The 143,475-nt window shown below is 34.7% G+C and overlaps 14 protein-coding genes and 2 long non-coding RNA genes across 22 annotated transcripts in view; 6 read left to right on the top strand and 10 right to left on the bottom strand.

Annotated features, from left to right (window-relative positions):
• Positions 1-6,936, bottom strand: part of LOC136274192 (uncharacterized) — a 10,294-nt gene extending 3,358 nt beyond the window's left edge. Inside the window, exons 1-4 of the mRNA XM_066080685.1 lie at positions 6,844-6,936; positions 5,654-5,674; positions 1,231-1,308; positions 646-690 (exon numbers count right to left, since the gene is read on the bottom strand). Of these exons, the coding sequence (XP_065936757.1) occupies positions 646-690; positions 1,231-1,308; positions 5,654-5,674; positions 6,844-6,866 (167 nt within the window). The 5' untranslated portion in view covers positions 6,867-6,936. The remainder of the gene's footprint in view (positions 1-645; positions 691-1,230; positions 1,309-5,653; positions 5,675-6,843) is intronic.
• Positions 6,937-23,223: 16,287 nt separating this feature from the next.
• Positions 23,224-29,746, bottom strand: LOC136274191 (uncharacterized). Its single transcript, XM_066080684.1, has 7 exons — positions 29,658-29,746; positions 28,713-28,733; positions 25,607-25,684; positions 24,346-24,390; positions 23,785-23,859; positions 23,574-23,608; positions 23,224-23,406 (listed from the first exon to the last, which is right to left on the bottom strand). The coding sequence occupies exons 1-7, from the start codon at positions 29,678-29,680 to the stop codon at positions 23,378-23,380; spliced, it is 306 nt and encodes a 101-aa protein (XP_065936756.1). The 5' UTR covers positions 29,681-29,746; the 3' UTR covers positions 23,224-23,377.
• Positions 29,747-44,269: 14,523 nt separating this feature from the next.
• Positions 44,270-47,724, top strand: LOC117685280 (uncharacterized). 2 transcript variants are annotated; one of them, XM_066080682.1, is made up of 5 exons: positions 44,270-44,638; positions 45,300-45,469; positions 46,333-46,465; positions 46,903-46,968; positions 47,639-47,724. In XM_066080682.1, the coding sequence occupies exons 2-5, from the start codon at positions 45,365-45,367 to the stop codon at positions 47,671-47,673; spliced, it is 339 nt and encodes a 112-aa protein (XP_065936754.1). In that variant the 5' UTR covers positions 44,270-44,638; positions 45,300-45,364; the 3' UTR covers positions 47,674-47,724. The 2 variants fall into 2 exon arrangements, with proteins under 2 accessions (XP_065936754.1, XP_065936755.1); XM_066080683.1 differs by having other exon boundaries at positions 44,271-44,638; positions 46,903-47,662.
• Positions 47,725-49,129: 1,405 nt separating this feature from the next.
• LOC117690859 (putative nuclease HARBI1) lies at positions 49,130-52,632 on the bottom strand. The gene is made up of 4 exons (XM_066080680.1): positions 52,245-52,632; positions 50,269-50,606; positions 49,886-50,143; positions 49,130-49,421 (listed from the first exon to the last, which is right to left on the bottom strand). Exons 1-4 carry the CDS (start codon positions 52,458-52,460, stop codon positions 49,199-49,201), a joined length of 1,035 nt encoding a protein of 344 aa, XP_065936752.1. The 5' UTR covers positions 52,461-52,632; the 3' UTR covers positions 49,130-49,198.
• LOC117690860 (uncharacterized) lies at positions 49,493-50,679 on the top strand. Its single transcript, XR_010712516.1, has 3 exons — positions 49,493-49,799; positions 49,903-50,090; positions 50,274-50,679. It is a non-coding gene; the product is annotated as an uncharacterized lncRNA (long non-coding RNA).
• Positions 52,633-56,687: 4,055 nt separating the features above from the next.
• Positions 56,688-59,653, top strand: LOC117680995 (putative nuclease HARBI1). 2 transcript variants are annotated; one of them, XM_034443718.2, is made up of 5 exons: positions 56,688-57,911; positions 58,209-58,311; positions 58,583-58,754; positions 58,995-59,252; positions 59,355-59,653. In XM_034443718.2, the coding sequence occupies exons 1-5, from the start codon at positions 57,693-57,695 to the stop codon at positions 59,569-59,571; spliced, it is 969 nt and encodes a 322-aa protein (XP_034299609.2). In that variant the 5' UTR covers positions 56,688-57,692; the 3' UTR covers positions 59,572-59,653. The 2 variants fall into 2 exon arrangements, with proteins under 2 accessions (XP_034299609.2, XP_034299608.2); XM_034443717.2 differs by having other exon boundaries at positions 56,690-57,911; positions 58,583-58,817.
• On the bottom strand, positions 59,614-61,098 carry LOC117680996 (uncharacterized). Its single transcript, XM_034443719.2, has 5 exons — positions 60,798-61,098; positions 60,574-60,664; positions 60,162-60,218; positions 59,907-60,014; positions 59,614-59,750 (listed from the first exon to the last, which is right to left on the bottom strand). Exons 1-5 carry the CDS (start codon positions 60,894-60,896, stop codon positions 59,614-59,616), a joined length of 492 nt encoding a protein of 163 aa, XP_034299610.2. The 5' UTR covers positions 60,897-61,098.
• A 4,313-nt stretch (positions 61,099-65,411) lies between these two features.
• LOC105334415 (uncharacterized) lies at positions 65,412-69,021 on the top strand. Its single transcript, XR_010711636.1, has 4 exons — positions 65,412-65,467; positions 67,495-67,569; positions 67,867-67,895; positions 68,146-69,021. It is a non-coding gene; the product is annotated as an uncharacterized lncRNA (long non-coding RNA).
• A 2,950-nt stretch (positions 69,022-71,971) lies between these two features.
• On the bottom strand, positions 71,972-75,918 carry LOC105334417 (uncharacterized). Of its 2 annotated transcripts, XM_020069809.3 has the most exons (7): positions 75,705-75,918; positions 75,506-75,611; positions 74,170-74,457; positions 73,625-73,718; positions 73,359-73,496; positions 72,736-73,010; positions 71,972-72,464 (listed from the first exon to the last, which is right to left on the bottom strand). In XM_020069809.3, exons 2-7 carry the CDS (start codon positions 75,599-75,601, stop codon positions 72,237-72,239), a joined length of 1,119 nt encoding a protein of 372 aa, XP_019925368.3. In that variant the 5' UTR covers positions 75,602-75,611; positions 75,705-75,918; the 3' UTR covers positions 71,972-72,236. The 2 variants fall into 2 exon arrangements, with proteins under 2 accessions (XP_019925368.3, XP_011436157.3); XM_011437855.4 differs by lacking the exons at positions 75,506-75,611; positions 75,705-75,918 and adding an exon at positions 74,545-75,406.
• An 823-nt stretch (positions 75,919-76,741) lies between these two features.
• On the bottom strand, positions 76,742-92,732 carry LOC105334418 (mitogen-activated protein kinase 1). Its single transcript, XM_034482809.2, has 11 exons — positions 92,563-92,732; positions 91,681-91,807; positions 89,808-89,863; positions 89,194-89,383; positions 83,407-83,539; positions 82,013-82,084; positions 81,522-81,601; positions 81,292-81,370; positions 80,917-81,026; positions 80,069-80,198; positions 76,742-79,282 (listed from the first exon to the last, which is right to left on the bottom strand). The coding sequence occupies exons 1-10, from the start codon at positions 92,685-92,687 to the stop codon at positions 80,073-80,075; spliced, it is 1,098 nt and encodes a 365-aa protein (XP_034338700.1). The 5' UTR covers positions 92,688-92,732; the 3' UTR covers positions 76,742-79,282; positions 80,069-80,072.
• Positions 92,733-93,097: 365 nt separating this feature from the next.
• Positions 93,098-98,002, top strand: LOC105334420 (uncharacterized protein C1orf50 homolog). The gene is made up of 5 exons (XM_011437858.4): positions 93,098-93,258; positions 94,114-94,229; positions 94,871-94,957; positions 96,147-96,278; positions 97,054-98,002. Exons 1-5 carry the CDS (start codon positions 93,225-93,227, stop codon positions 97,246-97,248), a joined length of 564 nt encoding a protein of 187 aa, XP_011436160.2. The 5' UTR covers positions 93,098-93,224; the 3' UTR covers positions 97,249-98,002.
• Positions 98,003-99,844: 1,842 nt separating this feature from the next.
• On the top strand, positions 99,845-101,548 carry LOC105334421 (PCNA-associated factor). The gene is made up of 4 exons (XM_011437859.4): positions 99,845-99,996; positions 100,310-100,384; positions 100,563-100,755; positions 101,203-101,548. The coding sequence occupies exons 1-4, from the start codon at positions 99,948-99,950 to the stop codon at positions 101,225-101,227; spliced, it is 342 nt and encodes a 113-aa protein (XP_011436161.2). The 5' UTR covers positions 99,845-99,947; the 3' UTR covers positions 101,228-101,548.
• Positions 101,549-106,049: 4,501 nt separating this feature from the next.
• On the bottom strand, positions 106,050-112,686 carry LOC105334422 (CX3C chemokine receptor 1). Of its 3 annotated transcripts, none has more exons than XM_011437860.4 (3): positions 112,409-112,686; positions 110,174-110,295; positions 106,050-107,469 (listed from the first exon to the last, which is right to left on the bottom strand). In XM_011437860.4, the coding sequence occupies exon 3, from the start codon at positions 107,437-107,439 to the stop codon at positions 106,219-106,221; it is 1,221 nt and encodes a 406-aa protein (XP_011436162.3). In that variant the 5' UTR covers positions 107,440-107,469; positions 110,174-110,295; positions 112,409-112,686; the 3' UTR covers positions 106,050-106,218. The 3 variants fall into 3 exon arrangements, with proteins under 3 accessions (XP_011436162.3, XP_065936751.1, XP_011436166.3); XM_066080679.1 differs by lacking the exon at positions 112,409-112,686 and adding an exon at positions 112,030-112,048; XM_011437864.4 differs by lacking the exons at positions 110,174-110,295; positions 112,409-112,686 and adding an exon at positions 109,458-109,601.
• Positions 112,687-114,946: 2,260 nt separating this feature from the next.
• Positions 114,947-122,378, bottom strand: LOC105334423 (uncharacterized). The gene is made up of 3 exons (XM_011437865.4): positions 122,131-122,378; positions 115,567-115,693; positions 114,947-115,371 (listed from the first exon to the last, which is right to left on the bottom strand). Exons 1-3 carry the CDS (start codon positions 122,249-122,251, stop codon positions 115,107-115,109), a joined length of 513 nt encoding a protein of 170 aa, XP_011436167.3. The 5' UTR covers positions 122,252-122,378; the 3' UTR covers positions 114,947-115,106.
• Positions 122,379-125,079: 2,701 nt separating this feature from the next.
• On the bottom strand, positions 125,080-133,302 carry LOC105334424 (uncharacterized). Of its 2 annotated transcripts, none has more exons than XM_011437866.4 (4): positions 133,146-133,302; positions 132,613-132,877; positions 127,747-127,894; positions 125,080-125,537 (listed from the first exon to the last, which is right to left on the bottom strand). In XM_011437866.4, exons 2-4 carry the CDS (start codon positions 132,734-132,736, stop codon positions 125,129-125,131), a joined length of 681 nt encoding a protein of 226 aa, XP_011436168.3. In that variant the 5' UTR covers positions 132,737-132,877; positions 133,146-133,302; the 3' UTR covers positions 125,080-125,128. The 2 variants fall into 2 exon arrangements, with proteins under 2 accessions (XP_011436168.3, XP_065936750.1); XM_066080678.1 differs by having other exon boundaries at positions 132,613-132,924; positions 133,146-133,289.
• A 319-nt stretch (positions 133,303-133,621) lies between these two features.
• LOC105334425 (uncharacterized) lies at positions 133,622-134,978 on the bottom strand. Its single transcript, XM_011437867.4, has 3 exons — positions 134,750-134,978; positions 134,472-134,586; positions 133,622-134,240 (listed from the first exon to the last, which is right to left on the bottom strand). The coding sequence occupies exons 1-3, from the start codon at positions 134,856-134,858 to the stop codon at positions 133,895-133,897; spliced, it is 570 nt and encodes a 189-aa protein (XP_011436169.3). The 5' UTR covers positions 134,859-134,978; the 3' UTR covers positions 133,622-133,894.
• Positions 134,979-143,475: the final 8,497 nt, after the last annotated feature.

Genomic DNA, 143,475 nt, shown 5'->3' with positions numbered 1-143,475 from the left:
TTCTCACCGCGGCCGTTTTTTTTTTGTGTTTTTTTTTCATTTTTCTTTCTAGAACAAAAACCGTTTTAATACCTTTTCTTTCATAAAGTTAATACATTTTGTTGGAAATTAAGCACAATATTGAATTAAATTTTTTTTAATGGCTTAAAGGTGGCTTAAAGGTAGCTTAAAGGTGGCTTAAAGGTGGCTTAAAGAAGTTTGGACATTAAGGACCTATAAGTTGTCCTTAAAGGTGGCTTAAAGGTGGCTTAAAGATAGTCTTTAAGCTGCCTTTAAGCCATCTTTACGCTTTCTTTAAGCCACCTTTAAGCAATACATATAGCTTAAAGGTAGCTTAAAGGTGGCTTAAAGATCGTCTTTAAGCTACCTTTAAACACCTTTAAGCTATCTTTAAGGAGGACTTAAAGATGGTCATTCATCCTGTGGATCTTTGTTGATATATGCAGAATGATCGATTGACAGTTGTATATCTTAATGGCATTTTATATTCATCTTTAATATTATTCATCATTAAACTCAAATATTTGCAGAAGGTAAATGTATTTACAAGTTAATTTATTTTTGTTAAGTTTTGGAAATGTAAAAGACAAACATAAATACTATAAAACAACAATTAATCATGATGTAAACAATTTAAAAACTCACACTACTTTGTGCTCAATTTCATGCTTTACTTTCATCTCCTGCAATCTTTAAAATAAATAAAATAAATGTAAGAATATTTACAGCTTTTTCTCTGTATTTGTCTCTCGATTGCTTGATTTTGTTTACATGTGATGATTACAAATAAATGCCAAAAAAACAGTCATTTATTTTGTTTATTGTTTATGGAATACAATAATAAATTTAGAACAGCTTTAATCGTTTTTGCACATCGAGAATGGTCAGCAATGCTTTTGTTTTGTTTTAGCTTTTCAGGCCCTGTTTGACAGGTCAATGTTGATTTACTATTCTATTCAATAAATTTATCAGTATATGTTGTGTGACGTTTACTCTTGGCGATATGTTTAATTGCTAAGTTCCTTTTGTAGTCCTCTTACTTAACGCAAAATGTATTCATTTTTATATTTAACTTTTAATTGATCTTATTAAGACAAGTCTCTAATAATACCTAACTAAATTTTTGTAAAGATACTCTTTGGTTTTTGTTTTATAACATTGCTTGAATCTTCTGTTATTTTGTTTCGTTTTACCATTGAAATAAAAACAAAACTATTTTGAAATACATACTTTCTTTCCTGTCTGTTGCATTTGCTAACTTCCTCATCGTTTTGATGAGAATGTCCTTGATGGCAGATGTGTTTACGTCTATATCAAAAGTTTATAGAAAAAAAAAAACCAATAAAATGTAAATTATCTAAAATTACGTTAAACATGCAAATAAAAACATAGTACATAAACAAACTGCAAAATTGAAAAATAAAAATACTGCATCTTGAACTGATCGTTTATCAATCTAGAAACAGTAGCTTTCGGTCAATTATAATACATTTAATCAATTACCCTGATTTTTTTAAAATCGTTTACATAAATGCATATCTTAGATATTTTTAGGATAAATCAATTATTGTAGGTCTTTTGTACCAGAGATTTTGTGTACAAATTAGTAATATGCAAAGTTTGGACTCTTCTTTATTTAGAGGTAAGAACTGTTGTTTTTTTTGTGTCTCATTTTGGCAACTACACGCTGATGAACGGACACGTTTGTGATGCCACTCTATTTACAATTATTCGAACATTTGTCCATGTTTTTATGATAACCGGTCTTGCAATATCGATATTTTGGCTAATTCCAAATTGCTACATATAATATCGAGACAAAATAAATTGTGTTTCCTATAAACATACATCTAGTCAAGTGATTATTGTCATAATATAACTGGTAACCAGTCGTATAACGTGAGAGTGGTTAAAAACTACTTGTAGTTTTTTTTACCACTCTCACATTCTTCACACTTTTTGAATAAAGTTAGGCTATCTCCAACCTACTTCTTCTTTTGTCTCAAGGTAGAATACTCTAATGTCTTTATTATATTTTGTTCATTAAAAAACCCATGCTTGTCAAAATAAATTTGATTAAATGGGCATTAAATCAAGATAGAAGGAAATTAAAATATCAGTTCAATCTTTCTTCTTTACAATCATACAACTTGGCATAGAAATAGTAATCAAAGTTTAAAATCTAACAAGGACTATGTTTTTGCCGGAACCTTGGCGTAGGAAAATATCACATGTTTTTGTAATTTACAAATGTTAGGAGACAATGGTTGAATTCTAATTAATACTCTTTAGAAATAAACAATTTGTAAAACAAATGCTTTATTAGCTAAAATTTAAACTCTTTTTAATATCTATTTTTTTTTGGTTAAATGTACATAATCATATGTTTGAGGATAATTAAAAAATTATTGCATATAGAGGTTTAAAATTGCCTTTTTAGGATGTGTTCATGCTTTCCACTTAGACGTGGATTCATCTTTTTTCTTGTATTGTTAAGTCTTGCCACCTTTCAGGTGAAAGACCTCTTGTTTTCTTTATGTTTTTTATTCTTCTTTTTTCTATTTACCTCGGATTTATTTTTTTGCTATGAGGGTTATCCAAACAATATAAACTATATGTGATTGATCATTCAAAGTTATGATACCAATTGACCCTGTGTCAACAAACTCCCAGAACTTACAGAGTTATTACCCTTTAACAAGGAAATGCATGTTATTGCAACTCCTCTAAAACCATAAGAGATATAGACTTGGAACCTTTACCAATGTCTTTAGTACGATTAAAAGGTTCTTCAATCTATTCATACCGAAAGGATCTGAGGCTCCCTTTTAGAAGTTATAGCCCCTGAAAGTATTTAAATTTCGATAGAATTACTTCCCACTTAAATACTTATCATAGAGACTTTTGACCTCTTGGGATGGAAGCGTCTACCATGGCCGAACAAAATAACATACAGGTCAAAAGTCAATGTCATTTAAAAATCTCTTATTTAATGAGTTTTTGTGATCGGCTTCGGCCGATCACAGTTGTGTCCATATGAGGCATCCGTCAAATTTTACTATCTGCGCACGCTTTGCACTACTTTATTAACTTTCCAATGACAGCCTTATTAGAATCTTAAATTAGATTAAATCCCGTGAATTACTAAAAAATGTACTCTTATGCGTTTGCCTTGAAAGTAATTCAGTTATACAGTTACATGCATAATGATTCAAATCACGTTTTTCTTCACGTATGCGTAAAAATATTAATCTGAAGTATAATTTGCCTACTAAAAGTAAAGCTTATCCATGCATTGCATTTTTGGAAATAAACAAATCAGTGCTGTATATATTATTTATCATGTTTAATACATGTACCGTAATGCTTTAGCATTACATTAACATAGCTGATCAATTAAAAGGAATACTTGTTAAGTCTCTTTTGTTCAGGGTGGTAGAGAATTTTTTTTTATGGACATAGTAGGACACCCTTGGACATTAAAAAATATAGCCCTTTGGCTCACACTTTTGAATAATTACAACGTATTGCCCCTATTATACTAAATACTTGTTATTGCTACTCCTCTGAAACCATAGGAGAAAGAGATTTGGAACTTTTACCAATGTGTTCAGTATAATCAGAAGGTTTTTCAATCTTTTATACCGAAAAGATCTGAGGCCCCCTTCTAGCAGTTATTGCCCCTGAAAGTATTGAAACTTCGATACAATCACCCACAACTGTTTTACTATCTATCATAGAGAGTTCGGACCACATGGATTTTCATATCTTTAAAAATACAGAATTATAGTAAGGGTTTCAATAGCTTTCTGGATTGCGCAATAGGGCATTCAATTGGGTCAGCCAGGTATCACATGTCCTGTGGTTACTCACGTGGAACTTGTTTTAACAGTCAACCCATTCATTTTGTACAAAGACAGTTAGCCTCTCGGACACTCTCTTCTATTGTTAGGTTTACTATTCATATAATTGGTAAAGAATATTCACTCGGTTCAGTTTTGTTCATAGTAAGTGGGAAAAAATCAGAAAAGTAATTTAATAAATGTTTACGATACATACAACATGGAATTCTTAAAGGAATGGTTTGAAAATAAAAAAAACTCTCTTTAAAAATAATTGATCATTTTATGGCTTTGTGGTTTTCCCATTTTATAGAACAACATGCATCATACTGATAGGGATGATACTTTTTTGTATACCTTATTGAGCAATCTAGCAATTCATTAAACATATTAAGGTGGAAAGACCTCTAGTTGTTCGAAAACAATTAGCCTACTAGTTTTTAAATGTTATTCATTTAGGTTTAACAAATTTTAGTTGATTTAACACACACAAAATGTTCTGCTTACTGTAGCCCGAGAGTCATTGAGCCAATGGTGGAGCTCTCGTATGTTATTTATGTTAAAAATCAAATAAACACTTTAAATTGTAAAGGTAATATTTTTATACTCCATAATAAGTATGAATTTTTACTGAAATGAAAAATGCGCAGTTTTGCCAAAATGTTTACTCACTTTTACGTATTCGTCGGTCATGCCCCCAACAATAAAGACCAAATATTGCTTATTTCGATTATATTTTTACAATAATGACGTCCATGCTGTATATTTATTTGATTAGTGTCCCATCATTACAACGCCTAACCTTTAAGTTAGAAAATTCTTATAACTGCCCAATTAAAAAGGAGTCAATATTTATCATCCGCATATTACCATGAAAAATGTATATAAGCTACCGCCTTATGAGCCTCCTGCCTGAAAGGTTAAACTTTGTTGAACATTGCCATTGCCAGATGTATGCCTCTGTTGTAGTCTTTTCTCAGTTTTGCCTTTTTAGTTTATTTAAACTTCAAGGCCAAAAAGGGAAAATTTTAAACAATCTTTTTCACTACTCCCACATATGTGAAAAAAATAAATAAATGTCTGGTTATGATGTTCATTAAACAATCTCACAAAACGACTGAAATTCATGGTCGTTGGATCAGGTACATATGTATTCAGACAACAAGGGGACCATATTGGCCATGTAGTGAACATGTTTTAGATCTTGAAAGAATTTCTTCTCAATTTCTTTATTTATTTGAGGAAAACTAAATGCAATTATAAATGCAATAAAACCTTATGAAAATCATTGCCCTTGGGTCAGGATTCAAGCCTTCAAAAAGGAACAATATGGCCATAAATCGAAAATGAATTAAATCTCAACAAATATTCTTCTCTTCTCCTAAACAGATGTAAAAATGTTAAATGCATGATTTTAATTTCCCTCAAACTCTCCACCAAAATTGCAAAATGCAAAGTCCTTGGACAATCGGGGGAAGGGGCAATTTGACCTTATAGCGAATATATATTCAATTTAAAATACTATATTAAAAAGTATTCTTCTATATTTTCCTTTTTACTATTCCTGTTAACTTTTTCAGGTACTAACTTTATTTTCTCATTGACAGGTCCATCTGTGAGCTATAGAAATCAGGTGACCGTCACGGCCTGTGACTCTCTTTGTTTCTTTGATACATGTCACGACAATGTTTAATTTTATGTTATAGTGCTTAATCCATATCGAGTGCTGCTGGATATTTATAAGGCATTATGCGCCTTAATGGCACGGAGAAGGATTTAACTAACATAATGAATTGATTTATATTTCTTACCTTACAGCTGGCGGGGAAGGGCTAAAGAAATATATATATATATATGTTATTATGTGAGACAAACCAGACACTGATACTTAATATCAACAATGAAAATAAAGAGAAAATGAACATTTGCAAATGTATAAATATATATTATTCTACATAACCTTGGGCACATTTTTTTCATTTTTCATATTAAGTTTCATTGGAATAATCTAAAGTGATTTTTGAAGAATTAAAACAAAATGTGTTTACTAAATCGGGGTTCTCCAAACCCGGGTACTTAGATCGTTACTTTTTATGTACGTCACTACATGGTGTTGTGCATTGTGAAATTGTTCATATCGTCATGTATATTTGTCCAACTGTGTAGCGAAATGGACATGATATCAGATTGCAGATCTTGATACAGAAAATGCTTACAGAGAAAATGTTTGCTACCCAATCCAGTATTGTATATTTACATAATAGAATATGTTTAAATGAAATTAGATCTCAAGTTTTAACACAGCAGGGACGTTTGTTTACTGGTTATGTAAAATACTTTAAAAATAAATTAAAAATGCAATTTTTCTTGGTTATTTTCAAATCGTTCACAAGCTACAATATTATCTATTATTTAAAAATAGCAATGTTCTGCTTTTTGAAAAAATAATCTCAAGTTTGGATGACCTTAAATATGTTCATTTCACAATTTGATATTAAAATCTATCATCTTAGAGCCGTTAAAAAAAATTGTAAATCCATTTATCATTGCGATAGAAACCTCTAAACTCTACTCGTCTATTTCGTGATTTATTTATCAAGCATTTTTTTAGCTTTAAGAGCTGAAAGACATTAAACGAAATAATACACGCATTACTTAACAAAAACGTTAAAAAGAACTTTGAATAACAGTTCTATTCAATTTGATATGTAAGTGTTTTGTTAAACAAGACTTTCAACTGTGTTAATGTATTTTTATTCTAGATTTTGCATCAATAAGTATCTTTTTGTATACTGTGCTTTTTTTTGCAACCATGACATTTATTACATAATTTCTATTTAATCAACGCTTTTTTTTAAATAAAGATTTCAACCTAACAATCTAAATGCCGAGAATTTGTTCGAAACAATTGAAAACAATGATGATTGCAGAATAAAACACAAATTTACATTCAAAAGAATTTTACTCACATTATGGATTGCATAAAACAATAGAATGTTACCTGAATAGCGAATGTGTTGCCATTGTTCAGTATTTGGGCAAGGTTTAGCAATGTTAGAGGTATGGTTGATCTCTCTCTCTCTCTATATATATATATTTTTCGCCTTGCAAAGGAACACGTGATAGCCGTCAAATTCAGAGAAATAATTAAATATTACCATAAAAGGGAATGTCGTTCCATTGTTCAGCATTTGGGCAGGCTGAGTTTTTGCTAAAGGGATGTGGTTTCTATATATTAAACTTTGCAAAGGGACACGTGATGACCGTCAATTTCAAAGAAAAACAAACCCACCGGAAATTCTTTTTAAATGCAATTATTAGAATATTATTTTTTCTTGGAAAAATAAGAAAATGGGCCGATTGGAGTTGACTGACGGCTACCTGGGTTATGGTTGTAATATGGTTATTGTAATGATATTCCAATACGACTGGTCTAAATAATTCATTTCCTGAAAAAATAAAGAGGCATTAGCAATATTTATTTCTTATCTTTAAACAGAATCGTAGAGTTTGTTTTTAGACACTAATAAGATTGTAATTGAATTTAACGTACGTTTTGCAATGTATACATATATGACATTCAATTAAACAATGAAAAATCAGTGAATACAAATCATACTAAATCAATATTAGCAAAACATCTTAGGTCATTTAATCTTAAAGAACTGTGGATAATTTCACAGCAATCTGCAGAACAACTCCTCTTTGAAAAACCCGCAAAGAACAGGAAAGCTACAGTTATGTAAACGAACAAGCTTTTGTATTTATTATGATAGCATCATAAATATACAAATTTTTACTCATTTAATATCCTTCTACAAAACATATGTGGGGTTTTTTTTATTCCTGGTGTTTTAACTTCACTCACCTCACAAATCTTTAAAATGCCCGTACTTTTGGAGAAAAAAAAGTTTGCTATAAAAAATTCTAGATTACTGACAATTAAATGTTCATCTTAAACGAATCTGTAAGGTAAGAGACAACTCTCTATTTATGGAAACGTCTGTCAGCATCAAAACCATCTGATTACCATTGTCAATTTATGTATTTTTTATGTGTATTGTTGTCCTTCCTGTTTATCCCGTATCTCCAATTGTCACCCCTGAACATACCCCACTGTCTGCAAACTGAACAACAATATCTGTTTTTTACATTTACGCATTTTCCCTAGGCACTGTGCACATAGTCAGTTTTTTGAAATGTGATGGCTTAATATATACATAGAATATTTTTTTTTAACTGTTTGTGACCTGATTTTCACATTAGGAGTACAACTGTTGCAGTGTCGTGCCTTCTTTTTTTTCTTTTTTAAAATATCTTCCTTTTTTCAATTTCAATATTACATTTTTTTCTGATGTTGGTGCTGTCCCTCGTTTCTGACGGTTCACTTAAATTATTCATTTCGTTTGTAATTCCTATTATTATGATGTGTCTAATTTATCTCATAACACCTTCTCATTATTGCTTTATTTTTTATTAAAATTATTTAGAAGGTATTCCAAATTCAGCGGAAAACCTTTCTCTTTCCGTATTGTTTCTCTTCTTCCCAATAAACAAGGTTTATTCGACAGGAAATTTCTATCGCACGATATCTCACAAGCATTCGACTCAAATATTGAAATGAACATTAATTCTCTTCAAAATTTTTCTCCGGTTTGCAATTCATAATTTGAATCTCTGAATCATTTTCTGAAATGCATCATGGTACGCTCATTTAGGTTTATGGCTGAGGCAAGCGTTGTTGTAACGAGGATCATATAAGAACTTTTGGCTAGGTCTAGAGAGTATGGTGGGTGTTGCAAAAAAGTTACCTTCTCCGACTTGCAAAATTGTTTCACAAGCTCAGATGTATGTGATGGAGCATTTTCATGAAGTAAACGAACATGACACAATCCGGACACAGTGTGTCGTTATGATCATTTTTCTTTGTTTCTTTTGAAGTTAAACATCTCGGTAATACTGACCTGACTCTTTTACCTTCGGCACTGGAATTTGTACGGCTACTCCATCACACAAGAAAAATAAACAATAAAGAATGCCCTTTGTGTTCATTTGGCAACTACGATCCTTCTACCGTGTTTATTTAGACATATTTTGTTTCCAGTTCTGCTGGTTTGAGATATTGAACATATGTTTTGTCATCTGTAAATATGTTTGCAAATCGTATCGGGTTATTTGATTTAATTTCTGAAAATATTTTAGCAGTATGAAAAACGTCAGTCTGTGTGCTATCCAGTGGAAAATTGTATTTGCTGACAAGGTCGTTGTATAGACCACAGAACTTCCGAAAAGATAACTTCAAACGAGACTGTTGATAGTCCTGTTTTATCAACTTGTTTGTCAGTAGCTTGCGTTGCCTTAGAGACTGTTCATATCAAGAGCATGCCCTTGTGTATCAATTTTACTGAGAGACAAAAACACCATATGCAGGTACTGAAGGTATATTGCTACATAAGTAAAGAAAGTTGACTGTAGAAAAATTGAAGTCATCGCGTTTATCATAAAGTTTTGTTGTTAGGTTACCATCAATGTACATTTCCAATAAAATATCCAAATATGAAACAGATGACGCAGAGTCTGTGGTATCTTTAATTTCAAGTTCACTGGGATATATCTAGTTGACGTAAGTATGGAAATAACGATTAATAGCTGATATATATGTCGATGATATCAAAAAGCCTAGATTTTATTTTGTCATGGGTAATTGTTGTATAAAGCATTTCAAAATCATACGTTTTGATGTTTTGATTTTGGTAAGATTATGTGATCTTCGCATTTCTAATAATTCTTTAGATATTTTTAGCATCAACATCTGATTCATACCGTTTCAAAAGGATGTTGTTGTACAGTGCTCTTGAAGTTTCTCCTTCACTACTGTAAGAATTTTAGTAAGGAGTAAACAGAAAGGTTTAGTAGAACATTTACTGGAACCTGCTAAAAATCCCTGTAACAGCTTTTGTGAAGCTTTGGAATCCAGTACAAATTAGGTTAATCAAAATCCATTTGTTTATCGGAAATATTAAGGATATCTAAAACCGATTTCTGATGTTGAAGTATTTCCTGCTTGGAAAGGGTACTATGTGTGTAAGTAGAATTACTATGTGTAGAATTGAGACCTAGTTCTTTGAAAATGCAATTAATATACTGTGCCTTACAAACAAAGACAATGCTGTTAATTGGTTAATCAGCAGGGACCAGTACATACTAATAATGCAATATATCTAGTTTTGATTTATTGAAAACAGAAGGAGAAGATTGATCGATCTTCAGATGGAGAAAGCAGAGTTCGACTCTCTCTTTATTAAAAATTCCAAGGAATCCAGACAACAGATAAAAAGAGCCGGCATCATAAGCTATTATTATTCAATTTGCCCATCTAAATGATCGCAACGCTTTTCTAGATCGCGTCCATACAGTTAATCTGGCTAAGGGAAAGACAGTCCGCAAGGAAATTTCCTGGCCCCAATGAAGAAAACAATTAGCCCAAAAGGCCCATCAGCAACACAAGGAAGACTCAAACCCGAATTATTTGAGAAAAAAACCCAAAACAAACAACATCAGTGGAACTTTGTAAGTGCAACGTAGAGCAGAGAACAGATGGTCCGGTTCTATATGTGATAGTGTATCCCAGTGTCATAACATTTGTATTGGAAAAACTCTAAAATGTGTTAGCCTGCAATTATAATCATATTTGTAACTATGAACTTTTATAAATTTACAAGTGTCTGACAGTGTGTACATGTATATAATATCTATGTTCACCTTTGCGACTGGAATATGTTGCCTAAGTTAAATTATTTATATTTATGAATGCTTACTTTTCATCCTCTTCAATGTTCAGTATTCTCATCCTTATACTGTTCTGCTCAATGCTGGAAGAATTGTTTTCTTATACAATTGACTGTCAGTACGCGCTAGAATGTATAAATGTGTTTTTGTTTATGGATTTGCACTAATTACTTTAATTGACAATGAGTGAATTTAAGATTATATCATTAAGCTGTAGAGGGTTGCATGATGCTTACAATTAAAAAGATGTGTTCAAATATTTTTGAGAAGAAAAAGCATCCTTGTATTGTTTATAAGATATTCACTGTACTGAAAATAATTAAAGTGTTGTATACACGCAATGGAGTCTAAATTTTTCAATGAGCCTTAACAATCCAGATAAAGACTTGCAACATTCACTAATTTGCTAAAGATATAGTTTTAGTACATTTTATGTGAACAAAAACATCACACGGGCTTTGTTAAAGAAATTCCAAAACTATTGGTTGTATGAAGGATCAGTTTACCTATCTAAAGCTGTTAAAAGGGCTAATACATGTAAGAATTTTACCCTTGATACACTCTGTGAAGCATGCAATCTTTTTTCGAAATCTTTGTAGCCTTAGCGAAGAAAAAAATTGCATTCCTCTTTAACATTGGGATTTTAAATCATATTATCAAAGTAATTGAAATAGGAACAAAATAAGGGACTGTCTTTCCGTTTTCAGAAACTCGCAAACAACGTCTCTTTTCTCTTCTCGGATAATTTTGAAATATGTCTACTCAATTCTGGGAAATGCAATTTCTTTGTGCTTAGAGAAATGGAATTCCTTATAAGGTATTTACAATGATGCTTGAAAATTTAGTTTTTTTTTATGAAACAAACCAGGCGCAACTGAAACAAATTTTCTATAAGGATTTTAAAATAAAGTATGAAAGATATTTTATTAAAAAAAGATTAGATGATACGTCTACCTCTTAGATTATATTGTGTTTTTGCAAAAGTAAATGTTTTCTTGTATAAACTTAAACCTCTTTGCAAAGGTTACTTAGTTATTTGATTCTTTAAAAGTTAAGATTTAATTTTCTTCATTTTACTTGCAACGAAGAGAGTTTATCACTGATTTGCCTGATTATGTAGGTAGACAGACTTATTGGCCGATGGTTTCTCAAAACACGAGAATCTACAGCCCGCTTTAAAAGGCACCTAAACCGATATAAGACACCTAGGTCAAGCATACTTTACATTTCTCATAATTACATGGGGATACATGTATAATAATGCGTACGGCTATACTTACAGAAAGTTATATCTCTGTGTTTTTTATTCACACTCGAATCTTAAAAGGATTTTAAACACATAAACATGCTTTTTTAAAAATGTACGTATCCTAAACTAACAAATGCACATATATTTCATGCATAGTTTGTACATGTCCCAACAAAACATTTTAAAAACAAAGGTGTTTAGTATTACTATAACAAAATATTTCACAAAATTAACAAAACTTCAATTGGACCAAGATGTCTTAGCTTTTAGATATATAAAGGTCACTGCTATGTACAAGTATAAAAAAAATGACAACAAGTTGGTAAATGGAAAATATGAAAGGTAGTTGGTATTGTTTGAAGATTGACCTTTCAATTACCAAAACCCAAAGCTTCAGCTTTGTTGAGATATAAAGTTTGAAAACGAAGTACCCACCGTAAAGATAATCGTAAAAAAACGTTGTAGTGGAACTCAGACCGTTCATACAATCTTTATTCACCTATTTTATCTCTAAATCCTTCAAATTTCAACAGATGCAAAGATTGTTTTCTTATTTTCCCACAAAACTGTGGCATAAAATGATGATGTGTTGGTGTCCATCCGTTGACATACCATTAATTTGTAAATAGCATTAAAAATTTTGCATTGAATTGTATCTCCTTTAACACATATTTTCTGTGCCTGGCTAGTAATTTAAAGATATATCTGAATAATTATGTTGTCTCAAACTGCCCTGCAGGCGTCGGTTTCATCATGTTTATGTGGTATGCCAGAAAATGGCATTTTGTTTGTGTATTCTGTTGTGCTTTAGGTGTAGTTGTAAATTTTTACGCATGGACGTAATGTTAAACATTGAATCGAGATATTTTTTGCATTATCATTATTCCATATAAAATGCCTTTATTTGGTCATTGATCGCGACATTGTCATTTTAAAACTCTGCATGTAGATAGGATTTGCAACGGGTATTAGTATCCGGCAGGTAGAACGACCTTTTCATCGTTAGTTATGAGTGAATAAATCTTTAATGACTTGGTTTTTTCAGATTTTATAAACAGAATTTAACAGTGGTTTTTAGTTATAATTCTAAAGTAAAATTGAGATAGAGAGAGTGAGTGAGTGAGAGAGAGAGAGAGATAGAGAGAGAGAGAGAGAGAGAGAGAGAGAGAGAGAGAGAGAGAGAGAATGACTATATATGGCCATATAGTAAAAATGTACTAAATTTTAGAAAATCTTCTTTTCTACTCCCATATTCATTTGTTAAAAAACTAAATGCATGATTATGTTGTCCATGTAGCCCTCTACCTAAATTGTGAAATTCATGGCCCCTGGGTCCGGTGTTCAGGCTCTAGGGGGCCAATATGGCCATATAATTAAAATGTATTAAATCTTATAGACATTTACTGACAATGTACTGACATTATTGAAAAACTTAGAAAAGTAGTGAGGTTTTTACTGACGATACTGAGAAACTTCGAAAAGTACTTACAAACTTAGAGAGTAGTCATAAACTAAGAGAAGTACTGACACTTTTTACTCACGGTACTGAAAAACTGACAAGTACTGAGAAGTACTGATCCCATTGTTTTTACTCCTGCAAGAGCTTAAAAGATGTGAAATTGTTATAAATGATGTATTGTTAAATATAATAAATAATAAACGATTATTAAACTTATAAATAACATTTACCTTGAATGAGAATGTCAATTCTATATGTGATTTTAAAAGTGAAGGAGAAATTGAGCCTTATTTTATTGAAAGAAAGAAGGAAACTTGCAGATATTATTATATTTATGTTGTTAGCATGAGTTTTGATAATTATTTAGAAACGAAAGGTCAGTAAAAAAAATGATACTCTTGAGCTGAACATCAATAAACTTGGTCACCCATAACAACACCTAGCTATTAGCATTCGACTACCCGTATTACCCAAATGGATATAAGGGAGATCTGGAGCCCACCCCCTCTTGAACCCTCCATGGAAAAATCTAATTTCTTGGATTTGCATAAATTAAAAAATATGGCTCAGACCCTATCCCCGGAAAACATAAACAGTATTTCTTTTCTTTTAAGATGATTTTGGGTTCCGCGCATTTTACATTTTAGTTAATTAATGCGCTGTGTTTCTGTATACTTATGATCGCGGTAAGCTCGAAGCGCTTGAGATTTTGTCTTTGTGAAATGATATAAATCTAGAAATGAACTTTTTCCATCTACATTGAAGCTTGAGGAGACTAGTCTAAATTTTATCTAAACATCTGACTCAACATTGACAATTCAGTTAAGACTTGTATACCGATAAACCGCTTAAATATCTCATTATGTATTTAACGAGGCCGACTACAGAACGAGTACGCACGCTTTCGCGCACCGTTTCTTTTGTATTGTGACGTCATCTTTTTGCTTTGTTGACGCCATGGCGTGAGAGTTTCAACTGCAGATATTCCGTGATATTTGTTGAAAATAGCTCGTTTAATGCGTAAAATTGATATCATATTGAGGAATAAACATAAATATCTCGAAGTATAAGCTATATTTGGGCCCGGGTCGAAAACGTGAAGAGGGTTCAGCAAGCCTAGCCCTCTGTCACGTTTTCTCAACCCGCCTGAATATCGCTTAGTTCATTTATTTCAAGACATTAACCATGTATTTTATATTAATGACCCTTAATATGTGATGTAATATATTTATTTATTACTTAAATAAGTCTGAATGTTTTAATAATACTAAAAAGATCACCATTTCCGCCTTTGACAAATAAAAAATAGCCATTATCTGACAAACTGGGAAATTGGGCATACAAAAAATAACTTTGATAAGACCCCTGGAACAAACCAGGAGGTAGACGGTTTTTTTTTATTTGACCATTTAATGCCTTTTAGCACTAACTTTAATATGTAGAACAGAAAAAGAAATCCCTAGGGCAGAAGTTTAAAAAATGTGCAAAATTGGTACATTTCAAGCAAAATCCCATTCAAGCAGGGTCCCATGTTAAAAATTGACAAACTTTGAGATGACCCCTTAAACAAACGGTGCGGTAAATGTCTTATTTTTTAATCTAAAAATAATAATTATATCATAAGAAATTCTTGTAAAAAATTTCATTCAAAAATCTAGGGCAGAACAAATTAGACCCGGCCTCGTTAAACGAATATTTGTAAAGAAAAAAAAAAAAAAAAAAAAAAAAGTGAAGGACCCATGTAACCTGCCTGATTTAAAGCGCATAGTAACACAACATGATTACCACGTGCAGCTAATTGCACACCGATCAAAATGATCACCTATATTTTGACATTACATTTTTACCTGGTGTAATGATGCATAGTATATCATAGTCTCAATGATATGTCTGTTGATTTTATTTAGCGGGAAGTAGATTTATTTAGTTAATATGTTAATCATGTTTTTCGCATCGATGATCGCCATTGTTTTTTTTTCCTGATAGAAAATGAGAGAGAGAGAGAGAGAAAGAGAGAGAGAGAGCTCTGATTTTTTCGCAAGGGGTAAAAGTCCTGTTCTTTGACACTTTTAACTTTTCACGGTGTGCATTGTCCAGTTTAGTAATTCATATGCATTATTCTATAGAATTGTCCTTATACGAGGGTTGTTCAAAAAGTTCGTGGACACATGTGATTTCATTCTAAATAACGACGCTATATTTAGAAAAGTATTAAATTTTAAGATAGACTATAATAATGCATGTGTATAAAATTCAGAACAATGTACATTCTCATAATGTAGTTATCACTACAAAAACATTGCCTGTACAGGCCGCACGGCCCAGTCTGATGGTTACACGACGTTTTTATAACGTCGTACGTAGCGCGTTGGTTTCTGTTACTTTTCAACGTAGTCACCTTTGCACTGCAAACACTTCTCACACCTTCTTAGCCATGAATCGAACACATCCGAATACCATTTACTGTCGATTTTAGATACAATGGTTCGAGTAGCATATTTAAGTTCATCAGAATTCTCAAATCTTACTCCTCTTAGCTGTGATTTGATGAAAGGAAAAATTGCAAAATCCATCGGAGCAAGATCCGGACTGTATGGCGTGTGTTCAAGAAGATTGAATCCTAGGAGTTCGATTTCCAGACACGTGGAAGCTGCCGTATGTGCAGGTGCATTATCTTGGTGTAGGATGATATTTCCAAGGTCCACAGCCATGGCAGGGCGTTTTTTCTTTATTGCCTTAACTAAGTCGCGGCGTAACACCTTTAATAAATAAAACCAATGTTTCGTTTGGTACACTGTATGTGGCTTTAGAATATGTGGGTTTATTAATATATATAGTAATTAAATAAATCAAAATTAAGATTAGAATGTCCGGGTATGAAATTTATGAATTACGATATGCTAAATGTAGCGAAATGGACGTTTTTAAATCTGTAATTACAATTTAAATGTGATGAAATGGGTAGTTCTCTACCTTGGAGTAGTATGCAGCATTCACCGTCTGACCGGAGGGTACAGCGTGGACCAAAATCATTCCGTGCCGATCAGCAAAGAATATGTACATTTGTTTACCCACGGATTTCGCAACCTTCGCCTTTTTCGATGCTGGTGAACCCCGGTGTTTCCAAATGCTGGATTCTGTTTTTGTTTCTGGATCAAAATGATGCAGCCAAGTGTCGTCCGTAGTAATGATTCTGTCAAGCCACCTCTCTCCTCCTCTTTTGAAATTCTGTATGAAAGCCTTACTTGTCTGCATTCGTCTTTTTTGTGCTCATCGGATAAAAGTCTGGGCACCCATCTTGCGCAAAAACGACTCATACAGAAGTCTTCAGTGAGGATATTAAAAACCGAAGATTTGCTAACATCATTTATTGACGCGACTTCTCTTAACGTCAGACGTCTGTCCTTCATGACAATGTCATGAATGCGGGATTTCGTTTTATCGTCACAAAGCAAAGGCCTTCCACTTCTTTCAGCGTCTTTTAAATCGCAAACTCCATCCGAAAATCGTTTGTGCCACTTGTAGACTAGTGATCTTGATATGTGTCGATGCCTTTTTGTGTTCTCCATCATTTGTTTCGTTTCGATAGGTGTTTTCCCCGAGTCTACGCAGAATTTAATGATGGCGCGCTGTTCCATGCGATCCGCCGACGTCGCTTTTTCTGGCGTTTTCAAAGACATGTTCTTGCCGTAAACTCCTTGAAATATCCTCTGCTCAATTAAAAACGGCTTTAAATGACGTATAAAAATGACGTTCACAATTCTGACTACGTCACAGTTGAATATTTTGACGTTTTTACCTGTATTAAAAATACTGTTAATATTCTTATCTGAAAACTCAATCTCGAAGTTTGGACAATTTTGACAATGGGCCGTTCGTGATTTTCGCGACACTTTAATACAGTAAAATTTAAGTTTAATTTTAATGAAAACATTCAAAACTACTTTAATCTGATTTGGAATTTTATGACAAATATGTTGGTATATAATATGTATATATAAACCCGTTTAAAATGAAAAAAACGCGATTGTCCACGAACTTTTTGGACAGCCCTCGTACATATACATATAAAGCAATAATACATTTTATAAATAAGTAATGCATGATTGTATACCAATGCCGGTTATGGGTAACGTAAATACACACATGCATGATTTTAAAACAATGTTTCGGGTTTAAGATTAGAAAAATATCATACATTTATTTAAATTTTATTTGAAAAATAAAAAATATAAAAGAGCAAGTAAATTTTAATTCATATCACTATGCCAAATAATGTTCCAATGTTAAAACTCCTCAATTTCATGTTTAAAATTCTTAGAACTGATAAATCAAGATTTTTAAATTCTGTTTTCTTACTTGAAAAAATAGGGGAAAAGTATTAAGGGGTATTAAAACAACATATTGTATTATTGTTTAGCAGTACCGAGCAGTCAGATCTTAGTGAGTGTGTGTATATACAAGTGCACGTGTGTCTGTCACCTCATTCTTCTCAATCTCGCTACCGTGAACTGCAAATTGTCAATAAAGGCTGTGTATAGCAGCTATTATATAATCAATTACTTGCCATTCAGATCTTAGGAAGTGTGCGTATATATTCATGTGTACACGTGTGTCTGTCACCTCAATGTTCAAAATTTCGCTACCGTGCACTGCAAATTGTCAAGAGGCCTTGAGGGCTGTGTACAGTAGCTATTATATAACAACTGACCAAGTGAAAAAATTGTCAACATCCTCTCCTTTGAAAACTTTAATTTCAATTAACCAGTTACTAAACAAATGTTTTCAGGTTCTTTGATCAATTGATCTGGTGTAAAATAAAACATTGATGGATAACAGATTAAATTGACCGATTTAAGTTATACATTATAAGTTATGAAAATTAATTAGGACTACATGTCAACTTATTTAGAAATCAATTTCTGGGTAGACTATTAATAACTTTTAATTCAAAATCAATGCAAACTCTCTCTCTCTCTCTCTCTCTCTCTCTCTCTCTCTCTCTCTCTCTCTCTCTCTCTCTCTCTCTCTCTCTCTCTCTCTCTCTCTCTCTCTGTAGTCTATATAAACTCCTACATGTATAGAAAAAAACTACATATATACATTTTCATGTACCTGTATCTCGTAATCTTAATAGTTATACATTATAAGTTATGAAAATTAATTAGGATTGCATGTCAACTTATTGAGAAAATAATTTCTGGGTAAACTATTAATAACTTTTAATTAAAAATGAATGCACAATCTCTCTCTCTCTCTCTCTCTCTCTCTCTCTCTCTCTCTCTCTCTCTCTCTCTCTCTCTCTCTCTCTCTCTCTCTCTCTCTCTCTCTCTCTCTCTCTCTCTCTCTCTCTCTCTCTCTCTTCAGTCCGACAAACTATGCAAATGGTGGTAAAAAAGTATAAAGTTAATACGACTTCTTTACCATGTCACCATACACCTTGTAATAGTTGATCTGTTTTTAGCGCGATAGGTCTAACTATAGGTAAGCCTTACGTTGTATCCCATGCACCAAATTTTATATCCAATTGATTTTTTTTTTTACAAGTGATTAGCTGCATATGGCAAAACATACGTAATTAAAACATTAAGTTGTTTATGTCTAAAAAGAAAAAAAACGTGGCATTCCGAGTCTTTCGCAAACATCTAACTCTTATTCCACCTTCTACCTATTGCTATATGTACAACACAATTTTATGTGTAACAAATCAAGCCCCATATTTCATTTTTTTAATTATGACAATTTTTCTTATCATCATTTTTTGTTGACATGAAACAAATTAAATATAACATACCCAGTGTATCTAGGTAGCTTAATTAATCATGGTGAAAAATGAGTAAAAAAAATGGGGTCAGTACTTATCATTACTTGTCAGTATCTCTATGGGTTTTTTGTACCGTCAGTAAAAAGTGTCAGTACTTCTCATAGTTTATCCGTACTCTATCAATAATGTCAGTACATTGTCAGTAAATGTCTAAGTTTATCAGTTAAATGGGAATGTTAATACTTTTTTGACTTAGTAGTGCTACTCCCACATACATTTGTTAAAAACTAAATGCATGATTATAATGTCCATAAGGTCCTCTACTAAAACTGTGAAATTCATGACCCCTGTTTCAGGGGTTCAGGCTCTAGGGTGTGGGCCAATATGGCCATATAGTTAAAATGTATTAAATCTTAGAAACTCTTCTTCTCTACTCCTATATATATTTGTTAAAAACTAAATGCATTATAATGATGTCCATGAGGCCCTCTACTAAACTTGTGAAATCCATGACCCCTGGGTCAAAGGTTCAGGCTCTAGGGTGGGGCCTATATGACCATATAGTAAAAATGTATTAAATTTTCTTCTCTACTCCCATAAATATTTGTCCAAAATTGAATGCCTGGTTATAATATCCATGAAGTTCTCTACCAAATCTGTGATATTCATGACTCCTGGATCAGGGCTTTAGGCTTTAGGGCGGGGCCAATATCGCCATATAGTAAAAATGTTTTAAATCTTGAACAATTTTTTTCTTTACTCCTATAAATATTTGTTAAAAATTGAATGCCTGCTTATAATGTCCATGAAGCTCTCTACCAAATTTGTGATATTCATGACTCCTGGATCAGGGGTTTAGGCTTTAAGGTGGGGCCAATATCAAAGTAGAACATAGTAAAAATGTTTTAAATCTAAAAAAATATCTTCTTTTCTACTCCCACACATGTGGGCAAAAAACTGAATACATGATATGATGTCCACAAACTCTTCGACCTAAATTGTGTAATTCATGGCCCCTTGGTAAGGGGATCAGGACATGGGAGGGGGGGGTAATATGGCAACATATTGTTAATGCGTATAATGTTTAAACATTTTCTTCTCTATTCCCACACATTTGTATAAAAAACTGACTTATAATTATGTTTACCAGAAATTCCTCTTCTGAAATTCTAATTTTCATGTCCCCTGGAGTATGGGTGTTGACTCTAGGGTAGGGCCATAATGGAAGTATAGGTGTCAATGCATATTATTTTAAAAAATTATCTTCTTTACTCCCACACAGCTGAAAGGAAAACTGAAGTCAAGATTTTGTAGACCAAATCGTTAGATTTTTTGCCAAAATTATAGGTTTCACAGATCTTTTTGAAAGATTTCAGGTAGTGAGGTGGTCGTCATTACAAATTTATAATTTTCCTCCTCCAGAATGAAACCTTATTAATTAAATGCATATATGAGACTCCTCGACAAGTTTGTGTATGGGTTATATGCTACTCAGGTGACCGTTAAGGCCAGTTCGCCTCTTGTTATTTTTTAAAGGATCTACATGTATAATGATGCATTATACTACTCCTCCTAGGCACCTGATCCTACCTCTGTCTATTTTGAGGTCCGTGTTGCTCTGCTTTGAATTTTTATTTCGTTTTAGGGAATTTTGAGATGGTTCACGGGTTGTTATTGTCATTTTTTCATTGTCCAGATATTTTGCATATGAATTCATCAACCTGATTTTATTAAGGTCTTTCCTTTCTAACATAAGACCTTAAAGTTTTCGTACTGTTTCTTGTCATTTTTTCCCCACAATTTTTGTGCACGCAATTTCTCGAAATCTATTTGATCGATTTTTCACAGATAATTGAAAAAATGATGTAAAAGATGATTTTATGATCTATTTTGTCAAAAAAAAAACTCTGAAACTATCAGAGATATAAAGAAAAGGTAGACCTTAGCTTGAAGTTGGGCCTATTGTTTTTGTTTTACGCCAGTGGCGCCATTCTTAAGAGCTCACTATGGCTCGAAAATCGAGTACGATTTATGTTCTCCTTTTTTGTCCACAAGATTTCTCAGAGATGGCTTCTAACCAACAGAATCTGTATGCCAAAGAATCTGAGCTGATTAATTTCATTTAGTTATGAAATGCTTGAAAGGGTTTATTTGACCAACGCTGTACATTTTATTTTATATTTAAATTAAGATTAAAAAAGGTATATGAATTTTCTCTTTATCACTGTGTAACAAAAACATTATCCGTGTTTGATTTATTTTCACTGAGCAGTTCCGTTTGTCCGTTTACTATCAAGAGACAAAAACAATGACTCCATGAAATCTCAAAAACGGCAACGACTTGAACAATTAAACTTTGTTGGATAATAGCCCTAAGTATGTATATGTGTTTATCTTTTTTTGTTTGATTTGTCGTCACTTCCAGTCGTCACCGGAAGCACTTAAAATTATTTCTCCCTTAATTTATACATTTTACATAGAATTAATATATATCAGTACACGATCTTCTATATGTAAGCTGTACAATGTTAAATAAGCAAACATATTCTACTTTCGGTGAGATATATTAAATACTTTAACTACCTTTCAATTTTTATAAATTAGATATCCGCGAGATTTTAGTCACTGTAAGTGATTGAGACAAGAAACTTTTATGAATGATAAACCAAAGAATAAAGATGTGTTTAACGGGGTTTTTTTGCCAACTGTCACTTCCGGTACTCACCGGAAGGGTTCAAACAATTCATGTTTTTGACAAGTTTAACAAATTTTCTTGGGTGTTTCATCTCGTATGATAAACAGTGTCGACACAAGGCAAATGTACAAGAACTACAGCTTTTCTTTTAATAAATCACTTTCGTTCGTCCGTTTTCGGTCTCACGACAAAAACCTAGTTTCACCAGGATCTAACATTTGGCAGAGAGTGTCGATATTTCATCGTATCACATAAAGCAAAATCGGACGAAAGACCTACTCGTGAGTGATGTAGCCATTAGGCTTGTTGTTGTTGTTGTTGTTTTTTTTTTTTTGCTTTTTTTTTGTTTTTTGTTTTTTGTTTTTTGTTTTGGTTTATATGTGGAATTTCTGTGGAATTTCTTTTTTTTTTTCTTTTTTTTAAATAAATTTTTGTGTGGTTAAGAAATCCTGACTGAATTTTAAAGGGTAGCTTCGCTATGAGTTATTATATTACAATTATGATATAATTTTTGTAGGCCTTTTTCTACAAAAATCGAAAAATTACAAGATCCGTTTCAATGTCGTTCAAGTTTGGTTAAAAAACCATAAATATTGCTGTATCTCATGCTGACACGTATTGTTGTGTGTCCCTACGAAGTGTCTCCCGGTTAACAAACCTTCGTTATGCTTTTAAGTAAGCGTGACATGGTTCATGGTACCAATAATGATTAAAAGCAGAACTCACTTGATGTTTGCATATTTTTTTTATATAGAAAGTAGATAGAAACATATAAAATGAATATTCTCTTAAAATAACATGAATTGTGTCATATTGAATCGGTAAACAACTCTTTAAAATAATACAAAAGGAAACAATCGTTCATTACAAATAATATCAAGAGTGAGTACATAATTGAGACAAATACAAAAGTCACAAAGCACGTTATTAAGACTTTTTAATTAGAAAAAAATGTAAAAACAATTCGCAGACAATATAATTTGAAGTCATACTTACATATAAAATTATAAACATCCAAAATTGCGGAAATTACAATTTTTTAGAACCAATTCTAGAATATTTCAATTTTGCCAAAAGATTTATTTTTCAACATATTATAAATATGGTTTTTAGACATTCAAATATATTTCTCTATGTTCTTTAAATTTTAACTTTAAATTATTCCTTCATCACACAATGTTTTTACAAAATACTATTCTATTTAACGGAAACACATTCTCATATTTAATTCGTTTGCTTAATTATAGGATGACAATTCGACTTCATTAAGTGAAACACATAAATATTATTCAACAAGAATAATGGTAAAAGAATGCATTGCATGATAGTTAGGTAAGATATGTATATATTGCTTATCTTGATTAATTGAGTTGATATTACATAACGTAATTTAATATATCACAAATTGGCTTTTTTATCCAAAAGAATTAAAGCATGATTTAATGAGTTATTACTACTCTTTTCAACAAAGAAATACAAAATTATACAATCCGGTGTTATTCAATAAATATTTTCAGGAAATCTTTAGTTTCCTTTTTTCTTGGTATGTTTTGCACTGGTCAGGATTTTGAGAGCAAACTCAATGTTTTTTTGCTTTTTGCTTTTGTCCTAAAAATAGTATTAACATGTTGTAACAAATGCAACTGCAAATGCAAACTAAAACGGAATAATTTTGAGAATAGTCATGGGTAAAACAAAATTATGACTGTAAGTTATACGTGTATGTAGTTTTGTAATTCTTAAGAATATATCAGCATGCATGCATTAATCCAAACCTTTTTTATCTTCCACTGCCAACATCCCAGGGACTCTGAAATTTAAGAAAAAACAGAAGGGGAACCTATTTCACAAGATGCAACAGATACTGATTCTGTCAATAAATTGTATTTCACATTTGCGTTTTTAAAATATTTGTTTATTACTTGCGCGTGTGTCGATAACAATGTAAAAATATAGTAAGAATATTTTGTGTAAAATGTGTCATACTTCATTCCATCAAGAACTCGCTTTGGATCTCCCTGAATTTTTATTTTCTGTCGACGAACTGCACCATCTCGGTCACTGCAATACGTCAAATTGATTTAACTGTTAAACATTGCCCTATAGATAACAAATATCGAAAAGCCTAAAACTCAAATCTTAAAGATTCTTTTCATAAAAATGAATCAATTTACATGCGTGTTTTTATTAAGTATTAGACAAGGAATCATTAACAAAAATATCATATTATAATTTTGTGTTTTTAATAAAGCTTTGATAATCTTTTCATTAGGACAACAATAAAACAGCATTAGAATTATGTTATCTAAAAAGTATTTTTCGAAACAGATCTTTTTAGATATATGCAGAATGATCGATGGAGAGTTTAATCTCTTTGAGGTATCTTATATTCACCCTTAATTCAATTCATCATTAAACTCAAATATTTGCAGCTGTGAAATGTATTTACAAGTTTATCTATTTTAGTTTAATTTTGTAAATGTAAAAGACATACATAAATACTACGAAACAACAATTAATCATAAGGTAAACAATTTAAAAACTCACACTACTTTTTGCTCAATTTCATGCTTTGCTTTCATCTCCTGCAATCTTTGAAATAAATATAATAAATGTAAGAATATTTATAGCCTTTTCTCTGTATTTGTCTCTCAATTGCCTGATTTTGTTTACATGTGACGATTAAGAAATAAAGTACGAGTTTTCTTGAATGTTGCAGAATAACCTCCTAGGTCGAGAAATGTTGTTTTGAAATATAAAAGCCGAGGCGAAAACACGAACTTTATTTCTATTCTACTAACAGCCCAGTATTTCTACAGATTGTTTCTCCTATAAAGAGACGATCTAGGTCATTTTAACGGCTGTTCCGTGTAACCCCAACGGTTTTGTTTGTAATCTTTACATGTTTATCGATCAAAGGAATCACATGCAGACGAAATACTTTTTCTTAGGGTTTTAATACTCTTCATTTATTTATTAAATGTGTTTGAATCGCATTCCTAATATTTTAAGGGCAATTTAATACGATTATTATTACTACATGTTATATATTTTATGAAGAAACACGCTGTGAAAATGTTCTAAGGAGGTCCTAGGAACAGCCGCACTGATCTCTTAAAAAAAAAAAATTTGAGGCATTACACATTGTTTTGACTGGAACTAACACGTGAAATTGACATGGTTTTAGAAAAATTTACGGTTTAAAGTTGTGCTTCCATGACCAGTGAGAGACAAATAGGTATTTCTGATCTGATAATTTAATGATGACGTTCTTGGTATATTGGAGAATAATGTCCGCGGCATCTATTTGATATCGGCAATAACTGTAGTAGAATTACAAATAAATGCCAAAAGACAGTCATTTATTTTGCTTACTGTTTTTGGAGTACCATAATAAATTTAAAAAAGTTTTTTATATCAAAACGCTTTTGTACACCATGGATGGTCATCAATGCTTATGGTTTTTTTCGACTTTTAAGTCCCTCTTTGACAGGTCAATTTTGATTTACTATTTTATCCAATTCTATCAGTATATATTATGTGACGTTTGCTCTTGGCGATATGTTTAATTGCTAAGTTCCTTTTATAGTCTTCTTACTTAACTCAAAATGTATTCATTTTTATATGTAAATCAAAATTGATAACTTATTAAGACAAGTCTCTAAAAATACCTAACCAAATTTTTGTAACGATGCTCTGTAGTTTTTGTTGTATAACTGCTTTTTACTTACAAGAATAAAGAGTATCTTCTGTTATTTTGTTTCGTTTTACCATTGAAATAAAAACAAAACTATTTTGAAATACATACTTTCTTTCCTGCCTGTTGCATTTGCTAACTTCCTCATCGTTTTGATGAGAATGTCCTTGATGGCAGATGTGTTTACGTCTATATCAAAAGTTTATAGAAAAAAACCCAATAATATGTAAATTATCTAAAATTAATTTGCAATAATCATATTAAAATATAATGGATAAATATAAATATAATTAACTTAAACATGCAATAAATACATAGTGCATAACTAAACTGCAGAATGGAAAAATAAAAATACTGCATTTTGAATCAACATTGAATAAATCTGCGTTTGAATTGGAAATAGAGCAAAACTCTAGAGCTGCTATAAAAAAGGTTATGTTGAATTACATTTGTTTTTATATACTCAAAACTTATGATTATGTATAACCACTAGTTGACTTTAATTTGTTCATCTAAAGAAAAAATATAAACTGATCGTTTATAAATCTAGAAGCAGTAGTTTTCGGTCAATGATGATACGTTTTATCAATTCCCTGAACTGCTTTTTTTGAAATTGTTTACATTGATGCATATCTTAGTTATGTTTAGAATAAATCATTTGTAGTTGGGGTTTTTTTTGTACAAGAGATTGTGTGTTCAAATTAGTCATAAGTAAAGTTGGAACTCTTCTTTTTTTAGAAGTGGGAATTGTTTTTGTCTTATTTTGCAACTACACGCTGGTGAACAGACACGTTTGTAATGCCACTCTATTTACAATTCTTGGAACATTTGTCCATGTTTTTACGATAACCTGTTATGCAATATCGATATTTTGTTAAATATCAAATGCTGTATATAATATCGAAACAAGATATATTGTGTTTCCCATAAACATACATCTAGTCAAGTGATTATTGTCATAATATAAATGGTAACCAGTCGTATAACGTGAGAGTGCTTAAAAACTACTTGTAGTTTTTTTAAAAAATCAAACAAACACTAAAAATTGTTAAGGTAATATTTCTATACTCCAAAATAACTATGATGTTTTTACTAAAATTAAATTAGCCCAGTTTTGCCAAAATGTTTACTCACATTTACATATTCTTCGGTCATGCCTCCAACAATAAAGACCATCTATTGCTTGTTTCGATTACATTTTTGCAATATAGAAAGCGCTTATCAGACATTGAATGACGTCATTGCTGTATATTTATTTGATTAGCGTCCCATCATTACGTTGCCTAACCTTTAAGTTAGAAAATGCTTATAATTGTCAAATTCAAGGGGAGTAAATATCTATCATCCGCATATTACCATGAAAAATGTATATAAGCTACCGCCTTATGAGCCTCCTGCCTTAACGAAGGGTTAAACTTTTTGGGAGTTGATTTTAATCAACTCTCCTATGCAGTTCCTCAGATATAACCGAAAGTGAAACAGTTTTTGGACATCAGCACAAATCAAGACTGAGTTCTTGAAAATAATTGATAAATTAGATGTAATGAATGCTAAAGCATTGTTTTTTCACGGAAACTTATTCATAAATACGTTGAAAATAGTCATATTTTAAATGGTAGGAACAATTCAATTATTTTTGTAGTCGTATGTATTCCTACGCCAGAGTTCAATATATAGTCTCGTTCAACTCGACGCTCGGCTGTCTCCGTAAATCCTTGTCGGAGATTTACGGTGTGAGCCGAGCGTTTGGTTGAACGAGACTAGAGTTCAATATTGCTTGGATCCATACAATTTTCGAGAAATATTTCTATTACTGATACATAGTTTGATTGAATTAATTTTATCTTTAAATATCATTTAACATGATTCATATCGGGGTTTCTCGACATTCTTGTCGAAAAAGTACAAAAATTCATATTATAAAAATGTGCCTAATTCGAATTAGAAACTACATGTACCTGTCATGCAAAATAACATATCATTGATTTTGAAATAAATAAACATCGACAAGATCAACTCCCGTCAGTTCTTCAGTACTTTGATTAAAATTGAAGACTGTCATTGCCAGATGTATGCATCCGTTGTAGTCTTTTCTCAATTTTGCCTTTTCAATTTATTTAAAACTATAAGGCCAAAAATGGCAAATTTTAAACAATCTTTTTCACTACTCCCACATATGTGAAAAAAACTCTAAATGTCTGGTTATAATGTTCATGAAACAATCTACAAAAACGACTGAAATGGATGGTCGTTGGAACAGGTATTCAGAAAACAAGGGGACCATATTGGCCATATTGGCCATGTAGTGAACATGTTTTCGATCTTGGAAGTATTTCTTCTCAATTTCTTTATTTATTTGAGGAAAACTAAATGCGATTATAAACGCAATAAAACATTATGAAAAATTGCCCTTGGGTCAGGATTCAAGCCTTCAAAAAGGGACAATATGGCCATAAATCGAAAATATATTAAATCTTTACAAATATTCTTCTCTTCTACCACACATGTAAAAATGTTAAATGCATGATTTTAATTTCCATCAAACCCTCCACCAAAATTGCAAAATGCAAAGTCCTTGGTCATTTGTGGGAGGGGGCAACATGACCATGTAACGAATATATATTCAATTTGAAATATGATATTAAAAAAGTCTTCTTTTATATTTTCCTATTTACATTCAAGGATAACGTAATGCATTATTATGATGTACAAAAAGCCTTCTACCTAAATTATGACATTCATGGTCCTTGGGTTACGGTTCAAGCCCAAAAGCGGGGTTAAATTGACATATTGCAAAGATGTATTAGATTAAATTTTCTTTACTTTAATAGAAGTAAGAGATACTCTGAATGAATTATTATGATGTTTAAAAAATATTTGCCAAATATTGTGAAATTTATTGTTCCTTAGTGAGAGGTTAATGCATAAAGGGGGGGGGGGGGTATGGCCATATATTTAAGGCAATAAAATCTCAAAACTTGTTCAGGTACCAACCCTTTTTTTTTTTACTCATTTACAGGTCCATCTGTGAGCTATAGAAATCAGGCGACCGTCAAGACCTGTGGCTCTCTTTGTTTCTTTGATACATGTCACGAGACATTTTACATTTATTTTATAATGATTAATCCATATCGAGTGCTGCTGGATATTTATAAGGCATTATGCGCCTTAATGGCACGGAGAATGATAACATAATGAATTGATTTATATTTCTTACCTTGCAGCTGGCGGGCAAGAGCTAAAGAAAAAATATATATATGTGATATTATGTGAGACAAATCAGACACTGCTACTTAATATCAACACTGAAAACAAAGAGAAAATGACTAAGAGAGATTAAATACATTCGCAAATGTATAGATATGTATAATTCTACATAACCTTGAGCACATTTGTTTTCATATTAAATTTTATTGGAATCATCTACAGTGATATTTGAAGAATAAAAACAAATGTATTTTAATACATCCGGGTCCTCCACAACCGGGTACTTCAACTACGTCACTGCATGGCGTTGTGGATTGTGAAATTGTTTATATCGTCTTATATGTTTGTCTAACTGTGTAGCGCAATGGACATGATATCAGACTGCAGATGTCTATATAGAAAAGGCTTACATACCCAATCCAGTATTGTATATTTACATAATAGAATATGTTCAAATGAAATTAGGTCTCAAGTTTAAACACAGCAGGGACGTTTGTTTACTGGTTATGTAAAATACTTTAAAAATAAATTAAAAATGCCATTTTCCTTGGTTATTTTCAAATCGTTAACAAGCTACAATATTATCTATTATTTGAAAATAGCAATGTTCTGCTTTTTGAAAAAATAATCTCAAGTCTGGATGACCTTTAGATATGTTCATTTCATAATTTGATATTAAAATCTATCATCATAGAGCCGTTAACAAATTTGTAAATCCATTTATCATTGCGATAGAAACCTCTAAACTCTACTCGTCTATTTCGTGATTTATTAATCAAGCATTTTTTTAGCTTTAAGAGCTGAAAGACATTAAACGAAATAATACACGCATTACTTAACAAATTCAATTTGACTTAATCACGTATATATATATATATATATATATATATATATATATAGCCTTGCAAAGGAATACGTGATAGCTGTCAATTTCAGACAAACAATTAAATGTTACCTTAACAAGGAATGTCGTTCCATTCTTCAGCATTCGGGCAGGCTGAATAAATGCTAAAGGTATGTGGTTTCTATATATAAAGCCTTGCGAAGGAACACGTGATGACCGTCAATTTCAGAGAAAAACAAACCCACCGGAAATTTCTTTTTAAAAGCTATTATTAGATTATTATTTTTTCTTAGAAAAATAAGAAAATAGGCCGATTGGAGTTGACTGACGGCTACCTGGGTTATGATTGTAATATGGTTATTGTAATGATATTCCAATACAACTGGTCTAAATAATTCATTTCCTGAAAAAATAAAAAGGCATTAGCAATATTTTAAACAGAATCTTAGAGATTGTTTTTAGACAATAATCAGATTGTAACTGAATTTAACCTACGTTTTGTAATGTATACATATATGACATTCAATTAAACAAAGAAAAATCAGTGAATATAAATCATACTAAATCAAAATACGCAAAACATCATAGGTTTTTTAATCTAAAAGAATTATTAATTCTTTCACAGCAATATGCAGAACAAATCCTCTTTGAAAAACCTAAAAAGGACATGAAAGCTATAGTTATGTAAACGAACAAGCTTTAGTATTTATTTATTATAGCGTCATAAATATACAAATTTTTACTCATTTAATATTCTTCTACGAAACATATGTGGAATATTTCATTACTAATGTTTTAACTTCCCTCACCTCACAAATTTTTAAAATACATGTACTTTTCGGAAAAAAAGTTTGCTATAGAAAATTCTAGATTACTGGCAATTAAATGTTCATCTTAAACGAATTTGTAAGAGACAACTCTATATTTCTGGAAACATGTCAGCAACAAGACCATTTGATTACTACGGTCAATTTATATATATTTTTTATGTGTTTTTCTTGTCATTCCATTTCATCCCGTGTCTCGTATTGTCATCCCTGAATATACCGCTATGTCTGCAGACTGCACAACAATATCTGTTTTCTTTTCTTTTCTTTTTTTTACATTTATGCATATTTCTTAGGCACTGTGCACATAGTCAGTTTTTTAAAGTGTGATGGCTTAATATATTCATAGATTTTTTTAACTGTTTCTGACGTATCTGATTTTCACATTAAGAGTACAACTGTTGCACTGTTGTACCTTCTTTTTTTTCAAAAGGATCTTCCTTTTTCAACGATATTACATTTTTCTTTTTCTGGTGTTGGTATTGACCCTAGTTTCTGACTGTTCACTTGAATTATTCATTTCGTTTTTTTTCTCCTCATTATGATGTCTCTAGTTTACCTCATAAAACCTTCTAATTACTGTTTTATTTTTTATCAATTTTAATCTGAAGGTATTCCAAAATCAGCGGAAAACATTATTCTTTCCGTACCTTTTCCCTTCCTTCCAATATACGAGATTTTTTGGTTATGTAATTTTAATTGCACGATATCTCAAAAGCATTCGACTCAAATAGTGAAATGAACATTATGGCCCTTCAAAATATTTTCTTCGGTTTGAAATACATAATTTGAATCTCTGAATTAATTTCTGAAATACATCACGGTACGCTGATTTAGGTTTATCTCTAAGGCGCTGACTGATGGCTGAGGCAAGATTGTTGTAACGAGAATCATTAAAGAACTTTTTAAGTTTTGGCTAGGTCTAGAGAGTATGGTGGGTGTTGCAAGAGAGTTATCTTCTCCGACTTGCAAAATTGTTCACAATCTCAGATGTATTTGATGGAGCATTTTCATGAAGTAAACGAACATGCCACAATCCGGACACAGTGTGTCGTTATGATAATTTTTCTTTGTTTCTTATTAAGTTAAATATCTCGGTAATACCGACTTGTAACTCTTTTAACTTCGGCACTGGAATTTGTACGGCTACTCCATCACATGAGAAAAAAAATATACAATAATGAATGCCCTTTGTGTTCATTTGGCAACTACGGGACTTCTACCATGTTTAGTTAGACATATTTTGTTTCCAGTTGTTCTGTTAGTTTGAGATAGTGTACATATGTTTTGTCACCTGTAAATATGTTTGCAAATCGTCTTGGATTATTTGATTGAATTTCTGAAAATATTTTAGCAGTTGCTTAGCGGTTTATAATCTTACCCGAATTTGGTTATCTGCCAATATATGCGGTATCTGTCTTTCTAATTGTTCGTACTTTTACAAAACGCTTTCAAATGAAATGCACCGACGATGGCAATGTGCCAACAACTAAGGCAATATCACGAATTGTGTATCTGCAATCACTTTCAATTATTTCTCCGACTTTTGAAACATTTACCTTGCTTGTTACAGTAACTGGTTGGTCAGATCTTGCTGCATCTTTGAAAGACTCTGAACTAGTCTTTCTCGACCTACGAACTATCTCATATGATACCTTATCAGACCCATAAACTTTTCCAAAATTTAGTCAAAAAAATAAAATGCATTACCGAATGACTGAGTTTTGTGCAAACTCTTATATAAAATTAATTTTCTTTAATATTCTCAACCAGGTTTCCAGCCATTTTTACAACAGTTGTCACTGACTGGCTCTACTAAAGTGAGTAAGTTTAAAACTATGTGGATCTGAAGGCTTATACAGTATGAAAGGTATTAAACAGAGCTGTTCAACAGTATCATATTTCACGATCATTCAGTTTTTTCTGCCATTTCTTTATCAATTCTGATGGTATCTCTTTAAAAATGATAAGATATGTTATTTCTACAGTGCATCGTTCATTTTATGAAAATTCACCTTTTTCGTTAGTATATTACTTTTTCATGTATTTTTGTGAATAATTTTTTTCAAGCGTTTCACATTTTGTTTTTTATACCCACATTATATTGTTGTTACTCTGTTCCGTCCGTCCGTCTGAAACGTTTTACTTTCTCAAACTGCTCTTACATCTTATAAACCAGCAATCTGAACTCTTAGAGTTTGATTTGGGGTGTCATGTTGTTTTGTAAAAAGGTTTCAAAAATTCTCTGGTAGTCCTGGGGGTCAAATAATTGGAAAAAAAAAGACGTTTTTTCACAAAAAACCTTCTTCCTCGAACTCCTCCTACATTTTCACCAGTAGACAAATCATCTCTTGGAATATGTTTTGGGGTATCCTATAGATGCGCAATAAGGTTTCGGAATTTTCAATTTTGTCCTGGGGGTCAATTAATTGCTAAAAAATGACGGGGTTTTTTTTTGTACAAAAAAACTGGTTTCAAAAAAGTCAATTTTTTTGGCAGTAGCCAAATGATCTTCTAGAATATGATTGGGGGTGTCATATTGAAGTGTGATCAGGTTCCAGAATTTTTTTTTCAATTAAGGGGATCATTGGGCAACAAAAAATGACATTTTTTTGCAAAAAAAGTATGGTGCCCAGAACTCCTCTTACAACTTTTGGTGTAGCTACGTCATCTCTTGGGATATAATTGGGGCTGTCCTATAGATGTGCAATAAGATTTAAAAAATTTAAATTTCATCCAGGGAGTCAAATAGTAGCAGAAAATTTACGTTTATCACTCAAAAAAACCCATAGATCCCAGAAATCCTTTTATGATTTAATGGATAGACACATCATATCTTGGGATATGATAGGAACTATCAATGTAGATGTGCATTACGGTTTTGAAAAATTAAATTTAACTTTGAGGCCCATTACCTACATATCTTTTGATGCCCTTTAAGGATCAAGAATATATATGGTTTAGGGGTGGGGATCTAAACCGTTTTCGAGATATTCGTGTACATCCTGTTCGAGGGGGGTCATGACCACCATACCGTTTGATGCCCCTTGACACAAGGAACAAGAATATATATGATTTCAGGGTGGGGATCTCAACTGTTTTGAAGATATTAAGGGACTTGCTGTTTGAGGGGGTCAGGACCACCCACAGGGCCCATGACCTACATAACATTTGATGCCCCTTGATATCAGAAACAAAAATATATATGGTTTAGGGGTCATGATTATAACAGTTTCTGAGATATATGGTAATTTCAAATTCCTGGGGGTGGGGATGACCCCAGGGGTCAGATCTAATAAACCCTATATATTGCCAGTAACAGTCAAAATGTGATTATGAAAACCCTATATTATTATCTTTGTCCGTTTTCAAGTTACCATTTAAAATAGAGTCCACGATTCTTCCTACAAGGTTCAATGTTAGACCCCACACCTTTTTGACACCCGTTAGGGTCAAGACTTACGTGCCATAATGATCTGATGCGCCATGAACTAAGGAGGAATAATATCTTTGGATTAAGGTGGGGATCTCAATGGTTTTTATGGTAGTTGATAATTTCAGGAAGAACACTTAGGATCATGACCTACATACCATCTGAAATGCCTTGAACAGAGAAACAATAATATAATATGTACATGATATATGGTTCAATTTAAGAACCCAGATATAGATCAATCATCTATGTTTTGTAATACTTCCTATGTATATATACATGTATTAGTTCTTGTTTTGTTCTATACTATTCATGTTCATGACTGTAGTATGGCTTAGTCTTATTTTAAATTACATTAAAAAGTTGTCAAATATATGACTTGGAACCCCCACCCCCAAACAAGCTCAAATATAAACCGCCCCCCCCCCTTAATTGTCGAATGATCTATTAAATCAAAATATAATTTGGGTGTCTAAAAAAATTTTTAAACTGGTAAAAAATGCTATTCTTAACAAAAAATTACACTACACCTTGCATAATTGACAAATGATCTATTGAGATATGATCAGAGGTCATATTTCTACATTGGGACCAATAACTAGTATTCATTGACAAGTTAAAATTGATAACAATAAATGATTCAAATTATAAATGTTTATACTTCACATTCACCCCCTCCCCCCAATCTAACTTGGTTCTTAAGATTCAGTCTTCTTAATACATTCTTACATGTGTGCAGTAGCAAATTTTAAATCATTTCTTGATTGCTTTTTCTCTCCTGATGCACATTAACATTTTGAAATTGCTTAATTCAATTTTTAAGATTTATAAACAAAATGTTATATGCATGTGTATTCGCCTATTGGGGCAATTGTAAAGTCTCCTAAACAAAGCAGTGACATCATTAGGCTAGTAATTACCCACATGGATCAAACACTACTGTAACATATGAATAAGATAAATACTTTATTGGGAGTTGATTTTAATCAACTCTCCTATGCACTTACTGGGGCAAAGCGAGTTAAAGACAAAACCTTGGGGTCATTAATGTACTTTACACCATTTGATGCATCATAATGACATTAGAAGATATTTTGTATTTTCCTGTTTCATGGGGTCAGAACAGCTAGTCCCATAAGGCCATGACCTACATTGTATTTGATGCATTATAATACATTAAGAAAGAAATACTCCTTCCTTCCTATTATAACTCATATAAAATGATAATTAAGTGTCTAGTACACTTATTTACATGTAATACACAAATTTAATAAGAAATTGTTTATACAGGGTCAAGATGGGGTCAACTCAATAGTGCAGGTCTGACAAATGAAAAAAATAACTTTTGCAACTAAAATGACAGAAACTTTACAAAGCGATAGGTTATGTAACGATGATAAGCTTATTTAAATATTAAAAGATGATGATACAGTATGCTGTCAAAGGGAGATCACATTTGGAAAGTGAAAGTAGAACTTATGTATGTGGCATCTCATTATATTGTGCTACTGCTACTACATGTATTTTGCTTACCTATTTTGGTCAGCATCATAATGATAATCCAATTAAAACACAATAATGAACTCCTTTAGCTGATCTTAACTAATCCTTTTCTGCATATGGAAAACACAGACATGTATGTATACACGCAAATCCATCTAATCGAAGAGCTGGGTAAAACTAGTACCCGCTAATGATACCTGCAGACAGGTGTTGTGTACGTAACTTCAGAAAAAGATCAGTTATTTGTAACATGCATTTTTATGACCTATTCTTCAAATCCACTTTAAGCTTTAATAACAGCTTTAAGGTGGTGCAGGACACTTGCATTTTGTGATGTATATTGAGATAAACAATAAGGTATATTAAATATTAATTAAATATTTACCCCCCAAATAATGTTACCTAACATTGAAGCGCAGTGGGTTAGAGCGTTTACATGTCTGTAAGAGCATTGGGGTCCAAGGTGTATTTTTGGTAATTTTACAATTGATATAAATGAATTTTCATGGGGGGGGGGGGGGGGGTCTGGACCCCTCACTCCCACCCTTTCTCTAAATATGTGCACACTATGATATACATATGTATGCACACAGAAGCAAATCTAAACCCGGCAACCGCCACGGGGAGGCGGCATAATTTAATTTTTAATTTTGTTTGTAATAATTATATAGACCGTTATACCAGAGACATAAATAACAGAGATTGTCGGCTGATCGAAATCTCGCGAAATCCCGCGGTCCCTATTGTAAAGTGTTCCCAGTTTAAATCAGTATATCTTTCTAATAAACAATTATATCGAAATATAAACAGCTCAAACCTATTACCAAAACATTCAAAATATTATATTTTCATGAGTTTATGTCATATAAACAATATTAAAAGAGGAGTTTTAGGAGGCAGTTGGCTACCCGTCGTCCGAGATTTCGCCGATGATTTATAGCTGGCTAAAATATTTTCTATATATCAATTTAACTTTTCAATTTTTTGTTTTAAAATGTCTAAAACCTATGCACACTTTTCATTAAAACAATATTCTTTTGGTTTAAGATCATTATCTCAGTTCACTAAAATGTAGTTCTCAAAGTAAGGTCCCGTACCATTTTTCAACAACAAAACACGCTAATGGCGGAGTTGCCCATCTCTGTTATTTATGTCTCTGGTTATACTTTCTATGACATGAAATGTTAAGATTATTAATTAACTGAAAATTCACTGCAAACAGTTCAACCCCAAATTGCACATAAAGTGCTGCTCATGTGTATATTCATATGGGAAGGGATCTCATCCTTTAGTTATGAAAATTATAATTTTTTAATGTATTACCGGAGTTTTTAATTAAACTGGTACAAAACAGTGTTATATAGGGGAAACACTTGGTGCGGGTATTACTGTCTAATGACAGCATCTAGTTGTTTGTTATTTTTTGTCAGGTTTTACCAGATTAGAAAAGTGATATTGAATATTTTTCATATATCAAGACGTACGGGCGAACCTAATCAACAGGGAAAGAATGGGACCAAGTTTATATTATATATGTCGATCGAAATGACTGAAAATTGGGACAAATTTGTTTCTTTTAACATTTTATATCTGTTTTATACTTTAAAATAATGATCTCTAATAATAATAATGGGTGAATTTGCCTATAAAAAAACCCTTAGAAAGGAGTAAATGGAATTTGTAGAACAAATATTTCAAAAGCCTATTTTAAGGTGCATTAAAACGGACAACCTCTCGTTGCTGCAACGAGATCGCATCTAATTATTTTTGTTGTCTGTCACATTATCTCATAAACGCTTCTGCCGATTTCGATAAAGTTTCGGATCTTACTCAAGACAAAAGACAAAAGTGAAAAAAAATTGCACGTTATATTGGACGTCACTTCCGGTTCTAATGTATCAAAGATTTGATGTGTAGCTTGTTTACATTTTTTTCTCTCTAAAAAGTGTAAAATATAAAACTTTCAAATTTTTAATAATGGTAGATAGTCTTTAGCCGCAATGTCCATTGCTTTTCCGAACGTCCGCCGTCACATTCGATCGTGACCGGAAGGAAACAAAAAATAGAGAATTTGGGCTTCAAAGCCCTAAAGCAAGAGGTCACGTGGCTTATTAATTAGAGTGGTGCACTTGTACCCTGGCGACCCAGCTTCAATTTCTGATTGCTGAATGTTTTTCTTCCTTAATTGCATTTTAATTTACGTTTTATCTTTAAAATGATGAATTTTACTAATTTTGTTTTAATTTTATCAAATATCACAATAATAGCGCATATTTTTCCCACTACAAATACATGTCTTTTGAAATCCTTAAAGAGGGTTAAATATTTGAAGAAGTGTTGAGAAATAATACAAAAGAACGATTATCCTCATAGACTATTTTAAGACGCATTCAAACAGAAGACTTCTCGTTGCTCGTAACGATATCGCGTCTATTTTTTCGTCACGTTTTCTCAAAACTGCTTAAGCATATTTCAATAAAACTTTCAGATCTTCCACAAAACAAATTTTATAAGAAATTCGTCGATCAGTTTTTAGGTCGTTTTACCTGCTCCGAGATATAAAATGCAAAACCCTTTGGAGGTACTCGACCAGGCCTTATTGAAAAGAAAAATGTCAATCTATAAAACAAATTCAAATACAAATTCAAATTCAAGTTCACTGGGATATATCGAGTGGACGTAAGTATGAAAATAAAAATTAATAACTGATAATACGTAGTCGATATACCTAAATGTTGAGTTGAAGGCCAAAGCCAATGATTTTGTTTTTCACGTACAAGTTTTTGAATAAATTCTGCATCATAAAAATACAAAAATAGGTCTGCCAACAATGTGGCATAATTGGTCCCTATGGAATTCCAACAGATCGATGGAAGACTTAATTTTCAAAAACTACATAGATGTTGTCTATAAGAAACTCAAGCATCTTTTTAATGTCAACTTCAGAGTACTTGTGTGTGCAATAAGAATAGTTTTAACAATTTTTTTTGAGATTTCCAATCACAAGGTAGGCATTTTTACGACTTTTAGTTGAAGAAACATCTGTCGATGATATCAAAAAGCCTAGATTTTAATTCGTCATGTGTAATTAATGTATAAAGCGTTGAAAATCATACGTTTTGATGTTATTGATTTTGGTAAGGTTATGTGATATTCGCATTTCTAATAATTCTTTAGATATTTTTAGCATCCACATCTGATTCATGCCGCTTCTAGAGGATGTTGTTGCACAGTTTTCTTGAAGTTATTCCTTCACTGCTATAAGAAATTTAGTAAAAAGTAAACAGAAAGGTTTAGTAAAACATTTAATGTAACCTGCTATCTCTGTTAGGACTTTTGTGAGACTTTGGAATCCAGTACAAATAAGGTAAATCAAAATCCTTTTGTTTATAGGGAATATTAAAGATATTAAAAACCGATTTATGATTTTGAAGTATATCCTGCTTGGAAAGGCTGCTATGGGTGTAAGTAGGTTTACCATGTGTAGAATTGAGACCTAGTTCTTTGCAAATTTATATCAGTTGATATACTGTGCCTTACAAACAAAGACAATGTTGTTACTTGTCTTATCAGCGGGAATCAGTACATATTGATCATGCAATATATCTTGTTCTTTTCTCACTTCTGATTTATTCGAGACAGAAGGAAAGATTGATTGATCATCAGATGAAGAAAGCAGAGTTCGACTCTTTCCTTATTAAAATTTCCAAGGAATCCAGACAACAGATAAAAAGAGTCGGCAGCATAAGCTATTTTTTTTTCAATTTGCCTGTCTAAAGGACAGTAACTCTATTCTAGATCGCGTCCATCAAGTTAATCTGGCTAAGGGAAAGACGGTCTGCACGGAATTTCCTGGCCCAATGAAGAAAAATCGTGCACAATTGGCCCAAAAGGCCCGTCAGCAACACAAGGAAGACTCATAACCCGAATTATTGAAAAAAACAAAATCAGTGGATTTTTTTTACGTCCAACGTACAACAGAGAACAGATGGTTCGGTTCGATATGTGATAGTGAATCCCAATGTCGTAAAATTTGTATTGGAAAAACTCAAAAATATGTTAGCCTACATTTATTATCATAATTGCAACTATGATTGTTATCCTCCTCAATGTTCAGTATTATTATCCTTATATTGTTCTGCTCAATGTTGGAAGAATTGTTTTCTTATACGATTGACTGTCAGTACGCGTTAGAATGTATAAATGGATTTGCACTAATTACTGCAATTGATAATGAGTGAAATTAAGAGTATATGCCTAAGTAAGAGGGTTCCATGATGTTTACAAGATGTGTCAAATATTTTCGAGGACAAAAAACATCCTTGTATTGTTTATAAGATATTCACTGTACTGAAAATAATTAAAGTGTTGTATATACGCAATGGAGTCTAGATTTTTCAATGGGCCTTGACAATCCAGATAGAGACTTGGAACATTCACTCATTTGCTAAATTTACTTTGAGGATCCACCAATCATTCATACCGAAAGGGTCCGATGTCCCATTCCAGCAGTCATTGGCTCTGGAGTTTCTTAGGTTCTTGAAAAACGCTTACAACTTGTTTACCATATGTCAAAGAGACAGTTGACTACATGGGATAGACGGGTCTACCTTCGGCGATCAAAATAACTTAAAAGGTGAAAATCAAGATCATTCGAAAATATGTATATTTACGAGTCTCATATTACTTTTGTTAAGAGTGCTATAAAAACACATGTTCGTGGACGTACTAGGACTTTTAAGACATTTCAAACTGAAAATGGTAATATGGGTATCACTGAAAGCTGAGTCTCACGATATCCATAGTTTATCTTGATTGTCATTTATTAAAGATATAGTTTTTTTTAGTACATTTTATGTGAACAAAACATAATACGGGCTTTGTCAAAGAAATTCGAAAACTATTGGTTGTATGAAGGATCAGTTTCCCTATTTAAAGCTGTTAAAAGGGCTAATACCTGTAAGACTTTACCCTAGATACACTCTGTGATACATGCAATCTATTTTCAAAATCTTAGTAGCCTTAGCGAAAAAAGAAATTGTATTCCTCTTTGACATTGTGATTTTAAATCACAATGTCAATGAAATTGAAAAAAACCCAGAATAAAAGACTCTTTCAATATTCAGAAATTCGCAAACATAGTCTCTCTCTCTCTCTTTCTCTCTCTCTCTCTCTCTCTCTCTCTCTCTCTCTCTCTTTGGGTAATTTTGAAATACATCTACTCAATTCTGAGAAATGCAATTTCTTTGTGTTCAGAGAAATATAATTCCTTATATGGCATTAACAATGATGTTTGAAATTTTACAGTGGTTTTGTTTTTATTAAACAAACCAGGCGCAACTGAAAAATATTTCTATTAAGGATTTTAAAATAAAATAAGGAATGAAAAATATTTTAAGTAAAATATTGTCAGATGTCTACCACTTAGATTATACTGTGTTTTTGCAAAAGAAAATGTTATCTTGTAAAAACTTAAACCTCTTTGCAAAGGATACTTATTCTTCAGAAGTTAAGATTAAATTTTCTTCATTTTACTTGCAACGAAGAGGGTTTATCACTGATTTGCCTGATTAAGTAGGTAGACAGACTTATTGGCCGATGGTTTCTTAATACACGAGGATCGTCAACCCGCCTTAAAAGGCACCTTAGCCGATATAAGACACCTAGGTCACAGCATACTTAATATTTCTCATAAATACATGGGGGTACATGTATAGTAATGCATACGGCTATACTTACAGAACATTATATGTCTGTGCTCGAATCTGAAAAGGATTTTAAACACATCAACATGCTTTTTAAAGATAAACATATCTTAAACTAACAAATGTACATATATTTCATAGTTTTTACATGTTCTAACAAAAAATTTTAAAACCAAAAATTGTTTAGTAATACTATAACAACATATTTCACAAAATTGATAAAACTTTAAATGGGCTAAGGTGTCTTAGCTTTTAGATATATTTATATATGACACTGCTATGTAAAAGTATTTTTAAAAAATGACAACAAGTTTGTAAATCGAAAATACGAAAGAAAGTTGGTGTTGTTTGAAGACTGACCTTTCAATTACCAAAACCCAAAGCTTCAGCTGTGTTGAGATATAAAGTTTGAAACAAAGCACCCAGTGTAAAGATAATCGTAAAACGTTTTAGTGGAAATCAAGCCGTTGATACCATCTTTATTCACCTATTTCATCTATAAATTCTTAAAATTTCAACAGATGCAAAGATTGTTTTCTTATTTTCCAAAAAAACTGTGGCATAAAATGATGACGTGTTGGTGTCCATCCGTTGATATACCATTTATTTGTAAAAAGCATTAACAATTTTGGACTGAATTGTATCTCTTTTAACATATCTTTTCTGTGCCTGACTAGTAATTTTAAAGAAATAGCTGAATAATTCGGTTGTCTACAACTGCCCCGCAGGCTTCGGTTTCATCATCGTGTGTGCTATATGTGTAACAAACGTTCCATTAATAGAGGAAATACTTATTTGGTATGTCAAAAATGGCATTTTGTTTGTGTATTTTGTGGTGTTTTAGGTGTAGTTGTAAATTTTTACGTATGGACGTAATGTTAAGCATTGAATCGAGAGATTTTTATTTAATATCAAACGCCTTTATTTGGTCATTGATCGCGACATTGTCATTTTAAAACTTTGCATGTAGATAGGATTCGCACCGGGTATTAGTATCCGGCAAGTAGAACGACCTTTTCATCGTTCTTTACAAGTGATTATATCTTTTATGACTTTGGGGTTTTTTCAGATTTTATAAACTGAACTGAACAATGGTTTTTAGTTATGACACTGGTGTAAATGTGAAACCTTGCCAGATTTAAATGTAAATGTATGTTTGGCATACAATTCGATGAAACTGATGAATAAACCCTTCATTCTCAGAATTGGTTAGTAACAAGTTTGTAATGAAACCTGATTTGCTAATATATTGGAGAGAGAGAGAGAGAGAGAGAGAGAGAGAGAGAGAGAGAGAGAGAAGGTTTTTAGCAGAATCAAGTGTCTGGATAATAATTCGCTCGTTCGTTTAGCCGTTTGTAAATGCATAATTGGTCTCTTTGATTCTGATTTTTTTTGGGGGGTTCATGTAATTTCATTTTAAGGCAAATCTACAAATGTCAAAATGGACATAATCATAATAATGAAGAAGAAGCCGAACATTGCAATAGAATGACAATGTGAGGATGTGTGATTATGCATCCTGATGAACTTACATAAATCAACAGAACAAGTATGAAATTTTTAACAAAATATTTAATAACAAAATAAAATAAAATTAAACAGAAAATTCAACGAGAAAAACCAAACAAAAAAAATATACAAATTAAATAATGAAATGAAGGAACAAGTCTATTTAGTCAGCCCGGTTCCGGTGGTGTTGAAGAACCTTCAGGTGAACACGTGGTTACAGTCAGGTTTAAGTATATCGGCAACCACCAGAACTAAGTTGAAGTACATGTAGAAAGTTCACATACTGCACGGGTCTATCGAGGCTTCATTAGACGAAAGTTTTCCTTGGAAATGTAAATAACCCATGGCCTCGTCCACGCTGATTGGAGGTTTCTTTCAATAAACTCAATAAACAGAATATAAGTTTTTAAATGACACAAATTATATAAATATCAAACTTTCACAATGTTAAGTTAAAGCACGTATCTGCATTGACGATTATAAATTGGTAAAACTGCGAGGATCACCCTCAGGTATAAATTCATAAGTAGTTTTAGAGATGTGTCGAAAGGGCCGCCGTAGTTCACTCACTCACTGTAGAACAGCGGTCTCTATAAATTATCCCATGAAAATGGAAACGGCTACTCATAAATACAGGAGCCGGAAATATTTCAGCACCCAAGAACCCTCCTTCCCTGACAGGTATTGACGTTCTGTAGGGACGGGGAAATTTACAGCAAAACAAGGCAGAAAAGACCCTGATAAAATAAACAAAAAGAAAAACATACTACCGAAAACCTATTCAAACACGTGTGGTTAAAACGTACAAAAATGGTTTGTTTAAATACCTGGTGTTTTTCTTAAACAGGCCCCTGAGCACTAGACGGGATGACGACCACGTCTATCGGCTGATGTTCCCGGGTACAACCCGTGCATACTTTTGCCAACTATTTAAGGTATCAACGAGGGGCTCCCCACAGGATTGATATGTTACCACGGTAACCAAGGGTCAAAGTATTAAAACAAGGGGCTCTCCAAAAGATAAACCGGAAGGGTGAACCAAGGGGAATTATAATTATACACAACGAATTTTAGTTTGTTACATACCTCCCTCTTATAAGACTAAACAACATTTAGTCCACCCAAACCAACAAACTAAAATTGAAAATAAACAAACGCAAACTATATACAAATGCATTATATAAATCCATATTTATCCAGACACAAAGCTATAGCATATAATTAGTCAATCGCATCATCCGAACACATTCTTGACAAAGAGTCTGCAACTGAATTCTGTGTACCATGAATATACCTAATCGAGAACACAAACTCCTGCAAAAGAAGACTCCATCGTAACAATCTTTGATTAGATAGATTTGACCTCTGTAACCACTGCAATGGTGCATGGTCAGTCTCAATTTCAAATGGTTTACCTTCTAAATACACCCTGAGACTCTGAACCGCCCACACAATAGCTAGGCACTCTTTTTCTACCACAGCATAATTTCTCTCAGCAGGACTGAACTTTTTGCTTAAAAACAAATTGGATGCTTACCATCTTCAAACTCTTGCTCTAGTACTGCGCCTGCACCGTGTGCGCTTGCATCTGTGCGCAAAATAAATGATCTGCTAAAGTCTGGACTTCGAAGAACTGGTTCTGATAGTAACTTACCTTTCAACTCTTTGAAGGAGTGATCAAGGTCGTCTGTCCATTTGATCTTGTTGGGCGTTCTCTTTCTCGTCAGTACCCATATTTACTAAAGTTCGTAGCCGTAGACGTAGAAGTTACGAATGACGTAAGATTGAAGTTACGAATACGTAAAATGGTATTTACTAAGCTACTCTTAGACGTAGACGTAGGTTACGAATTCTTAGGTGTACGATTTATTCGTACGCATGCGCAATAATTAGTTTCACTTCATAGAAGTGCGCGAATTTTTTTGTTTATCGTCTGCCGGTTTAAAACTAAAGAAAGATGGACGCGAAGAAGCAGAGAAAGGCAAATTTTAGCGATGTGGAGGTGGAAGTATTAGTGGACGCGGTGGGAACTAGCTACAAGGTTTTGTATGGAAAGTTCTCACCGTGTCTGACTAACAACATGAAGACAATGGCTTGGGAGTCGGTGACAGAGAAGTAGGTCGATTTTATAATCGGAGATCATGAAGAAAATCACTATCAGTCTATCTAGATCAAAAATACCATTTTACTGTTTATGTAGTAATGTGTTAGTCCATCATTTATGGATTTTTCATTAATAATTATTTATCATTGAGTGTTTTATGGATTTGTGCATTGCGGATTCTTGAATTTAACAGTTATTGTAATCACAATTCAGAATATCAGCTGACAATAAACACATATACAGAACACATTGTATTTCTGAATAATTATAGGTTTCATAGAAAGAAAATGACAGTGGTCACACACATATTACATTATAATTATGAAATCATGAAGTTCATATGTTTAGATCAGCTGTAGATATTTCTAATTTGCAAGCCTATTGTAAGTGGCTAAAAATTGGTAGACTATTTACATGCATTTGTGTTGTGAATTGGGGAAAGTAGCTCTTCAGTCTTCAGTTAGAAATGTTCCTCTTCACAAGTATTGGTCAGAATAAAAGCAGGTAGAGATTGATGGCTATCATTACTCTCTGATTATTGTTAATTTTTCGAGTTTAGAAATTTCAATTGATACTTATTACCATGATACTTTAACACCTTCTAATCTAAATACCTGTACAAGTACACTGAGTGTTTGTGCTCTTTTCATATGCAATTGTGCACATATGTAGAGTAAACGCCGTAAGTCTGCAGTGCACAAGAGGGGTAGTGGAAGTAAAAAAAAAAGTGGCAAGACATGCAGTCTGCCGTCAAGAAGAAGGAAGCTCAACGGAGGAAAAACTTGACGCAAACTGGAGGAGGGCCTTCACAGCTCCCCATGTTGAAGCCTTGGGAGGAGAAAGTTTGTTGAACATGCCATTATTCTATTTCAATCTTTACAGTGTTAAAAGGCAATCCAAACCTTCAAGAAGTATTTCATACTGTTGTATTCATATGTTAATTTGTTACATGTGATCCTTACAAGGAAATTAAGGTAGGTCCGTAACAATGAAATGATAAACTTCAAGTTGAAGATATCCATGGTGTAACATACAAAGACAAGCTGTTATTGTGTCAATTTGTGTGTACTGGTCCATTGATTTAGCAATTACAAAAGCCCAAATGGTATTGTTTTGGGGGTATAATTGACAATATGATATAAAATTAATATTTAGCTACATGCTAAGGTTCTGTCATTTAGTGAATGAATGCCTGAAATTTGTAAATGTCCGAAAAGACAGATCATTGTGGGTAAGTATGAACTAACCAGTATTGATGCTTCACTGACAATCTTTCGTGAACATATGTTGTTCTGTGTAAGTCCTTGTCTGTCCTTTTATGTACCCTAAATGTATATAATTGACTTAGGAGATAATGGGTTCAAATCCCATCACTACTGCATATGTTTTCAAGTAGTGTTTTAAGGTAGGTCTCCAAGTTCTAGTATCAACTAATATAAGTGTTATGTTTGCATGCTGTTTTATTTCTCCCTTGTTTTGTCTCCAACATCAATCCAATTTAAATCTAAATGATATTGTTTATAAAATTGTTATTAATTATGAATCATTTGCTTTACAAGAAAATGAAGATGAAATGAAAATGATTTTTTTTCAAATGCTTCTGACAAGATGCTTTATTTTTAACTCCTTTTTCTTTATGGAATGAATTGTAAATTGTCAGACTATAGTAAGGAAATATGTACGTTTAACTCCATGAAAATTTTAGATATTGCAGTTGATTCCTCAGTCAGCCATATCTGGAATTGAGGATGGGGTGGACACCAGTGAAGTCAGGTCTTCCCCTCAGATGTCCCAAAAACCAAGTTGCCTTGAGATACAGCCATTTATTGTCACTGAGGGTAAGATTATAAGTTGCCATGATACTTCGCTATCATTGATCATGTTGGTTTATCACTATGAATAGTTACAGTAGTTTTACCCCCACATATGAAGTTTTAGGAAGGGGGGGGGGGTCTTTTTGGAAGCACTCTGTTCATCTCTTTGTCTGTCTGTTCTACATGATCAGTCTTCTAAGATATGGAGTTGCATTATTATAACATAAGAGTAAGTGATTTATAATGAAGGAGAAAAACAACTTATTACTTCTTTCAAGACTTAGAGTATTCAAGGTTTTATCCATCAAAGAGCTTTGCATGGCTATGTTCATTAACTGCAAAGGTTGGGTTTATTGTCTTTTTTCTGCATTGTAAATAAAAAAATATCAATAAATGTAACCAAGAGGCTTCTGGTTAAAAGTATGACTAAATAAATAAATAAAGAACAACATTTGTTTTAGTTCCAGCTGAAGAACTTGAAAATCTAGACACTAATAGTGATGTGCCAGTTGTCTCTCAATCTGAAGGTTAGTATATATCCTATGTTTAGTATTCTTTAAACAATTCAACATTTTGAAATACTGGTATTTAACTGAAATTTATCATTCTGCCCAAGAAAAGTGCAAAATTTATCAAAATGCTTATAATTGTTAGTTTAAGCAAATATAATTATCAATCTGATTAAAATCAGATCTGCGATCCGCTCCAACAAATTCAATGTCGCTACACAAAGATCTCTTGTGTGGCAACATCGAATTAGTCGAAGAGGATCGCAGATCTGATTTTAATCAGATTGATATAATTATACACACTGCCAATATGATTATACCCCTTGCAAACAAAGATTGGGGGGGGGGGGGGTTAAATAGGAATCTCCTTGTCCGTCTGTCTTTCCCTGTGTTCCCGGTCTGTGTTATCATGTCAATGATTGCATGTATTGCACGCACATGATGGTTGCAATATTGAAAATGTAAGATCATCATTATGTTAATGATTCTGATGGATTTGCCATTCTCAAATGTTAATATAAGTAATATACAGCAATGTGAAAAAATCATCAATGAACTTTTCTCAATGATGTTTATTTCTTAATTTACTTGAATTATGATATTTTCTTAACGGGGTGTATCATTTGTAAGTTTGCAAACTCAAGGTACCTCTTGCTAGTTTTCTTTAAAATTTCCTTTAACTTCACAGAAGAATCTTCTTTGTCAGAACCGTCTACTTCTTAAGGTATGAAAACAAGAAAAACACAAAACAGAAACACAATTCTATTTTGCCTTACATATGTGAAAAATTTCTAGTTTATATTAAGATTTTTAAAAGATAAAAAAAAATGTTCTGGCATTACTCTATATCGAGATAAGATTTATTTTCCGTTTATAAGGAAAGCGGAAAGCTCAGACATTTAATGAGTACAGCTACGGATCTCGGCGCCTCATTGAAATTGAGGAGGAGTTGCTTTCAATCAAAAAGCAGAGACTGGAAATTGAAAAAGAGAGGCTCGAGATTTTGAAGAACTTTTATGCTTTGTTTTCTTCTTCAAATGTTCAATCTGTTTGTAATCTTTTGTCTGAGTTTTAATTAGTAATTTCATTTAAACTTGCTTGAAACTTCCACCCTCTGTGAGACCAATGTTTTTTATACCTCCGCTCCAAAGGAGAAGGGGTTATACTGTTTTACCCTTGTGTGTCTGTCTGTCTCATGACTGTCCTTTTGTTCATCTGTCTGTCAGTAACGGTAATTTCTGTCACAGTTTTTCAGCAACTATTCATCACAGATGCTTGAAATTGTATCACACTATTTGTTTAGGCATGCCAGAAGTTAGGATTTATTTTTGTACCAATCAGCTTTCTGTCAACTTTGCTCATTTTGCATATTCACATCAGAGCGGGGTATTACTAGTGAAAATTAAGCTCACAGATATCTTTTTCTGCCTTTTCTGACCATTATTACAATTACAATTACTTGTATGGAAGCAGCATTTTTAATTTGCTGGTTATATTAAATTTTATTATAATTATCCACCATATGGACTACAATATTTTTGTTTATATTTTAAAGAATGTGAAAACATTAAGTACATGAATGAATTGTCTTGGAAAATAGACTTTATCATTTTTAAATTTATCAAATAACAAATAAACACATGCTAAATTTCAAGGGACTCAATATATATTTCATAAATGTATTTTAAGAGTACCATCTGAAGACAACTTTAACAATAATACATGCATATAAAATGTAAATTAAAAAGTACAGTAAGTCATACTCTGGCATTATCGTGATGTGTTGAACAGTATTAATTTTTTGATTTACAAAAAAAAAAATTGAAAATGACACTGTGGATTAACAAAAAAATGTTTCTTTGTATGTGTTCCAGTTAGATGGAGGATTCAAAAATGGAATATTACAATTCTACAGTAAGATGGCAGCTTTAAATGATATCTCTCTTTAAAAATATCAAATAAAACAAATCTAAAACAATAACCAAATCGTTTACCATAATTGAGTTGACAATGTAGAACATGATTTTTTAGATAACAAATTGGAAAACATCAATCTTAGAACACATTTAACGTACTAACATTTGTACAATTCAAAAATAATGACCTGTAAGCAGAAAAAAAATTATCACTTATTTGAATAATTAAAATATCAAACTACATTTAACAGGGTGTTGCACATTACTTATCAAAAATTATTAACTATTGGACAGGCAAATATATCAAATAAACAGACAATTCCACTAAATAATTAAAATCTTCTAACAATGATGTTTCTGGTGTTAACTGCGTTTGCATTGACAATAGTTTCAGCATTGAAAGTGTCATTATCGGAGAAGATGGGTACTTGTCCTGTTGCTGGTGCTGGAATGCGGTCTTCGATGGCCCTGTTATGGAGGCGGCAGCAACATTCGATGATCCTTACACATTTTGAAGGGGTGTAGGCCAAAGCTCCACCTGTTTTGTGCAGACATCTGTAACAGAATATTATTGTTGAATAACATGGATATGAATTATGATCCGTCACCTAGTCATGCGTTTGTTGGAAAGTATAAATTTATGCATTGTCAAGCCCCAAACATTATTTTGTATTTTTTCAAAGAATTTTGCATGTTTTTGCAACTATTTGTATGGCCCATTTGTAAATGGGTTAGTGATGTTTTAAAAATAATTTTATAAAAAAATGAATTTGAAATAATTTTATGATTTGGGTGTTCTGTATCTAATTCTCCTTTTCTGTATTGTAAGCTCATTATCAGATGGGGGAGCGATGTTGTCCCATTGGAAGTGCAGTCTCGGGAAAAAGTTAAATTAAAGAAATAAAGAGAAGATAAAAGAGAAGTGTTACCCAGGTAAGAAATTTTGCTTATATGCTTTATGTTTGGAGTCTGTTCTGCAAGTCTAATATTTGAATGAAATCTATTTTTTTTATACTTGCCGAAATCTGGACTTAAGGACACCAAAAGCCCTCTCAACGCAGTTTCTTGTCTTGATGTGACTGGCATTGTACTTCTCCTGTTGTCCTGCTTGGGGCGTGAGGAAAGGAGTCATTAGCCATGGACGAAGGGGGTAGCCACTGTCCCCTAAAAGCCATCCTCCACCTGGCAGCTGGTCCATTATCTCGGGAATGCTCGAGTTTGCAAGTATGTATGCATCATGTGTGGCACCCCCATACTTGCAAACGATGTTAGTAAATCTGAAATGAGATGTTGGTATATAAATGCAGTCATAAGGAAACAATTAAAAAAATGTTGATAGTTTTATAGACCCAACATAGTAATTTCACTGATTGTCCACTTAAAAATAGAATTTTTTATTTACCTCAGGTCAGCGGTCACGATTCCCTGCATGTTTATGGCATGAAACCCTTTCCTGCACACAAAAACATGCTCATCGTCTCCAGTCATTCCCATGATTGGAATCAGAGTTCCATCAATGGCACCAACTACGTTGGGGAAGTTTGCCACCCTCAAAAAGTCCTCCTTTGTCCGAAGAATTTCCTCTTGCCCCATCGGAAAAATGATGTTGTCAAGGCTGGCATTCAGGGCATCAACGACTCCCATAAACATTCTGCTGAATGAGGGTTGAGAAATACCATGTATGTCAGCAGCCTCAGACTGAAAGTCTCCTTTGGACAGAACTCGAAGAGTTGCCAAAACCTGTAAAAATTAATTCTCGTGTGTTAATGTTATTGCTTATTCAAATTTAAATTAAAGTTTCAATGAATATAGATACATGTTTTTGAATTTTCTTTGGTACAGAATGTCTACAATAGAATAGTTGTTTGGACAATTAATGATTATCTTTAAATCTTTTTCTTAAAAAAGAGTTGCCTAGAAAAGCTGTAAATTTTGTGAAAGAATATTAGATAGTGTAGATTCAAATTTGTTCAAATCACAATCTTTAGGAGTAGTGTGGGGCCACAAAGGGGATTCAGTTGTACAAAGGAAAACAAATTAATTATTCACAAAAACTGAAATGTTATTATATATGCTTTTATTTATTTATATAGCATTTTTATATATTTTAAAGTTGTTTAAACTTTGGCCCCTGAATGATTATTGGGTTCAGAATTTGATGTACATGTATGCTGAATGTGACACGACTATAAAATCGTGTTAGAAAAGGGACTTGATTATACTGGTAAATATAAGAATATCCAGGGGGAAACAGATTTTTTTGTATAGAATCTACATGTATTATACCACGTCCAGATATTTTGTATTGTGACTCAACGAAGCCGATTTTATCCTGCCTAGTGTTGCTCAGGTGAGCGATGTGGCCCATGGGCCTCTTGTACTGTAAATTTCTATACCCCGTGTAATTTTAATGAGGACACAAAGGAATAACAATTATCAAAAGTCCTGAATTTTGCATTGTGGTCCAAATAACAAACATCTTATTATAAATTAATTTTCTGCGTGTTTATAAATGAAAGAATTATACGTGTAGGTGGAATTTCATTGTCATTTGTGTGCAGTCGCATATGCTCAGGTTGGACTGAATATACCTGTTATATGTAATTACACAACATTGTCCAGATAGAAGTATTCAAGACTTCACGCATATCGCTAAAAGTTAGGAAGTAAAACTGTGAACTGTTAATAAGTTCACGTATGTGGAACTACTGTGTACCCCTTTATACTGAACCTTGTCGTCTATAATAATGCATTACAACATGTTACAGATAATAACAATGAAATTTCATATATTCATCCAATATCCTTTATCTGCAAATATATTCTCGTTGAAAAATTAATGTGAAATATCTCAAATAATATTTTTAAAATAGGTTTCAAAACCCCTAACACAGTTTCACCCGTAAAACAAGAATATCCCTCCGTTTGAGGGTCTGTGCATACTGTTGTGAAAAAATTGATGCCCAAAAGGGGGGGGGGTTATAATGGGTATTCATAAAAGACACTGATCATTGTTCATCAGTAAAAGTGTGTGTAACATCAAGATTGTGTTTTATCACATAAATGTCATTCTGATGATTATTTATATATATCGGATTTTTTGTAAAAGGGGGGGGGGGGGTGAAATGCTTGGGATTCCTGGTAAATTGTTGGATGAAGAAGGGTCATGATTGATAATTGTACAAGACACTAATCATTGTTTGTCAGTAATTAATCAACCAGACAGCATGTTTAACATTGTGTTTTATCATATCAATATCATGGTGATGAATGTATATATTCGGATTTTTTTTTTGGGGGGGGGGGGGTGAAATGCTTGGGTGAAAATTATACTGCAACTAGAAATACATCGGGTTCAATATCAGCGAAATTACTTACCATAGATGAAACAGGCAAAGGATGAGACCTGTTAGTAGGTCGTGAAAGTCTTCTGTCCACCTGCTGAATGAAATCAACGATGGTCCACCTCGGGAATCGATAACGGCAAATCAGTTCTCGGTCGCAGAAGACATCTAAGGGGTCAGTCCGGTCCCGGAAAACTCTCTGACGTCTCAGACTCTTCTCTCTCGCAAGTGTAAACAAAATCGCCGCCATGTTTGATAAGATACGCGTACCTATAGAGCAGACGTAGATTTACGTCCGATTATGACGTAATTTTACGTCAACGTCATTTTGTGAATACCGTTTTAGACGTAAACGTACGCTACGTCTAAGGTTACGTCTACGTCTACGTCTACGAACTTTAGTAAATTTGGGTACTGGTCTGTAAGCGGAAGTGCTACTGTGGCAAAGTTTGGAATAAATTTCCGGTAGAACCCAATCATACCTAGAAAAGACTTTACCTTTTTCTTTGTAGTTGGAATCGGAAAGTTTTGTATGGCTTCTACTTTCGACATCATCGGTTTTATTTTCCCACTCCCTATGGTATGACCAAGAAAACAAAGTTCATTAAAACCAAACTCACATTTTGCCGGTCGAGCTGCTAAGTTTGCTTTTCTCAAGGCTTCAAACACTGTTCTCAGATGTTCAAGATGGTCTTCCAAGGTGTTGCTATAGATACCCATATCATCAATGAATGCCTCCGTGAAATCCTCCAGCCCTGTAAGAACTTTGCTTACCAGTCTAACAAAAGTAGCCGGTGCGTTCACCATCCCGAATGGCATAACTGTAAAACTGAAATGTCCAAATGGAGTTACAAATGCACTTTTACGCTTAGCGTCATCGTCTAATGGTACTTGCCAATATCCTTTTGTGAGGTCTAATTTGCTGATGAATTTAGCTTTGCTGATCTTATTCAAAATAGCATCTATTCTAGGCATTGGTCTAGGATCAAATACCGTAATCTTATTCAACTCCCGGAAGTCAACGAAGAATCTCAGCGAGTTGTCTTTCTTCTTTATGAGGACAACTGGTGCTGAATACGGACTGTCCGTTTCCTCAATGATACCAAGGTCCATCATTTGCTGTAGCTCACGCTTCACTTTGTCTTGTAATGCATAGGGAATCGGATATGGTTTCATCTGAATTGGCACCTCCGTAGAAGTTTTCAATGAATGTTTCATCAAATTCGTTCTCTTCGGGACATCTGTAAAAATATCACCAAATTCTTCAACTAACCTCTGAATCCGATCCATTTGCTCTGCAGTCAGGTTTGTTGAATACTGTACGTCAGTTGCTGATTCTGTCTGTCGTAGGGTCGGAACTCTATCTGACACCACGTCGTCTGCTATCTGAACGTCGTCATTGGCTAAACTAGAAATAACATTCAAACATGCCATAATTTCAGACTTACTTTTTTCCTCCGGCTCTCTCTCGAACCATTCCTTCAGCATATCCACATGGTAAACAGTCTCTTTGCTTTTGGACAACCTCACTTTGAAATCAACAGGACTTACTTTTTGTGTCACCTCATACGGACCTTTCCACTGCGCCAATAGTTTCGAAGTGCTTGTAGGCAACAAAACTAAGACTTTTTGACCTACTTCAAAATTTCTGTTTCTGGCGTTTTTATCATAGTATCTTTTCTGATTCTTCTTTGCTAGAGATTCCATATCTGTAACCATTTTACGTACTGTCTCCATCCGTTCTCTGGTTTCCATCAGGTAACTTAAAACTGACGTTTGTTCCTCGGTTGGTTCTTCCCACTGCTCCTTTAAGATGTCCAGGGGGCCTCTGACATGTCTGGCATAAAGAAGTTCAAATGGAGTAAAACCTGTTGTTTAATTCGGGACCTCTCTATAGGCAAAAAGTACATATGGTAAATGAACATCCCATTTTAATGGCTCTACAACTGCATATGCTTTCAACATCTGTTTAAGAGTCCCATTAAATCGTTCTACTAGCCCGTTTGCTTGGGGATGATAAGGGGTAGTTGACAGCTTACGGACCTTGAGCATTTTGCACAGTTCTGATATGAGAGATGACATAAAATTTGTTCCCTGATCTGATAAAATTTCTTTAGGAAAACCTACCCTTGAGAACATTTCTATCAGCGCATTTGCCACACTTTCTGCGTCTTGATTTTTCATCGGAAAAGCCTCTGGAAATCGAGTGGCATAATCCATACATACCAGAATTTACCTGTTTTTCTTTTCTGTCATCGGTAATGGGCCGACAAAATCAATCGCTACTCTGGAAAATGGAACGTCGATCTTTGGAATTTGCACCAGTTTCGCTTTTGGCGTTCTTCCTTTTTGCGTCCCCTTTTGACAAATACAGCATGACTTACAATACCGAGATATATCTATATACATACCTGGCCAAAAGAAGTTTCTCATAATTCTTTCTCTTGTTTTCTTGTTTCCAAGATGTCCAGCCAGTGGCGTGTCGTGAGCTAATGACATAATACTACTGCGCAGTTTCTTTGGAGCAACAATCTGGAATACCTTTTCGCCAGAGTCTGAGTCAAAAACTCTATACAGTAAATCATTTTTCAAGATGAAATAAGACTTTCCTTCATGTGGACCATTTTGGGCCATCTCTAACACCGATTTCAAGCTGTCGTCAGTTTTCTGATGCTCGATCAATTTCTCTCTATTACACCACATAGTTCGTGTTCTGTGTCCTCTTCTTTCAAATCATCCAACTTTGGTTTCTTTGCATCCTCCTGTTTCCTTGTCTCTGATCTAGTTTGAACAACTCCACATTCTTCTTCATCCACTGTTTCTGCAGTCTCAATCATGGACAAAGGTGCTGCCTCTTTCGGTACTACAATGCTTCCATTGTTGCCAATAATTACATCAGCAAAAGGTGAGTCAAGACATAGCGCGTGCACCTTACCTGAAATGTATGGCGTTTTCACACTTACTATCGCCTCACTGCAAGTTCTCCTTGTACCATCGGCCAAAGTGATTACTTTTGTTCTCCCCGTTTTTTCATCATCTGAAACCAACTTACTATTAACAAACACAGTGGAACATCCAGTGTCCCTCAAAACTGAGACCACTTTTTCACCAACTTCCCCACTTACCAAATCTAGACCCGATTCACAACATGTTTCAAGACTAGACTCATCAGTAGCTGATACGCCAGACAACTTAACAACCATCTTATCCTCATGAACACCATCACCCTGATCAGAAACTATCATATTTTCATCAAGACACAAACCAAACCGCTCTTTCGACTTTTGATTCCCTTGGTTTTGATTAAAAGAAGGTTTCGACTGATATGTACTACGCAAAGGACAATTTGGCGCAATATGTCCTACCCGGTTACACTTGTTACATGTTTTACTTTGCTCTGATGGCGAGACATGCTTACCCCTTTGGAACTGACCTGAACCAAACTTATTGGGTCTGGGACCCGGCTTTTCCCCTGCGTTACCTCGTCCACCACCTGCATTACTGCCTTTATGTGCAACCTGAAATGACTCCGACAAAGTTATAACATCTTTGATACACTTTGGAGTATGCTCACGAACCCACAATTGCAAATCATTTGAACAACTTCCTATCACCTGTTCTCTCAAAATCAAATCAAACAACAATTCAAAGTCTGACCCAATATCATCCCTATCACACCAATGGTGAAAGAACCTTTCTGCACGAACAACAAAATCTTTAAATGACTCATCACTGAACTGTCTACACTTCCTAAACTTATCCCGATAAGCCTCTGAAGTCAATTCATACCTTTTCAGAATAGCAGTTTTAATAGCATCGTAATTATCACTTTCCTCATCCGACAATCTAGAATAGGCCTCAAGAGCTTTACCCGATAGCATGGGGACTAAACGAACCGCCAATTGAGATTTATCCCACTTTTGTAAGCCAGCTATTTTCTCAAATGATTTTAGAAAAACATCAGGGTCTTGACCTTCTTCAAATTTGGGCAACTTTACACTAGGAGTTTGAACACTCTGAGGGGAGGGACCAGTTTCTAACTCTCTTTCTTTAAGAGCTAACTCTTTCAACGTTATCTCTTTCTCAGCCTCCCACTTATCTCTGTCTCTCTTAGCTTGACGCTCCTCTCTTTCATGAGCTAACCTTACTTTCTCAAGTTCTCGCTCAGCTTCTCTCTCTGCCCTCACTGCCTCTCTTTCAGCCCTAGCAGACTCTCTCTCAGCTCTCAGTGCCTCCTGCTCCTGACGCCACACCTCTAAACAGTCCTTGACGCTTGACCCTTTCGCGATAAGCTCGGTCATCCATTTCGACATATGTGACATTGTGAAAGTTTATGCACTGAAACATACAAAAATAAGAAATATCGAAGTCAAAATTTCTAACATGCAAACACAAGAAAATCTTTTGATTTATGCAAGCTCAGATGCATCCCACCGCTGCCACCATTTGTGGGGATGTGTGATTATGCATCCTGATGAACTTACATAAATCAACAGAACAAGTATGAAATTTTTAACAAAATATTTAATAACAAAATAAAATAAAATTAAACAGAAAATTCAACGAGAAAAACCAAACAAAAAAAAATATACAAATTAAATAATGAAATGAAGGAACAAGTCTATTTAGTCAGCCCGGTTCCGGTGCACGTGGTGTTGAAGAACCCTCAGGTGAACACGTGGTTACAGTCAGGTTTAAGTATATCGGCAACCACCAGAACTAAGTTGAAGGACATGTAGAAAGTTCACATACTGCACGGGTCTATCGAGGCTTCATTAGACGAAAGTTTTCCTTGGAAATGTAAATAACCCATGGCCTCGTCCACGCTGATTGGAGGTTTCTTTCAATAAACTCAATAAACAGAATATAAGTTTTCAAATGACACAAATTATATAAATATCAAACTTTCACAATGTTAAGTTAAAGCACGTATCTGCATTGACGATTATAAATTGGTAAAACTGCGAGGATCACCCTCAGGTATAAATTCATAAGTAGTTTTAAAGATGTGTCGAAAGGGCCGCCGTAGTTCACTCACTCACTGTAGAACAGCGGTCTCTATAAATTATCCCATGAAAATGGAAACGGCTACTCATAAATACAGGAGCCGGAAATATTTCAGCACCCAAGAACCCTCCTTCCCTGACAGGTATTGACGTTCTGTAGGGACGGGGAAATTTACAGCAAAACAAGGCAGAAAAGACCCTGATAAAATAAACAAAAAGAAAAACATACTACCGAAAACCTATTCAAACACGTGTGGTTAAAACGTACAAAAATGGTTTGTTTAAATACCTGGGGCTCGTTTCATAAAGAGGCCTACGTCTAGGCGTAAGCTTAGTCTGGGTGTAATCCTTGGACTACGTTCGGAAATGGGACTAAAATGCGTTTCATAAAGAGGCGTAAGTTTACGACGGACTAAATTTTGGTCATAAGTCTACGTCTGCTTTTGTTTGGGCGTAAATATAGTCTGTTTACAATAATGGCGACCTTGCTCATTATACAAAGGCGAGAGCGAAGACGTTTAAGGAGGGAAAGGGTGTTTCTAGACAGAAATAATGCCTTAGAAAGTATGCAAGACATCGACCTAATCAACAGATATCGCTTCCCAAGACATGTCATTCTTGATATTGTGTCCAAAGTAGATGAATACGTGGCAAGGCCCACGCGTAGGGTTCATGCTATACCTACATACATTCAGGTAGAATTTCATATTTCACTTTTTCCTACAATATTAAAATAAATATGATTTAAATGACTGAATGTTTTTGTTGTTTGATTTATTTCACGTAAATTTGTGTGTATATCAAATGATTGACATGGGAGCAGTGATGAAAACGATAGTTATTTGAATAATACTTGTGCAAAATATTATTTTGAATACATGTGAATTATAAATGTTGATACCGTTATGCACAGTCGATCTCTTCTAAAATCAAATTCGCAAATGACGGGTGATATAACATTTGTTGTATATATGTGTCTTATTTACATATAGGTACTTGTCACACTAAGATACGTGGCTAAAGCTGACTTTTTCTCTGAAGTTGGGGATTTGCACAGCATTTCGAGGTCATCTGTGTGCCGTATAATTCATAATGGTATATCTCTTAGTAATATATTTTCCAGTATGATAGATTAAATAATCTACAAATATTTTTTATTAATTGGTATAAGTAAATGTACAAGAGTATTTCGTTTATTTAAGAACTTGGATATTACTCATTTTAATAATTTTACACAATTATTATTGAATTGAGATATATAAAGCGCTCACGGGAATTTATTTTGTAATAACTTGGCAGATACTGTATCATTAATTATACAGAGGTGTTTCATTTTTTTAAATTGGTATATTTTTGTCCACTTCAGTTTGCTATGCTATCAATGCAACCATAGACAACATAGACTTTCCGGAAAGGGTGTGTGAAATGCGATCCATCAAAACGGATTTTCATGAAATTGCTCACATACCAAACTGCATCGGTGCTGTTGATGGGACGCTCATTCCAATAAAAGGAATGACTGGCCCCGAGGAATTTGCGTACGTTTGTAGGAAAAACTTTCACGCATTAAACATCCAAGCGGTAGCTGATGCCAACATGAGGTTAATTCATTTATGCATTTTTTTTTTGTTATTCTTCAAAGGAAATATGCTTTTTTCAAATTTGTAACCGCTTAAACCTAGGTATATGCATAAACAGTCACATATATTAATTGTTAGATACTGATACATTAATGCTATTTCTACATATAATTTATATTGCTTTTATTTCTAATCAAGATTCCTACACATCAATGCCCGCTACCCTGGATCAACCCACGATGCATACGTGCTCACAAACTCCGGACTTCCTGATCGAGTCCAGTCTCTTCCAGAGGGTGGCTGGTTGCTCGGGGACTCAGGATACCCATTACGCACGTGGTTGCTGACTCCCTATCAGTCCCCAAGCAACAGGAGGGAGGAGAAATTCAATGACAGCCATGGAAAAACAAGAGTGGTGGTTGAGAGGGCATTTGGCGTTTTAAAGGCTAGGTTTAGGTGCGTCATAATAAAAAAAATTAACCAAATCACAACAAAATTTAGCACATTTTAAAATTTTTTTACCATTATCGTGTTTACATAATATATTACCTTTTGTAGGTGCTTACATCAGTCTGGGGGTGTTCTTCCATTTTCGCCAATTAAGTGCTCCAGAATAATAGAAATATGCTTTAGACTTCATAACATTGCATTGAAAGGAAAAATTCCATTACAAGACAGAGGACGAGTAGTGAATTACCACCAAAACATGTTGTTTGGGGACAACGCACCTGTTCTGGCTAATCAGACAAGAGAGCAAGTTGCAAGCTTGCTTTGAATAAAGACAAATATTCATCATTCATCATTTGTTTCAATTTTATTATTTTTTCTTCATTTCTAATGCTGAGGCAATTCGTTCAAAAGCCAGCGCTTTTCTCTCTTCGATTTCAACACGACGTCGTTTTATTTCCACAAGTTCACCCATTAGTTGATCCTTTGGCGCCTTCTTCTTTTTATCTGAAAAAAATGCAAAGGAACATTTTCATTATCATTCAAAAGTTTGAAATCATTTGTTAATTAAGTTAAGTTAATGTAATATTAATAATTTCCCACCCTTAGAACTCATAAGTTTTTTACGTGTTACTTTACACGATACTAAAAAAAAGTACTTACGGGACGATGGTTTCAAGATTCTCCTGTCACTGTTGATTTTCTCTCCCTCTTCTGGTGGCTCTTCTGGGGCTGTCTCCGTTTCAAATTCTGGCAATTCAACTTCTTTGACTATCGTAAATAACGTTATGAGAACTATAATAAATACTTAGTATACTGTATAAACACTTATCCATAACTTATTGATATAAGTTCAATTAAGTTTCTTAAAAATTAGCATCGTAGCAAATTTATTTTCTCAAATAAAAATGTTCTTACTGACAAAAGGTTGTTCAACGATCGAACTTTCGGTGGCTTGATTGGACCTGGAACATCCTGAAAAAAAAATATATTGTCTTTATGAACGGTATCAGTAGTGTATAAGTAAAAGTTATATTTAAATCATATATAAAAGTCTACCATTCGTTTTCCTTAATATTATAAAATCGCTTATAGCAACTTTGTAATAAAAAAATAATTATTTCGTATCAAAAGAGAAAGTTTAATTGTTTTTGATTCGCGATAAGGACACTCCATTCAGAATGCACAATTTCAACATTTTTGATCTGTATGACTTCCAGTCAATAATACATGCACATATCGTGAACATATATACATGTATATATATAATAATACTAGTTAAACTAGCATTATTATTATATAATATATATGTACGTAACTGGCACTGCACCTGCTTCATTCTCAGAAGGGCTCGGTTTTTGCGCCGTATCAACAGCCCCTTCGATACCCGAAATGGTTTCCTCTGGGATCAGGGAAAGAACCTGTGGAGAATACCATGGGCTTTTTAACTGCAATTATTACTTAGTCATGTACATGTTGAATATAATCGAGGGTAGAATTATATTTAAAAAAAATATTCAATGATTATTCGACCTCAAAAGTCAAAATACGTACATCCAACTCCCAGGGTTTGAAACCTAAATCAGGTGGAGGCCCGCCCCCAGTCCTCTTCACAATATTCTTTCTTGTGGCTTCTTTTTTTTTCACCGACATCTTTGCGTCTTTCCATCTCTTCTTCACCTCTTCTGCCTCCCGCGTACCACAGGTTATGGAGACTGCATTGATTCTTGAAAAATAAAAACATCGTTTTTCATTACATGTTATATTTTCCTAAGTAGAAGCAAATTTCACGACATAGGAGGGGGTGGAGCAAGTGGATCAATTACTACTACCCCCCCCCCCCCCACCCCCCGGGGGGGGGGGGGGCTTTACCAAGTTTTAATTTGCACCTACCCTATCTAACACTACCAAAGCACATGTAACTCAAACAAACAAAGAAAAGGTATATATATATATATATATATATATTTCAATGAAGTCATTTCGCTATTTTCTCTTATTTTTGAGGAGAAAAGTGTGTGTGTGTGTGCGTGTGTGTGTGTGTGTGCGCGTGTGTGTGTTTAAGGGGGGGGGGGGGGGGAGGTAGGCGAGTAAACTGTTTATATAATGTTATTAAGTGTATTTAATACTTATGCATACATAATATGTATATCTATATCTTAGGAAGTTCAAATGATTAAAGCATTCTTTGAGGAGGATCGATCCAATGTGCTATCATTATTTTGGCATTCAAATTTAAAAAAACTATGCAGTGTCAGGTGGAAGGGGGAGGCGCACCCGGCTCCTAACACCTTTGATCTAGGCATTAAATGTATTTACGCTGATTTTGTAGATGAACTTTAAAAATCACACTTCAAACTGTGCTTATTTGATAAATCTTGAAACACCCATATAATATTTCTTTACAAATTGATGTTTTTTAATTGAATTCATTTTAATAAAATGCTCGTTTTTATTTTCATTTTTATCTTAAAATGTCTTTATAATTGTATTTTTAAATAATTACTAAAGAATTTATTAACATTTTCATGCAGTACTTCAAGATGAGGCACTTTAGTTCGTAAGATATAGTCTGCTGTAAATATTCCAACTTACTGGCGTGTTATGTCATTCCAGACCGCTTTCCTCTTTTCCGAAGTTACACTTGAAGAAAATTTCCCAAATAAAATTTCGCGATTTTCTCGAACACAGGATGCCATGATCTGAAGTTCTTCATCAGACCAATTTGGTTTTCTCTTCGATGCTTTTTTCTGACTTTCAGCCATGATGTTTAATCGGTAATGAAAAGATGCAGACGACAATTTTTTGACACGACCGAAATTCATCTCTTGAAACTTATAACTTAAGAGAATCGTCAAAATATGTAATTCACATGTAAATGTGAGGCAAATTGGAAAATACACGAGAACATACAAAATTTTGATTCACGTTGTAGTAGCTAATGTGAACAATCTCTCTCTCTCTCTCTCTCTCTCTCTCTCTCTCTCTCTCTCTCTCTCTCTCTCTCTAAGAATTGTATTAATTATTTTCTCTCTCTTTTACATAATTACCAACATATGAATTATTTTTTCTCTCTCACTTTCTCCGAATTGTGTTCTGTACCATCTCTCTTTCTCTCCTTTTTTTCTTTCTCACTCTCTCCCTCTCTTTCTTCTTTTAAGAATTTAACAATTCACTGTTCTCTCTCTTTTAAATGCAATGTAACTACATGTTCTAATTTATTAATTATTTTGTATATTTTTTTCTTAAAATACTTTTTAGAATTGTGCCCCCCCCCCCCCCCCCCCCCCGTGTGTTTCAGCTTTCAGAAATACTGGTATATCATTATCATAAAAGTGTATTTGTGCAAGTTTACACCAATTTAAAGTTTTAAATTAAATCTATATTCGTGTAAATATGAAATTATAACAATTTCATCTGTTTCATCTGTACATACATATGTATATACTGAACATTACATGGCTATACAGCTGTATATTTGTTAGAGTATACTGATGACTGCATTGAATCGTTAAAATATTCATTTAGTGTACGGGCAGATCGAGAAGAATAATACACTTAAACTGTTACTATAATAATATTTTTTATTCAGTATTGTGTTCCACCACGCACACACTTCGCGCATGCTCACATTGGCGGACTAAGTGTGACCTACATCTCAAGATTTACGGCTTTATGAAATGCATTTTAAGCCAGCGTAAATTTTGGGCGTAAATGATTTAGTCGGACTAAGTTACGCCAAAACTTAGACCTCTTTATGATACGAGCCCCTGATGTTTTTCTAAAACAGGCCCCTGAGCACTAGACGGGTAACGACCACGTCTATCGGCTGATGTTCCCGGGTACAACCCGTGCATAATTTTACCAACTATTTAAGGTATCAACGAGGGGCTCCCCACAGGATTGATCTGTTACCACTGTAACCAAGGGTCAAAGTATTAAAACAAGGGGCTCTCCAAATGATAAACCGGAAGGGTGAACCAAGGGGAATTATAATTATACACAACGAATTTTAGTTTGTTACAGACAATGATGACAATGATGGCCTAAGTATTATGACTTTTTCAAGATTTGAACTCATTGAATAGTTTTCTCTTGAGAAAATGGTTTTCCATCTTTTATTATTGATATCGGGTTATCTTTTTGTTTTTGATTTAAAAATTCGTATTTGTATTATTTAAGGAATAAGGAATCATTCTTTGAGTATTATGAGGTAATAATTTTGGTCGGGGCGTGGTCAAATCCAATAAAGCCCGAAGGGCTTTATGGTAGATTTGACCACTCTACGGCCAAAAACATCACCTCATAATATTCAAAGAATGATTTCTTATTACTTATATAAATACTTTTTCAATTGATACACTTTAAAACAACAATCCAAAACCACTATTTTTTCATGTAGCACATGCTATGTATGACTACGCGGTGCAGCCAGTACCGTTTTATTTTGGTTATGCTATAAGACACGCCCATTTTGTGTCACTCAGGTTTTATGAAGTTATTGTATTATAGGATTCAAATTTGATTCGTAGTGTTTTCACAGACAAAGGCAAGTGAAAATGTAAATATTTATTACTTAGAACAATGGACAGATTGAATTAAGATAAATCTAAAATCTTCCATCTTCAGTCTCCGTTTGGTAGAAAGATACACGATATTTACTTATAAACTGTACAAATGTCATTCTACATTTAGTATTGGTTTATTCAAATGTAGTTCAAATACCGTATAACGGGTAATTTTACTGCTGTGATCTTTTGCGAATTTGTTTTAAAATAGTGCGATTTGAATTTTTACGCGTAATTTTTTTACGAATTGGACATGTAAGTAAAAAATTGAAATCATCTGTGGTAAAAGGCGTAAAATTTCACCGTGACTTTGTTACAGTTAACACACATATAAATCAGAAAATCGTTTTTCTGTTAACGAGTCCTTATTTAAAATGATTGTGTTTATTCATTTTCCTTTATTTCATTTGTTATATACACTTTACTTATTCCTATTAATCTTGGTATCATCATTGATGTACACCATGTGCTCGTCTCAGTTCGATTTACGGGGGGGGGGGGGGGGGGGGGGGGGGGAGACAACTCCATTTCAATTTTTCTCTCTTTTTCTTTCTCTCTCAAACTAAGCGATCCATTTCGGTATGGCATTGTAGATAATGGTTTGAAAAAGGTTCGTATCCCCGCCATAGTTAATGACTGAGTGATTGAAATCTAGCTACTAACGTGGCATTATACGAAGTTTTAAAAAATACTCAAGACTGAATAGAACGATATGAACTGTTATCACCACGTGACCAAAACCGCTTAAATATACCTACATGTACAGCCGTCAGGGACTGAGCTGAAGGTCATCAGCATTAATCTCATACGTACGATGTAGAAAATTTACGTGCGGTGTTATTTTACTTCTGTGAAAATTTACGCGTTTAATTTTTACGATTATATAAAACTCGTAAAAATTAGTAAAAAATAGCAGCACGTAAAAAATACCCGTTATACGGTAGATTATGCTCACAAAATATATTTTGCGTCCGTTGCAAAAATTAGGCTCATTTTGAATTGGTGACAGACAAATAGCCAACTTTCTCTGTACAATATACCCGGTTGTTAGAAGATAGACTATTGAATATGTCAGGATTACGTAAGCAGCTACTTAGCAGATCCACATGTCAGTATGAAAATTCATCAAAGTACTGAGAGTAACCAAGCGTGAGATTAGATTTCAATATATTCATCAGTAATTAGTAAATGAATATAAGGGAATGGTTTCAAAATATTGCATCTTCATTGCGGCCTCGTGTAATGCATTATAGCTCACCAGGACCTCATTTATGTCCTGAAATGAACTGAAAACACTGTTTCTCTACCATAAAAACGTAGCTTATATATGAATTTAAAACTTTCATGTAATATCATCTGCTTTAGATCTAGAACTAACAGATGTCACCAGGGACATGACCACGTCAACTCTAGTGAAGTATTAGAATGTAACGACTTAGAGATGAAGTAAATAGACACGTTGTAATTTCTTGTTTAGGTTTCATTTCAGGATAAAAGATAATAATTATACTTATTGTTTTTAAATATCATTTTTTAATTTAAGATATTTTGTAAATAAACACACACAAACTGAAAATACGCATTTAATTATATTTTTTGCAGATTACAGACACTGAAAGCAAATGAATTGAATATTCTCCTTCGGCAAACAGTCACGTAAGGATTTTATGGCCATTTTACTGTAACACTACATAATCATGCTGACTTAAGAAAAATATCGTGTTTTAAGGAGGCTAGACGGTCAACAAAGACCTAGTTGTACTTTTAGTCATATTTTGCACTGTTTTAAAGTAATTTTTAAAAAAAATCACAAAAATTGGAATGTAATATTTCTACAAGAATACCCATAAATTGAAAGTCTATAAATAGTTACCAGATTAGACTTTCAAAAGTGTAATTCAGACGTCATAAACAGTGCATTTTCATGAATTTTTCTTAAAACTTAGCAGTTCTATGTGCAATACAACGACATTGTCAGCAAATACAACCTTCCACTGGGTCGCATGCTGACTGACGTTTTTCATACTAATTGTTAGACCATAATTAATCATTTAATTTTCCACAGACTTTTCCGGGGTTTTTTTTTTCCCGATTACGACAAAGAGCACAAGGCAGGTGTGACCGGTCGGCAAAGGATGCTCACTCCTCCTAGGTACCTGATCCTACCTCTATCTTTTTGGAGGTCCGAGTTGCTCTGCTTTGAATTTGTATCTCGTTTTATGGTTTTTTGAGATGGTTCACGATTTGTTATTGTCATTTTTTCATAACATAAAATATATCTGTTTCGTTGGAAGCGACGGCTGCGGACACATTTTCCTTTTCAAAAAACTATGAGAAAATGTACTAGTTATTTACTACATCTTAGAAACATGACAAAATGTTGAAGTTATTATGCTTTTATGAAAACAAGATAAAAATATAGCTTGGTGCTTTATATACATATGTGTTAAAGATGATATATGTGTATTTTCATGAGATTTAAACAACTTTCAAATTTAAGGGCAAATATTGTAAGAAACTTTTCCTTCTTCTACTCTTAAACATAAACTATCATCAAGTAAAGAAACAGCATATATATTTCAGCTTTACATTTTGAGACATTACCGGTATCTTTGAACAGAGCTCATCTTCCTGGGGAAACTTATATAGACATCCAGCCATCTTGATAGATGTTTTACAAATATAGATTGCTATATGCTACAACACAAATACACGAGTTTAAAATCCGATTTGATATTGACTTGCATGTGTAAACGCTAAATTTGCCATTCTTTAAATCAAGCATAGATAATGTATTGGAATTACTTCCGTTAAGAGGGGTGGTGTAAAAGTTTTCATTTGAGAAAGGCTGAAATGAAAGTTTTGTGTGAATAACAATGATTTAATTTAGCAGTTTGCTCTATTTACTAGTATCCATGTTTAGATAAAAATTTTTATCAAAATATATTTTTGATATGAAAATTATATGTAATGTTTTACAGCAATACCACAAGGAATATTTTATTACTTGATACCAAATCAGCGATGTTAATATGGTGATTGAACAAGAAAACAAAATGCCTACAGGCCTTGACGGTCACCTGAGTACCATAGCCCTAACACTGACCTGTCAGAGGGTCTCGGTTTTCCATTTTAAGCTTTCCTTTAAAAACACTAATCCGAATTTGAAATTTGGGAAGTTTCATGAATATCATATCCATGCATTCAGTTTATCTCTCCCTGATATGGATAGAGAGAAAAAGATATTCTAAGATTAAATACATTTACACTATATGGCCATATCGGCCTCGCCCTAGAGCCTGAACCCCTGATGTAGGGGCCATGAATTTCACAATTTTGGTAGCTGGCTTCGTGAATGTTTTTACCATGCATTTAGTTTATCTCAAATATATATTGTAAGAGTAGAGAAGAAGAGTTATAAGATTAAAAACAGCTTCACTATAAGGAAATATTGGTCGTACCCTGAAGTCATGACCCAGAGGCTATACATTTCACAATTTTGGTAGGGGGCTTCATGGACATCATAATCGTTCATTCCTCTTTAGTTTAAGAACATGTTTATATAATTGTATAATATTTTTAAAACTCATGTATTCATGTATATTTAAAAAGTGATTTTACAACGATCTACACGTATGGTATGAAAAAAATTTAGATATTTTTTTTCTCATTTGCCTTTTTAGCGATAGAGATGGTAGAACTATCCAGAATGAAATTGAGTACAGAGGAAATCCAGATTGGATTCAAAGACCGTTTGGGTAATTATTTGACTAACGGAAACATTTGATATCTACACATTTATTTATAACCTAATTATTTAATATAAGAAATTACTTTTCATCTTTCTTTAAATAATACATATTTGGGCACCTAGATTGTAATATAAGTGAGTATCATTTGTTTTATAAGTGGTATATTGATTAGTGGATAGGTACATTATGACTGGATAATTAAATAAGCAGTTACTACCTATAAACAAACATGATACAAAAAAACTAATGCTTCTCATTAATGGTGTCTGTAGGCTAGTTAATATTACAACATTGTGGTTTTAGAAACAATCCTGCTCTTGGACAATCCGGAGGTATGTACTTCAGTAAACCAATCAGTCACTGTGATATCTAAAAATCATAACAAATCGTACTACTACATGATATTAAAACATTTACTTCGCTACTCTGTAAAGATATTGAATAAAATCGATACTATAGTAACTAAAGTTTTACCGAATACCTTCGTGTTTTCCGTTCTCTTTCTCTCTCACACTCTGTATGTGCCTATATGGATTACAATCTATAGTTACTTTTTTTTTTATATTTATTACCATTTTCTAGGCTCATCCATGAGACTATCCAATTTTCCATTCAATTACTAGTAGTCCTGGCCACGAAATACAAATGTTGAAAACTTTAATACCACAAAGCTACGAAAAAAGGGGACTTATTAAGTTTTTATCAAAGAACAAATAAATTGAGAATTGAAATATGCTGATTTGATTTCTGTTCTTGGTTAAAAATTAAAGGCCAAACTACTGGCCAATCACATAATGGATGTTACCTGCTAATTTGTACTATATTCATCATTAACTGAATTATACTCCATACAATATCTCACTTAATGAGATATAGGGCTTGTACATATATATGTAAATTTAGACAGTCAACTTGTATATTAATTGCTCTCTCTCTCTCTCTCTCTCTCTCTCTCTCTCTCTCTCTCTCTCTCTGACCGCAGATGAATATTAAAGTACTGGTATTTCATTGAAGTCTGACTTCTTGCTCTTTGTCACATTATGATATGCGTACTAAAGATAATGTAATTTTTCTGTCACATGAGTCAACATTTTGGATTGTTTCTCAATCTGCTATGCACTGTTTCTGCAATATGTATGATGCTAATTACTAACAAAATACATGTATTGTTTAAACTAGCATTTGTCACTGTCGTGCATCACAATTGGACCAATTATCTTACTTCAGGTAGTTGGTTTACCAAAAATCTGATAATATTTGCAGTAGCCTGATCGTTACCTATTTGATATACTATTTCGTATAGGTATTTTTGGAGACAAAAACAAAACGAATAAAAATTTAATAAACGTCGTTACAAACATGTATGTTCATCTAATGCCAATTAATAATATCAACATACAATAACCAGTAGCACCAGTTTGAATTCCACTGTGCACAGTTTTTTTGTGATTTTTCTTATGAACTGCTAATAAATATATACTGTACTTATATTGCTGTTAAATTGTGTTATTCTTTCAACAATCGTAAGACTTCTAGATAAGATGATGTTGTGATACTTTTCTAACACATATCTGGATGAATATTACATCCAGTGAAACGTCGACTAAAATGAAATGCTGTTTTACAGGTAAGTGATATATTTTGATAATATCATACCTGACTGCATGGTTATGATGTCTACCAAAGTTGTAAAAAGTGTTGGCCCCTGGTTCGAGGGTCCGGTTCTTAGGGCGAGGCCAATATGATCAAACAGTGAATTTATCTTACAAATTCTTCTCCTCTACTCGAATCAAGATTTGAGAAAAACTAAATGTATGGTTACGATGCCCATGACCATGAAATCATCTACCCAAATTGTGAATTCAATGATCCCTGGGTCAAGGTTAAGGTCATTGTAATTATGTCCATGATGTTCTTTTCTTAAATTGTTAAATACCTTGACCATGGGTAAGAGGCTTAGGCTTTTTATTTAGGCGGAGGGGTGGCAAATATGGCAATATAGTGAACGTAACCTATTGCCCTTCGTCGTGTGTCGTCCGTCAACAATTTTACATTCTTAACTTCACCTTCAAAACTACAAGTAAATTGTCAGTTGGTCATAAAATATCAAACATGTGTCCCTTAACGGGGGATGTGCGGCCATCTTGTACATTTGAGAATAAAAATGTAAACTTTTTTTAAACTGGCTTGTTTCTGCGCAAAACTAACCAAAACTGTTGTAGAAAGATGAAAAAACAATAAAGATGCGGTTCTATATGTTGTTTTGTATGCAAATTATTAAGAACAGAAGAATGCTTTTTAAATCACTTAGAAAATTGTTAATTTGTGTCTTCTCTACAACCATTTGTTGAGAAAAAGGTTGAATCTTGCACATTTATGTCGTAACTTTGCCTCAAAATAGGATACCCTATTTTTATCAGTCGGCATGAGTCTACAAGAACAAGAAAAGTCCATGCTATACTCAACACTCCCGTGTCTATGGAGGCACATTGACGTTAAATTTTTATCAAAAAAAAATAAATGTCAATTCAAAACAATCTGGGCTGAATGTGACAAACATCTCTATAGATACTAGTTCCAATTGTATTGTTTTAGTTCTTGAAGTATAAATTAAATTCTTTTTAAATGTGGGATAGGGTTCAAAAGTTAATTGCCTTTAATATTAGATATACATGTACATATATTTTTCAATGAAAAATTAACTTTAATGTACCTCCATAGACAGACAAAAATATCTCGTGGAAATTGATAGTTTTTTGGACCCATTTTAAGAACAGGGTACCCTCTTTTGAGACATAGTTACACCTTAAATAAGAAAGCGTTGACCTTTCTCTCAACGAATGGTTGTAGAGTGGACAAACTTATGACCTTTCATATTTTTTACAGATTTTTAATTCTTAAATTCAAGTCTATAGTTGCGCAGTTCTAAGTGCTTAAAACACGCATTGTTCTGTCCTGTATGCGTATTTTAATACAAAACAACATATTGAACGTCATATTTATTGCTTTTGTATATTTTGACAACAGTTTCAGTAAGTTTTGGAAAGAAACAAGCTAGTTCAAGAAGTGTTTACATTTTTCTTCTCAAACGTAAAAGATGGCGCAGATCCCCCTTAAAGGAAATCATTACTTTCCGGTGCGATGCATGCTTGTAGCAATGAATTGTATGCACGCTGTGAGCATTATAAATGAAATTGTATTTATTTTAAAAGACTGACCATTAAAGGCATGCAGATCTCTTTTTACCAAAATATTTCAAAGTTTAGCCTATGGAACTAGCGTTTGGATAATCGGAGGGTCCTCTGATTCTTGTCTCTCGCCACCCCTTTTTAAATTAATGTTCCCAAACATAAACATTTGATATCAGAAACGGGGGAAAAGTCATAGAAGGCTTCAAAATGGAGAATAAAATCCAAACACGAGACTCTTTGAATGGTCCATCTACGAGCTATGCTACTCAGGTGACCGTCAAGGCCTGGGGCCTCTTGTTTTTTGAAAGGTGGTGTTTATTTTTTGTGCTGATTAACTCTGGTTTAGACTCCAAAGTTTGAATAAGTCAAAAATCTTTATTTTACGAAATAAATATGAGTATCCAAATTTAGCAAATGTTAAGTTTAAACAATGATTTAAGAAAATGTGAGGCTGGGCAAAAACTTGTCTGTTTAAGGTGGCTCTCTACACCGTGAAATATTTTCTCAAATCAGCAGAAATTTACTTGATTATGATAGATATTATAATGGAGAAGAAGTTTTTAAGTCAAATAGGCAAAAAAAAATGTGCAATTTTGAATGAAAAATTACTTTTTCGAACATTTAATTCAGTAAACATGAACAAAAGCCCCAGGCGGATTCGAACTTATGATCTGCGGTTCAGAGAAGCCCAATACGTTAATCACTTAGCTATGACGATATATAATCGAATTGAAAGATATAAACAATTTAACAAAACATTTAAATCGCTTTCTTGTGACATAGTGTCTTAAAAAGTATACGTCTGGGAGTAGTGAGGTACCTTAAAAATCATCCATTGCTGCCATTCATGTGTAGCGTGTTACCTACAAAATTAATGTTCTTTTATCTTTAAAAAGAAACTATCTTTAGAATTTTTCAATAAAAGTGTTTACTGGACAAGTTTACCGGGCAAGTGTTGATGGAAAATCAATGTTTCCAGAGTGAAGAAGTACTGTCAACAATTGGACGGTGGGTAAAACGACATTAACGAGTCAATAGATCTACAAGCTTAGCTTTTTAAAAAAAGCTTACCGTCTTTAGAGAAAACTCTTAACATTAAGATATCAAAGACAATTTAATTATTCTATATAAATGTCGCCTTTATATGTGCCTTTTATGCGTGCGTGCATAAAATAGCGTTTTAAATATTTGAGATCGACTGTAGTAGGTAAAAAGTAACTAATAACTTTTTTTTTATTTCTGTTCATCAACAATAAATATGATACATACATGTATATCTCCTTCTAGACCTATTTCTCTCACAAAAGAACGCATGCACACGCACCCCACCCAAACACAAACACAGTCAGGAAAGCGAGACAAGGAAAAAATTCCAAATAACTATAACGTCAACCACAGTGTGTTGAAGTAATCTATAAACCTCCAATATAAATAATGACGAAATATCTGTAACAAAGTCAATATCACCCATCATGACAAAACCTATAGCGTGTCTAAGTTAATTGTCCATCTGTCGGCCGAGGCGACCCCGGTAAATGATGAGATGTGTCCCACGCGCTGACTGACCGCCCGTAGTAATGACACCGTGTGCCCCCCATACTGGTCCTCCCCGTACCCCACGTGAGAGAACACCCTGTTTACTGGGGGTCCGGGCTTACCCCGCTCTGTCTCCACGCGCACCGTGGACCGCCGCAGGTGATGGCGGGAAACCTAGAGTCAAAAATCAAAACGATATCAACATAGACGCCATTACATTTACATTAGCGAAGGAAGACATATATATTGTTCATATGAAAAATTATCCATTTATTCGCTTTTATGATCCCACCTACACACCCCCATCCCCCACCCCCATAAAAAAAGAAAGTACAAATATTTATAACAGAATAAGATAAATGCATAAAAGGGTCAGAGAGCTCTATGGGATGAGCGAATTTACTGACGTGTATGCCTTAAATTTATCTTTAAAACATGAACTTACGAGATAAATATTTGGGAATAGCGTTCCTCGTATGATCACCCTCCAGTGGACTTTGTGATAGTTTGACAGGACTACAGACACGGGGTCGGGCGAATCCCCGGAGATTTCCACTGTCGTCTCATTGCTCGCGCTGTTACCGAAGTTACTGAACACGTGAACCTTGTTCCTGCCATTAGCTGCTGATCGGCAGGAATAGACTGTGGGACGTATCCCCCCGTTGTAGACCCCCACGGGGCTGTCGTTTCTCTCCTCAATATAGCAGTCACCATACTTAGCTGTAAAATTCAAGTCATGATTTTCTATTAAAATGAAAAAGCAAAAATTGGAAAAAACCAAAAATACGTAAAACAAATTTTGTGATTTATAAAAAAAAAGAGAATAAAAACATGTCCTGACAAAGATGTAACAGACGTGAAAGTACTTAAAAATATGAACTGACAGACAGATGGACGGTCGAGAGGATACGACATATTTATAACTCAGTCTTTAAGGCTGTGATAAATACTGAATTTGCCAATATATTGTAGCATATATATATATCATATACTGGCAAATTTTAAGAATTTTTAGAATCTTTGGTGCGTTATCTCAAAATGTGTGACAGTTTTCAAAAAGCAACGTACGTAGACAGTTTTTCTGTTGGTAATTTTCGCCATTACACTGACAGCGTCCTTGGTAACACGAAGATTTGAATCGGAAGGCCGAGTAAGCTGGACAGGTGCCCGCTGAACAGCGCAACCTGACGCTGTGATTCCGCAACGCTGCAAAAGAAGTCAACGCAACATCAGTGTATACGTTTAATACCTTTAAAATGTCCATAAAATTAAATATTAAGATTGTAAACAATGAGCAAAAGAAAACAGATGATTTACTAATGAAATCAACTTACCATTCTTATAATTTACAATGCTTTCGTAGTTGGCTTTGATTTCTATTTTCTCTAGAGTATTGTTTCTTTCTATGTTGATTCTTTCTGGTTTGAACTGCAAAATTGGACAATGGTTTAAGGGCACATACAACAAATAAAAGTTTTGTCGGACAGCAGCAATATTATAAGTACATTTATGATCATATTAAAATGGTTTACGAAATAATTGTGAGAATCCAGATTTGGTAATAATTTACAAAAAATGTGAGACTGAACAAAAATTTTGAAAATAAAATTAATAGAAAAACGCTCCGAATGAGCATTTTTGTGATTAGATATGCTTATATATATAATGTATAGGAATTTTATCGCTGTATTCATTTAAAATAAAATTCAAATAATCCATTGCATTCATTGTTGGGTTGCATGTCTTCTAACTACATGTTCATATTTGAAAAGGTTTTTACATAACCTATGTACCCAATTCTACCCATATAACTTAAAAATATATATATCTCCAAATATATTGAAAGATTAAATAACAACACGCTTAAAATCAGACTAACCTTGTCATAGGCTGTAGAAACTTTTGACTCCGGGTCCTCCAAAGAAGGCGGTGCATCGTAGCCTTTGTTCCCCCAGTAATACAGCGACAGCAAGAAGCACAACACAGACACAAGGAACAGAGCAAGCACCCCGCCAGTGACCATCAAACGACGTGCACGTGCGGGCGCGTGTCGGGTGAGTCGCTGGTCCGTGTAACGGGACAAACGCAGGCTCCGCATGTGGGTTGGGAGATGACCTTGGTGGACGTAGAAGACGGGGTCACTGTCGCACCTGCTGGTCAGCAAGGGCTGCAAGGTAAGGCAACATGTATAGAATGTTCTCATTTACAGCATCTTGATTAAATAAGATGGTCAATCTATTAGAAAAAATAGTACACTGTAGTAGTTAATTGCTGTTTTTTTCCTTTTAAAATTAATTCCACTGCAATATCCTTTATAAGTTTTATCATTTTTCATCAAATTCTTGTTTAGGAACAACGTCTTGTCTCTTCTTTAAGCTTCGATATCAGTATCAAATATCGTCATTGGTTATTCTTCAGTCAATTTCTAAATGCGAATTTAACGTATTGGAAAATGATAACCAAATAAGCTCGGTGATTGATTCTATATGTAACATGAAGCAAATGTGACATTCAACAAATCACTGTGATAAACCGCGTAGCTGCTTCAGTAAATAGGTGAAATTCCCAGACACATTTTAAATTACACACACAAAGAATGAGCAATTGCACAATTACATTAAATGCCCAAAAATGCCGAATGAGTTTGACAATTCTTGGGACGAGACGAGTTAACAATTTTTCATCCTGAAAATCTGAAGAAAATACTGCACCGGGGTTGACAAGGAACTTCTCACAAATTGGATTTCCACACGCACGAAAGACCAAACAATAAAATCGAGTCAATGTTGTAATATATATATACCCTGTATTTACACAGTTCGACAGCTAAAATTGTTCAGTGCTTCACCCTTGTCCTTCGCCAATAAAGTAGTTATAATTGTTTACTTATATATATAGAAAAGTAAGTCTCGTCCACGGCCACTGCATTTAGAAATGTTGCGGTCAAAATTATGCACGATAAAGGTGTTAAACGATTTTGAAAAATATTTCCGGAAATCGAAATCCTCCTTCCTACCAATTGTCTCCTTCGGTGAATTCCCGGCAAAAGTCAGGTGCAACTTGTTATATGAATAAACTCCACATTCAGGACTTCCAATAATTCCAAGTAGTAGAATTAAAGTAACAACTACATATTCATCTACTTTTTCTCAATCGTTTAATCAATTCATAATTTCTCGGTGATATTAATTATTGATATACAACCCAAAAGTTACCTTCAGAGGTTCGTAGGCCCTCAGAGAGCATGGGGTAAATCTGGACAAATCGTAGCCACGAAAACAGCCGTTCTTCCTTAGATCGCTGATCCTCATGGTATCGACTCTGAATTATTAATGATGCCAAATCTGTTCTACCTTGCAACAAATAGAGACTTGGGGACAATATGCACAATCATTTGTTTAAGACAGACCATACCATGGTCGGTAGCCGAGCCAATTCGCTCGCGTCATCTGGCGGGCTGGAGGTTTCCCTCGGAGCACCGCTTGCCACATGCTTTCCCCACACACCAGTTGTAAAGGCTCATTTCTTTAAAAGGCTTCATTTATTTTCACCTGTTATTTTTCAGCAATGAACAGCCGATGAGCGGGGAGTCGGGGACGGCATTGTCCTGGATGAATGGGCCGCTAAGCATTACCGACTGTCATTGTCGTCCTCACTGGAGCGTGTCGTCAGTAAATTGATCATTTGGGGCCAGGGGTCACGTTCGTTTTAGATAGGTTTTGTTTTGTTGTCAACATCTGGAACACAAACAACTTTAAAAAGAGATTTAAACCGCATCCCTGTGATGTGTTAATTCATTTTAAGTTTAAATAATTACATCTAGCAAGAATTGAAAAAAAAAATTAAAAAATGGCAATCTCCGGTAAAGGTAACCTCTTTTCAAAAAGATTCCTTTTACTTTCTGGAATTATTGATTTTTAAATTGAAAAAAAAAATAATGCAACGAATTCAAGCATCACTTAATTAAAAGACCGAAGGTGGAATACGTCAGCAATTATAATTAAGTAAGTATGTAAGTATAAAAAAAATTATCGTTTTGCGAAACAAGATGGATACAACACACCTGGAACCATTAAACACTATTTCCCAACATTTGTCATTTGTTGGGGAAATAAAACAGAAATTGACCTCAAAGATTGCTCACACGCCAAAAGTAGGTTTCATATACCTACATGTATAAATACATAAAAAAAATTTCACTTGTTTATTTTACAAGCATATGCGCACATAACAGGCTACATTCACTGCAATGTATCACTTAAATATATAAAAAAAACCCATAAGAGGGAACAGAACCTAAAAATATATATCATTGTATTAATATGTGATTGAAATATTAAACCCTTGTTCAGATTCTTCTATACATCCGTCTCATCGCTGTGCTATTGTGCTATTTTATAGACGGACACCTGGCGAGCGGAAAATTCTTTAATAATCAACAACACACTTCCTTAATCTTCTGCTTTTTATTAGTAGACAAAAAATTGTGACCAGCACATAATTGCAGTCTGAAATATTAAATTATAACATCCAGGAAATGCACCAATGAAAACCAATGCTTCGACAGAATGACAGTTATTTATAGAATGATAGTTATTTATAGAATGACGGAGTTATTTACATTGTTTTCTAAAGCAAGTGTCTGAATCAAACAGAGTAACACTTTTTATTTTTATACATTTACAATTCATTAGATATCATTTTGCTTAAAATCATATAAATAAATGTGTGGCATAATACAACCGAACAGGCAGACAAGCAAGAGGGAAACGCTGGCATTTGTAACTTACTTTCGAGTGCGTAATTCGAACAACCGCCAATAAATACTCTGTCTTCTTATTTCAATATGAATTAATTTATTTTAACATACATATATTCATTTTCAATATGTACATTTTCTATTTTTCCTCTTTTTAATTGACTTAGAACTTGGAACAGCTGAACTGCAAACAACAAATTATAAAGTGTATTCAGATGATGATTCTACAAAAAGAGCACTCATACATGTATTATATAAAAAGCTAGTTAAGATATGAAGACAGTTCAAAAAATCAGTTAACACTGGATGCTGGTATAACTAACCAAGTTAAGTGAGTTTTTCCAGTTTAGTATTTGTGCCTAGTCTTACATTAGACCACAGGGAGTACAGCGAACTCCCACAGAGAGGCTGGAGAGACAAGGATTATATTCACTTTGTACAACGATTGACAAAATTACACAAAATCTTTGGACAAAGATTCACAATAATTTTGACAACAACATTTTGGAGAGTTAACAATTAGGACTGTCAATAAGTTGTAGGGTCTATGTACTCTTTATATATATACAGTTTACATCAATACAACAACTGCCCCACACCAGGGTAGGGGGAGGGAGGGGGCGGGTTTGAAGACCACTCCCTGGGGGTATTCATAAAATATACATAATCAGCTGAAACTGTAGACTATCAAAACTGTGGCATACCAGTTTAAGAATAAGCTTGGTACCAGTTTTATATGCTAAGGGAGACAAATATTGATATAAATTTGTATATGTCAAAGCTAATATAAAGAAACAGTCAATGTAGTATGAAAGTATACCAAGATAACGAAAAAAATAACAGTATAAATTCCTATCAGTCGGGATATATAATTTTAAGTTTCTACCTAAGCATCATGAATTTTAAATAATCTGCTGAGGCAATCGAAAATGCTTTATATGTAATAAATTACGGTGAATGAAATAAAAAAAAATTCCTATGTACTGTGGCATTATTGCAGGAACAATGCTATTTTTTCGTAAATAATTGTTTTCCTTATATGTAATATTTTTTACTCTAAAATCAACAGTCTGGACCAATGAATGATTAAATGAGTTGACCAGTTTCCCCTGAATGGAATGACAATGCCTTTTACGTATAAATAAGTCTTTGGAGATTTTTCAATGTATGAAGTCAAAAATGTTTTGCAATAATTTAAATGGATCCATGTCTTTTATGAGTGCGGGACTCATTCTGATAGCGATGGACTTTTACTTTTTCATAAAAAAAACCCCATTCTATCAATGTAGAAACTTGATTACAATACATGTAAAACTATGAATTAATAATAAATAAACTGTTTAGGTCAACCATTATCCAAAATTATACAAATATATGAAATATGTACACAAAATATGAGTAATCAAATAAACTATATGTAAATATATTCCAATGGGTGAAATGCTAGCACTTATTATTCAACTTTCTGTGTAAAAAGACAACAACATAGAAAACAAATGAGATAATAACAAAGGTATGTAAAATACCCAATTAAAGAATCAACTTCTAATGTCCCCTCCATGGGACCAAGCTTCATGCTGCATTACGTTTCAATGTGATCTCAAATTTCAAAAAAATTCAAAATAAAATTCACTAAAAATGTACGGTAATACATTGGAGAGAGATCAATGAAATTCATCTGTCAACAAAGTCACTAGACCCGGTCATTTATGCTGTGTATTGCTTGCTGTGCTTTCTTCTCGGTGTAGTCCTTTAATAAATATACTGTAATTTCTTTCCTAAAACATTAACTAAATCAGATGTGTAGAATAATTAAGTCTTGTGTGTGTAGAAGTCTGCATTTGTTTGATAATTTCAATCATACAAAGATTCATATCAAACGATAATTCTACTGAGAGAGGTATAAAGACAGAGTCTGTCAATGAGGCTAACAACGTTCTATTCATTGTACAGGAAATGAGGAGTGGAAGATTACCATTATAACAACACTGACTTGTAAGCTCTTACAGTGATTATGCAATATTAAAAAAAAAAGATCAAATGCCGTCGTGTCAGATCCAGAATGAGTCCAGAGGAGAACCACCTAGCTTTCTATGGCGGCGGCGACTTGTGGCGTTTGTATGGAATGTTTAAATCCATTGACTTCTTGACACATCTATACACATTGATGTCGTAATATTATCTGTGCCTCAGAAAATGGAATAAGCTGTAGATATGCAAAATTTGGTCTTATCTGGAAGAAAAACAAATAGTAAACATTAGAGTCTACTATGCCTGTTCATGTCTGCATTGTCTTTATGTGTTTATACCTGCATGTGTTGCTTGAATCTGTCACACTATCAGCTCTTTGTTACACTGTCAATGTGATAGTAAACCAACAAGTCTTTTTTAAATGTAGCATATTTTTGCTTTTGTAATCTAATTAAAGTCAATTACTGGTATATATTATTGCACAGAAGTGTTTTCAGTTACACCTGCTTGCACACTCCACTTAAACAACTAAATGCACTTATGTCAATTTGAACTTATATCATGAGCTCAAATGAGGCATAAATTGCCATCAAGCCTTGATAATATACAATTATTGCTGTTTTTTAGGTCAATACAATGATTTAGATGCCCTAGAAGTACAATATTCACCGAGCCCAGAGGTGATTTAGTGACAAATTTATATAGCCATATCAAATTGAGTGGAAAACCTTATCACCTTTATTTAGTTTTAAGTCCGAGCCGAACACATTGAGAAATGCAAAATTTCATTGGACGACAGGAATGATGATAACCAATCATAGCAGTGCGGACATTTAGTCCAATGTAGAAAAAATCATATGTTATAATCACCTCATAGGTCACTTGCAGGTGAATACTAACTTTTTTATTTTTCTAGAATGTCGGACTTTAGCCAATCAGCGAGCTAGGAATCAATCATATATTAAATAAAATATTTTCTACACAATTATCAGTTCCTTTACAGTTCAAAGTATTGCAGATGAGAAAGATAACAAGAGAGAGTCTTTACCCTATTATAAATCAGCAATTCCCATTTTCTTCTTTAGATCCACTGTCTCCTGGAAAATTAATTCTTTCAGTCGCTCTTTGGGTAGATCATCTAACTCCATCTCAAATGTGAATGGTTCCTCTGCTACTGGCTGTGAAGTAAAATAAAGTTTTATTATAAATAAGTCACTGTTATCAAAGGGAGCACTTATTTCATATCACATTACACAATATCCTATGTATACAAGGCCTTGCTGTGATACTGTTACATAATATATGCTATAATATCTTATTTTATTTAGAAAAGGCTGACCCATGTTTTTAATAAAATCCAAAATATTGCCAGCATAATTCAATGCAACTTGTATTCAAGTTTGATGATATTGAAATTTAAGATTGCTCAATACAATTGAAAAGGTGACCCTGCTGACAGATTTACAGTACAATATTTTCTGTGTGTCGTGTGGTAGAAAACCACATAGAATGAAGAATACTTTGTATTTATATAAACCACCAATGACTTTCCATTTATATATCCCAACAGTGTACCCTTTTACTTATTGCACAACAGTATGAACATCAGCTTTTAGTTGTATCGTGATGGATTTCTTATCATCAGGTCAACTCTAAAAAATTCTATCTATTGTAAAAAGGAAGACATTTAATGAATATATCTATTAATCTGGCAAAAGGCTGCTGTTTCTCAGCCTTGTATTTTTATCAAAATCTTAACTTGATAGTACAGTCTCACTATCTTTATACATGGGAGGGGGTGACAAACAGAGGGGGCTCTCGTGAACCTTTACTTAAAATTAATTAGAGATAGGGGTGGGGTGCTACAGGCAAGGATGGGGGGCGGGGTATAAATACCTCGTCTGCTGGGTCATAGTACTGTTCTAGGTAGGGATGGGCCAGTAACTCTTCCACTGTCTGTCTCTTGTGGGGGTTAAAGGTCAACATCTTGTCCAGAAGGTCCAAGGCTGAAGATAAAGATAAAACATACCTTGTCTTAAGCAACTATATGATACCATTAAGCAAAATCTGTAATACTGTATTAGAATCTGCAACTTATAATAACAAATTGCATAGAATCAATGTATTATTATCAGGCTTTCAAATATTCAAGAAAGACAACTTGCAATATTTATTTAACTTTCATAGTTACTGAACCGGATACTTATGGTGCATTATCATTTGTATGGTGGTCCCCAGCAAACACTGATAAGTATACAGTAGCACCGTTACCTTTGGGATCAGCCCTGGGGAACAGTCTGTTCCATGGGACTTTGGGTTTATAAGGAAGGGACTGGATGTAGCCTCTGGCCTGTAACAAACAAATTCATGGAGCATTTTAATTATTCCAGCCATCTAAAAAGGTGATTATCATTTGTGAGAAACATGAACATCACTTGTATAAATTCATGGTATATTTCTGAGCAGAGATTTCATCACATGTCTAGAAGGTGAGAACTGACCTTTTCATTGAGTATACAGTCGAGATCTTCTTGGCCAGGAGATCCCAGAATGCCCAAAATGTGATTCAGCTGGTCCAGGTCTATCAAAGTCAAGGTCAATAACAAGGGCAAACACAAGGTCAATCACAAGAATAAACAAGACTACATATGGCAAACAAATAAAGTCAGTCTTGCGCTCAATAGAGTAGATATTGAATCAAAGTACTGAAAGTACAGTGGGCAAGTTTTAGAACTCCAGCATTAATTACTAATTTGCACATTAAGGCAAAAGTATTGAGCTCTCTTACAGCTTGGGATCAGAGATGAAGATATTATTGAATATGATAATACTCAGTAGCAGGAATATCAATTGTTTCATTATATAAATTCTAATGTTCCACAGTCAAATGTTGACATCCCTAATTTCTATAGATTCCAATATTCAATTTCTGTTAGATATATCCCCCACATTTCAATACTTAAGATGTAAAGATCTGACATGTAGAGGATACAGTGTTTCCCTGGGAAGAGTGGTCTGTTGATCAGCATTTCTGCCAGGATACAGCCAACAGACCAGACATCAACTGTAAACAGAGTGATACAAGTGTAAAACATCATAACAGAACTGTAAACAGAGTGAGACAAAGTTATTATCATAATTACACTGCTGTAAACAGAATGAGACAAGGTTATAATCACTGTTACAGTACTGGAAACAAAGGGAGACAAGGTTATATTCATTGTTAGATTAATGTAAACAGAGAGAGACAAGGTTATAATCTTTGTTACAGTACTGTTAAAAGAGGAAGACAAGGTTATAATCATGTTTACAGTGTACAGTACTGTAAACAGAGTAAGACAAGGTTATAATCATTGCTAAAGTACCGTAAACAGAGTGAGACATGGTTACAATCATTGTTACAGCACAGTAAACAGAGGGAGACAAAGTTATAATTATCATTACATTGCTGTAAACAGTGAGAAAAGGTTATACTCATTGTTACAGTACCGTAAACAGAGTAAGACAATGTTATAATCATTGTAACAGTACCGTAAACAGAGTGAGACAAGGTTATAATCATTGTAACAGTACCGTAAACAGAGTGAGACAAGGTTACATTGTTACAGCACAGTAAACAGAGGGAGACAAGGTTATAATTATCATTACATTGCTGTAAACAGTGAGAAAAGGTTATAATCATTGTAACAGTACCGTAAACAGAGGGAGACAAGGTTATAATCATTGTAACAGTACCGTAAACAGATTGTTACAGTACTGTAAACAGAGTGAGACAAGGTTATAATCATTGTTACAGTACTGTAAACAGAGTGAGACAAGGTTATAATCATTGTAACAGTACCGTAAACAGAGGTTATAATCATTGTTACTGTACCGTAAACAGAGTGAGAAAAGATAATAATCATTGTTGCACTGCTGTTAACAGTGAACCAAGGTTATAATCTTTGTTACAGTACTGTAGTCAGAGTGAGACAAGATTATAATCTTTGTTACAGTACAATAAACAGAGTGAGACAAGGTTATAATCAATGTTACAGTACTGTTAACAGAGTAAGACAAAGTTATAGTCATTGATTCATTGCTGAAAACAGTGAGACAAGGTTATAATCTTTGTAACAGTATCGTAAACAAAGAGAGACAATGTTATAATCATCATTACATTTCTGTAAACAGAGTGAGGCAGGGTTATCATCTTTGTTACAGTACTGTAAACAGAGTGAGACAAAGTTATAATCATCTTTACATTCCTGTAAACAGAGGGAGACAAGGGAAAAAACATTGTTAGAGTACTGTAAACAGAGCGAGACAAGGTTATAATTATGTAACAGTACTAGGATTTAGTTCTTGACTTAGTATCACGTTTTACTTGACTTGGTACTGACTTACTTGACTTGGTATAGCCTTTCGAGTTGAGCATGATCTCTGGGGCTCTGTACCATCTTGTTGCGACATACTCTGTCAAAAATCCAGTGTGGTCATGATTTGGGTCAGCTACTCGAGCCAAACCAAAATCACAAATCTGTAACAGAAACCCAATAACTTATTTCTAAACTTATTACTAGGAGAGAAAGAACATCATAACACTGCACACTTAGACTTTGAGAGGCAAACATTTGATACAAAGTCATAACTATTTACTGCTGTAAGTGTGTATTTGTGTTATCGGGTATTTAGTGTGACCAGAGGTCACGTGTGAGTTTTTGACTGGTTCTTGGAACTGCTGAGGAAAGCCGCGTGTGAGTCCGCGTGTGATAAACGTTAGTCGTTGGAGCCAAGTGTGTCCGTCTGTCGGATATATCATCTTTGTCATACTGTGTTTTCATCATTCTTTTCATTTAATACATATTTTAAAACGTATCTGGAGTTATTCTTGGATCTCAAGTCTTACATTTGGTGGCAGCGTGGAGCTTGGAACTTACGTGCGTGAAACGTTTGGAGTACGACAGCGATGGCGGCGTCCAGTGATCAGAAGATGCCGATGTTCGACCCGAAGTCTATGACTTTCGCCCAGTACATTGACGATGTTTTCGAAATCAAGTCTTGGGGATTTGATTGGGACGCTAACAAGAAACTGAAGCAGTTGGCGCTTATTTTACCAACCGGATGGTGCACGAAAGTATTCCGTGATATTCATAATGACAATAAGAAGTCATACGACTTGTTGAAGGCAGCGCTGATCAAGGAAATAGATCGCACGGACGAGAAACGGCAGACAGCTGCATCGGATTTCCACAAGATTACACAGAAACCCGGTGAGTCTATTGATGATTATGGACATAGAATATACCGTAAATGTGAAGAGGCCTACCCGAATTTCGCTAAGGGAAACCGGTCCGAACTTTGTGCACATCGATTTGTTGAAGGTATTTACAACCCAAAGCTGAAGGACCAGCTACAGCTTGTGATTTGTCAGGAGCCTAAGATGCCCAAGTTTGACAATCTGATAGATGTAGCTAGACGGCTAGCAGATACGGACACTCAGAGTTCTAAACCCTCTTCGAATGTGTTTCATCTGAGATGCAATTATTGTCACAGAGTTGGACATTTTGCTAAGAAGTGTCACAAACGACAGAGGGATCAACAGGACAAGCAAGACAAGAGAAAACCAGACGACTGGGTGAAAAGTGCTAAGTGTTATTCTTGTTCACGTCGAGGACATTTGGCCAAGAACTGTCCAAACAAAGATTACCGTGGTCCACAGAGAAATGGAAAAGTCAATGAAGTTCATGATTCGTCTTCGAATGATGCGTATCCGACAAAGTCCGTGAAGATTGGACAACTCGTCACTAATGCAGTCATTGATTCAGGAGCATCCGTCTCGTGTATTTCATACACGATGCTTTGTGAGGCATTTCCGCATGGCTTTGACTTGACCGATACTACTGCAGTTTTAACTGGTCCGTCATCATTACCGTTAAAGACTAGTGGTGTTGTGAAAACCTACATTTGTTTTGATGACAACGTAGTACCTTGTTCCTTACATGTGCTTGATGTGGACAATGATACATTTCTTATCGGTTGGGACGTTATGTGTAATTTTGACCAAGTCACACTTAAGCCTCAAGAGAATTCAGTGGAGTTCGGATCAGTGATTGAACAGAACTCAGAGTCAGTTATGAATGTCCGTCTGATGGAAAACTCAGTCATTCCACCATTATCACAGCGTGTGTTGCGTGTGGCAGTCGATTGTTTGTCTAGTTCGTCTGTCCTCATTGAACGTTTGAGTGAGTTTGAAGAGAAATCTGGATTACTGCTTGGTCGCACAGTGTCGTCCACAGAAAACCCAAGGATTATTGTGATGAACCCAGATACCTACAGTAAGTCTGTTTACAAAGCCCAGACAGTTGGATTGGCTACAGAAGTGAAAGATCACATGAGTACCTTAGATGATAGTAACATTGATCAGACAGAGTGTATAAATGTTAATCATGTGTCGTGTGAAAATTCTGTCAAACCTTCATGGAACATTGGTCAGTTAGATGAAGAGCCCAAGTCCAAGTTATTGAATTTGTTGTCAAGATACAAAGAGGATGTGTTTACTGGACTAGGATGTGCTCGTCAATATCCCTATGAACTGAAACTGAAAAAAGATGCTGATCTGTCTAAAGTGAGATCTCGTAGATACAGGTTCAACCCTAAAATGTCTGCTGAAATTGAAAGTCAAGTACAGTCAATGTTACAGTCGGGAGTGATTGAACACAGCAAAACTGACATTTTGTCGCCTATTGTTCTTGCACGGAAACGCGATGGAACTCAACGATTTTGCCTCGATTTTCGTTCTCTTAACACTGAACTTCAGGATGAAACTTTCCCTTTGATGACCCCACAGGAGGCGATGATGCACCTGAAAAACTCCAAGTTCTTCAGTGTAATTGACATGTGTTCCGCTTTCAACCAGATTCCTTTGATGGAGGACAGTCGTCGTCTTACTGGATTTCAGACATCTTCTGGTGTGTATCAGTTTCAGAGACTGTGTTTTGGTTTGAAAGTTGCACCGCTTGCATTTCAGAGAGTAATGCACCATGTTATAGGCAGCTTAGGATTTGAGCATGTACTTATCTATCTTGATGATTGTCTCATTCACACCTCCACATTAGAGGAACATTTACAGACCCTAGAAAAAGTGTTTGACTGTTTCAAAAGTGCAGGACTTACACTACGAACAGAGAAGTGTCATTTCTTTATGGAAAGTGTCAATTATTTGGGATTCAAGTTATCTGAAAAGGGTATTCAGCCCGGAGATAAAGGCCTGACAGCAATCAGAGATTACCCCATACCAAGGACATGGGAAGAGGTCCGATCCTTTCTAGGACTTTGTACATATTTTATGTGTTTCATACCAAACTACTCAGATATTGCCTTACCATTGAGCAAACTCGTTGAATCGAAGCGATACATTTGGAATTCGTCTACCGAATCTGCTTTTCAAGTATTACGTCAGTGTTTGATGTCATCACCTGTTCTGAAACACCCTGATTTTAGCGACACAGCTAACATACTCATTGTACAGACTGATGCTAGTGATACTGGACTGGCTGGTGTATTATTGCAAGCTGATGATCATGGACTCGAGCATGCAATCACATATGCGTCGAAAAAACTTACCAAGACAGAATGCAACTATTCAACCATTCATCGTGAAGCTTTAGCTATTATATGGGCAATTCGAAAGTTTCGAGATTATGTGTATGGCCGGAAGTTTCTTCTCAGAACGGATCACAAACCTTTGACTTTTATTATGACTTCATCAAAACCAAAATGTTCGCGTTGGGCACTCGAATTGAGCGAATATCAGTTTGATATGGAACATGTGAAAGGATGTGACAATGCGGTTAGTGACGCGTTAAGTCGTGCCCCTATAGAAGACGATGAGATTGAGTTACCTGTTATGGCAGTGACCCGTCAGATGCGAGCTAAAGTGGACATTATCGAGAAATGTCATTCCGTAGGACATTTTGGTGCTCAGAGAACTTGGGAACTAACCAAACTCGTCAACGATAAGATTACCCTATCAGAAGTTCAAGACTACATTGCACAGTGCAAAACCTGTGTAGAAGGACCCCATTGTGTTCCAAAGAGTCCCTTAGGTGTGACTGTCACAGCATCCACCCCATGGGAAATTCTTCATTGTGATTTTGTTGGTCCGCTCCCTAGATCAAAGTCTGCATTTGAATACATTTTCACATTGATGGATGACCTTACCCGTTTCGTTATTGCGTGGCCGTTGCGTGCTGCGACTGTGTATACCACTATCACCATTTTAGACAGATTGTTCTCCATTCTAGGACCACCTCGTGTGTTACATTCAGACAACGGATCCGTCTTTACAGCAAAAGACTTTGCATCGTTTTGTGAACGATGGAGTGTGAAGCAAAGTTTTACACCTATTGTCCGTCCCCAAGCTAACCCTGTGGAGCGCTCACATAGAACCCTGAAAAGTTCGCTACAGAAAGCAGCTACCTCAGAAGACGATTGGGATTCCGTACTTCCGGAAATTGTTCTCGCTCATAATTCCGTACCAAACAGAACAACAAGGATTCCACCATTTTATGCACTATATGGTCGTCAGAGTTCTGTGTCACAGCTTTTTCTGGATCCAGAGGAGAATGTGATTCAGCGTGAGGAGGAAGAAAGTATGCGCGAAATATGGGACTTTTGTCATGACAACCATATGAAGGCAAAAGAATCGCGTCAACAAGATACAGCGACTCGACCTTCTCGAGAGTTTAGTGTTGGTGACCGAGTAGCACTCAAGACTTTAAGTGGCCCGAAATTCCGGAAAACCCATTTCCAGACTGGTTTTCGCGTGACCAAAGTGTATGGTGATTTCCTGCGCATCCATTCAAATGACCGTGTCAATAGACAGACAATTATCGTTAGCAAGGACTTAATTGTTCCTGATGATTCCGTTTGAATTAACTGTTAACTTACAATTTGCATTTTATTAACTTTTTAATTGATTTATTGCAAACGCTTCTTAAGGGGGGAGGAAGTGTAAGTGTGTATTTGTGTTATCGGGTATTTAGTGTGACCAGAGGTCACGTGTGAGTTTTTGACTGGTTCTTGGAACTGCTGAGGAAAGCCGCGTGTGAGTCCGCGTGTGATAAACGTTAGTCGTTGGAGCCAAGTGTGTCCGTCTGTCGGATATATCATCTTTGTCATACTGTGTTTTCATCATTCTTTTCATTTAATACATATTTTAAAACGTATCTGGAGTTATTCTTGGATCTCAAGTCTTACACTGCCAAAAGGCAGATTACTGCAAACAAGTAAAATAATAAGATTTTTTTCCATGGCATAGAAAACTGAAGAAAATATCAGATTTATATTTTAATTCAATAAAAATTTTACAGTGTGTTACAGCACTCTAACAAAGGGTCATCTGACTGACCCTCAGATCATTTAACTTACCTTCAGGTCAACAAACTGACCTTCAGATCACAGGTTGTGTTGAGGAGGAGATTCCTGGGCTTGAAAGACTCACCTTCAGTTCACAGGTTGTGTTTAGGAGGTGATTGCTGGGCTTGAAAGACTCACCTTCAGTTCACAGGTTGTGTTTAGGAGGTGATTGCTGGGCTTGAAAGACTCACCTTCAGATCACAGGTTGTGATGAGGAGGAGATGGCTGGGCTTGAAAGACTCACCTTCAGATCACAGGTTGTGTTTAGGAGGTGATTGCTGGGCTTGAAAGACTCACCTTCAGATCACAGGTTGTGTTGAGGAGGAGATTCCTGGGCTTGAAAGACTCACCTTCAGTTCACAGGTTGTGTTTAGGAGGTGATTGCTGGGCTTGAAAGACTCACCTTCAGTTCACAGGTTGTGTTTAGGAGGTGATTGCTGGGCTTGAAAGACTCACCTTCAGATCACAGGTTGTGATGAGGAGGAGATGGCTGGGCTTGAAAGACTCACCTTCAGATCACAGGTTGTGTTTAGGAGGTGATTGCTGGGCTTGAAAGACTCACCTTCAGATCACAGGTTGTGTTGAGGAGGAGATTCCTGGGCTTGAAAGACTCACCTTCAGTTCACAGGTTGTGTTTAGGAGGTGATTGCTGGGCTTGAAAGACTCACCTTCAGATCACAGGTTGTGTTGAGGAGGTGATTGCTGGGCTTGAAAGACTCACCTTCAGATCAAAGGTTGTGTTGAGGAGGAGATTGCTGGGCTTGAAAGACTCACCTTCAGATCACAGGTTGTGTTGAGGAGGAGATTGCTGGGCTTGAGGTCACGATGAAGGACGTTGGCCGAATGGATGTACTTCAAGCCGCGCAGGATCTGGTACAGGAAGTAGCACACGTGGTCATTACTGAGCTGCTGGGTCTTCAGTAGTTTGTACATATCTGTTTCCATCAAACACTGGACGATGTAACTTATCAGGGTTAAGGAACTTTGTGAACCTTAGATTTCTTTCTTTTATTGTTTTCTTCTGATATATGTACAAGAAATTTCAATAAATCATATAATTTCTGACACTTGCAGAATTTCTTTTTTTCTTAAAAAAGACCATTATTATCATAACTTCACAGCAATCTAAAGGTTTAAAGCTAAATAATTACAATGTACTATAATCATTTCAATTTTAATAGAACTTCTAACTTTTTAAGGTTAAAAAAAATAGATCAATCAAAAATGATCTAAAATTTGCAATATAAGAACAGCATGTTCATTAAAATTTAGTATATATATTGATTTATTATATCAGGTACTGCGGCATAATATATAATACAACATTGTGTCTTTAAACTGTTGATTATTTAATAGTCAAATTCAATCTCAAGCAAATCAAAGGATACACATCTTTCATCTCATCAATGGTAGGTGCTCTAAGAATATCTTGTATATTGATAATCTGAAACAATGTACAGAAGTCAGGAAAATGATCAAGTTACCAACACAACATCTCATAATTATTGTAACTAGCCTGTTTAATCCAAGTTCCCTGAGAAATATTACATGTTAGCAATGTTTCAACCTTTCTCATCAACCTAAACTGTTGACTGTTCACATTTATTTATGACGAAAGATGAAAAAAAACAGCCTCAAGAACTATCCAAGTCAATGACACTAGAATCTTGTAAGAGGTTCATTTGATGTCTAGATCCAACTTCTATCACCTCTGACTCAAATTAAAGTAATAAGATTTCTGTGAATTCCAATCATGGTAATAAATGTAAACTGTAAGTCATAACACAGCATATCAAGCTTCTGATGAAAAACGTAAGATGCTAGTACTCAATTTCATAAATCAATATTTTCTTTCCCCCACTTTTCTGAAGAAAGAATGCTGACAATAACATCTCATTCAAAAACACTAGGAAAAGAGGCATTTACATGTACAATATGATGAAAATCAAAAGTATTTTAAAATAAAAGTTCTACATTTTTTTTTTAAGGGGGGGGGGGGGGGGTGTTAGGTGAATGTAATATTTTTTAATATTTCCTCTCACAGCTCCTGACCCCTACATCACTTATTGTTCTAAATGCATAGACCTCAGCCCCCACCAGGTGTTTTATAACAGTGTGTCATGTATGCCCACCTTTAGATCTATGATAGATAACAAATGATTTTATTCTTAAATATACTTAATGATTCCCCTTCATAATATGTTAAACAGAATCAACAGTTAACTATCTATACACCTATTGAAGGCATTGGTGTATTGTCTGATTAATATAAAATGTCTGAGTCTTGAAGTCAATAACATGTTGCTGAAACAAATCAGCAGATATCGCCTGACGACATCTCTGTACCCGGTCCATTAAGTTTGTTCAATAAAATGTCATCAATAAGTAATCAATAAAGCACCTATCTACAGCGCTTGTGTCATTATGCAGCAATGCCATTATCTTAAAATGTACATCATCTTCACACACTGAGCATTACGACAGCTACATAACCAAGTGAAAATCAAATTGGTACAGATGTACTAGTTACTGTAAAATTTACATATTATAAAATGTTGTCCAGTGAAAGTGTAAAGGGGGTAGGGGTATAGGATGATCTTGCTGATTGTTTTCTTTCAAAAAGGGAAGGCAGTGACTTATTTACAGTCAATGATTAGGTCCGAATTTTGGCCCTTCTTCTTGCATATATCACTGATTTTTTTCCCCATTTAACTTGTAATTTTTCCCAATATTTTTTGTCCAATCAAAAAGTTCTCTTTGACAACAATTAAAATAAGTTTTAACATCAGTCATAACACATGTCAATCATGCAATAACTCAATTCCCCATAAAAAAATTTCAGAACTCAACCATGTCAATATATTCCAGCTGAAATGGGTTGAACACATCTCATATGACAAATCTTGGAATTGCTCAGTTACGATCCTCTCTGATATATGTATAGTACAGAGAACTCGTGAGTCATATGCTTGTGTTAGAACCATTTTTACAAGATTATGGACTTTCGGTTGGGCGTAACTATCTACTTCTACTTTCCTCAAAAGAAGTTGAAAAGGATGCTATTTTTAAGTGAAATATGCACCTATTGCGTAGTCTAAGCTCAGAAGCCAGCAAATCTTGTTGATTTCAAAGAGCCATGGCTGAGGGGCCAGCAACAAAATAGACATACCTACGTTCTATTGCTGTTTGACACAACTACCCAAAGTCCAAGCCCTTGTTAGAATGGTTTTAATTAATTTCTGTACCATTGACTATACTCACATTTTCATGTTTGAATCTTGTTAAAATCTTAATCTCTCTGAGGGTCCTTTGGCAATATGTCTGGTGTTCAAATGGTGAGATCTTTTTTATAGCAACCTTCTGTTTAGTTACAGTGTCCAGGGCAGACCTGTAACAGAGGAAATGGCAATTTAATAATATACTTCAATTCATCGTTCAATAACAAAGTTTTTTTTGTTAAATACAAATATAGTAGGAAAAGAGAAGTGAGCATATAATACAAAAGTTTTCCAATTCAGGAACTCTACCATAATAGAATTTACTATCGTTAAAATGATATTGTACAATGGACCATGTTTGACTTGTTTCAAAATTAACAGAGTTGGACTATTTTTATTATAGAGCTCTACCAGTTCATCACCAGGCAAATATCCTTGGCCCATATACTCCCACTAGTCCTAGTGTAAAACTATATTTCAAATACTATGGCTATGCCACTTTTATAAGATCTCGAGTTTTCACATTAATCAGTTAATTAAACTGAATCAACAGGCAATTGGCTCGATCATCAAAACGTTTGGTGCACTAACAAATTATTTGTACATATTTTGCACAATAGAATGGAATGCCATAGGCTGGCTCAGCTAACGTCCATTTTCCAATATAGATGGTATTTAATCAATCCACTCCATGGTACACATAGATCCACATACCGCATGTATATTCATATTAAAAAATTGATGAAAACAAAATTTAGTCATTGTATATGTTGAAATAAGACATGTAGCCATACAGGCTCATTCAACTTGTCTTGCTATTTCTACATCTCGTTAATATTACTAGTGAAAAAATTAAAAATAATTTGATATCGTAGAGTAGTGGCCCTTGGCTGCAGTTGTTTGCAGGTCGCTGGCCATAACTTACACAACCATTCCGTATGCACCCTCTCCAATGTATTTCAAGTCAACATAGCGTGGACCAACAAGGAATTCCTGGGCCTTAACAGCCACGGCTCCTGATTTACTCGCAGGTTTATCCCCGCTCGCCATGTTGATAGAGAGCTCGGAGTCACGTGATAATTGACGTCACAGGGAAATTCACTTCATTTGCATATGCACCTACCAAAGATAGAAGGATGCGAATATGCACCAACGCTACAAAACCCTGATGTATCTGTGAATATATTTCATTAAAATTGCATAGAAACTTGGTAGATAATCATGAATTGTCGGAGCCTAATGACTTCCCATAAACATAGCACGTTAACGTAAATTTATGGTACATTTATTTTTAAATCAAAAGTTCTGACCAAAATGGTAGAAATATAGAAAAATACATCTTATTAGACATTTTTAAAAAAGTATTTTGTATTTCCAACAATAGGTATTAAAATAATGTCATCGGTCGAACATTTGCACGAAAAAGTAAAGAACAAGTTATTTAGTATGAGTGACGTCATTTTTGTTATATAAATGAACACGACCGGTCCGGATTGTTTATTTCCGGTGAAACGCGGTACGAAGTTGACATAGACGCAGATCTATATAGATCAGTGAAACATAACTGCAGATCCGAAATATAGAAAAATGAGTCAAAATCCGCCTCCACATACGACAGCAGGTAAATAATAACTTTTTTAGAGTATTGGTTTCTTTGTTAAGTCATATCAATTCGACGATGACCTGTACAGCAATGGTCAATGGTTGTGTAACTGTCAAACTGGGCACATGTAGCGGGTGTATGTCGGCTGGACCGGGTTAGGCTTTGTTATGTCAGTTCAGGATGTCACTTTACATAACGATAAAACAATTTCATTTTTAATTTCATAAATTATTTAACAATAATCAAGACATGTCAGAAGATTAAATCACATGAATTAAGTTTTATCAATAATGGGACTAAAATAAAAATCAATACCCCAGGGATATATATATATATATATATATATATATATATATATATATATATATATATATATATATATATATATATATATGCCTTTCCTTTAAGTTTTCATAACACTTCAGAGACCTGTCATAAAATTGACAGCACAAATGTGTTTGTAATCAGAATGGTTGAATCTTGACTGGTGAGGTTTTTTTTCCATTCCTTCAAATTTAGTGCTGTGATAAACCACCTGAAATATTCTCTTTTGAGAAGTGGCCAGGCACAGCCTACATTCATTTCTCTTCGCAAGCCCTCATATTTGATTCTGAAAAACTTGTAAATGTTGGAATCGAAGACGGTCTACGCTTCAAGAATCATCCCATGTTTTGACTCCTGAATTTTCATAACAGACCTATTATTTCTACATTTTAAACATTGATGCATCCATATATCCCACCAAAAAATCAACACTAACTCCCTGTCAATGTGATTGTATTTGATTTTTTGACGTTTGATTGGACCTCGTGGTCATGTGATTGTATTTGATTTTTTGACGTTTGATTGGACCTCTTGGTCATGTAATTGTAGTGCAGCTGGTGGAGAGTAACAGCCGGCCGTGTGGTGTCCAGTTGGTTAGCACCGCAAGAACAAACAAGAATGCAGACCCAATGGACTTGGTGGAGCTGGCCACAACTATTCAAAAGGTTTTCCTATCATACAGTTTTCTTACTATAATGTATTATTAGTACTATTAATTTTTTGGGGGGAGGGGGGTGGTTAGTTTGAAATATCTAATTTACCTGGCTTTATTAATGATTTGCTTTGTTGGAGGCAGCAAGTATCCAGTTTCCGTAATGGTGCTGGTTCCAGATGACGTTTTACTGGCATGTAAAATATCAAAATCATTTTAAAAAAGCCAGGGAAAACAGAAATTTCAGAGGGGGATGGGGATTTTAACTATATCATATCCAAATATATCTTGTCTTAATTGAGGCTGTGATGTTTACTTACTTTGTGAGGATATAAAGTTGGCTTACTATTTGAGGCTGTAAATTTGGTTTACTTTTTGAGGCTGTAAAGTTGGCTTACTGTATAAGAGGACTTCATGGTCATGACCATTTTAGTATTGATATACTTTAGAAGAAGAGCTCCCTATAGATATATAGGAAAATACCCTCATATAAATGGTAAACATGGTAGAGTTCATATATTTTTTTACTTTTTAATATGTTATAGCTTAACAAATCATATTTTAAATTTTTGAATGGTCTTATGGTTGATTTGTTGACTATCCAGCCGCCTTTAAGGCTGCAATGTTGGCTGACTATTTGAGGTTTTCCTTCAGGCTGATGAGTTTGTCAAAGCCACAGCGGGAAGCAAACTCACAGAAATCGCCAACCAGATCCGGTACCTTCAGGAAAGAGCCCGAAAGGTTTGTACTGTCTCACCCATCCCTTATCACACAACGTATAGGTAACTCTTGATGGCTCGAACTTCGATCTCTCAAAGTTCTTGATTGCTCGAAGTGAGTCTAGGGTCCCGATTTTTTTTTCTATATGACTAAGCAAATTAACTCTTCATTTCTCGAACTCTTGATCTCTCGAAACCCTTGATTCCTCGAAGTCAAACTGCAGTCCCGTTGTTCATAATCTATTACAGTTTCTTACTCTCGATACCTCGAAGTCGCCGTGTATCTCCAAGCGCTATACTTAATTAACACCTACTTGGTAATTTAAATGGCTCCAGGCGTTAGACGCGGGACCCGTGTCATGGGTTGTTTATTCAGGCGACACTTGTCCTGCTAGGTGATAATTGTTTGATGATTGCCAATACTGATACCTAATCTATAATCAACACCAACCGTTTTATGATAATTTGGAGACACAATGAAAATGAGAAATTAATTGAGACGAAACGATACTATTTAGCCATTGTTAAATTTTAGAATGATTAAACTGTAAAAATTATGCTTATCAGCATCATTGTCATTAAAATGATTATTGCTGAACAAGTTCTTACAGCTTGGGAAAGACCCGTACAGTGGTAACAATGGGTGATAACTCATTTATTACATTCATGTCTATCGTCTCGCAGTGCAATAGTACTGAGCAATCTGGTCTTAATATGATGCATAAAATAAATTATTATTATGAATTTATTCAATAGTGGTTTGTATTAAGTTTTAAAAACATCCAGTTCTGTATATTTTAGAGAAAAATAAAACTTTGTTTACACACGTGCGTAAGGTTAGCACTAAATAAATGGCTTACCCGGTAATCATAACATACGGTAAGACTAATTTTAAAACCCGTCGGTCAACCTGGAAAATTCCGAACTCTTGAAAACCTTGAACTCTTGAAACCTCGAACTTTTTCCTCGGTCCCATAGACTTCGAGTTTTCGAGAGTAACCTGTATATAGATGACATCATCATTGGAGGGGGTAGAAGAGAATTTTTATGTCTTTAACATCAATTCTTAATTTGCAATAAATTCTTACAATGGTTCATTTCAATTCTTATTAAATTGTTTCATCATTTTAAGTTATAGGAATTGGAGGAAATAACTGACAGAATTAGACTTGTCTTTTACTTTCAGTACTTTGATTATGATCATATTTCAGGCTCTAGAGGAAGCTAACAGAGACAACAAGCTCCACCACTACGCCTGTAACCTCGTCAAGAAACCAGGCACCACTTACTATCTGTATGAGCGAGATTCCGGACAAAAATACATGTCCATTTTATCTCCAGAGGTTAGAAAGTTTGACATGATCAATACTGTAAAACAACTTTGGTTCCCATCAATTTATTTTGTACATTAACGTGTTTAATAATCAGGGTGACTAATTCATCAAAAGTTATGTAAAGAGTCTTTAACATGTAAGAGTCAGAGATAAGAGGAGCATGGTTCACAGCAAGAAGTATCCATGACAACAAGGTTGTCAGGAGTCCAAACCTTGATAAATGTTCTTCGAATAAAACTTGGTTTACAGTTTCACTATTTCGCTCTGTGAAGTATGTCCCAACACGTACATAAGAATTGGGTATCAGTTGTATGATTATGGATCTCCAATCCTCAGCATGTTCCATATCTCCAAATTATGCAGATTTTTTTATTTATGCGTTAAATCTGTTTTTTATTTAGTCAAAATTAATTAGTCTTCTAGTGTTGATATTACATATTCAAGGGAATATTGGCCTAGTGGTTGTAAGGGGGTCTGCTACTTTTAGGTAAAGGAGTTTGAGCAATTGGTGCACCATTACAACCTCTTTTTTCAAACTTGATCTCAACTTGCTTATTTATTCTATTTCATTCATCGTGGGATTATTTGCAATAACTATATTAAATGCATGGATACCATCGATAAATTTTGTTTTATTCATTTAGAAAGGTTGAAAAACAAATAAAATTTTCATGATGAACATGATGAAAAAAATACTTTGAGGTTGAGGGTTGGAGAACCTTAAATTAGTTTTATATCCATTTCACGTGAGGCAGTATTCAGTTTGTTTCTCTCTCTATTCCAGGAATGGGGTGCTTCTTGTCCCCACGTGTTTTCTGGAGCATATCGACTGGAGCATGACATGTCCTGGACACCCATCGAGGAAGTGGAGGAACGAAGTCAACAGTTTGCCCTGATAGACAAAATATTAGACACTCGTAAAGCCCTGCCGGACAAAGATAGCCCAACGATAAGCAGTGTGCTGGGAGAGAAATCCTAGTCTGGTGTGTGGAGGAGGCTCCTGTGTGGTGAAATGATGAATGGGTTAAGTGTATGGAAGGGAGACGATGAATGAATGACAGTGATTGTGAGATGACTTCTGTTTTCTTCCTGTGGAAAGGAAATATTAGAAACTGAGCACCAGTATCCAGTGTTAGGCTGAAACACTTGTATTATTCTAATCACATGGTAAATGAACACATGTACATGTTCTAATTACACTAACATTCTTGATACTTTATAATTTATAATATTGTATAGTCCATTAGACCAAAGAAAGGTTTTCTTGACAAGCTTGTTCTTGATGCAAGAGAAAAACATCTTCACAAATGTAATACAGAATTGCAATACATTTTATGTTTATAAGGGGTAATCTTTATACCAGTATATTTGTAATTTTTTAATACTTTGTGATCTCTGACTCTCTAAGGGCATACACGATTATATTGGTGATATATTATCTTGCTACAAGAACTTACATATTGTATGATTATGTGTATGTTGAATCATTTTAATAACAATACTTTATTGGAGTTAACAGTGATTTTTTTAATTGTATATTTATTTTATGCAAATGGAATAATTCATTATTGATATTAATTGTATTTTATGCTAATATTATTTTATTGCAATGTTATAAAAACAAGTGTGTATACCATCAGGTTCCTATCAGAATGTTTATTCATCTGCGGATGAGCTATTCTAATTGTCTTCATAAATCAAGTATGAAAAAAATAAAAAGACTTGCCCTCTTATTTGGTTTGGTTGTAATCAGATATGATGCAAAATGAATCCAGATATATTTCCAGCAGCTGAGAGATCATATCCAATATATTATCAATGAGGAGTGTATACATGTAGCTACATGGATTTTTATGGATGGATTGCCGTGTGCTAATTATTATAGAGACAGTTTGTTTATATTCGAAATGTTTATAAGATTTATCTTTCTTTGTTGCCCCTGTGCTCACAAGTTGTATGGATAATAGAAAATAAGAAATAACAACAATGATAGCAGAGACATCTTAACACTAATGTACAGTGGAACATCTCTCAGGAATTAATAAAAGATGTAAGGAAGCTATTTATAAGTATTAAAATTTATTGATAAGTTTGAACTTTTTTAAAGGAGGAAACTTACATTGCTTAGTTGAAGAAATTTACACACCATCACTTCATGAAGTTAAATAGAAATGCTCTACATTGATTTGACTATTAAAATTAAATATTTTCCCCAAATCAGAACTTATATTTCCCTTACTATTATTAATTCACCAAAATAACGGCAAAAATATTCATAAAAAGGAAATATGTAATTGAGTTATCATCAAAACGACATAGTATAGCTGTGTAAATATTCAATGTAAGCGTACAATTCATTATTGAAAATATCAGGGACGTATATATACTAACATTTAACATACGTCCCTGAATAAATACACTTGCTACTGTACCTATAGCTGCAAAAAAAAGAAAAGAAGCACCTACAGCAAAAATGGTGGATATAGCATCATATAATTTTCATTCAAATAGTCGCACTCGCAGCAAGTTATTGAAGCTTTCAGTTTACATTTACTGGCTGTGTGGCAACGCTCTTCGAATTTTTTGTTCAAAGTGCTTTGAATTTGGGACCAAATCAATGCACTTTGAATTTTTTTTTCAAAGTGCGTTAAATTTTGGTACTTTGAAAAAATATTTATACGTTTTAAATAAATTTTGGAAAGGTAAAAATTTTAAAATCCCGAACTCGTGACTTTTATTAAAATGTATAATTCGATATAAAAAAAAAATATCTATCAGAGCTCAGAATCATGTGTGCGAATTAATGGTCACCTCACAAATTGGGTTGATTGTAAAACTGATGTAAAACAAGGTGATCATTTATCTCCAACCTTATTTTCAATTTTCATCAATGACATTGTTCATGAAATTAATAATCTAGATGTAGGAATAGATCTAGTAAATCGCAAATTATCCATGTTGTTATACGCAGACGATATTGCTTTGATCAACTTATAAAATCTATAGTGAACCCACTAACCCATTGTGCTACGTACGCTGTAAGATGGCAATATTGGGAAAGAAACTATTCATAAAATGTATTTCGATATATAATACGTCACAACATGGAGGTGTCCCATATACCACCTTTAAATAGGATAACTCGCTGATTAGGTAACATATATCAGCTGTATATGATTGATGATGTAACTCTGATACGATAACAGTAAGTTATTTTTAAAAATGCTAATGGCATTAATTAAACTGTTAGATAGGATTGTTTATAATATTATATAAAGTCTGAAAATCTGTTTCAGCTATATATATGTTTTCCCATGCACCCCCACCCCTATTCCACTTTCAATTAGCTTCCGACGCCTTTAGGTGCTTATGAATAAAACAACAGTTCGAAATTACACCAGATGGTGGTCTGAACTATACGGGAAAAAGGGAGAAGAAGAAAATTAAATTATTTTTTGTTTATGCTAATAATTAATGATGCTAAAAACTATAGCATACCTGAGAAGTTAAGCAGAAATACATATTTCAAGAACATGACTAAACTTTTTTACGGAATTTTTAAAACTGTTCGACATCTGTTTTGTATTTATAAAGGCTATTTGTATTTCCGATGGGGAAAGCGCGCCAAATTTGCTATTATCAACAAAAGCGGGAAAAGCTGTGAACAACAAACCGATCATGGTGCGAACAAAGGCAGATGGTGGATCTAGTTCTGCTTCAAGGAAAGGTAACATTGAACACATTTTACATGAAAGGATACAGGTTTTATTGATTAGTTTGGCTGTATTTATCTTTTTGTCCCGAATCCTGCACATGGCCGCTGTGTGTGGGCACAGGCACCTGAATTTTGATCAATCAGTCGCTTAATAAGTCACTGATTGATAAAAATTCAGGTGCCTGTGGTGTGGGTGTCATTGATTAATGTAGTGAGGCTTACTGAGGTCCAATCGGTGACTTTTACACAAATTGAACGATTTCATAAAAGTTTTATAAAAGTAAAATACTGGAATAAATTAGATGTTTATTCTTTTTTTACCCAGTTGTTGCAGCGAGAGCCCCACGCAAGGCCCTGGGTGGAAGTGGACCCAGTTCATCAGCAAGTAACTCCCCCAGCGGTATGTAAACATAAGTTGTTTAAGAATTAGGTCTTCTCATAGAAATTAAAAGGACTTCAAACCATTCAAGTTTAGATCTTAAAATCTTGCTAATTTCATCTAAAAGTTTCAGTCATTTTGAGTGAAACTGCTTTATTATCTTTATGGCGCCTAATGATATGTGAAACTTCTCCTGCAGGTAAATCAGCTAAATATGCGGGCGGGAACTCGGCGTGTCCAAGGCCGACTCCAGACTGGCAGAAAGGCATCAACTCATTCTTCCAGTCGCCACAGAAAGGCAAGGAGAACCAGAGCCCAAATGACTCGGAGTCTGCGGGGGGCGGCAGTAGCCAGGGCAGTTCATCCTCCGCCTCTTCCTGTCCAGACTCGGGGTAAGAGTAGCGGCCTGTGATCTCGTTCCCTATAGTCTTTTCTTGAACTTTGAGGCTCAATCTTTTTTCATTGTCCTTATTATACTATTCTCTCGCACAATTTGTTGGGGACGGGTTTCATGGCACCACTATGCGGTGTATATGGGAATGTTAGTTTTTTTTGCATATGTACAGAAAGTTTGGAGCATTGGCATGTTTCACTTCATTGTACCATCACAGACCAAACCTAGTAAAACAATTGACAAAACAATGTTTGTAGCCCCACTTCATTATTACACTGGTTGTATTCAAATATTCAGATTTACAAGCCTATAATGAAAATAGTAAATATTCACATGTCAAGTACATCAAATGGTTTTATTTTTAGGCATTGTGGATAAAGTTTAATGATTTAGTGCATTTGTGCAAAATGAAGATTGAATTATGGTTGTCTGGTTGATTTTGTAGACCATCCTGTAGTTCTGATGACTGATGACAAGGCAATACAGACAACATTAAAGCATTGAGTGAGATTAATTCCCAGAATCGTCAGCTTATACCTCGTGTATTTAATGAGAAGAACTTTTTATAAGTCAAACAAAGTCTTCATCAGTTCATGAACATATGGCAGGGAGTTCATTTTACTTCGAGATTCCCTACAAAAACCAAGACAGATTCATGTGGCATATATCATAAAGACATGTTATACCTGTATAAACTGTAATCTTGTATGTATGAAAGAGAGAGAGGGGAGAGAGAGAAGGAGCGAGAAATGTTTCAAAATTATTTTTTTAATAAAATTTTTAAAATTTTATATCTTTGTTTCATTCTGCTTTAAAAGTTTGTTGACTGAGTAAACTATCGTGTGTAAGAGTTGACTGAGTAAACTATCGTGTGGAAGAGTTGGGTTCATGAGTAATAGGTACATTGTATATTAGGTATAAGACGGTTGAACAACGATTCACATCTTGTATGCTCTACTTCCCACACAGCTTCTATAGTTTTAATCAGGAGGATTATTCTGCTATTTTTGTTGGAGTTGTGGTTCTTTGATTAAACAGGCGGTCGTCCCAAAGCGTCGCTAACGTGGAAATTGTCGCCATTTCTACATAAAATGTACATGTTTTTTTATTTCCCAAATTTAAATTGTTCCTTTGAGATTCTTCCATTAATTCATTATTTGACTATGCCGGCATTGTCGGAGCTATGTCAAATCAAAGAACTGGAAGTACTAATAGCAAGACTCAATATCTAGTACACTCTACATGTATGCCCAATAATGCTATTTATAGCAGATATTCTAAGCAATAGGCGTTACTATAAATAATGTAACGTATAAGTTATCCCTGTTGTTGGTCTTACATCGACTGATGTGCACTAATTTGTTGTTATAAGCTAGGTTATATTTACATTATCCAGTGTCTTTGTCTGTGATAACACTACGTATCGATTTTGTACTATATAACCCATAATACAAATGACGCCAAATTGAGGCGCCGGCGGGGTTTGCTTATTTATATTTAAAGATTTAATCGTACGATGGCCTACAATTATATAAATATAAGTAATAAGGAATCATTCTTTGAATATTATGAGGTGATAATTTCGGTCGGGGCGTGATCAAATATATCATAAAGCCCTTCGGGCTTTATTGGATTTGATCACGCCTCGACCGAAATTATCACCTCATAATACCCAAAGAATGATTCCTTATTCCTTATATATATCTGAACCAGAGAGAACTTAAGAAATGTGATTCTCTGTATAATTACAACGAAGTCAAACTAGAAACATTTGTGATGCATAACTTTTGTTGTAAAAAATCTTTTCTATCGCATGCTCAAAAGAAAATGCTATATTGCTGTCTGGTGAAGTTAACAGTTCATTCGACAAGTTCACGGCGCTTCGACTGAATGCATTTCTTTATCAATTCTGACAAATACCGGTAATAATGTCAGTTTCGCCCTTATTTTCTTTTCGTTTGGCTATATATGTTTAAATGGTGCATATTAGAAAAGATGATTGCTGTTGAGGATAACGATATCAAATACTTTGTCTAGTAGTTAGACCACTCAACACGATACTCCATGGAAGGGGCTTTAACGACTGCCTGGAATGGGACCAAAGCTGATATAAGTGCCAGGGAACGTGTGTGGAAATGTCGGCTCATACACGACTGTGAATGGTTCAGCTATAGAGACCGGGGGGTGTCTATTTCTCTGTCGGGCTGTCATCTCATTCTGTCCCACTTTGAGCCCCATGTCGGCTTACATAACCGCTGAACAAATGAATTCATTGAGTGCCGAACTTGTTTTGGTTATACAACCGTTTTACTGAATGCTTTTGTTGATTCTATTATATGTCCAATTCAATGCACACCATTAATAGCCCCAGAGGCAGTGTATCAAACGCATATTGAAATATTCACTTTGAATAACATTTAACTAAAAAATGTGCATAAACAAAGTCAATACCTCGATATTTATGGAACAAAAAATCAAAAGGGACCATTCTTAGATGACGCCAATTTCGGTCGTTTCCTTTTAACTCCCGTTATTTTACCAAAGAGGAAGTCACTTTTCAACAGTTAATTTTATATCTGCTTTCATGTGCGTTAGGTACCTCACAAACCTGATATCAATCTCACGACATTATTAAGCAATTCATTGGATAAATGTTCAAGGATGAAGTAATTATGAAGTGTATTTTCCATTATAAAACACAAAGCGATTGAATTATTTTTGCAAAATATATCAAATGTTTGTTAAAATTACTGTGTAACTAAGTGAGTTCACATGGAAATATAAATACATGTATTACACTTTAGATACCAAGTCTAACAAAAAACCCTCAATTGCTATAAGTAAAGCAAAGACTACCGATTAGCTTTTCGTAAGTCATTTTCAACAACTGATGGAGATCATCGTAAATTCGAAATTTTACACAGGACAGTGACTAATTTGCATACTATAGCCTGGCCCAAGATAATTTTGCCGCATATTTTCTTAAATTATTCGATATTTATAAATAACTCTTGATTCAGACGATGTTCATTCATCAGTATGAAAAAATCCCAAGATTCCCCATTTGAAATGCCATCTCTAGCTTGTCAGGTTTCAATACACGGCTAAAAATAGAAAGTCTACAGGGATTTTGCAGCCATAATGAAGCCCGGAAGATAACGTTGAAAATTTGTGCGAGGTATTCCGAATGATTTACGAATGAAGAAAAGAAGTCAACATTCCCTATTATAAATCTTCGTAGGAAATCTGGTTTCGTTCCTGTGAATTATTACGAGACAGGCACGTAGCATCGTTTTTGAAAGTGGGGGGGCCAGACCCATCCAAAAAATCTTGACAAGCAAAAAAAGGGAAATTTAAAGTTTTCCAAAAATCTTCAAAATCCTAATCCGTGGGGGGGGGGGGGGGGGGGGGGGGGGGGGGGGGGGGGGGGGGGGGGGGAGGCTCAGCTCAAAAAAAAAAATCTTCCCTACCAAAATTTTCTTCCCTCCAAATCATGAAATTCCTAATCCGTGGGGGGGGGGGGGGGGGGGGGGGGGGGGGGCGGTAACTTCAATTTGACTACTCATTTCCTAATTTTCATACCAATTTTTTACTAACTTCCAAAAAAGTGGGGGGGCCAACTCCATTATAATTCATTTTTTTATATGTAAATTTTAAAAAATTTGCTGCTGCGAAAAAAAGTGGGGGGGCCAGGCCCCCCCTGGCCCCCCCTGATGCTACGTGCCTGCGAGAGAAAAATGATAATGTAGGAATGAAGTTATCTTGGAAATTGTCCCCTCCATCGATGTCAATTGTACCTCTTTCACAGGTTTGTGTATTTTTATTAAAAATCGTCCAAATGTGCAGCATAAATATCTTGTGTACACGTGATCATAGAAGACATTATTATGCTCATCATATACAGATTCACGTAAGTCATTATCACAGACTGCATGGTATGTTGTGAAAGTTGGGAAAAAATAACAACCCTTATTAGTCCCCTACCGGTTTCACCGGAGGGGACAATAGCTTTCCTCTGCGTCCGTCCGTCCGTCCGTCCGTCCGTCTGTCTGTCCCACTTCAGTTTTCCACGCTTTTTTCTTTATGCGTTTGAGGAATAACATGAAATTTGCTGAACAGCTTCAAAATGTCAAACTACAGATCAAGTTTACATTTTTGTAGCGTCTGGTTGACATATTTTCGAGACAATTAATTTTTTATATTCCTTTTTTGGGAGTTGATTTTAATCAACTCTCCTATGCAGTCACGCTGGCAAACCGAAAGTGAAACAGTGTTTGGACCTAAGCACAAATCATCACCGCTGACAAGTCTTAGTTCTTGAATATAATACAAAAATTCGATGTAATGTATGCTGAAACATTGTTTTTCGAGGAAACTTATCTATAAACACTTTGAAAATAGTAAGATTTTATATAATACGAACAATTTAGATATTTATGTACTCTCATGTATTCCTACGCCAGAGTTTAATATAGTCTGGTTCAACCAAAAGCTCGACTGTCTCCGTAAATCTCCGACAAACAGAGAGACTCTCTTGCTTGTCGGAGATTAACGGAGACAGCTGAGCGTCTGGTTGAACGAGACTGGAGTTCAATATCAACAGTGCTTGGATCCATACAATTTTTAGAATTGTTTCGATTTCTAATACATAGTTTGATATTTATCTTTAAATATTACACAACATAATTCATATTGTAAATTCTTGTCTGAAAAGTCTAATTAAAATTCATGTTATAAAAAAATGCGTAATTTAAATACAGACTATAGAAACTAATTGCCCTGCAAAAAATAAATGATAATCGATAAAATCAACTCCCGTCAGTACTTCAGTACTTTGATTAATGTTCGGGTTCGGTATCGGGTTCGGCGTGTATTCAATAAACGAGGAAAGTATGTAGTCAGTAATAATATTGTGCATTACTTGGACCATTCCTTTTATTGTTTCTAACAAACAAATAAGTTCTATAAAATAGTTTCAAGCATTATGTTGTTAATTTAATCGACAGGGTTTTTTGTATAATTACAATCGGGTTCGTTATCGGGTTGGTCTGTTGATTCGGGGTACAGAAGACGGTAAGAATGATATTATGCATAACAGTCCATTGTTTTCACAAATTTCTACAAACCGGTAGGGGACGTGTATTGCTTATGCAATACTTTCAGAATGCTTGTTTAGTTAGAAAATGTTAAAGCATTGGCTTATAACTCTTTATATAAATTACAAAATGCATTCAAATAATTGCAACCTAACGTTCTAGGTATTAAAAACATTTAATGACTTTAAGTCATAACAATAAACATACTTTCTTTAATAAGTTTAACAAAGCACAGTACGTATGAATTTAACAAATCTATACATTTGTTGTTTTCATAAAACAAACAGAACGTGTGCATCCATTTATGGCACCGCAATAAAGTAACAGTGGGTGTAGAAGTATGCACAACAACAGGACGTGGCCAGTCAGAGATGCGTGGACACAAAGTTGCCCTGGTGTAAGCGAGGATTGGGGGTCACGGGATCCTTGGAGCCGCTCTCCGTGGTCCACGGGCTTCCCGCGGGGTCCTTCTCGCCCTGTCTGGAGTAGCCACCCTGTCTCTTCTTATACCACTGAGAAAAGGTGTTGAACCTGTTTCTCCGCACCCCACCCTTCCCTTTGAGACACCTCCAGAACACTTGTTTGAGGGACTCCCTGAATTTGCTGCCGGTCACTAGATACACAAAGAAGGTGACGCACTTGTTGGTGTACAACATGTAGAAAGTCACCGAGAACAACAGAGCCATTCCCGGCGCACGGTAAAATTCCGGATTGTACTCCGACACAGACAGCTGCACGGAGAAAGGAAACGTTAAAATCAGCATCAAAATGGATTCTCCTATCAACATTGGGGCGATGGTATGGAGTTGTTTTCTCGTTCTTTTCACATAACTAGTTTTATTGTGGTCCTTTCCTTTGGAGTGGTCGAATGAATTTGAATCTTTCCTGATGCTTTCTTCAAACTTTGATGATTTGATTATTTGAATGACAAGAACTATATTGCTGCATATAATAGTAATGAAACAGAGAGACAAATAGGCAAGGTGAAGCCATGGCCACACCTCTTTCCAGAAAAATTTGTATGAATCTGTTTGTGGATAAACATCACAGAGGCGCTCTTTTCTTGATTCTGGAACCATATGAGATCCAATTAGAAAATGAAACTCCTTGGCCACCACAATCAGCAGAAGGATTACAACGGTGACCCTGGCTCGCTTCACTGACTTTGTTTTGACCTTTAAGGGAAATGTCATTGCTAGCGCTCGGTCAACAGTCATTGTGCTTGTAATCAAAATTCCATAGTCGCAATTCCCCCATCCGTAGAAGTCAAGAAACCGACATATGTCTTTAACCTCGTTTTGATAATAGATTCCGTCAAAACTAACATGAAGCCAGTGTGTTGTCATGGAAATCAGCAGACTTAAGGCGTCATTCACAGCGCCAGTTGTCATGAACACCGCTGTAGACTGTCTGCAAAACTGTTTAGTGCGCATGACCAAAATGATGAAAATGTTGCACGTGACTCCAACCAGAATCAGGATTGGTGGATACACGGCATGAATGACGCCAAGAGATAACTGAGTGGTTGATTCCGTGACACTCAGTTCTGACGTCATAGAAAATGGCAGGCTGGTTAAGTTGGACATCTCGACCGGACATTCCGTCAATGGCTAGGCCTGAAACAAGTTAGACACACACATGTATTGTCAATAGCATGTAATAATAGCAAGGTATAAAGGATCTTAACAATGGTGTATCTTTCAGGGATTTCAGCCGCAAAAATATTCACTTTTTCTTCGTATTTTTACCCTAGATTATTACTATTACTCAATTGATACGGAATTCGACTTTTTTTCCACATGCATTGAAAAAGTCGAATAACGATCTAACTAGCTGGTTTATTCAATTTGTTTGCATACATATTCTTTGAATTTTTCCGACTTCTATATCGTTAGCCTTCAGTACAGCCAAGCCTAGTTATGGAACGCCATAGCTGCCTTATGTGGCTATTTCATGTGAAGATGGTGCTTTATTATGTTATGTTGTGGTTATTTCATGTGAAGATGGTGTTTTATTATGTGAAGATGGTGCTTTATTATATGAAGGTGGTGCTTTATTATATGAAGATGGTGCTTTTTTATGTGAAGATGGTGCTTTATTATATGAGGGTGGTGCTTTGTTATATGAGGGTGGTGCTTTGTTATATGAAGATGGTGCTTTATTATATGAGGGTGGTGCTTTGATATATGAAGGTGGTGCTTTATATGAAGATGGTGCTTTATTATATGAGGGTGGTGCTTTGATATATGAAGGTGGTGCTTTATATGAAGATGGTGCTTTATTATATGAAAGTGGTGCTTTATTATACGAAGATGGTGCTTTATTATATGTAGATGGTGCTTTTAATGTGATGGTGCTTTTTATACGATGGTGCTTTTTAATGTAAAGGTGTTCACTCGGAACTTTATTTTTGAAGACTGAGTTAAACATTTATTATCTCGAAATTTTGAAACTAGAACAAAATTGATGCAATTAAAATCCATATAATACACAATTGCTAGTTTTGCCATCTTATATTAATAATTATAATAAATAATGAAGGAGGAGGTGTGTCGAGTAAATCTTCTATATATTTCAGCGTAACGCACTAATAAACAATTAAGGTCCGAAATAGAGAGATGTATCTATGAACAGTTGTTCTATAGTGGTACAATACATACGGACAATAAAAGTATAGTGATTATTGCCCCAAAAAATCGTAAACAGTTTTTTTATTTTCTGCACTGCTTGCAACCATCAAAATCGCATGAACCACCAAATAGAGCAGATGTTTTTAAGAAGGTTGTCCATGTCAAATCTTAAAATCGGTAAATACTATAGGAATTGGAAATACAACTAACGGACGAGGAAATAATAGACGATAAGCCCCACTCAATCGGGAAATTTGATAACTGTCCTTAACCATTAACGCCTACATTTAATTTGAATTCAATAAGTTAAGATTGGAAATGTCTAGAATTACAGTTGTGTTGGCTGTGTAATATTTTTGTATTGATGAAATAGTTCCAGTGATCTTGTTTGACATCGTGTTTGTTTGATTCCCCGTGATGGATACATGTGTAGATAACGATTAGTACATGCAAAATGATACCCGATATTTTATATTAATTAAGACATATATATTAATGAATATTATGATTTCATCCCGAAGTCTCTGAAGACCTGGGCTGTGTTTTACAAAAGAACTTTCGTCACAAAGTCATAAATATTTTCAGTCTCATGGAATGATATATAAAGAACAAAACTTAGACAGAGCTTTATTTATACAACTACTCTGATGTCCATAATTATATTCTACATCCATGAGAATAAAACATTGATAAGTTTGTGATTAATTAGGTCGTAAGTTCTTTTGTAAAACGCAGCCCTGCACACCAATATCATCTCTTTCTGTTTACTTCACCGAGGGAACATTGATTAATACGAGAGTTCAGTATACCAATTTCTTTCACTTTCTCCATTGATTTTAATGAAAGTTTACCAAGAAATAATTCTTATTATTGTAAACAATACATTGTTATTTGTATGCATTAATACATTAATTCTAGCATGTACAGTTGCATGTTAAGGAATCATGCCATGATACAAAGCATTCTAGGCTTACCGCTCGGAACCGTCTAAATTCCGGGTTTTAAGATACTTCCTCGTTGACCACTTTTAACATAGGTATGATACTGTGTATGTCTCTTTTTAAAAAAAACAAATCATACGGAAAAGATTTGCTGAGGGAAAGATTAGATTTGATAAACTAGCGAGTAGGAAGTTCATTTTGTTCCCCTAGAAACTGTACAATTAATATTATTTGGTGTCAGTATTTAGATTGTATTTAGATTGTCCTTTTTTGCAATGACTACCTTATTTGGTTAATTTTAACCGTTTACGTAACGACAAGTTTAAAGCATACAAAGGACCGGATAATCAGTGTCTTTATCATTCTGTTTAGTAAGGAATTTGGCAAGGGGCGTGTCATGTGCAAAGTGGGCCGTGGGCCAGACGTCAACTTGAGTTCACTCTGCAGCTTGTGGCGCATGGTTGAAGATAGTATCTTGTGATTTTCATGTTTTGGGGTTAGGTCAATGGTGGGCTCTAACAAGAAACATACATTTTTGCCAAGTGTTTTTTGACAATACAATTCCAATAGTGTATTAATTTAAACGTACCACCTTTCCCTTCTTTTGTTCAATCTATAATATTATATTACCTTAGAAATCAGACAGTTGCTAAAAACAGGAAGTAAATAAAAATACGATATTATAATCATATTTTTACGAATCATTTAATTTACTAGTACTATAATTATTGAAATAGGTTTGAACTTACCTAGTTAAAAATGTGTAGGAATATTCACAACAAGGTTGATAATCCATCATTCAAAGCCAGAAATTATTCCACAGAATTCCACACCGTCATGGTGCTTCATCATTTTCTTTATACAGACGTCGCTAAATAAAAGGTAAAAATCATAAATACTTGTAAACAAACATATAAAAGGTAACATTTGGATCTGAACGCTTTATGAATGACCTCTTTGCCTCCAGCTACGATCAGAACATTATTATGCAATCTGCAAATCCACTCAAAATGTCACATGGAGATAGAGCTTTTTACTTCTCTGGTACTTTGAAATCAATCACAGGACGAAACTGTAGATCGAGAGCACTCAAAACAGTATCATTAAATTTAGCTAGCAAAGAGAGATACTGAATAATGAAAACTACTTAAGAGTAAAAGGTAAGAGTGGTCATCAATAAAGATAAAACATAGAATTCTATCCAATATAATAGAAATGAGTGTGACATTGTAGATAAATTACGTATATTGCTGGTGCACTAAAAGCTGATAATATTTAAATGACCCTGTTAGTTTGATTTCCAGTGATATGGATTTGTGACATATGTACAAGACAGTCATAGAATATTTGAAAATTGAATACAATAAATAATAAAAAATGAAAAAACATAAACCAGGAAAAAACAATACGGACCAACTACAGGTAGTACGATTCTCGGTCACTTCCTGTATTTACATATCATGCTGGTGCCCTTTGATCTTAATGTCAAGGGCAAATTGTATTCAAGGAATTAGAAACCGTATTTAAATTGCGTATATGTAAACAAAACACATACAGTTTTTTTTTCGAAAAAAAAAAGATCTATTCAGAATGTTTCCTCAATATCACTCAGACTGGTTTCCCTGTTTGTACATGGGATTTAAATTACGTCAAACGAAATTTAAGTGGTTCACTTGACTTAATAGTATTCGAAAAAAGTAATATCTATCCCAAACTTTTATAATTATATACCCCCTCCCTTAAGAAAATAAACATTGATAAAACTTCGTATTTTGAAATACTGGTGTAGCTTGCCGACAACAAATAATTGTATACTTCAGAACTGTTATAAGGAATTGTTATATGAATATGAAAAACAACAGCAAAAATGTAAAAACTGGGTAAGCCTAGTTAGAAATGAACTTTATTGTCTGGGACTTGGAAATTTTTGGGAACAACAAGAAGTTACTAATGTTAAACAATTTGTTCTACTAGTTGAACAGCGCCTTACGGACGCGTTCATACAGAATTGTTATAGTGTTTTTGAAAATTCTTCAAAATGTATAGTGTACAAGGAAATAGCTTCACATTTTTGTTTACAGAAATATCTTTTGAAACGGTTGTCACATAAAGAAAAGTCTCTGTTATGTAAATATAGAATATCAGCGCATTCCTTGTACGTTGAAAACGGAAGGTATAAAAACATACCTAGAAATGACCGTAAATGTACTTTGTGTAATTCTCAAGAGATAGAGGACGAATTTCATTTTGTTCTGATCTGTCCTGCTTTTTCGAATATTCGAGAAAAATACATAAAACCTTACTACTATAAGAAACCTTCGTTTTTCAAATTTATACAGTTGTTTAGTTATGATAACTTCAAATCTATTCAGAAACTTTGCCAATATTTATTGAAAGCTTCTAAGCTGAGAGAAAAATTAATATGTTAATTCCTTATGATGTTATCAGTGTTACATTAATGTTTTAAAATTCAGAGAATTTAAAACTATTGTTATAGATAGTTTTAAATTCTCTGAATTTTAAAACTTTAATGTAACATCTGTCTTACGTATATTTACATATCTATTATATATTAATAATATTGTACACCATTTGACATACATACCATGTAGAATCCCCCGCCATTCTCCTGTTAATTGTATGTATTATATGCCTATGAGCCACATGGCTCCTTTGGTCAATAAAGAATAAAGGATAGAAAAAAACCCCATTTCAGTCATTTCTAGTAATAAGTAAAATGATTGCAGTGAGAGAAATGTTAATGATGAGATAAATTTTTGATAAATGCTTGACACCATTGAATAAATAACCATACAGATGATGTTTCGAATTACATTCTGGAGAGCAATCGCTTTGCAGCCAAATACATGTGATGAATATAAATTGGTGAAATAAATTTTAAACCAGCTTTCACTAAATGATAAATTGAATAAATACATGAATACACAAAAATATCAACAGAGAATATCAGAAGAGAAACCTACCCTTTTCACTTCCTTCTAGAGAACATCAAATTAACATGGCCAGGGTATACACTAAAGGAAGGGCTATAGGATCCTTTTGAGAGTTATGGAGAATCAATGTCAATTCGTGTCCTTACTTGAGAATTTAAACAGCAGTCATTGACTGACGTTTTTTTTTGTGTGCACGTGTTTGTATTCAAACATGCTCAGCTGGGGGAGTGGTGGTAATACGTGGCGGTGTTGATCATTATCTGGCTCTAAGACTCAATGCCGGCTATTGACAGTGAATTAGTGGTCGCTATTCAAATCGTCGCTCAACACTGTGTAAATAAACAGTCAACTTACTTTTTTATCTCAGAAAATGGTTTGAATGACACAGTTATTGATAAATCTATTACCTAACGTAGAATTATTTTGTCTTTAGTTTCATTTATCAATAAACTCCCTTTAATTTGGCAATTATCACAAGCAATAGATATTGTAACAAGACTTATCACTTCTGCACATTGATCAAACAGCTTTTTAAAAATAAATTAATTTTCTCCGTTTTGTTTGTAACCGAAACTATAAACTCGTCTGTTTACACATTACTGAAAATACTTATCAATTTACCGTCAAAAATGCGCATCACTTTTATAAAAAAAAATATTCTATCTATATTATCTTGATTTTGGCTTCTTTCTTACAATACCCTGACCCTAATCTTGAAACTTAAAAATGTTCGAATAAATATTGAACAGCGTCTATAGATTATAGACTTTTACACTTCCATCTACTCTACTTTATAATATGTAGAAGAAAACGCAATTGTTTATATTAATGGTATAAGAAAAGAAAAAAATTCCATCAGAAATGATAAACATATTTATAAAATATCACTGCATAGCAATTGCAAGTTTTAACCGTGTTTACAGAAACATTCACAATATCATGTTTGAAGCAATGTTAAACATGTCATATTAACTATAACTTCCATTGTGTAGGGTTTCATACTTTTTTAAATTTCAAATTCTGATAATTTCGTGAGTTTTGTTTAAAATGTCACACCTTATTAGTATCCTTAGTAAAAAAAAAAAATCTTTATTCTATCTTGTTCCTTATACATGTATTGGTTCTTTTGCTGACAAGTTGCTTGCACCCCATCCTTCGGGGAAAAAAATCTACATCTACATAAACTACTCCATGAAAAAAAGTAAGTCCCACGAAAAAAGATATTTTCAACGATAAGATATACTTATAATACATCTAAAAAAAAAATCAATAAAATAAAATACTCCACCTAAGTTTGCTTTAGATAATAAACAACTTACCGTTCAAATACTAACGGTCAAATGTGTTTTAAACATCGAATGATATGGATTTCGCGACAATTTTACTCCTCTTAACAATTATCAAAACTATGAAATCTCAATAATTATTCTGTCAGAGTACTCAATACATGAATGTTTGTAAGAATCGAATTGACCGATCAGATACTTAAAACTAACCAAAGGAGGCTAATTAAAACACACGCTCAACTGCTGATCGTTTTGTCCTAGTTAAGTAGTCCAGATTGTGTTGAGTGTTTGCGCTTGCCTAATCAGCTGCCCAGCTATAATCCGTGTCCGACCATCAGCCACGATGGAAACTAGAACAGACACAGAGTGCTGTGGTCCTTGTATTCGGTTCTGTCCTACACTTTGTGAATTTTATTTTACAGTGTTATATATTTACATCCACCAAGTTTTGTTCGTTCTTTAGTTCCTTCAATATCGGAAATTGATCGTTAATTCTTAGCTCTTACAGTACTGAAACCTACACGCCCCTTTTATCGATTGGTTGAGACCTTTAGCAAACTAAGAAAAACCATGCACTGCACGAAATAATCATGATACTAATAAAATACTATTTTTTACTATTCCTTTAATAATCTTGTAATATTGCATCAAATCTTAATTATGATATCGCAATAAAGTATCTTTAAGTTTTATTTCCTTAATTTGGATATGCCAATATATTTATTGATGATAAACCACTTATTTAAAAATAAACAACAGGACTTCTCCGAAAAATTGATCACGTACCAATCAGGTTTATATTTTGGTGAACTTTTTGCTGTTTATTACTTATATTTACGTTTGAAAAAGTCAAACTGTTCATAACTATTAATGTATCCGCGTTTATATGTTTACAATAATGCAAACGATAAGCGCGTACAATTAAAGAGTATCAAAAGGTATCAAAATACGAAATGTGAAGAAAATCGGTGACTATGCGGGGCCACAGAATTTGGATATTAAACAGCAATTTAAAAAAGTTCAGCGGGATATGAACTTGGTTGGTCACGTGATCAAATCCTGTGAAGCCCGAATGGCTTCTCAGAAGATTTGATCATGTACCAACAAAGTTCATATCTCGGTGAACGTTTTATCACTGCTGTTTATTACTTACATTTACCTTTGAGAATGGCAAATCGTTCAAAATCGTTAATTTCACGATGGTTTTACATATTTTGCAAATGTAAATATTCAAATTATCAACACATATTGATATTTTAATATCTTAACATAAATCCTACTCATCTATATTAAATGAGTATCATGTATTACAAAAATGATGGACACTTCACTGTGTAAAAATGCAAGTTAAATACACATGATTACTTTCAAAAGAATAGCACTTTTGTTTTTATCCACACATCTCATGAAGTTGCACAAAACACTGCTTGTCATAGGATAAATCAGGTCAATCGACAAAGCAACAGACATAAAACAGTGAGCACAAACATGGCGCCGTGTGACGTCAGGCTATTTCCCGCGTTTTCGTTTTCTTTGGTCCCAGAATTTTGCTGTGAGTCCAGACTCTCTGTGGACGACGGGTAGACTGGTTCTGCCTTACACGGCGTCCTCTCGTCAGACTTCAGAACCAGTTTACTTTCGCAATTATTGACCTTCACTAGAGTACAGGCAGACGGAACGTCCATTTTTCCGGCCTTTGCGCCGAATCTGAAAGAACCAATAGCAAGTTGTAAGAAAGCGATATTCTTAAAATTGTATTAGATGATAGGCATTTCCATTAGAATTAATATCAATGTTATATATGTGACACGAGGAAACGTATTATTTTGATCCAATTATTTTTTTTCTGAAATGTTGTTTTAAATCTAGAATCTTTTGAACAATGTGCTTGTTTGTACTTACGCGCAGCATTCCACCACTCCGGATGTCAAGCACTTACAGTCCGTGCAGTCCGTGAGATGCCGGTAGGTGGCGTTTACATTGATTTCTATGGTTTTCCCGTTCTGGTCACTATATGTACACTTTGTCACTAGAAACAAAAAAAAAAGTTCTGATCTAAGATTATATTCCTTACCCATTGTCATGTCTGTTATATCCAGATATATATCTATTCTTATATGTACAGAACTATTATTCTCAAGCTGTATGTAGTTGACATATGGAATGTCACTAGTCAGCTGTATGTAGTTGACATATGGAATGTCACTGATCAGCTTTATGAAGTGGTCGTGTAGAATGTCACTGATCAGCTGTATGTACTTGCCGTGTAGAATGTCACTGATCAGCTGTATGTAGTTGCCGTGTAGAATGTCACAGATCAGCTCTATTTTGTGGTCGTGTAGAATGTCACAGATCAGCTGTATGTAGTTGCTATGTAGAATGTCACATATCAGCTGTATGTAGTTGACATATGGAATGTCACTGATCAGCTGTATGTAGTTGCCATGTAGAATGTCACATATCAGCTGTATGGAGTTGACATATGGAATGTCACTGATCAGCTGTATGTAGTTGCCATGTAGAATGTCACAGATCAGCTGTATGTAGTTGCTATGTAGAATGTCACAGATCAGCTGTATGGAGTTGACGTATGGAATGTCACTGATCAGCTGTATGTAGTTGCCATGTAGAATGTCACAGATCAGCTGTATGTAGTTGCTATGTAGAATGTCACAGATCAGCTGTATGTAGTTGCTATGTAGAATGTCACATATCAGCTGTATGTAGTAATTGTGTAGAATGTCACTGATCATCTGTATGTTGTTACCGTGTAGAATGTCACAGATCAGCTGTATGTAGTTGCCATGTAGAATGTCACAGATCAGCTGTATGGAGTTGACATATGGAATGTCACTGATCAGCTGTATGTAGTTGCCATGTAGAATGTCACAGATCAGCTGTATGTAGTTGCCGTGTAGAATGTCACAGATCAGCTGTATGTAGTTGCTATGTAGAATGTCACAGATCAGCTGTATGTAGTTGCCGTGTAGAATGTCACTGATCAGCTGTATGTAGTTACCGTGTAGAATGTCACTGATCATCTGTATGTTGTTGCCATGTAGAATGTCACATATCAGCTGTATGTTGTTACCGTGTAGAATGTCACAGAACAGCTGTATGTAGTTGCCATGTAGAATGTCACAGATCAGCTGTATGGAGTTGCCGTGTAGAATGTCACAGATCAGCTGTATGTAGTTGCCGTGTAGAATGTCACAGATCAGCTGTATGTAGTTGCCGTGTATAATGTCACAGATCAGCTGTATGTAGTTGCCGTGTAGAATTTCACATATCAGCTGTATGGAGTTGACATATGGAATGTCACTGATCAGCTGTATGTAGTTGCCATGTAGAATGTCACAGATCAGCTGTATGGAGTTGACATATGGAATGTCACTGATCAGCTGTATGTAGTTGCCATGTAGAATGTCACAGATCAGCTGTATGTAGTTGCCGTGTAGAATGTCACAGATCAGCTGTATGTAGTTGCCGTGTAGAATGTCACAGATCAGCTGTATGTAGTTGCCGTGTATAATGTCACAGATCAGCTGTATGTAGTTGCCGTGTAGAATTTCACATATCAGCTGTATGTAGTTGCCATGTAGAATGTCATTGATAAGCTGTATGTAGTTGATGTGTAGAATGTCATATTTCAGCTGTATGTTGTTGCCATGTAGAATGTCATTGATCAGCTGTATGTAGTAATCGTGTAGAATGACACTGACCAGCTGTATGTACTTGCCGTGTAGAATGTCATTGATCAGCTGTATGTTGTAGTCGTGTAGAATGTCACTGATCAGCTGTATGTAGTTACCATGTAGAATATCACATATCAGCTGTATGTAGTTGCCGTGTAGAATGTCACAGATCAGCTGTATGTTGTTGCCGTGTAGAATGTCACAGATCAGCTGTATGTAGTTGCCGTGTAGAATGTCACATATCAGCTGTATGTAGTTGCCATGTAGAATGTCATTGATAAGCTGTATGTAGTTGCCGTGTAGAATGTCACAGATCAGCTGTATGTAGTTGCCGTGTAGAATGTCATATTTCAGCTGTATGTAGTTGCCATGTAGAATGTCATTGATAAGCTGTATGTAGTAATCGTGTAGAATGACACTGACCAGCTCTAAGTAGTTGCCGTGTAGAATGTCATTGATCAGCTGTATGTTGTAGTCGTGTAGAATGTCACTGATCAGCTGTATGTAGTTACCATGTAGAATATCACATATCAGCTGTATGTAGTTGCCGTGTAGAATGTCACAGATCAGCTGTTTGTAGTTGCCGTGTAGAATGTCACATATCAGCTATATGTAGTTGCCGTGTAGAATGTCACAGATCAGCTGTTTGTAGTTGCCGTGTAGAATGTCACTGACCAGCTGTATGTATTTACCATGTAGAATGTCACATATCAGCTGCATGTAGTTACCATGTAGAATGTCACATATCAGCTGTATGTAGTTGCCATGTAGAATGTCACTGATCAGCTGTATGTAGTAATTGTGTAGAATGTCACTGATCAGCTGTATGTAGTGGTTGCGTAGAATGTAACATATCAGCTGCATGTAGTTACCATGTAGAATGTCACATATCAGCTGTATGTTGTTACCGTGTAGAATGTCACCGATCAGCTGTATGTAGTTTTTTTTTTAGAATAACACAGATCAGCTGTATTAAGTCGACGTATAAAATTTCACAGATAAGCAGTATGTCGTTGCCATGTCAATGTCGCCTTTCCAAAAGAAACAGACGCTGGGGCTTTGCCTTTGTAGCAATAGAGTTTCAAAACGCATAAAAAAGGTAAAAAGTTTTGTTTAGTCTTAGCCTTTATTATATACCCTAACCATTAGTAAACCACCCTCATCAGTTTTATATCAGTAGTGGTAAATGGACTGTGTTTCAACCCAATTATTCCACATTGTGAGATAGATCCTGCTGAATGATTCAGATTTACTATTTTTCAACACAGTTATAAGCAGTGAAATTACGTATCAAGAGAGGTAGGGGAAATGCACTCTGTGACACAGGCTTTGTGTTCTAAGGGCCAAATAACAAGGTAAAGGTTCGGAATGCGTTCACAGTTGCCTTTATTACCCGTGTAACATTGTTTCTTGACTCACGTTGTTTGTATTATTGAGTTAAAAGGAGAGGGTTAATGTTGTTTCTAAGTTACAAGGACTTCAATACTTTATTTTTTTTGACGCATGCAATAAATTTTAGAGTGGTGGGTAGCTCCTTGTTTTGTGATAAACGAACCCTTTTCTAGCCCTCGGTAAGGCGTACTTTTACCAGGCACGTAGCATCGTTTTTGAAAGTGGGGGGGCCAGACCCATCCAAAAAATCTTGACAAGCAAAAAAAGGGAAATTTAAAGTTTTCCAAAAATCTTCAAAATCCTAATCCGTGGGGGGGGGGGGGGGGGGGGGGGGGGGGGGGGGGAGGCTCAGCTCAAAAAAAAAAATCTTCCCTACCAAAATTTTCTTCCCTCCAAATCATGAAATTCCTAATCCGTGGGGGGGGGGGGGGGGGGGGGGGGGCGGTAACTTCAATTTGACTACTCATTTCCTAATTTTCATACCAATTTTTTACTAACTTCCAAAAAAGTGGGGGGGCCAACTCCATTATAATTCATTTTTTTATATGTAAATTTTAAAAAATTTGCTGCTGCGAAAAAAAGTGGGGGGGCCAGGCCCCCCCTGGCCCCCCCTGATGCTACGTGCCTGTTTACAAACAAGTTTACTCTCCGAGCGTTACAACAGGTCTGTGTATAAGTGTTAGTAGAGCTATTTATCCTGATGACAGTCCTGTCAAGTAATGATAATAATTAAGTGAGCTTCATAATTCATTTGTCAAGAGTGAAACATCAAGTTCTTGAATACATTTGTAACAATTCATCTTAATGTCCTAAGCAATGTAGCCGGTGGCTTCTATTTAAATGACTATTAAAGACAAAAAAAAATGAGATTGCCTTTTGTCGATATTTTGAAAACAAACATTAGAAAAATCAAATTTTGCATCTGATTTTACATTTTAACTGGTATATCTCTAAAAGTGTTTAAAGTGTTTTATTAACCTTTTACTTCATAAATTGATCTGTCTTCAGTTGCTAAGCATTGATAATAAAATATGAATATATATGTATATATATATGTGCAACGATGAGTGTTTATTATTAAAACTGAATATAATGCAAAAATATTTGTCTTTGCCATTCGTGTGCGATTGTTCCACACAAGGACATGAGTGGGCGCGGGAAGATAACTCTTCTTTACCTGTCGTCGTCGTGTGTCGCTGTAATATGTCGTCTGGTTTTCTCTCTAGTAAACGCCTTTAGGGGACCTTAACCACTATTTATCATTTAAATTGCTTTGATATTGCATGATCTACATGGACAACATCTTTTTAATAAAGCGAATTTTTTGGCGTGTTTTAAATATAATTAAAAATTTGTGGTTTAGATTCTCAAGGCACTAGTTAATAGGATTGATGTCAAAGTAATAAATTGTTATGCCTTTCAAAATAAAACTTTTATAAAAAAAATGTTAGATAAGTCAAATGAAACAGAACACAGTCAAAGTCAACAGGACTTCTGAAACAAAACGTGCCACCACAGCAGCAAGTGAGATTGTTGTCACTGAATCAACAAAAAATGTGACATAAAGCGGCAACAAAACAAAATAGTGGTTACAATGACAACGAATAAAAAGACAACCACATCGACATCAAAGACAACAAATAGGCGAACTATACGTACAACAAATAGGTAATCTACACAGACAACAAATAGGGGACTGCTCAGACAACAAATAGGGGACTAAACAGACAACAAATAGGCGGAATAAACAGACAACAAATAGGTAATCTATACAGACAACATAGCGGACTACACATAAAACATATAGGCAGACAATACTGATAACAAATACACTTACTTCTCAGACAACAAATAGGCGGCCAACATATACGCTTACTGCACATAAAACTTATAGGCAGACAACACAGACAACAAATAGGCAGACAACACGGACAACAAATAGGCGGACAACCCGGACAACAAATAGGCGGACTACACGGACAACAAATAGGCGGACTACACGGACAACAATAAGGCAGACAACACAGACAACAAATAGGCGGACAACACAGACAACAAATAGGCGGACAACACAGACAACAAATAGGCGGACAACACAGACAACAAATAGGCGGACAACACGGACAACAAATAGGCGGACAACACAGACAACAAATAGGCGGACTACGTAAAAAACAAATAGGTGTACCACACAGACAAAAATATGCAGACTAAAATGTCAACAAATAGATATTCGACTCAGAAAACAAATAGACATTCTAGGCCGATAACAAATATGCAGACTAGAATAACAACAAAGCATGAAACATAGAAATAAAATAGGTGGAATATATAGGCAATAGATAAGCGGACAACAAATAACTCTGTGGTATTGCACATACTGACATCAGAATACGAATGTTGTACAACGAATTAAATTACTACAGCAAAATCGCTGATTAAGTATCGGGATCTATAGATTATAATTTGTCTACGGATGATGCTGATGTTTAAACATTCTTAAATAATTTACAATACTACCTTCAGCTTGATTGGCATACCGACAATGTGGTTTTTTTGTGTTATATAGGAGAAAATGCAAAGTGATTATCTTAAAATGCATTGAAGAATAAATCTGAATTTCTAATCATTTGTGAATAGACTGACAGAATTCTTTATATAAAAGTGAGATTTCATCTGGCCTTCAAAATTCGTCGTTGCATAACGTTGGCCTTTGTTGTTGATTCTCTCATCAATTTGCGTTGAACAAAGTCATTGTTGACACCAAACGAAACATTATCTGTCTCACGGATAATTCAAAAGTCAGAGACGTAGTACAGACGTGAACGTTCTACACTGACACTGTGACAATGGAGAGGTTTTTTTCTTTGAAATACTTATTTCTAACAGGTATAATTTCTTGTAATAGATTTTTTTTGTAAACAAATCAGTTGAAACGTTTGTTTATTTCTTAGTTTAGATAAGAAGTTTACATAAAATTTATAACACATCGTCAGTGCAAACCAAAGACATGTTCATTTAATTTAAACGAAAAAATTTGCATTTGTATAAGTCAAAGCTTAGAGCTTAAAAAATCACATAAACGCAAATGAATAATTTTCAATACACGACGCTTCAAAACATTTCATTAGGTACACAATTTCCAGGCACCCTTATCTATACGCATGTATAAATCTCCTAAAATCAAAATTCTAACCCCCCCCCCCCCCTAAAAAAATAAATAAATAAAAAATTGGACTAATGCCGTGAACGAACGCAAAGTTACACTTTCCGTACATACTACAGGTTTATAAGCTGCTGCTGGTTGATAAACTAAGTACACTCAGCCACAGATCCTACAAGAGTTAGACATGAGCAAGGAGATAAAACACAGACTTACCGGGTGTCTCGACCCCATTTCCAGTGTTGCTGCCCCCTTCCTTCTCGTAACGCATACATGTTCCCCGGGCGTACCCCGCCACGGTCAGGGTTAGTAGCGCTATCCAGCACGCGGCGATCATCCTCGTCTCTGTCCCCCAATGGTAGGTCCCCTGTCTCAGAGACTGGGCGCGCACAGACCGTCACAACGCATCATCCCTCATGTACGTCCGGATACGCTTGGGTTGTCCGAGATAAATAGGTGAGAACTGCTAGGGGCCAGTATTAATAGACACGAGGTAGGTAACTGAATTGAACATTATAGCGAATTCATACGATATTCATATTATGCATGAATTATATGCAGCGATTAAGTGCACTCGTTTAATTAGATTAGTTTTCCCGTTTGTAGGGTTCGCAGATGTCAACTGTTTCCAAAAGCCGTGCATTTGAAGATTGGAATGATTCATTTCAGACATTTAAGAAAAATATGCATTTTTCATGCACGTTCATAGTTTGTACTTGTCAGAGGAAATCGTCTGGGGCAGTTTTTATTTCAGTTTTATAATAATTTTAAACTACAGTCTGACAATAATCGGTGAGCTTGCCACAAAGATAAAAGAGAATGTCCAACAGTCAGACGGACAAACATGACAGACTGATTAATTCACAGAAAATTATTTGTCAAACACACACACACACACACACACACACACACACACACACACACACACACACACACACACACACACACACACACACACACACACACACACACACACACACACACACACACACACACACACACACACACACACACACACACACACACACACACACACACACACACACACACACACACACACACACACACACACACACACACACACACACACACACACACACACACACACACACACACACACACACACACACACACACACACACACACACACACACACACACACACACACACACACACACACACACACACACACACACACACACACACACACACACACACACACACACACACACACACACACACACACACACACACACACACACACACACACACACACACACACACACACACACACACACACACACACACACACACACACACACACACACACACACACACACACACACACACACACACACACACACACACACACACACACACACACACACACACACACACACACACACACACACACACACACACACACACACACACACACACACACACACACACACACACACACACACACACACACACACACACACACACACACACATTACATACGTTTAGTTTAGACGCAAGGGCAGACATTATAATCCGTACAATATAAGAAAGGGACAAAAGATACAAACAAATACAGGTATTACAGATATTGATAAACTATCTGCCATTAAAGACAAATAACGTTAAGGAGGCTGGGCTGTCAACAAATTCAAACATTCAGATATGATTTTTTTAAAGCTTTAAACTAATATGTAAACGGTGTGACCGTTGGACCGAGCGCAGATTTAACACAGTGCAGTTTGATTTTTATACAACAATTTATTTGAAACGCACACAATAGACTGAGCGCGCGACGCTTTGTTTAACTTTGGCTTATGATTTCAGTTGGCAGCCAGGCGGATCCTGCTGCGCTCGATATTATTTAGTAAAGAAAAATCAATATATTTCAGCTTTAAAATTTTGACATTTTCTTTTCTCTTTATACAAATCTCTTCTTTGAAAGATAAATACAGCCTAAAAATGACCGCCACCACCCAGTCCCCCTACAACTGAAGTCAAATATCAAGTGTTTATACACCAAAGACACAACGTGAAGAACACTTTATATGGAGGATCATTTCCACTCGTAGTATAAAGAAACTGTTCGGTTACAGATCGTGGGAGTTGTTGTAATTACGACCTTAATAGTGATATTGTCTTATATAATATAATAATTCTATGCATTACCAAGGAATTCCAGTGATACGTATATAATTAAACGATTAGACCCTCACTTTGTTGTGTTCACCTAGTCCTAACCTTGGCTAGGTCCTATGATTACATTTTACATATTTATGTCACAAAATCTGCATTTCAATGTAAGAACATCCAATTAATTATTTTGAATTTGAATAATTACTATTTTAATAGCTTTATTTTTACCACCGTGAAATGTGTTTTCTTATAAGTTGTCCAATTAAAAACTATATTATTAAGCGTACAATAATAATTACTCTAAGTGTGTTTCGGTACGTTCTAATAATTACAAGCTAGAGAGATAGATATTATTGACTGTGCTGAAATCTGACATCGTTGTCAGCTGAAACTTATTGCTCTCTGTTCACAATAATGATTTGACGACTTTTTGACTCTTCCTATAATTAAACAATGTACTGATTTTCTGTCATCATGGACATGTAAATCTCTACTCATTGGTCTTCGCGTACAGGCTGGTAGCTGGTTTTGAAGGATGGATGAGTTCTTCTCGTAAAGGGGAACTCGCTGTTGCGATGTAGCCTTACACCCGGACGTATATGGTTAGAAACCTTATTAACCTGAATAAAGACAAGGTCGAGGATTCAATGTACATATGATGTTTGTCTATTTAAGATAACTTGGTCCGTTCTGGTTATTTTTCATCTCACAACTGTTGTGACCATTTTTATTTCAAAAACCTCGCAAAACAAACTTTAAAAATGCCAAAAGTCTAGGTATCAGAGTAGATTGGTATACTATTTGAAAGTCGATCTTTTGCAACTAGAACGTATAAAAATAAACCGATTAGCCTGCATCTATTTGTACAGCACGTTGTCTCCGCGTTACCAATATAATTCATACATGTACCCCATGTATTGTATATTTGATAAACCTAACAGTTTATGTCTTTGTCATAAAAATCCAGAATTATTGCTTTCTAGTAATCATCAGTTAATCATGTGAAATGACCAATGAACACACAACACGTTCCATAAAAACACATTTACTCAATTATTTTTCCTTTAATGGTTTATTCTTACAGTTTCATGGTGAGAAATAAAATATTCATTACAGCTGACAAAATGGTCACCAAAGAGTTTACACTAATCACTGTCGCTCCGGAGTGCGGTTTTTCTGTCACATGCTTTTGCATGCGGATAAAGATATGATGAGTTATCTCCTCTTGTTCCGTTGTGGTCTCTTTGTTTTCTGCAGTAGTTGCCTCTACTTTTACCGGGTTCTTGACAGTTTTTACAAACTGTCTCCTGTGTGTTTCTGTAGTTGTCATGGTTTTCTCTGTTGTCTTGGATACAGGTATAGTTCCAGATTGTTCAACCTCAGTAGGACAGATTGTTTCTAGCTGACATTGTAGGTTCTGGGAGAAGGTACACCCCGTAGGTGGTATGAATGTTCCAAGCGGGTGTCTCTCCCATTCGGGAACATGGCTGTAGACAAATTCAAAAGATTAACACAATGAAGTTTTTCGGTATTTTATTCAAAAATACAATAAATGTTTTGTTTACCAATGCCATAAAATGACGCACATCAAAACCTTATAAATCTTTTTCTGAGAATTTTAAATAAAGTTCTATTTAAACAACGTTAATCGATTTCTTTTAGAATACATTGTCAAATAGGCAGGCTTGGGGTAATGCTAAATGTAATGGTAATGCATTGCAATGCATTACATGTTTTCAAAGTAATGCTAGTAATGTGTAATGCCACAAAATTAGCATTACAAGTAATGGTAATGTAATTCATTACTTTCCAAAATCTAGTGTAATGCTGGCATTACATGGCATTACTTTGCATTATTATGCTTATTTATATATGTGCACTTTAAAAAATGTGATGAATAAATGAATAGTTGAAATTGAATTTGACTAAATTTATTTTTTAAGAAGAAAGAAATAATTCTTGAGATAAAAATGTTTTAATTGTATTATGAAAAAAGATTTTTTAAAAATTCATTTTTGAATTGTTAATATTACTAAATATAACAGCACAATTTCATAACATTTTCAAGAGTGTTGTTATTAAGAGTTTTTAATCATTTAAACAGTTTACTCCAATTAGATTGCACTTCAATAAGAAATGTGTCAACAACACACTAAGCCCCCAGGATAATCTACGTATCAAAACAATCTTTTGTTATAAGAAGTGCTAAACGCCCCAATCCCCTTCCCTTCGCTATGTCCCAAAAGAATAGGAGACAGACATGCACCTTTAAAAGCAAAATGAATGCACTGTCCATCCATGATGAAAAGCAATATCACTTCCAATATTATAACCCATTTGAAAATAATTTTACTTACTTATTCTCTCTCTCTCTCTCTCTCTCTCTCTCTCTCTCTCTCTCTCTCTCTCTCTCTCTTATATTAAGTACACTGTACATTAGTTTGGACTGATAGAAAATACAAGATTCATGTATTTTTTTCTATTATTGCACTTAATATGATCGCAAAACAGTACTTTTCAGTCCAAGCTTCGACTGCTCCTGTAAAACATTTATTTAGTATAGCTGGGAAGATTTTCAAACTAACAGGATGCAGTTAAAGATGAACCCTTTGAAACTTTGATCATAAAGTGCAACAGCAATCTTTTGTCTTAAAGTGTCCTCAGTAGAAAGAAATATGATTCAAATACAGTATCTTAAGAAATATAACTGGGAAAAACCATCTGTTTATGAATGAATACAATTAAGTGTCCAAAATTATAAAGATTTGTGTACTCTGGGGAAATATCTCTATTTAGCTTTTGATAACCGCAACATTATTCCATAAATTGTTTTTTGTTATACATGTAATTCTGTGTCTCTATTTCGTATCCTACATTGTATCATGCCAATTGTCTATAAATATCATTTTACTTATGTAATATGTTGTTCATAATGCCACAAGATGATTATAAATTGAGCAATTTATAAAGAATGACTCTTGTATAGTCATTGAATTTGAACATGATACTAAGCATGAACCTGTATATATGTTAAAGAGTGTTTTATATTTGAAACATTTGCAAAAACTCTTTACTAGCTTTACTTTTTAAAAACAAAGTAATGGTAATGGTAATGCATTACTTTACTCATGTAATGGTAATGTAATGCATTACTTCAAGAAAATCAAGTAATGGTAATGGTAATATAATGCCCAAATTCATGAAGTAATGGTAATGTAATGCATTACTTTACAATGTAATTCACCCCAAGCCTGCAAATAGGTATATATTACGTACACGTGAAAACTTAGTTTTACACTCTTCAATGTAATATGACTCTTTCCAATTTATGTTTGCTTTAAAAGCTTCTCGCTTTAAAGTTTAATAAAACTGTCTCAAATTATGAATAATATATCATATCATAGACAAACATAACAAATTTTAATTCCTTAAGTGAAATCAGATAACTTAGTGTATTCAGGGAAATATTGGCCTATGTTTTATTTTTGCCCATTTCGCCCTTGTTGTTATCGATCAAATTTAAGAATGACCGAATTCAAAATACATGTAATGTTAGATGACTATATTTATTAGAAAATGTTTTTATTTCTAACTATGATTGGGCGAATTTGAGATACCAGTACAATATGTTAATCAAAATACTCAAACCTCGATGTCACGTGGTAATATTCACTGACCCGGGACGTAATTACTTACTGACACGTGACGAGCTCCCCGTCCGGACTGCAGGTGTCGGCGGTCCTGAGCTCGTGACACAGGGTCGTGTTGACAGGGGTGGATACCGTCTCTCTTATCATCACTCCTGACGGGTCCAGCTTCAGGACGTCATAGCGACAGGCGGTCACTGCAAATGTCACACATAACTCATAGCGACAACACAATCACCATACAGATCTCATAGCGACAATACAGTCACCAGATATTTCTCATAGCGACAACAAAGTCACCATACAGATCTCATAGCGACAACAAAGTCACCAGATATATCTCATAGCGACAACACAGTCACCAGATATATCTCATAGCGACAACAAAGTCACCATACAGATCTCATAGCGACAACAAAGTCACCAGATATATCTCATAGCGACAACACAGTCACCAGATATATCTCATAGCGACAACAAAGTCACCATACAGATCTCATAGCGACAATACAGTCACCAGATATATCTCATAGCGACAACAAAGTCATCATACAGATCTCATAGCGACAACACAGTCACCAGATATATCTCATAGCGACAACACAGTCACCAGATATATCTCATAGCGACAACAAAGTCACCATACAGATCTCATAGCGTCAATACAGTCACCAGATATATCTCATAGCGACAACAAAGTCACCATACAGATCTCATAGCGACAATACAGTCACCAGATATATCTCATAGCGACAACAAAGTCATCATACAGATCTCATAACGTCAATACAGTCACCAGATTTATCTCATAGCGACAATACAGTCACCAGATATATCTCATAGCGACAACACAGTCACCATAGAGATCTCATAGCGTCAATACAGTCACCAGATTTATCTCATAGCGACAACACAGTCACCAGATATATCTCATAGCGACAACAAAGTCACCAGATATATCTCATAGCGACAACACGGCCACCAGATATATCTCATAGCGACAACACAGTCACCATACAGATCTCATAGCGACAACACAGTCACCATACAGATCTCATAGCGACAACACAGTCACCAGATATATCTCATAGCGACAACAAAGTCACCAGATATATCTCATAGCGACAACAAAGTCACCATACAGATCTCATAGCGACAATACAGTCACCAGATATATCTCATAGCGACAACAAAGTCACCATACAGATCTCATAGCGTCAATACAGTCACCAGATATATCTCATAGCGACAACAAAGTCACCAGATATATCTCATAGCGACAACACAGTCACCAGACAGATCTCACAGCGACAACACAGTCACCATACAGATCTCATAGCGACAACACAGTCATCAGACAGATCTCATTGCGAAAACACAGTCACCAGATATATCTCATAGCGACAACACAGTCACCAAATATATCTCATAGCGACAATACAGTCACCAGATATATCTCATAGCAACAACACAGTCACCATACAGATCCCATAGCAACAACGCAGTCACCAGATATATCTCATAGCGACAACAAAGTCACCATACAGATCTCATAGCGTCAATACAGTCACCAGATATATCTCATAGCGACAACAAAGTCACCAGATATATCTCATAGCGACAACACAGTCACCATACAGATCTCACAGCGACAACACAGTCACCATACAGATCTCACAGCGACAACACAGTCATCAGACAGATCTCATTGCAAAAACACAGTCACCAGATATATCTCATAGCGACAACACAGTCACCAAATATATCTCATAGCGACAATACAGTCACCAGATATATCTCATAGCAACAACACAGTCACCATACAGATCTCATATCAACAACACAGTCACCAGATATATCTCATAGCGACAACAAAGTCACCAGATATATCTCATAGCGACAACAAAGTTACCATACAGATCTCATAGCGACAACACAGTCACCATACAGATCTCATAGCGACAACACAGTCACCAGATATATCTCATAGCGACAACACAGTCACCATACAGATCTCATAGCGACAGGCGGTCACTGCAAAAGTCACACATAACTCATAGCGACAACACAGTTACCAGACAGATCCCATAGCAACAACACAGTCACCAGACAGATCTCATAGCAACAACAAAGTCACCAGACAGATCTCATAGCGGCAGGCGGTCATTGCAAAAGTCATATAACTCAATTGCAAAGCGACAATATAGTCAACAGACAGATCCCATAGTGGCAACAAAGTCATCAGACAGATCTCATAACAACAAAACAGGCACAAGACCGATTTTATAGCAACATCACAGGTATTAGACAGATCTCATAGCGACAACACAGTCACCAGACAGATCTCATAGCGACAACAAAGTCACCAGATATATCTCATAGCGACAACAAAGTCACCAGATATATCTCATAGCGACAACAAAGTCACCATACAGATCTCATAGCGACAATACAGTCACCAGATATATCTCATAGCGACAACAAAGTCACCATACAGATCTCATAGCGTCAATACAGTCACCAGATATATCTCATAGCGACAACAAAGTCACCAGATATATCTCATGGCGACAACAAAGTCACCAGATATATCTCATGGCGACAATACAGTCACCACACATATCTCATAGCGACAATACAGTCACCACACATATCTCATAGCGACAACACAGTCACCATACAGATCCCATAGCGACAACAAAGTCACCAGATATATCTCATAGCGACAATACAGTCACCACACATATCTCATAGCGACAACACAGTCACCATACAGATCCCATAGCGACAACACAGTCACCAGATATATCTCATAGCGACAATACAGTCACCACACATATCTCATAGCGACAACACAGTCACCAGACAGATCTCATAGCGACAACACAGTCACCATACAGATCTCACAGCGACAACACAGTCATCAGACAGATCTCATTGCGAAAACACAGTCACCAGATATATCTCATAGCGACAACACAGTCACCAAATATATCTCATAGCGACAATACAGTCACCAGATATATCTCATAGCAACAACACAGTCACCATACAGATCTCATATCAACAACACAGTCACCAGATATATCTCATAGCGACAACAAAGTCACCAGATGTATCTCATAGCGACAACAAAGTTACCATACAGATCTCATAGCGACAACACAGTCACCATACAGATCTCATAGCGACAACACAGTCACCATACAGATCTCATAGCGACAACACAGTCACCATACAGATCTCATAGCGACAGGCGGTCACTGCAAAAGTCACACATAACTCATAGCGACAACACAGTTACCAGACAGATCCCATAGCAACAACACAGTCACCAGACAGATCTCATAGCAACAACAAAGTCACCAGACAGATCTCATAGCGGCAGGCGGTCACTGCAAAAGTCATATAACTCAATTGCAAAGCGACAATATAGTCAACAGACAGATCCCATAGTGGCAACAAAGTCATCAGACAGATCTCATAACAACAAAACAGGCACAAGACCGATTTTATAGCAACATCACAGGTATTAGACAGATCTCATAGCAAAAACAAAGTCACCAGACAGATCTCATTGCGACAACAAATTAGTAATCAGACAGGCTGCACTTAATCTAGAATTTTATGCCATTAACATAATAATCACACAGATTACACCAATTCTAGAACGGTACTATCACAGCTTGTGAAGTAGCGGCTGAAACTCAAATTACTCAATTATCGAAAATTACTGAATCCTCACCGAATGTCAGTGAGCGTATCCTGCAATAAAATGGCTGATCGTGACATGTAAATGCCATGTAAACTAAAATAATGTAAAATTTGGATCCAGACAAACACATCTGCAGAGTTAGATTCGGTTGTTTATGTGAACTAAATGAATTGTACCTTAACATTTGTAAAGAATATCCCTCACTTTATAGCACTGCTTGATGCATGAAACCTGAGCAAGTCTGCTTTATTTGACAAAAAATGAATGTTATAAAACAGGATAAGTCAAATTTTCATAAGCTTGGGAGGATCCAAGAATGAATGTATGAACAATGGCCTAAGCAAACCGAAGAAAAAGTATGACAAAGATTCGTCAATAGTATTCTATGTTGGCCTAGTTTCTTTATGGAAGTTGTTAATGTTATAAAAAATGTTGCCACCATCCCAAAAAATCAAACAATGGAAAATAAATATCTACAGTTTGAGACTGATACGGGTAAATGTTTAATATTATAGAAACATGTGGACTACACAGCAGTCTTGATTTGACTGAACTTGTACCGCTGGTGAAAACAAATATGTCATCATAGGAAGCAGTGAAATTCGACAAACGACGGTTTTATTTTTAAAAATAGATATTGTTACAAGCATATAGAATATCATTTTAAATCCATAGCCTGGTTATAGAACATGGTATTTTATTATACTTTCATGCTAAATACTGAAATCTGATTGGTTTAGACGCAGTTGATAATCCGTTCTATTACCCGCAGCGTTAGCAACACACTTAGCAACGGGTAACACAACGAATTGTTACATGCGCGTAAACTATGCGCGTACGGTTCGCCAAAGAATTCACGTCATTTATATATAAAAGTACAAAAGTTTTCTGTAAAATTAAGACATTCAGTATAATAAAATAAATAGTGCCTGTTTAGGAGGGTAAGAGTTGAAATTGACACCCTTCGAAAACCATTGTCAACCTCCGCTTCGCGTCGGTTGACAATAGTTTTCCCGGGGTGTCAATTTCATTTCTTACCCTCCTAAACAGGCACTATTTATATAGAGGTACTCTTTCAAATATCAGTCGCAACGCGTTTGACTTAAATTAACATTTCAATCACTGCGATGAAATAAATGTGCTTTGATGTTTGAAGCCCTGCAGACAAGTAAGACGACAGATATAAATAGATATGATTACCTTTCTTGTTCCTGTCAAAGTCGTGTTCGACTTGTATCAGATTATGGCAAACATCGAACCCGACACAGATTCCGGAGATCAAATCCAGGAGCAGTAGAACACACAGAGCGTGGACCCGAGTCATGATGGCGGAGACTCTCTGAAGTCTGAGTGGACGCCCTAGTGTTTACAGTGACTGTACGTGCCCTACGGCCGGGCGATTTGTGGACACACCCTCTCACTGCGCCGGGGCTAATGCACGATAGTTGAATGGGAGCGACGTTACCTTTGAAATAGTGACATTTCGAAATCGTTGAATATTCTGAATTATGACTGAAAGAAACTCTTTTAATAAATCTCGTTTAACTTTCCTCTCAAGGTTTCATATTAAACATGACAAGCATGTAATTCAATGTCGACTGACAAAATTCAACCCTATTCAAAAAGTGATCAAGACATTAGAACTGTAAAAAAAACCATAAAGCAAACTTAAGGGTACATCATCTATAACATTTGAATAAGTGGAACAAGCACACATTTGTTGAACTGCTTACCATATCATGGGGAAGATGGTTGTTCCTTACAGATCCTCACTACATGTGTTTGAGAAAATACAGGGATTACGACTGCAGGCAGGTTGTCTAACTGTCAAAGCTAATTATACACTTCACTGACTGTCACAATGCAGCATATCTAACGCAGTTCCAAAACAATTGTGGCTAGCAGTTTCCAAATTAGAGTTCAAATTTAATGGCAAGATTTGACATATTTCATAACTTATTTCTTTTCTCAAAAAACCATGTTCAATGCTAAATTCCATGGAAACTGTTCTTGTAGATAAGTAACATTTGAAGGGCGGAGTTAACACTGTGCAACAACTGTTTTGTGGATTGAGGTCTGAAGCAGAACAACACAGCACAATGTCTTTAACGATTCGATGGCGACAAGATAAACGAAGTCCAAGATATACTACTGTTTACTAGGTGTATATATATATATATATATATATATACAAGAAAAATATCAAGCATTTAATTTCAATTGTCTTTTATTATCCAAACACAAATGCACAAACATTCATTAGACAAATGTTACCAAACAAACATGGTCTCCAAGACTTGCATTCACGTATTCTTTAATGTGAATTGGTGACACATAATAAATATTCCCGAAAAGACGAAAACGAAAAATAAAATAAAATACATATTTATCAAATCAATAAATAAAGTTAATAATAAATTAATAAAACGATGGATTTCTGTAGCCTCGACCGTGCCCTTTGACCCCGGATTAAGGGACCGGATTAACTGCCGTTGATCATGAAGTCCTGAAGCAGGGACAGGAGGAACTCGTACTGCCGCTGTCTCTCGGCTTTGTCTTCTGATGGCTTCTCGTTCAAATTGAAATTATACAGAGAGTTTGGGCTATTAAACGGGTTGTACCTGGAATCCTGACCCTTGGAGGCAAACGGATTTCTGTAAACCTGATTATCGGGCACTTGTTCGTTATGCACAGGTGGGGCCTGGGTGGTGGTCTGGGTGGAGGGGCAAGGCTTTGTTGGATCGTTAGCGTCCACATACGTGGAATAACAACCGTCCTTCTTTTCGATGCATCCCTCAACGTGAAATACCCCGGCGTTGTTTCCAAATCTTACAAAATTAAAAACAAATATCAATAAAATATGCATTTATTTACGTTCATTAACCCTTAGTCATTTAAAAAATATATTAGATTGTTAAATTCATTATGAAAAAAAAAAGTTATATAGACAGTGGTTTCACAAAGCCTTCATTAAAATGCCCCGATAAACTAAGTCTTACATAATACAGATATGGATACATTAATATTAAGACAATTTTAGTTCTGTGAATTGTACCTACCCACAGCATTGTAGTCCACTATCTGAGCAGCTACAGTCCTGACAGGTTTTTTCGTCGCGGTAGCTCTGCCGATAAGGAACCCGGATGGAGTCCTTGTAAAGACAGTCTAATGACACTGCAAAAATAATAAAAAGCAAATGAATAATGATATAAAAATAACTTGCAAAAAACCATAGAAAAAATTCGAGCATCGAAAAACAAAGAGATGTTCTTGTGTCCGTCACATAAACGAAAGTTCGTTATCAGTATAAATGCTCGTAACCTTAGATGACCCTTACTTTTCTTTCCAGGAATGGCCAAAGTTTCCTGTGGAATAAATTGACACCATCCACGAACCAACTCAGGAATTAGCAGTGACATCAAAATCACAGTTACAGAGCTGTACATGTTGTCTTGTTGGAATTTCTCACACAGAGATTTAGAATTACAGAAAATGTTATCTTCAGCAGCTGACAATGCAGTCAGAAAGCGAGCGGTGGTCGTTAGCGAAGGCAGAGAGAAGTGTTTGTGGATACAGCCCCGGCTGTCAGTATATATACCTGTGGAGCAATATTGTTTGTGAAATGATTAATCACCGAAATTCTAATTAATTCAGAAGATTTCAGCTTAGATATAAATAACTTCATAAGACGTTATGAAAAAATATGACATGCTCTCATTTGTCAAAATGGTTTTTGATTTTTAAATTGTTGTGGTCGTGTGTCGTAGGAATATGTTTCCTTTGTCTGCCTGGGGTTAATGGAGAGCTTGTGTGATAGTTGTGTGCTACGTATCCACGCTCAAGGAAGAGATTCCAACGATTATCATTTAATCATTGTATGACATAGTCGTTGGAGCTTATTAATGCACAATAATCTGCGTCGGAGTCCAACCACACGTAGCTAATCTTAAGAAAAAAGGGGAGATTGTCTAGCGCCATCAATATGTTATATAGATCTTTTTTTATGTATCACAAGAGAGGGGAGAAAGAATATGAGAATTTTAACTAACAAACATATGAGAAATCTAATCTACAAAAATATGAGAATTTTAACTAACAAACATATGAGAAATCTAATCTACAAAAATATGAGAATTTTAACTAACAAACATATGAAAAATCTAATCTACAAAAATATGAGAATTTTAACAAATAAAAATATGAGAACTTAAACTATCAGTCTCAATCTAACTTTTAGCGGTTTAATTATGCATAGATAAATGAACATGTAAACATGACGTATTTTCAGATATTACGTAAACGAAACTGGTCGTCTGCTCTGAGAGGATGATCAGAAAACCAACAGCTGATAGCGTTAAAGTTTGTGGCCTCGCGGCAAGCGTGCATCACAAAGGTGTGAAATGTACGTACAAGGTGACCGAACTTCAGACCTATTGTCAGGTAAACACAGGTAAGTACAGGTATCCACAGGTAAACAGGGGAGCGGGGTCGTTATTGGGACTGCGTGTTGTAAACATTCTCGTTAGATCTCAAATCTTTTTGCAGTACAAATACATGTAGTTACATTGATTTCTAACCAATTTAATGTATTCGAATACTTGGCCTTAATAAGTGATGTCATTGGATCTGAAAGCTCAAGATCATATATTGGTTTTTTCTTTTTAAGTCTTTTGATCACGATATCTATAGAAATGGCGCAAAGGGAGGATTTCCTTCAAAACAAACTTAATACAGCATACTAATTTCGTGTTTCCTTCCATGCGACCCCTTCTATATAAGTACATGTATATACAGTTAATCTTCAAGCTGCAGTGTTTTTCTACATACACTATATGTTGTAGAGTCGTCCCTTTCTTCCAATGAATTTGTTATTAATCTAATATCCCGTACACCCTCCCCTTGCAGGGTTTCAGATTAAATAATCCACTGATGAATTGAGTCTTTTTTTTTTTGAAAAAATAAGAACATTTCATCCATACACATTTCTTTTCAGTTACAATTTGTAACCAATTCTTAAAACCTAAATACATCATTTGGGCAGGTTTGCTAAAATATGGTTACATGGTAAAAAAAAAACTTTATTGGTATTGAAAGGGTAAACTTATCATTGACCGATGAAATTGAATCAAAAGCTACTAATCAGGCACGTAGCATCAGGGGGGGCCAGGGGGGGCCTGGCCCCCCCACTTTTTTTCGCAGCAGCAAATTTTTTAAAATTTACATATAAAAAAATGAATTATAATGGAGTTGGCCCCCCCACTTTTTTGGAAGTTAGTAAAAAATTGGTATGAAAATTAGGAAATGAGTAGTCAAATTGAAGTTACCGCCCCCCCCCCCCCCCCCCCCCCCCCACGGATTAGGAATTTCATGATTTGGAGGGAAGAAAATTTTGGTAGGGAAGATTTTTTTTTTTGAGCTGAGCCTCCCCCCCCCCCCCCCCCCCCCCCCCCCCCCCCCCCCCCACGGATTAGGATTTTGAAGATTTTTGGAAAACTTTAAATTTCCCTTTTTTTGCTTGTCAAGATTTTTTGGATGGGTCTGGCCCCCCCACTTTCAAAAACGATGCTACGTGCCTGCTAATTATATAAAAAGCAAATATTTACTAGGAACATTTGAGGACAACTGTCAATATATATAATTTTTCTTTGTCGTAACCGGTTTGTACACTTATAAAAGTGCAATTAAATTTATACAAGCTGTTAATAATAGAAAAACTTAACATATAAATAGCTTCATTCTTTTCAATATATCAAAACGCTTGTTTAATTGTATCGATAAATTATGTTTGACATTTTATTTAAAATATAACGTATATTTGTTGATCTTCATTTATTTAATTGATTAATTATATTTAGACAAAAAAATCTATAAATGGTATATAGCACTTTAGTTTAAAACAGACATTACAGATTTTAATTAATTATCAGATAATTGATTCCAGTAAAGTGCAGTGTTTCCCGTTAATAATTTGAGTTTCATTAATTTTTTATCGCTTTTTTTAATGAAATACAGAGAAAGTACCTTCACTTAAAACATAATGAAAGCCATTTTTCTTTATGTATAAATACATATATAGTGCATTATAACATAATTCAGTGTATATTTGCAAGAAATAAAAAAAAATTATTAAACATGTATGTAATTGACTGTCGGTTAAAGCTGTAGAGCTTGTGAATTTTGATTTTGAAAAACTTTCAATGCTCCGAGATGTTCCGGATGTTGACAAAATCCCCTCGATTTTCACGGTGACTGATCGATGATCTATAGATAAACAATCAATAGGGCGCTATTGTCTTTTCTGATCGGAAGTTAACGACAGTTGTGAATTAGCTGATACCAGGAACTAGACATCTGTGGTCAGCATTCCGGGATTAAAATGTCTGCAGTCATACTATACAACAGAGTACTGTTACAAATGGTGCGACCAGGGAAATTCCAAAAATCAACATAATGACGTCATACGTGCATCGCTTTTTTATAGTTCAGTGAAAGCATAAATTAATTACTGGTTTATAATTTCTAAATCATAAGATATTCAAAAGACATTTGACGGAGAATACGAAATAAAGAAAGTTTTATGAATGTGTCAAATAATTGCATAACCAAAAAAAAAAAAGGAATTTACCGACGGTAGTGGTTGTCAATGAAAAGCCATCTCCAGAAAACGAGATGTGATAAAACGGAATGGGAATTGGTCATAAAGAGAAAGACGCACACATTCAGATTTCTTCGGTATAAAAGTTAATTTATTCTAGTGAAATGTTAATAAAGACTGAATTTTTTTCCCCGGGGGCGGGAGAGGGGTAGGGGTAGTGGGTTGTTACATTTACCGAGATCGTGTATATTTCTGTATACACGTAAGTTATATACGGCTTGTAAACATAGCTACAGTGTACTTCGCTTACAGAAAAAAATATGTATGTACCATGAATATGTACAGGTGAATGTATTCAATAATTAATATTTATATAACTTGCCATTACTTATTTTATTTAAATACATGTATCATGATAACAAATGATGATATAAGCAATCTATTGACGTTGATTTTTTTTTCGAGTTGCTTGCGAAAACATTAAAACTTTTAGATTTAACACAATTGGTTACATGTAACACAATTCAAGAAGAAAAGGACAGTCATACGGGGTAAAAAGGTACAGGAACTAGACAAAATGTTGTTTATTCTGGTACATATTCATGTAACAAAAATGGGGAAAATGCGAGAATTGGGCACAAAACCCTCCAAAACAAAACTAAATAAAACCAAACACATCAACAAACTGGGAGTTACGTGGACATTTTAAGAACAGTATTATACGTGTAGTTACAAATGAAGGGTCGTTATTCAGCGAGTGACGAAGCTCCCCAGAGGGTGGGCGGGTCCCCCACGTGTCTGCTCTCAGGTGACCCTTGACCAGGGGCAGACATCAGAGGGTGACATCCGACAAAGAAAACTTTTTATTGTATAGGAAATGTGAATTAAGTTGTACGTTCTTTTACACACCTCTGATAAATAAACAATTCGTAAATCACTCTAAAATAATATCAAACTAGAGCAGAGCTCGTGGCAAAGCCACGAGTAGGTCTTCCGTTGTTGCTGTGAGTTGAAAATATATGTGATATGGTGTCAAACGATTATAATTACTTAACTTTCAGTTCTGTGTTTGTTATAAAAACGTGTTGTGATTGAAAGCCTGCATATAAAACGTGTTTTGAAAAAGAAAATGTTTTAGGAAAACTATTTGTCGCACACAGTTTATGTAATCGTAACAAACATTATTTAAAAAATGAGATATTTAATGGCGAGTTACATTTTCAGAGGATAGCAAGCATTGTTATAAACAGTATGTACTCATGTGTCATGTCAGGAATTGTGGTTTTTTTTAAACCGAGCCCTATTTACAAAACACGTAACCTTTACTCTAAGATAACTTCTTTATTTAAATATTTCTAAATTTATGAAGACAATGTGCAATTTAGAATTGTTGCGTGCTGACAAAATTTACAGACCCTGAAACGTACTACTACACCAAAAAAGCGTGCGACTTACGTGCGAGAAACGTTTCGTGTTAACCGTTTAGCGTTTCGTGTGAATCGTGAAGCGTTTCGTGTAAACCGTTTAGCGTTTCGGACAAAGCGTGCAGAGTTTCGGTCAAAGCGTGTAAATCGTTTCGAGCAAAGCGTGCGAGAACCATGTGAAACGTTCATCAGATTTTATTCGGAACTCTCTGACAATTTGTTTCAAAATGGCGCCCGTGTTTTACATTACATGTACTTTAAACTGTTTGTGATTGGCAAAACTCTTTTGTAGGTATTTTCATGAAAAAAAATCTAGATGAAATGATATACTTATCATTTTACAAAATTTAATTTATTTTTAACAAACAAAAGAAAGGTATATGTATTAAAAGACGACTAGTTACAGAGTACATGTATATATAACGTTTTTATACGATGTTTCAGTACTGGTACATGTACAGTCGTTTTACCGGTAACGAATATTTGCCAATATCGAATAATTTTTAGAAAAATTATTGGTTGAAGACGAAGTTGAGGTTTTAAAAAATCCTAGCTAGGTAATTATAAAACAGAAATAAATATTCTATCAGTGCGTGAAGTTGTTTGCCATTTGTACGATTATTTACCGAATTGTTTACAAATTAAAAATGTGACCCACATATGAGCTGCCGGAAGTTCAAAGCAGAAAAAACGAAAGTGTGAAAACAATTAAGCCTTACTATGAAAATAAGTTTGTTATTGATCCCTATTTAGTGGATAATTAGTAAATATAATTCATTTAAAAAGATAATGCATCATATCAAATTATAATGGAGCTTTGAATGAAATTACGACTTCAAATAGAACCACGTGTAGTTTTCCTATATAGTTTCGTTTCTTTGCGACAGAAGTATTATTTGGCTGCATATATTGATAGATATACGGGAAAAACAAAGGAAAATGGCAACTACTTATCATCAATTACTATTATAAAGTGTTTTTATGAAAATTCAATATTATAAAGTAACGCAAATGAAAACTGTTCAAGTCCGGTTTCAATTTGACGGGAAAACGGTATGATGAAAATAACGATCATGTTATTTGTTTAAATGACATATTCCCACAATTGTTTTCCTTCTTCATTTATAAGTCCATTAACATGTACCTCTAGTATATTTTGGAAATTAATTCGCCTCAGAATATTCGGCCAGAAGTGATAAAGGGCGCTTAATTCGATACTGGGAAACGAATTCGAAACTAGGAAAATGGAGGGGGTGTTGAAATTACTGTCTCCGTAATTCATCCTTTATATTTTCGGAAGTTTTATACTACAATTTAGAAGGACAAAGAAACGCGATTTAAACAAAAAATAAAAACATTTGTAATTCCGATAATAATAGTTGCATGCACGACGAAACCGCATGCTGATTCGTTACCGGTAAAATGACTGTACAATATTAAAATTCGCTATATTAAAAAATATTAAATACGGTTAGCAAAACATGATTTCTGTTGGAACAAGCCGTAATCAACTTTAACTTACACGAGCATGGTTTGATAAGTATGTATTTTTTTTTTATTTATTGACATCGATAACTCTTACTGAGACCATTCGGCTTTGCGCAAGCGGCACACATAACCTCGGACATCGGGTGACACCTGCACCTGGCTGAACCTGTCAATCAAACTCTGTGTATTTGTTTTCATTGGATGGTCAAGCGTCTCTTTTTTTGTCAATAGCCAATGGAAAATTTATGACTTCCAGGTATTCGGAATCAGCATTTGATGAAGCACACAATTTAAATGATAGTAAATTTATTAATTATTTCAACAAAATTAAATGTAAACATAGAATTAACATACTGATCATTTCTATGAATTGCGGGAAGTAAGTTCTTTGGAATCCCGATTATAGATATTTTTACAAGTAATCATTTTAATTATTTAAACCACTGTTGACGGAAAACAAGAGGTCTTAAAAGTAATTAACGCACAGGGATTTGCCTACAATGTACACAGTCATGCAATTAATTATTATGGGAATCTTTACGTATGGTACTTAATTCAAATAGATCATGATAATCTTTACACTGTATGCCGTTATACATGTAAGGAGCGCCGTAATATATACGAAGATTGAGTCAAAAATTTAAATCATTTTTATTTCTTGTTCTTTTCAATACAATGTTAAAGTACTTTGAAAAAAAATCCGAAATAGTAATTACAACTTTCTTTTTTGTTTAATCATTTGAATTTTTTCTGAGGTACATGAGTATGTAAAGGACATATTTATTTACGCGAATGATACGACATAGAAAAAAAATTATCGGATGTTTGTATAACATTGTTTCCTAACGAATGTGACTAATTTAATTTTAAATATTTTTCAACATTATGAATGTTAATAATATCAGATTTATTTACTGTTTGTATTTTTACATCGTTACCTCTAAAACCAATAAAAATACTAATGTTAGAAGAAAAATCAAATCCCGCCGAATACTGAAAAACCGATTTCAGTTTGTAATCATACGGATTTTATTTTTGGTATTGACTATTGAGTTACGGTAACATTTTTTGTGGATGATTTTTTTTATTTATTATTTTATGTAGTAAAAGCACCATTCCAACTGTTACTCAATTACATAAGAATTGATGACCCGGGGCTATATATGTTCTGAGCTGTAGCGACACAAGATTCTCGGTCGCACGTGGCGATTCAATTTTAAACACAGACTGACCGAATGAACAAACGGGTGGGAAAGTGAAACAAAATGTTACACATAAGAAGAAGCCACTAAAAATGATTTTCGACAGATCTTGATATCGTTTCGCCAATCAAAAAAAAAAAAAAAAATACCAGCGCGAGCTCCTGTCAGCGGGCCGGGAGGAGGGGGGGGGGGGCAGCAATGAGTTCGCTTCCACAATGAAACGTATACATGTAGAAAAACTACAGAAGTGATTAATATGTGACCGATAGAATCTAATCCAAAGTTGTTTAAAACTCATGTGAATATTCTTTTAAATATTCATCGAATGCCTCAACTCTGGACATTCTTTTATCGTGCTAGCACATACCGCAAACATGTAATATGGAACTTTGATTATAATTTGATTTGATTTTTAAACCACCTTGTACGCTCTCGTATACATCAATGCTTAATCAACTGTACAAGTAAAATAAATTTATCTTTTCATCTTAAACCAATATAATATAGTTGAAAACATAATAATCCGTGCAAAATATGAAACATGAACGCGTGATAAGGTACATGTAGAAGATCACGAACCGACCGCGGATCACTTGTCCACTCGCGCCGGATCTCCTCAGCCATGTGCGATGGATGATCATCATTTAAATGTTTAATATTGGGGGGGGGGGGGGGGGGGGGGTTGTTGTTGTTGTTGTTGATTTAAAACATTATTTGAACAGTTTATAAAATATTTTACATAAACAAACCAACCATTAATTTATGTCTGACGATGTTTCCGATTTGGAGTAATATCGTTCATTAATATTCATTTACACTCAAATTTAATTAAATACAAAATGGACAAACTTTTATAACATAAAATTAAAACAGTTCTTGTATTTACGGCTATATTTACTCAAACACGTTCATATGCATGGAAGTGTGCGTCTCGGTGTGCGAATCTTGTGTATTAAATAACCGCTATGTAGTGCAGCCGTGGCTGAGATCCTCGGCCGTGGGCGAACGATAGATTACGTAAAGGTACAACGCACAGACCCGCACAGCTCATAACCCAGGAAGCTTTGAAAAGATTGCAGTATAATGACCTTACTCTATCAAATAGAAGTTATTTATTTTAAACTTAAAACCCACAATTGATCTATGTCTATTATTGCTTTAGATTGAGAATGCCATTGCTTTTATTAATTAACTGAACGATTTCTTAATTGACACCCAATCGTTTAATCCATAAATATGTGTAATCAAAACGAAAACAATTCTTGAGTTTGCGGATATATAAACACATATATGAGAGACGCAACTCTCGTGTATTAGATAACCGCTGACCGCTAGGTAGTCCAGCCGCGACCAT

This window comes from Magallana gigas, chromosome 3 (assembly GCF_963853765.1).
Source record: "Magallana gigas chromosome 3, xbMagGiga1.1, whole genome shotgun sequence".
Classification (NCBI taxonomy): Eukaryota; Metazoa; Mollusca; class Bivalvia; order Ostreida; family Ostreidae; genus Magallana; species Magallana gigas.
The sequence above is the reverse complement of the archived record's forward strand: the minus strand, read 5'-3'. Positions and strand labels throughout refer to the sequence as shown.

Excerpts from the sequence above, each read along its gene's own strand:
- LOC136274191 (XM_066080684.1), bottom strand. The coding sequence starts at position 29,680 with ATGGAACGACATTCCTTGTTAAG. Across the intron at positions 25,685-28,712 it reads TCTTGCCCGCCAGCTGCAAG|ACGTAAACACATCTGCCATC; the intron begins GTAAGAAATATA and ends CTTTTGATATAG. Across the intron at positions 23,860-24,345 it reads GAAATTGAGCAAAAAGTAGT|TGACCGAGATGGTGCAGTTC; the intron begins GTGAGTTTTTAA and ends GACGTATTGCAG.
- LOC117685280 (XM_066080682.1), top strand. The coding sequence starts at position 45,365 with ATGCAGTCTGCCGTCAAGAAGAAGGAAGCTCAACGGAGGAAAAACTTG. Across the intron at positions 46,466-46,902 it reads GCCATTTATTGTCACTGAGG|TTCCAGCTGAAGAACTTGAA; the intron begins GTAAGATTATAA and ends CATTTGTTTTAG. Across the intron at positions 46,969-47,638 it reads AGTTGTCTCTCAATCTGAAG|AAGAATCTTCTTTGTCAGAA; the intron begins GTTAGTATATAT and ends TTAACTTCACAG.
- LOC117690859 (XM_066080680.1), bottom strand. The coding sequence starts at position 52,460 with ATGGCGGCGATTTTGTTTACACTTGCGAGAGAGAAGAGTCTGAGACGT. Across the intron at positions 50,607-52,244 it reads CTTTGCCTGTTTCATCTATG|GTTTTGGCAACTCTTCGAGT; the intron begins GTAAGTAATTTC and ends TAATTTTTACAG. Across the intron at positions 49,422-49,885 it reads GTCCTTAAGTCCAGATTTCG|ATGTCTGCACAAAACAGGTG; the intron begins GCAAGTATAAAA and ends ATTCTGTTACAG.
- LOC117680995 (XM_034443717.2), top strand. The coding sequence starts at position 57,693 with ATGGCGACCTTGCTCATTATACAAAGGCGAGAGCGAAGACGTTTAAGG. Across the intron at positions 58,312-58,582 it reads GTGCCGTATAATTCATAATG|TTTGCTATGCTATCAATGCA; the intron begins GTATATCTCTTA and ends TGTCCACTTCAG. Across the intron at positions 58,818-58,994 it reads GTAGCTGATGCCAACATGAG|ATTCCTACACATCAATGCCC; the intron begins GTTAATTCATTT and ends TTTCTAATCAAG.
- LOC117680996 (XM_034443719.2), bottom strand. The coding sequence starts at position 60,896 with ATGTCGGTGAAAAAAAAAGAAGCCACAAGAAAGAATATTGTGAAGAGG. Across the intron at positions 60,665-60,797 it reads TCAAACCCTGGGAGTTGGAT|GTTCTTTCCCTGATCCCAGA; the intron begins GTACGTATTTTG and ends TATTCTCCACAG. Across the intron at positions 60,015-60,161 it reads CGTTGAACAACCTTTTGTCA|TCAAAGAAGTTGAATTGCCA; the intron begins GTAAGAACATTT and ends TATTTACGATAG.
- LOC105334417 (XM_020069809.3), bottom strand. The coding sequence starts at position 75,601 with ATGAGGATCAGCGATCTAAGGAAGAACGGCTGTTTTCGTGGCTACGAT. Across the intron at positions 73,719-74,169 it reads TTTCTACAGCCTATGACAAG|TTCAAACCAGAAAGAATCAA; the intron begins GTTAGTCTGATT and ends CCAATTTTGCAG. Across the intron at positions 73,497-73,624 it reads CATTGTAAATTATAAGAATG|CGTTGCGGAATCACAGCGTC; the intron begins GTAAGTTGATTT and ends CTTCTTTTGCAG.
- LOC105334418 (XM_034482809.2), bottom strand. The coding sequence starts at position 92,687 with ATGGCGAGCGGGGATAAACCTGCGAGTAAATCAGGAGCCGTGGCTGTT. Across the intron at positions 91,808-92,562 it reads GGTGCATACGGAATGGTTGT|GTCTGCCCTGGACACTGTAA; the intron begins GTAAGTTATGGC and ends CCTCTGTTACAG. Across the intron at positions 89,384-89,807 it reads ATTGATGAGATGAAAGATGT|TTACATCGTCCAGTGTTTGA; the intron begins GTATCCTTTGAT and ends AACCCTGATAAG.
- LOC105334420 (XM_011437858.4), top strand. The coding sequence starts at position 93,225 with ATGAGTCAAAATCCGCCTCCACATACGACAGCAG. Across the intron at positions 94,958-96,146 it reads TTCAGGAAAGAGCCCGAAAG|GCTCTAGAGGAAGCTAACAG; the intron begins GTTTGTACTGTC and ends ATCATATTTCAG. Across the intron at positions 96,279-97,053 it reads TGTCCATTTTATCTCCAGAG|GAATGGGGTGCTTCTTGTCC; the intron begins GTTAGAAAGTTT and ends TCTCTATTCCAG.
- LOC105334421 (XM_011437859.4), top strand. The coding sequence starts at position 99,948 with ATGGTGCGAACAAAGGCAGATGGTGGATCTAGTTCTGCTTCAAGGAAA. Across the intron at positions 99,997-100,309 it reads TAGTTCTGCTTCAAGGAAAG|TTGTTGCAGCGAGAGCCCCA; the intron begins GTAACATTGAAC and ends TTTTTTACCCAG. Across the intron at positions 100,756-101,202 it reads TCTTCCTGTCCAGACTCGGG|ACCATCCTGTAGTTCTGATG; the intron begins GTAAGAGTAGCG and ends TTGATTTTGTAG.
- LOC105334422 (XM_011437860.4), bottom strand. The coding sequence starts at position 107,439 with ATGTCCAACTTAACCAGCCTGCCATTTTCTATGACGTCAGAACTGAGT.
- LOC105334423 (XM_011437865.4), bottom strand. The coding sequence starts at position 122,251 with ATGATCGCCGCGTGCTGGATAGCGCTACTAACCCTGACCGTGGCGGGG. Across the intron at positions 115,694-122,130 it reads AAATGGGGTCGAGACACCCG|TGACAAAGTGTACATATAGT; the intron begins GTAAGTCTGTGT and ends TTTTGTTTCTAG. Across the intron at positions 115,372-115,566 it reads GGAGTGGTGGAATGCTGCGC|ATTCGGCGCAAAGGCCGGAA; the intron begins GTAAGTACAAAC and ends TGGTTCTTTCAG.
- LOC105334424 (XM_011437866.4), bottom strand. The coding sequence starts at position 132,736 with ATGACTCGGGTCCACGCTCTGTGTGTTCTACTGCTCCTGGATTTGATC. Across the intron at positions 127,895-132,612 it reads CTTTGACAGGAACAAGAAAG|TGACCGCCTGTCGCTATGAC; the intron begins GTAATCATATCT and ends TGACATTTGCAG. Across the intron at positions 125,538-127,746 it reads GGGGAGCTCGTCACGTGTCA|CCATGTTCCCGAATGGGAGA; the intron begins GTAAGTAATTAC and ends ATTTGTCTACAG.
- LOC105334425 (XM_011437867.4), bottom strand. The coding sequence starts at position 134,858 with ATGTACAGCTCTGTAACTGTGATTTTGATGTCACTGCTAATTCCTGAG. Across the intron at positions 134,587-134,749 it reads GGCCATTCCTGGAAAGAAAA|TGTCATTAGACTGTCTTTAC; the intron begins GTAAGGGTCATC and ends TTATTTTTGCAG. Across the intron at positions 134,241-134,471 it reads AGTGGACTACAATGCTGTGG|ATTTGGAAACAACGCCGGGG; the intron begins GTAGGTACAATT and ends TAATTTTGTAAG.